Below are 106523 nucleotides of genomic sequence, written 5' to 3' on the forward strand. Positions count from 1 at the left end.
CAGCAAAGCTTGCCAAAACTGAGCCGTGCTGAAGGGCAAAACAGAAAAGAAGGTCTTACAAAGACTCTGAAAGGGAGATACCATCTAATGAATGCAATTGGAGGAGAAAAAGAAAAATCTGAGACATTTAGAGACTACAAGGAAATGGACCGGGATTAGATCAGGTGCAGTGCAATGGACCAAATCAGGCCATAACTGAGCTCAGAGATGTTGCAAAAGCAGGGGAACAAGTCCCGGAGGAGAATCAGCTTGGAGGGGAAGATATGAGGGACATGGCATGGATACTTCAAAAAAGAAAAAAATCTTCCCCAGAGTCAAAGCCATCAAAAGGCATGGCATGCCATCAAGTGCAGGGACATGCAGCAAAGATTCCCCTCTTGGTCCCCATTGAAATCGCAAGATTCCGTTTCCCTTCCCGAAAGGAAATGAAATTTCCTTTCGGGAAGGGAAACGGAATCTTGCGAACCCGAAAAGAAAGGCTTAGAAAGGCATTGGAAAGGAGATAGGATCAAATAAAATGCAATGGAAAAAACCCAGAAAATCGGGAGAGTTAGTGTCTTCAAAAGTGGTCGGTGAGGAACTTAGCCACAGTGCAAAGGACCAAAAGAGGCCAAAACTAAGCTGACAGATGTTGCAAAAGCAGGGGAAAAGGTCCCAGAGGAAGACACACCTTGGAGGGGAAGATATGAGGGACATGGCATGGATACTTCAAAAAAAATAAACAGAAATCTTGCCCAAAGTCAAAGGCATCAAAAAGCAGGCCACGTGCCAGCAAATACAGGCACGTGCAGCAAAGCTTGCCAAAATTGATCCCTGCTGAAGGCCAAAAGAGTCAAAAGGAGGTCTTACAAAGACTCTGAAAGGGAGATAGCATCAAATGAAATGCAATTGGAGGAGAAAGAAAAACTTGGGGAAATTTAGTGACTACAAGGAAATGGAGCGGGTTTAGATCAGGTGCAGTGCAAAGGATCAAAAGAGGCCAAAACTAAGCTCAGAGATGTTGCAAAAGCAGGGGGAAAAGTCACGAAGGAAGGCAAAACTTGGAGGGGAAGATAAGAGGGACATGGCATGGATACTGCAAAAAAAAAAACCCAACTATCTTCCCCAAAGTCAAAGGCATCAAAAGGCAGGCCTTATGCCATCAAGTGCAGGCACATGCAGCAAAGCTTGCCAAAACTGAGCCGTGCTGAAGGGCAAAACAGAAAAGAAGGTCTTACAAAGACTCTGAAAGGGAGATACCATCTAATGAATGCAATTGGAGGAGAAAAAGAAAAATCTGAGACATTTAGAGAGTACAAGGAAATGGACCGGGATTAGATCAGGTGCAGTGCAATGGACCAAATCAGGCCATAACTGAGCTCAGAGATGTTGCAAAAGCAGGGGAACAAGTCCCGGAGGAGAATCAGCTTGGAGGGGAAGATATGAGGGACATGGCATGGATACTTCAAAAAAAGAAAAAAAATCTTCCCCATGCTCCGGCAGTTTATATACAAGCACGAACGGGACGGGACTACTGTGGATGTGTCGGAACCGTTTATTTTCCAGAATCTTTATAATACATAGTTTTGTCTATGCAAAGATCCTGACAGTTCGCATCCAGGCAGCAAGCCAAAGAAACTCACTTGTTACAAGTCACCAAATACTCATCCTAGCCAATTACACAGAGAGAAAGCATATTGACAGTGATTCTATCCAATCAACATAAACACATGTAGCTGGGGTTAAAACAATACTTGCTTGTTCATTTATAAGAAGACAAAGCATAAAACCCTATTCATAATTTCAACCTTGCTATAGAAACTTTTTGCAACTTAGAAAGTTATTCCGAATCGCTAATACATAGCTCTATTGTTCTATTCCTCACGTCTTCGCTACAGCTTAACAAGATGCATCAGCAATATCCATAGCTCTGCTGCACTGAGGCCTGTCTGTTTTCCCACAAACCTGAAACCCTCTAACTTTATGGATTCCTACATTTCCCCCTCTCTCTTGACCCAAAAAGAAACCTTTAAAACCTTGTCGCTTACTACTTGCGTTTCATAGCCATACTATTTTTGCTTACTATCTGCTTAAGACCTGTTCTTGTTGCTTCTAAGCATTGCTATATTACAACACAGCAAATTAATGCTGTGAAGGCCCAGTCAGTGTAAAAGATAAAAATCACATCTGGCAATAGTTATAAGTCATTGTTCAAAAAACTCTTGTCGATTCCAGGGTCTTAATTCAAATCCCTCTTCCATTTCTATACCTTCATTTACATTTTCAGTGAGATTTCGAACACTTTCTGTGATTCTACTTCCTAATTCTCTTTCCTGTATAACAAAAATTTCTCTGACCGTTTTGTTCATCATTTGACGCACACAATGAAGTATGCAGGGGATCACTATTAAAATCACAACCAGAACACCCAATACATAGAGACCTATCTTGCAGAGTTGCCTTAGCCAAGGTGCAACACTCCATCCTTGAAACAAGTCATCTATCCAGGACCCGCCATCTTCTTTAATTTGGGCTGTTAAATCTTTCAATTTTTGTATACTTTTGTGAATGGATTCAGAATGATCTGACAAATTCATGCAACACAATCCTTCAAATTCCTCACAACCGTGTCCTTGTGCCAGTAAAAGAAAATCGATTGCTGCTCTATTTTGAAGAGTAGCATGTCTAACACTATCAACATCGGTTAACATATCACTAATTGCAGAGGACGTGGCATTTGTTTGTTTACTCAGCCAACATCCAACCCGATCTAATTGTTTCAGTGCCACTGCTGAAGTCCATTGGGGTAGAAATATACTTGCAGAAACCCTTCTTGTTGCTTTCCAAGGCATGAAATCACTTCTACAGTTCTCATCATAATGACGAACAGATCTTGTTCTCCTTTGTTTCTTTTTCATGACCTCTTTGGCTGTGGGCGCAATTACAGTGAGCATTCCAATGCTACATGGGCCACCTTCAAGGTGAGCTGGAATGCCTTGCCACGCCCTATCTCCACAAATGAACCAATATCCCTTGGGCAATTGCCTTGGATATTGGTCAGCCTCGGAACGCACATTCCAACTGTTTGAAGAATTACACCAAAAACTTAAATTTCTATATGCAAAATAATAAGGAGTAACATTGTATTTTGGAGGGTCACCTTTTCGCCAACTACTAGAGGTAAAGGTAAAGCAAAAATCCATGGTTAAAGAACCAAGGATTTCCAATTCTTGGGGTTCAGATGCAGCTCTGGAAAGTTTTTTGGCCCAAACGTTCCAATTCAGTGTGGGATCATTCCCATTGTCAATTTGACCTAGCTTACCATTGGATTGCTTTTTGACCAAAGGCAATTCTTTTACTGGCACACCAACCAGACAGGTTGAGAAAGGTTTTTCTGGTTCCGAATTAGACAAACATATAGTATCCGAGCCGGCTGCCTTGGCTAAGGTCACCCATACATTCGTTTTTGGTTGTTCCACAGGAAAATCTGCACGACAAAAAACAATTAAAATCCAGCAAAACCAACATACAACTTGCATTTGCTCCATTCTGCTCATGAGCTAAATTTTGGCAAAATCCTCACATATATACCAATTTTTGAAAACCTTGATCTTAGCCTTAAAAAAGATTTTCCCTTGAGGATCCAATAAAGAATCTATATCTTAACAAAAGCAAAAAACCCACAATTTTACCAAAAGTCAGCTCTACTAAACAATAATTTGACATACAACTAACACAATTATAAATAACATTCGTTGACACAAAAATCAAAGTTTGCAGATTCCACCGATGCACAAGGAACGTCAGGCGTGACCCGGGATCCTTCCACTCGGCTCACGTCTGCGTACTTGCTTCCTCAGTTCTGGACTCGTCGACACGTTCTGAGGTGCGATATGGTTTGACGTTTTTGGCAGGAACCCACTTAATTCCAGCACCTGTAGAGACAGAAGCATACCCTTTGCCCCAGGTGATTAATCGGAAAGGACCTTCAATTTGACCAGATTCAGGGTTTCTAATTAAGACAGGAGGATTTTCTTTCAGTTTTGCCTGAGAGCTATTTGAAAAATGCCTAAAAATTGGTGGGTCTGGTTCTGCAACCGAACTGTTTAAAAAATTAAAAACATACAAAGCTTTGTTCAGTCTCATCTGTGGTGTGACCTCTACTCCCCCTCTCTGTTGATCTAGAATGCGTTTTAATGTTTGATGTGTCCTCTCGATGATTGCTTGGCTTGTGGGAGAGTGAGGAATACCAAAGATGTGACGAACACCCCATTCTTTTAAAAATGTGGCCAATTTTTGAGATATATATGCGGGACCATTGTCAGTTTTTACTTCTTGGGGCACACCCAATGAAGCAAAAGCTTGCAAAAAATGATGGCAGGCATGATTGCCTGTTTCACCTGTGTGAAGAGAAGCAAAAATTGCACCAGAGAACGTGTCCACTGAAACATGAATATTTTTGAATTTGCCAAAAGAAGGGTATTTTGTGACATCTGTTTGCCATAACTGCAGACTTTGCAAACCTCGTGGGTTGACCGCTCCTGTAGAAACAGGAGGCTGCACAAGCTGACAGTCAGGGCAAGCACTGATGATTGCCTTAGCTTGATTTTTGGAAATTTGAAACATTCGCACAAGTGCCTGTGCGTTTTGGTGAAAAAAGGCATGACTCAATTTTGCTTGTTCAAAAATGTTTGGCAAAGTGTTTGAAATAACCATTGTCAGTTTGTCCGCTCTCGCGTTTCCTTCCACTAAAAATCCAGGAAGCGAAGAATGAGCCCTGATGTGAGAAACAAAATATAGGTTAGTTCTATATTGCAAAGTTGTATAAAGACATGAAAGCCAACGGTATAAAGTATCATTACTAACATCCTTCAAAACTGAGCCCTCTATTCTCTTAACTACATTAGCAACATAAGCAGAATCAGTGATTAAATTGAAAGGTTGTGGAAAGAGCTGAAAAGCACGAACCACAGCAGCAAGTTCAACAATTTGAGGAGATCCCTCTATCAATTGAATGTCTGATTCCCAAGCATTAGTTTCTTGATTTAACCAAGTTACAACTGATTTATGACTTTTGCCAGAACCATCAGTGAAGAGGGTTATGGCATTTAAAGGTTCTTCACTCAATTTAGGTTTCTCTCTAAAACTCAATTTAGATTGTAGTAATTTGTGAGCTGGGTAATGAATAGAACACACACCTGGGAAGTTCAACAATGCATACTGCAAATCATCAGAATTTTGCATTGCCCAATCAAGGTAATCTTTTTTCAATGGCAAATAGATAACTGCAAATTCCTGGCCGACTAAAGTTAAAAGTCTGGTTCTGGCCTTAATTACAATTTGTGCAATCATTTCTAAAACTGTGAAAATTGTCTTTGGAAACCTGTAGGGAAGAAAAATCCATTCTATTATCAACAAAGGATCTGTTTCAGAAGGGTCCCACTGGAAAATGAGGCCACAAAGTTGCATCTTTTCTCCTAAAATTGCAAAAAAGAAAGGCTTGTCCGGAACACAGCGATGAGCTTTTCTTCTTTGAAGAGCTTCCATGATCTTGTCAAGGGCGCGGGGGCGCCGGGGGGGTGGGGGGGGTGGAGAGGGGGGGGCGCTCCCCCCCCCCCCCCAAAAAAAAAAAAAAAAAAAATCACTCCTTCATTCCCCAAAACACCCCAAACCACCAATTGATTTCTCCCAAGAGTTGTGTAAGTCTTGCAAATTGTTGACACTGGTGTCGAATCTTCTGTGGTGTTATGGTCTCAGTATTTCATCCCAGATACTGTACAGGGTTTTGGAACTCAATCAGCATTTTGGATTTCAGCGACAACACTAGCACGAGTTTGTTCCATCTCTGCTTGTGTTGGAGCTGCGATGAGCAAATCATCCATGTAATGTAGAATCATGGATCCTGGAAACTTCTGTCGAACTGAAGAAAAGACTTGTACAACAAGACATTAGCAAATCATATACATTGTGACACTCAGATAGAAAGTTGTCTTAGTTGGAATGTTTTCACATGACAATTCCTTTTTAAAAAGTGACTTGGTTTAACATAAGCAAAGTAACAAGTTTGTTCATCAGAATCTAACAGCACAGTGCAAACAGATTTTTTTTTTCCTTTGCAATTCCCATAAAAGATACTGTGAATTGGTTAAAATCAGGGAAGCCACATTTCGACAATCTGCAGGAACCAAATCAAATGAATTAAAAACACATTTCAACACATTATCAAAATAAGGAGAAGAAAACCCGCTTTCTTTTAAAGCTTGACGTAATTCTTTTGTATCATGATAAGTGAGACTTTCATATCTGGGGTTAGCGTTGTGACGACCATATCTTACTGGTAAAGCAAGAAGTGGCCTCTGAAAATCAAAATCTTTTTCTAAATTTTGATTAATATTGGACCAGTCACGTAAAATCAATGGTGGCTCTGAGATCCTTTTCTTCCCTGCCTTTTCTGGCTTGGAAGAACAGACAGTTTCAGTGAAAGTTTTCGTTCTGGGACTTTTGCCAACTTTAGAGCTCTTGGCAGAGGTGTTGTTATAACAACCAACTTTTCCAGGATCTCCGCCAGTTGGGGCGGGAGCAAATGACTCTGATATCTGGGCCGGGCTACCACCGGAGGGACAAGCCCCCTCAGGATCCCTGCCAAGAGAGACAGAGGAGTCGCTGGCCCTCTGCCCCAAGGGCTTTGGCAGCGAGCCCGGATCTGAGTCATTTTCTTCACTGTCACTGGAATAAGTATTATTAAATTTAGACAAATTAGACTGTTTTTGAGTTTTAGATCTCGATTTGGTTTTTGTGACACCTTCTAAAGCATTTTTACAAGTTACACATCGCATTTCTGACTGGGGAGACTCAGTTGGAAAATTGCCAGCATTAAGCTGTGAGCCCGAAAGGCCAATTTTTCCCTCAGTAAAAACAGAATTAGGTTTTAAGATTCCAGAATCATCAGTTTGTGTTGATACAGAAGTCTTTTTACATTCTCTTGCCTTAATCGCAACTCTCTTTCTGGACCAAGCAATTTTAGTTTCACCAGCCTCAGGACCAACGCCCAACACCTCAGTGTTTCTCCCTGCCCTGCCATCAGGAAAAGAATCTCTATTCACAACAAAAGACTCTGTATCTGAGCATTCAACAAACCCAGGGAGATTAGGACAATTTACCAAAAAAGGATTCTTAGAATTGCAAAGCAACCTGTCCTCTTGAACCACAGTCGAGGACGTATCTCTTGAAGGAAGGGAAACAGAGGCAAGTTCACCCCCAGCCCCCCGAACAGACAAATCAGATCCTAAACTCATTTCAACTGTTTCTGCTTGTGCACCTTCAGAATCCATAATTTTCTTATCACAAAACCTCTGCAAATTCCCATTTCCCCCGCTAGCACAGTTTACACACTCCCCTGAACACATTTCAGCATTAATCACATTCCCGGAACGCAACGAAAACTCCGAAGCACCTTTCCCGACATGGCAAAAGTTCATTTTTCCGCGGAGGAACTTGTGGGAGCCGGACAGAAGAAACAGGGATGCAGGGAAACCCGGAAGGAACAGAAGGCACAACCTGAGCTGAAAGCTGATCTGGTTCACAGCTTCCAGGAGACACGACACTTTCAGTTTTATCTGGAGAGATACCGAACTCACTGGAAGAAAACCGACCCGGAGAACCCGAAATTCCACAGAAGGTGACGCTGTTTCGGTATTGCTTGGATTTAAAGGCTCTGAGGAAGATGTTTTGTTTTGTTGTCCGGAAAATCCTGTGTTACAGTCATTTTGTTTAAAGCAGTCTAATATAGCTCGAGAAACAGGAATTAGCTTATATAATGTCTCTTCCTTTTTAAGAGAAAACAAATTATATATCTTCCAATTTATCTGATCCCAAAATTCAAAGGTAAAAGCAGTCTGCAAGTCAATATTTTGAGTGTTCGTTTTACCCAGACTAATAAGTCTTTCAGTTCAGTTTTTGAGATATCAGAACGTCCCTTTTCTTGTAAAATTGTGTCAAGCCGGTAAAAAACGTCCCATTCTGATTTAGACAAGTGATTTCCCATAGTCACCCAAGGGCCCCTACTAAAAAGTTACTTACAAAGACACGCTGCAGCAGTAGACGAAGGGGATGAACTAACTCCTTGTTTAACACCTTGGGTCTCCGACGCCGAACCGTTGCAGAATTTTCTTTTTTATTTCTAGTCTAACCCTTTGTCCACACACGAGGAGGACACGAGCAGGTCTCATAATCTGAAGGTCGTGAGTTCGATCCTCATCGCGCCACGGGGATCATTTGCGCCGGCAGTTTATATACAAGCACGAACGAGACGGGACTACTGTGGATGTGTCGGAACCGTTTATTTTCCAGAATCTTCATAACACATAGTTTTGTCTATGCAAAGATCCTGACAGTTCGCATCCAGGCAGCAAGCCAAAGAAACTCACTTGTTACAAGTCACCAAATACTCATCCTAGCCAATTACACAGAGAGAAAGCATATTGACAGTGATTCTATCCAATCAACATAAACACATGTAGCTGGGGTTAAAACAATACTTGCTTGTTCATTTATAAGAAGACAAAGCATAAAACCCTATTCATAATTTCAACCTTGCTATAGAAACTTTTTGCAACTTAGAAAGTTATTCCGAATCGCTAATACATAGGTCTATTGTTCTATTCCTCACGTCTTCGCTACAGCTTAACAAGATGCATCAGCAATATCCATAGCTCTGCTGCACTGAGGCCTGTCTGTTTTCCCACAAACCTAAAACCCCCCTATTTTTTTTTCCTCCCCCCCCCCAAACAAAAACCAACAAAAAAAAAAACCCCCCCCCCACAACAAACTGCAGGCACATGCAGCAAAGATCCCCCTTGCCAAAACTGAACCCGTGCTGAAGGCCAAAACAGAAAAGAAGGTCTTACAAAGACTCTGAAAGGGAGATAGCATCAAATAAATGCAATTGAGGAGAAAAAAGAAAAATCTGAGAATTTAGTGACTACAAGGAAGTGGACGGGTTTAGATCAGTTGCAGTGCAAAGGACCAAAACAGGCCATAACTAAGCTCAGAGATGTTGCAAAAGCAGGGGAAAAGGTCCCAGAGGAAGACGCAACTTGGAGGGGAAGATATGAGGGACATGGCATGGATACTTCAAAAGAAAATAAACAGAAATCTTGCCCAAAGTCAAAGGCATCAAAAAGCAGGCCACGTGCCAGCAAATACAGGCACGTGCAGCAAAGCTTGCCAAAATTGATCCCTGCTGAAGGCCAAAAGAGTCAAAAGGAGGTCTTACAAAGACTCTGAAAGGGAGATAGCATCAAATGAAATGCAATTGGAGGAGAAAAAAAAAACTTGGGGAAATTTAGTGACTACAAGGAAATGGAGCGGGTTTAGATCAGGTGCAGTGCAAAGGATCAAAAGAGGCCAAAACTAAGCTCAGAGATGTTGCAAAAGCAGGGGAAAAGTCACGAAGGAAGACAAAACTTGGAGGGGAAGATAAGAGGGACATGGCATGGATACTGCAAAAAAAACCAACCCAACTATCTTCCCCAAAGTCAAAGCCATCAAAAAGGCAGGCCTTATGCCATCAAGTGCAGGCACATGCAGCAAAGCTTGCCAAAACTGACCCGTGCTGAAGGGCAAAACAGAAAAGAAGGTCTTACAAAGACTCTGAAAGGGAGATACCATCTAATGAATGCAATTGGAGGAGAAAAAGAAAAATCTGAGACATTTAGAGACTACAAGGAAATGGACCGGGATTAGATCAGGTGCAGTGCAATGGACCAAATCAGGCCATAACTGAGCTCAGAGATGTTGCAAAAGCAGGGGAAAAGTCCCGGAGGAGAATCAGCTTGGAGGGGAAGATATGAGGGACATGGCATGGATACTTCAAAAAAAAAAAAAAAATCTTGCCCAAAGTCAAAGGCATCAAAAGGCAGGCCTTATGCCATCAAGTGCAGGCACATGCAGCAAAAGTTCTCTTGCCAAAATTGATTCCCGCAAAGGAAATGCTGAAGGCCAAAAGCGAAAAGAAGGTCTTACAAAGACTCTGAAAGGGAGATAGGATCAAATGAAATGCAATTGGAGAAAAGCAAGAAAATCTGGGAGATTTAGTGACTACAAGAAGTGGTTGGTGAGTTAACTTAGGTACAGTGCAAAGGACCAAAAGAGGCCAAAACTAAGCTCAGAGATGTTGCAAAAGCAGGGGAAAAAGTCCCGGAGGAGAAACAACTTGGAGGGGAAGATAAGAGGGACATGGCATGGATACTGCAAAAAAAATTAAACGAAATCTTGCCCAAAGTCAAAGGCATCAAAAAGGCAGGCCACGTGCCAGCAAATACAGGCACATGCAGCAAAAGCTTGCCAAAAATTGATCCCTGCTGAAGGCCAAAACAGAAAAGAATGTGTTGTAATGGACACATTTACAATCATTCTCATACATATACAGTAATACATTACAGAATAATACTTAAACACCTGCATTAATATATTATACAACTATACTTCTATATTACAAAAATACATTATGCCAGTTATATTGTTCCAGCATCAATCTCTACTTCTTTAGGCGGTCATAATGCAAAGGTAAATACCTCAAATGTCCCATAAACAGGGACTTCAAATGTCCCATTATTGCTTGTTGGTGGCTCACCTACTTCCAGGTGTTTTGATTGGAGATAATCTGGTCCAGACCTCCTTGTGGCTTCCACCTGCCACTCTCAGCTTCACCCATGCCACCTCCCCCCTCCCGTCCCAGTGGGTCACAGTAACACACACACTTGACACTAATTGGATACATTACAGTAAACATTACAACAACAGAGTCCATCCCTCAGGGGCTTTCCTGATGCATGTCCATCCCCTGCAGGGGCTTTGCCCGAAACCCAGGCAGAAATGCAGCTAATCCAGCAATGTCGATATGCTGCCAGACTGCACAGGGAAAAAGCCCCAAGGAAGACACAACTCCTGGGAGGGGAATTATTCACAGGGGACATTTCATGAACTGGTACTCAACCCTCCGGGTCCTGGAACCTCTCTTCTCTCCAAAGTTCATGGCTTTGCAGCAGGCTTCACCTGCAGCTTCATCGAGCACTGCAGCAGTTTCAGACACTTTGGCTGACTCCACCCTTTAACCTTGCTCTTAACTACTGAAGGTGCCAAACAGCTGCAACTCATTGGGGAATACTGGAGGTCTCCTACAAAGGACTTACAAAACTCTGAAAGGGAGGTAGATAGCATCAATGAAATGCAATTGGAGGAGAAAAACTTTGGGAAATTTAGTGACTACAAGGAAATGGAGCGGGTTTAGATCAGGTGCAGTGCAAAGGACCAAAAGAGGCCAAAACTAAGCTCAGAGATGTTGCAAAAGCAGGGGGAAAAGTCACGAAGGAAGGCAAAACTTGGAGGGGAAGATAAGAGGGACATGGCATGGATACTGCAAAAAAAAAACCCAACTATCTTCCCCAAAGTCAAAAGGCATCAAAAGGCAGGCCTTATGCCATCAAGTGCAGGCACATGCAGCAAAGCTTGCCAAAACTGAGCCGTGCTGAAGGGCAAAACAGAAAAGAAGGTCTTACAAAGACTCTGAAAGGGAGATACCATCTAATGAATGCAATTGGAGGAGAAAAAGAAAAATCTGAGACATTTAGAGACTACAAGGAAATGGACCGGGATTAGATCAGGTGCAGTGCAATGGACCAAATCAGGCCATAACTGAGCTCAGAGATGTTGCAAAAGCAGGGGAACAAGTCCCGGAGGAGAATCAGCTTGGAGGGGAAGATATGAGGGACATGGCATGGATACTTCAAAAAAGAAAAAAATCTTCCCCAGAGTCAAAGCCATCAAAAGGCATGGCATGCCATCAAGTGCAGGGACATGCAGCAAAGATTCCCCTCTTGGTCCCCATTGAAATCGCAAGATTCCGTTTCCCTTCCCGAAAGGAAATTTCATTTCCTTTCGGGAAGGGAAACGGAATCTTGCGAACCCGAAAAGAAAGGCTTAGAAAGGCATTGGAAAGGAGATAGGATCAAATAAAATGCAATTGAAAAAAACCCAGAAAATCGGGAGAGTTAGTGTCTTCAAAAGTGGTCGGTGAGGAACTTAGCCACAGTGCAAAGGACCAAAAGAGGCCAAAACTAAGCTGACAGATGTTGCAAAAGCAGGGGAAAAGGTCCCAAAGGAAGACACAACTTGGAGGGGAAGATAAGAGGGACATGGCATGGATACTTCAAAAAAAAAAATAAACAGAAATCTTGCCCAAAGTCAAAGGCATCAAAAAGCAGGGCCACGCGTGCCAGCAAATGCAGGCACGTGCAGCAGTGCGTGCCAGACAAATTGATCCCTGCTGAAGGCCAAAAGGAGTCAAAAAGGAGGTCTTAAAAAAACAAAGACTCTCGAAAGGGAGATAGCATCAAATGAAATGCAATTGGAGGAGAAGAAAAGAAAACAAAACTTGGGGAAATTTAGTGACTACATACAAGGAAATGGAGCGGGTTTAGATCAGGTGCAGTGCAAAGGACCAAAAGAGGCCAAAACTAAGCTCAGAGATGTTGCAAAAGCAGGGGAAAAGTCACGAAGGAAGGCAAAACTTGGAGGGGAAGATAAGAGGGACATGGCATGGATACTGCAAAAAAAAAAAAAACCCCAACTATCTTCCCCAGAGTCAAAGCCATCAAAAGGCATGGCATGCCATCAAGTGCAGGGACATGCAGCAAAGATTCCCCTCTTGGTCCCCATTGAAATCGCAAGATTCCGTTTCCCTTCCCGAAAGGAAATTTCATTTCCTTTTCGGGGAAAACGGAATTTGCGAACCCGAAAAGAAAGGCTTAGAAAGGCATTGGAAAGGAGATAGGATCAAATAAAATGCAATTGAAAAAAACCCAGAAAATCGGGAGAGTTAGTGTCTTCAAAAGCGGTTGGTGAGGAACTTAGCTACAGGGCAAAGGACCAAAAGAGCCCAAAACTATGCTCAGAGATGTTGCAAAACAGGGGAAAAAGTCCCGGAGGAGAATCAGCTTGGAGGGGAAGATATGAGGGACATGGCATGGATACTTCAAAAAAAATTAAACAGAAATCTTGCCCAAAGTCAAAGGCATCAAAAAGCAGGCCACGTGCCAGCAAATACAGGCACGTGCAGCAAAGCTTGCCAAAATTGTTCCCTGCTGAAGGCCAAAACAGAAAAGAATGTGTTGTAATGGACACATTTACAATCATTCTCATACATATACAGTAATACATTACAGAATAATACTTAAACACCTGCATTAATATATTATACAACTATACTTCTATATTACAATAATACATTATGCCAGTTATATTGTTCCAGCATCAATCTCTACTTCTTTAGGCGGTCATAATGCAAAGTAAATACCTCAAATGTCCCATAAACAGGGACTTCAAATGTCCCATTATTGCTTGTTGGTGGCTCACCTACTTCCAGGTGTTTTGATTGGAGATAATCTGGTCCAGACCTCCTTGTGGCTTCCACCTGCCACTCTCAGCTTCACCGATGCCACCTCCCCCACTCCGTCCCAGTGGGTCACAGTAACCCTACACACTTGACACTAATACTTCTACATTACAGTAAACATTACAACAACAGAGTCCATCCCCTCCAGGGGCTTTTCCTGATGCATGTCCATCCCCTGCAGGGGCTTTTCCCGAAGCACCCAGGCAGAAGCATCTGCAGCTAATCCAGCAATGATCCTATGAAGGATATCGCTGCCAGACTGCCACAGAGCCCTGGCATGTCCAAAGCTCCTCCAACCCTCTCCTGGGGTCAATATTCTTCTGATATTATTCACCCCTTCCAGGGGAACTCAACATCTTCTGCAGGGACTCTTCTGGTCCTCACCCCCTCCTGGGGTCCTGGGACTCTTCTCTTCTCTCCTGGGGTTCCTGGTCTTTGCAGCAGCCTTCACCTGCAGTCTTCATCGAGCTCTTCCAGCAGTCTTCAGACACTTTGGCTGACTCCACCCTTTTATGTCCCTTGCTCTTAATTACTTACAGGTGCTAACACAGCTGCAACTCATTGGGGAATACTGTGCCCCCTTACAATTCTCCCTACAAAGGACTTACAAACACTCTGAAAGGGAGATACCATCTAATGAATGCAATTGGAGGAGAAAAATTTGAGACATTTAGTGACTACAAGGAAATGGATCGGGATTAGATCAGGTGCAGTGCAAAGGACCAAAAGAGGCCAAAACTAAGCTCAGAGATGTTTCAAATGCAGGGGGAATAGTCAAGAAAGAAGACAAAACTTGGAGGGGAAGATAAGAGGGACATGGCATGGATACTGCAAAAAAAAACCCCAACTATCTTCCCCAAAGTCAAAACCATCAAAAGGCAGGCCTTATGCCATCAAGTGCAGGCACATGCAGCAAAGCTTGCCAAAACTGAGCCGTGCTGAAGGCCAAAACAGAAAAGAAGGTCTTACAAAGACTCTGAAAGGGAGATACCATCAAATGAAATGCAATTGGGGCGGAAAAATATAAAAATTGGGAAACTTAGTGACTACGAGGAAATGGACCGGGTTTATATCAGTGCAAAGGACCAAAAGAGGCCAAAACTAAGCCCAGAGATGTTGCAAAAGCAGGGGAAAAAGTCCCGGAGGAGAATCAGCTTGGAGGGGAAGATATGAGGGACATGGCATGGATACTTCAAAAAAAAAATCTTCCCCTCAATCAAAGCCATCAAAAGGCATGGCATGCCATCAAGTGCAGGGACATGCAGCAAAGATTCCCCTCTTGGTCCCCATTGAAATCGCAAGATTCCGTTTCCCTTCCCGAAAGGAAATTTCATTTCCAAACCCTTTGGAATGGAGATATCATCAAAGGAATTTCGTTTAGGGGAGAAAAAAATAAATTGGGAAATTTGGTCACTAGAAGTAAATAGACCAGTATTATTTCAGGTGTAGTGCAAAAGACCAAAACAAGCGAAAACCAAGCTCAGAGATATTGCTTTTGATGACTTTGACTTTTGGGAAGATTTTTTTTTTTTTTAAGTATCCATGCCATGTCCCTCTTATCTTCCCCTCCAAGTTTTGTCTTCCTTCGTGACTTTTTCCCCTGCTTTTGCAACATCTCTGAGCTTAGTTTTTGCCTGTTTTGGTACTTTGCACTGTTCCTGATATAATCCTGGTCCTATTTCTTGTAGTCACCAAATTTCCCAATTTTTTTTTCCTCCGAACGCAATTCCTTTGATGGTATCTGCATTCCTGAGTGTTTGTAAGTCCTTCCTTTCTGTTTTGGCTTTCAGCGGGGATCACTTTTGGCAAACTTTGCTGCATGTCCCTGCACTCTATGGCGTATGGCCTGCCTTTTGATGGCTTTGACTTTGGGACAGATTTTTTTTTTTTTTTTTAAGTATCCATGCCATGTCCCTCATATCTTCCCCTCCAAGTTGTGTCTTCCTCCGGGACTTTTTCCCCTGCTTTTGCAACATCTCTGAGAGCAGTTATGGCCAGATTTGGTCCTTTGCACTGCAGTTTATTTCCTGACACACCATTTTTTGAATACACTCTATCTTCCAATTTTCATGGTTTTTTTGGTATTTTCATTTCATTTGATCCTATCTCCTTTCTAGAGTGTGTGTAAGCCTTTCTTTTTGGGTTCGCAAGATTCCCTTTCCCTTCCCGAAAGGGAATCTTGCGATTTCAATGGGGACCAAGAGGGGAATCTTTGCTGCATGTCCCTGCACTTGATGGCATGCCATGCCTTTTGATGGCTTTGACTTTGGGACAGACTTTTTCCTTTTTTTTTTGTTTTTAAGTATCCATACCATGTCCCTCATATCTTGCCCTCCAGGTTGTGTCTTCCTCCTTGACTTTTTCCCATGCTTTTGCAACATCTGTGAGTTTTGTTTTCGTCTGTTTTGGTCTTTTGCACTTCAGTTTATTTCCTGACACACCATTTTTTGAAGACACTAAATCTCCCAATGTTCATGATGTTGTGGGGTTTTTTGCAATTGCATTTCATTTGATCTTATCTCCTTTCCAGAGTGTTTGTAAGCCTTTCTTTTTGAGTTTGCAAGACTTCGTTTCCCTTCTCAAAAGGGAATGTTATTTCATAAGGAGATGTGAAGGCCAAATGAGAAAGGTCCAGTGCTAACCGAAAGTCCATGGGCAGTCCATGCCCCACAGAGCTTTAACACAACTTGCCTGGGAAAAACCTTACAGCTTTCAGGGTCTAAATTCATTTGGAAACTTTATGGCACTGCAGTGTGGAGGAAACTCAGCATGGTGCCATCTTTGAAAGCCTTCACTTTCCCAAGTAGAGGAGATGGGAACCCTGGCACAGGGACTTGTCTCGATTTTTACCCTTTTATGTCATATTTTCAAAATTAAACTTGTAAAAAGATCCAGCTTTGATTTCTTGCTCCCATCACCTGCTCCACTATGGGGCTTATCACTTTACACTTAAGGCAATGCCATTGGAAAAGCAAACATGGATTTCAATGCCTGTGAAGGATCAAAACAAACTCTACTTTTCCTGCATCTGGGCTGAACCTTGCAGCACACAGACTCTCAGACTGAAAAGGACACTGAATCCCCTACCTGCTGAGCACAGCCAGGGCTCTGCATGATCATCATAGGCAAAAAAGGGACAGAAGAACCCAGATCCTGAAGCCTGACACTGATAAAAGAGAGATCAGTCTAAAAATCAAAACAACTCTCCACCGCAGAAAAACATCTCCGCTCTTTGTGACACACAGCACAGCCCCCCCAAACCAACATTTAAATAGTCAAGAGTGACACTGGCCCTGGGTAAGGGGATACCCAGCACATTTACATCTCTGCACCTGCCCTGCTGCCCACAGCAGCAGCAACAAAATCTCTAGAGTGCCTGAGTGCCTTTAGCTTAGGCATGGACTCCTGCTGCTCCATTTCACATCTGAAATTTCAAGTCATGTCTGTGAGGATTTTCCCCTCTATGTTCAGCAATTAGTTAGAAAAGCGCTTGTGCCATGACACCCCTACCAACAGCACAAGGCAGAGAGCTTTAGTAAGTATGTTTTGAGCAGGAAACGGGCCTGTCCTAGAAAGAAGTCAGCCCTTCAAGCTAAGCAACATATTTTTTCTGTAAAGAAATCAAAGTAGGAACCTATTCATAAGAGATAACATTGCAGAGGAAAATGTACAGAGATCTTTGCTTGTTTAGAGAAGAAGGTCCCCAGAGCACTAATCCTTCACCTAACATAAATGAATGTTCTTTAACACTTTCTTTTAGGAAGGATTGTTGCTGACACCTAAGCTGAACAGGACATACTACTAGCAAAATAAGCATGTCTCAAGATACAGCATGTCAAGGCTGTTTTCACAGGTAAGCAAAGAGAGTCAAAACACAGCACCAAGGTCATATTTCCAGATGTTTGGCAGTGGATGTGAGAAAGGAAGCAAAAAAATGAAGCAAAAGCAGAGCTGTCTGAGAAACACTTGGTTTTTAGTATCCTTAACTTTAAAATAACTCAAGAACCTAAAGCAGGTGTCTAAAGATAAGTCATTCTGAGAGCATATATTTGCTTTCATAGATATATATAAGGGGTCTCTTGGATGCCTTTTAGGCACTGTGCTAGGCTCTAAGGTCTCCCTGGAGCTCTCTCTTCTCCAGGCTGAACAGCCCCAGCTCTCAGCCTGCCTCCACAGCAGACTCCAGCAGCAGTTGCATTTTGTCCTCCCTGGAGGGCAGTGCGTGCACATTATTCCATTGGCTGCAGTTCTGGGAAAAACTTGGTGATGGGAAAAGCTCTTCCACTCTGGGAAGTACAGCAGGTGCCTTTTGGTCTCTTATTCCACATTGTATGAAGTGCCCAAAATTGCTGTGCATCAGTATTTCCACACCCAAGGGCAGATTCACACTGGATTCCTAGACACAGGCACTACCTGGTGTCACTAAATGCAGATAATGCCTTTTGTTAATCTGCTTGCATTGGTTTTAACTCCACTGTAACACAGAAAAACTCAGACACAGAAATGTGCTGAAACTTATGTCCTACAAAAACAAATGTCTCCTGAGCTGGAAAAACTGTCATATCAAACTGGCACCAACAAAATTTTTAATAAAAAAATTACCCATCAAGCTTCCCAATTTTTAGGTAAGTCTGTTTACCTTTGCAGGGCTTGCTATCAACACAAGACTGAACTTGTCAAATGCCTACAGGTTCACAACTCCAGCATTCAGATTTGAAATACACAGCAGAGGATAACGACAGCAGTTGCTCTGCTTTTAAAGTATAAATACCTATAATTCTAGATAGAAAAAATGAATAAGTGTACATTAAAAATAGGAGCACAAATATAAATATCTGCCTGGATGAAAGAGCAGAAGGTGGTTGCAAAATTCCCTGACAGGAGTGATTTTGGCAAAGGTCACAGAAAGATAATATTTTATTAGATAAACTGATAATGCTGAGACAAAAAGCAGGCTTATAGACATTCAGGGCATTGTTCAGGTACCACTGGAAAATTTTATGGCATGTTATAATGTAATCTGAAATGTTGTCAACTTAGAGGTCAGGGCCAGTAAAACAGGACAGATACATTTGATCTAAAAAGCAATTTAATATTTATTTTTAGTCCTGTATAAATCAAAACTTAAAATAGTGTCTAAAATCAGATGGCAACAAAGATTCTGCCCTGAAATACTTCACGGAGAAAATATCTACAAATTGCCCTGGCCTGTACTGAGCTCAGACTATTAGGAAGAGAAAAGACACAAAGGGTAGAGCAGATCAATATGAATGTTTTTCCGAATAGGATTCCCTGACTTAATTACTCATCTCACTGCCCTGGATGTGCTTTGCTCAGTGCAAACCCCACTCTAAGTGATCACCATTGGTGAAAAAGGGACAGAAGAACCCAGATCCACAAGCCTGACACTGATCAAACAGGGATCAGCCTAAACATCATAACACTCCCCAGCACAGAAATACATCTCTGCTCTTTGTGACACACAGCACAGCCCCCCTAAACCAACATTCAAATAGTCAAGAGTGACACTGGCCCTGGGTAAGGGGATACCCAGCACATTTACATCCCTGCACCTGCCCTGCTGCCCACAGCAGTGACACCAAAATCCCCCCAGCAGCAGCAGCAGCAGCAGCAGCAGCTCTATAAAGCTCCTCTTGCCACCCCTGACACTCTACCAACAGCAGCCACTGACCTGCCTCAGGCTCTGCTGCCACAGCCCCCTTGGCCAGCACAGCTCTGCTCCCCAGCTCGCACCATGGAAGCTTGTCACCCTGCACTGCAATTCAATGTCACTTCCTATGGAGCCACAATTCTGGCCATCATCACCCTGGAGGTGTTTGTGGGCATGTGGATAAATGCTTTCATCGTTTGTGTGCTTTGCATTGCCTGGGTCAAAAAGAAAATCCTGAACTCTAATGAGAAGATCTTGCTGCTGCTGGGATGCTCCAGGATTTCTTATTTGTGCATCTTATGGGTATACCACTTCCTTTCAAAAATTTATCCCAACTATCTTCATGTTCACAATATATTTCAACTACTTGCAACTTTTGCAACCTTTTTTAATTATTCCAACTTGTGGGTCTCAGCCTGTCTTTGTGGTTTCTACTGCATAAAAATTGCCAATTTCAGGAACAGCTTCTTCATCTACCTGAAAGTAAAAATTGACAGGATGGTGCCCTGGCTCTTGTTGGGGTCAGAGGTTTTAGCCCTGGCTATGGGCATTGTTATCTGTGCCCTCGTGGAAACTGCGCAGAGTAGCAACATCACTTTAACTAGCCAAGAAAACTTTTGGGAAGCAAGAATCACAATGGATAAACATTTTTCTCATCTTTTTTTCTCACTGGCTTTGGATATGCTGCCTCATTCACGGCAGTCTTCTTTGCTGCTGTTTTCCTTCTCTTTTCTCTCTGGAGACACAAGCACACCATGCAGACCAGCTCCATGAAGGACCTCAGCATGGATGCCCACATCAGAGCCATGAAATCTGTCCTCTCCTTCTTAGTGATGTACAGCATCAACTTTCTATGTTTGGTCTTGACAATAATTTATGCCATGAAGAAAGAAAATACCATGACACTCCTTATATCCATATATTTGTATGCTTTTCCAGGTATTCATTCCCTTATTCTGATTTTCAGTAATCCCAAGCTGAAAAAGGCACTACTGAAGATTCTCTCCTGTGTGAAGTGTGAGTTTTTCATCAAGTAGGAACTGTGATAGAAGCAGTAGACCATGCAAAATGTTGATCTTTTACTGTAGAAAAAAGTAATTTAATTTCTGATGTAGCCCTCCAGGCAGTGTAGATGATACTGATGTTCACTCTCAAACATCCAAGTTAAGAAAACATCATTTGTATTTTTTGAGCTAAATTTTATTATCATATTGCATTATTATCATATTTAGATTTAGCTAAATATTTATTTTAGATTTAACTAAATTTATATTTAGATTTACTAAATATTATCATATATAGATTTAGCTAAACTTTGAGATATATTTTTGACTTATACAAAGTCATTTAGTCCTGATGGAAGGAATGATGCCTAAGCACTTGTGAGGTGAAGGGATTAATGTGGGCATGAGAGTCTGCTGGTGGGGTGATGGATCATCAGGCAGAACCCCTTTACCTCTGCCTGAGCCCAGTGGAAGAGGGAATGATGCTAATTAAGTCTTCAGCCCCTGCCCAAGACTCACAGCCTTTGCAATCACAACCCTGGGTATCCCTCATCTCCACAGCAGCTGGCTGCCCACCACCATTCACCATGGCAGCAAGGAGGTATTTTGACTGCAGCTGTATTTTATAAAACTGCATTTCTCCCAAATCTATCAATTTGGCATTTCAAACCCTCCCTGGCAGAGGATGAGACCATGATCCCACTGTGCAGACAGGACAGCAGGATTGCTTTGCTCTCCTCCCCAAAGCAGGGAACATCTCTTGCTTAAGATTTGCTCTTCCAACTGTGTCAGATTGTACCCTGGTGAAATTCTGTTCATAGGCCTACCTGGTGGTGAAGTTGAGCTTAATGAATTACCCATTGCTCTTCTGTTTTTCTTCTTTTTTCCTAAATATATTTACAGCTAGTCCAGTGAGTGTATTTATTAGTGGCAATTCCAAATTTGTATTTCTACAATAAAGTGCATGAGTTGTGATTCTGTGACTCTGAAAGTTCTTATTGAACATGACAAGACTTATATGTTGAATTTGCCAGAATCAGAAATTCAACTGAGCTGCACCCAGGCCCTTCATCTCTGAGGACCACCAAGGGCTTTCTTTTCTGACAAATTTCTATACTCCCAATTGAACAAAAAAATGTGCAAGACTGGAACACAAACTGGCTGCAAAAAACGGAATAACAATACTGCCAACGTGCCAGAAATGTTTTGGTATTCACAGAATGAAATGGCTGCAATTAAGAGGTTTCTTTTTTGATTTACCTTTCCTTCTGCTGTGCCCCTGTGCTGTGGCATATATTATGGGCTGTATCAGTGCCTGGCAGTGGCTGATAGCTCTGTGTGAACACGCTGAGCCCTGTCACTCACCAGAGGTGGTCACTGAGCCACAAAGAGTGAGGCAGGAACGGCCCCGGGGAGCTCAGGGGGTGCAGAGCCCCCTTCCCACTCCAGCCCTGCGTGTCCTCTGTGCCCCACTGCCTGCAAGGGCAGGATTGCCTGCTCTGTGGGACTGCTCTCCTGGCCTGCTCTGACCTGGAGATCAGATTGCCTTTTCCCAGTGCACTCTGGCTCAGTTAGAGCCCCAGGAAGGTGGGTTTTGTGCAAGGTGCAGCATGGAATGAAGCCACAGCTTCACCTCACAGTGACCCACAGGCAGATGTATGGGGTGCCTGGGCCAGGAGCTGCAGCTGAGGGCCTGTGGGCTCTCAACCAGGTGAGGTCAAGGCTGTCCCATGCTGGGAAAAGCCAACTCCAGGCATTCCAATGATCCCAACACCGGACACTGCTCATCTCATCAGCGACCATTGCAGTTCCTCTGGGAAAAGAGAAGTCCTGAAGACTACAGGCCATGGGAGGGAGCTATGCTGGAGCAGGAAAAATATGAAGGAGACAAGGTTTTATGAACTGCCAACAACATGCCCTGTCCTCCTGTGCTCCTGAGGAGAGGAGGTGCTAGAGAATCTCTGAACGAGTTAAATTAAGCCTGAGAATATTGGGGGGTGAAGATCAAACATTCTAGTTGTGTGCATGTTCTACATCATCCTACTCTGTTTTCAATAGGCAACAAATTAAACTGATTTTCCCTGTCTCAAGTCTGTTTTGTCTGTGAGAGTAACTGGGGAGTGATTCCCCTGTCTTTGTCTTGACTCATGAGCAGTTCCACCTTATTTGCCACTCCTGTCCTATTCCAGAGTGAGAGTCAGGGAGTGACTGAGTGGGGCTCTGAGAGCTGCCCAAGGACAACTCACCATGAGAGTGAAATGTGAAATAGTTCCAGTGGGGAGGAACACATTCAGTGCAGACAGCTCAGGGAGCAGCTGCAATGGGAGGGAGCTGCAGGTTGTGGGGAAGCGCTGGGAGTCCCAGGCATGGCGCCAAGCCTTGCACAGCAAAGGGCACAGGGACCTGTGGTGCCAGCCAGCTGACTGGACACTTAAGACACCTCAGGCATCATGTGCACAGACGGGAAGGACACAAATCCCAGGGGTCCAATTGTTTGGGCTACCTCCTCAGAGGCACCCAGCTTGAGCTGCTTCTGTGCTACTGTGCCATGACTAAAGTGCTTGAAAGATCCCGAGGCCTGAGACTCCACTATGGGAAAGCCAGTGCCAAGCTGGTGAGGAAACCTGGTCTGGTTCTGAGCATGGTGTGTGTAGGGAGTGGAGTGGGGCAGCTGCCCGTGGTGGAGGGACTTTGGTCCCTGCAGTGACAGTCTCTGGTGCTGAGGTGTGATTGTCAGAGGCCTTCTGGGTGGTGAGACAGGAAAGTTTCCTTCACACCAGCAGGAACAGAGCAGAACCTGAACTGGTCATTTATTTTACCAGCTCACGCTCAGAGGGTCGTTTTACCTCACACCCAGTGCCAGGTGTGCATTTCTCATCTCACCTTCAAAAAGCTTCCTCCCTGCTTCTGAACTGAGAGATGCAAACATTTAGGCCAGAGCAACCTCTCAACCACTGCAGTATCACTTTTTCCAAAGACCACACATTCTAGCAGGCTGCCTCACCAAACTACCCAACTCTCCTTAAATAGCAACTGCCCAGAAACGAGCAAACAAATAATTAAAGCCTTTTGAAAACATGCCAATCCACCTTCTGGAGCTAGGAAGCATTTGGAGTTGAATTTATATTTCCATAACAAGTTCATGACACCTGCCCTGAGGAGATTTCATTTTGTTTTCCAGGGTTCTGAAACAGCTGGGGCCTTCTGCACATTGAAGGCCAGTTATGGTTGGAATAGATTTTGTCAGAAGAAACGGAGCAACTAATACCTAACCAGTTAGCTAACCAAGGCTAATCCTCTTGGATTTCCTGTAATAAAGAAGTATTCTGGAGAGGGAACATGTTCAGCCTAAACCAAGCTGGATGCAATGCAGTCTGTGTGTGATGTCTCTCAGATCTTAATACAGCTGTGTGTCCCCCCATATGCATAAAATCAGCAGTCTGATGCATTTTCAGATGCACAAGGACATCCCAAAAAATGCACATAAGCTGGTAGATACAATGTCTTCGAGAATCCTTCCCGTTCTTCAGTGGTGCCAGAGGGCATGGATTTGAACAAAAAGCAGACACCTGTCTTTTGAGCACCTGATCCATACTTTCTTGATCTGAAAACTCAGCACTGGAGATTCTGATTTATATACACCTTTACTTTTTTTAAGGTACCATATTCCTCACACTGAGCTGATTCCAAGCCACAGTCACAGTGTGATACTGCTATTGTAATATTTTATCCTGGTTCTGACTAAGACATGGTTAATTTTTGCCAGGGTAAATTTTTTGTTATTTTTTGTATCATCTCCAGGTAGATGATACAGATGTTCAGGAGAGGGTTCAGTTCAGATGATACAGCAGTCAGGAAAGGGCAGAGCCAGCACTCAGGGGTTATTCTATGCCACCTCAGTGACAGGGGGCAAGGGAAAGGCTCTGTCTTTCAGATCAAACAGGGATCAGTCTCAAAATCAAAGCACTCTCCACAACAGAAAAAACATCACCACTCTTTGTGACACACAGCACAGCCCCCCCAAACCAACATTCAAATACTCAAGAGTGACACTGGCCCCGGGTAATGGGATACCCAGCATATTTACATCCCTGCACCTGCCCTGCTGCCCACAGCAGCGGCACCAAAATCCCCCCCAGCAGCAGCAGCAGCAGAAGCAGCAGCAGCAGCTCTATAAAGCTCCTCTTTCCATCCCTGACACTCCACCAACAGCAGCCACTGACCTGCCTCAGGCTCTGCTGCCACAGCCCCCTTGGCCAGCACAGCTCTGCTCCCCAGCTCACACCATGGAAGCTTGTCACCCGCGACAGCAATCCAATGTCACTTCATATGGGGCCATGGCTTTGGCCATCATCACCCTGGAGGCATTTCCTGGCTTGTGGATAAATGCCTTCCTTGTTTGTGTGCTTTGCATTGCCTGGGTCAAAAAGAAAACCTTGAACTCTAATGAGAAGATCTTGCTGCTGCTGGGATGCTCCAGGTTTTGGTGTTTGTGCTTCTCATGGGTATATTGCTCCCTTTCAATAACTTGTCCCAATTACCTTTTTGTTCAACCCACATTTCAACTAATTGTACTTTTTCAAAGCTTTTTTAATGGTTCCAACTTGTGGGTTTCTGCCTGTCTTTGTGTTTTTTATTGTATAAAAATCGCCAATTTCAGGAACAGCTTCTTCATCTACCTGAAAGTAAAAACAGACAGGATTGTGCCTTGGCTTTTGTTGGCATCATTGCTTTCAGCCTTGGCTATCAGCATCATTGCCTATGACATCGCTGTTACAAAGCTCAGTATCAACCGCAATTCCACTGGGCAAGGAAATTTTTCAAAAGTTAGTGGCAAAATGGATGAAAATTTTTTCCAGATATTCTTTATCTATGGCTTTGGATTTGTCACATCTTTCACAATAGTCATCTCTTCTGCCCTTCTCCTTCTCTTTTCTCTCTGGAGACACAAATGCAAGATGCAGAAAAACTCCATGAACAGCCTCAGCATGGATGCCCACATCAAAGCCATGAAATCTATTCTCTCCTTTTTTATAATGTATAGTATTAACTTTATGTTTTTGATTCTGTCACTAATTCCTTCAACAAAGGAAGAAAATTATGTGGCACTTCTTAGTTTAGTATTTCTGTATGCTTTTCCAGGTGTTCATTCCCTTATTCTGATTTTCAGCAATCCCAAACTGGAAAAGACACTGATAAGGTTTCTATCCTGTGTCAAGTGCAAGGATTGCATGAGGTAGGAAGCGTAATAAAAGCTTGAGCCCACAAAAAATCTTGATATTTCATTATAAGACACAAGTCAATTTATCTCTAGGGCAACTCTCTGGGCAGTGTAGATGATACAGATGTTCTTTCTTTAGCACTGAAGTTAAGAATAAATCTTTCAAATTCTTTGAGCCAATTGAGTATGAATTAGATTATTGCTAGTACTTCATTTTGGTAATTCTTTGAGTTCAATTCTTGTCAATAACCAATTCATTTAGATCTGGTACATGGCCTGGATGCAAAGGGGCAATAAGAGTACTGCAAACCTTCCTCAAGCGCTTTGGCAATTGCTGATTGAAAAATTACTTAACTCAGCATCAGGTTATTTGTGTTTGGGTTTATACTTGTTTCTGCTGTGTCTCTGTTTTTTGCAATATTATCACTTGTAACACTGGGTGGGGTAGCTGTACCTTGAAGAACTTCCAGTCTGAGGAGCGCCCATACTGGAGACATCTGATCCTGAAGGACTGCAGACCACAGATGGTGTCCACACTCTAGCAGGGAACAGAGCGTGAAGAGGAAGGAGTGGAAGAGAAAACTTTTTATGGACTGACTGCAACCACTATTCAATGTCACCCTGCACCATGTCAGGGAGGAGGTGGAGAAGCTGGGAATGAAAGAGTGAATTTTGACCTGTGATGAAGAAGGGTGGAAGGACAGTTCTCTAGTTTTGTGCTTGTTCCTCACCATCCTACTCTATATTCAAACAGCAATAAATTAAATTAATTTTTTGAAATTTGAGTCTGTTTTCTCCATGACAGTAACTGGTGGGTGATCTCGCTGTCCTTATCTCAACCCATGAGCTTTTCCATCTTCTATTTTCCCTCTTGACCTGTTGCAGAGCAAGAGGGAAGAGGCCGGGTGGAGGGTCTGGCAGGTGTCCAAGTTTAACAATCCACAACAGGTCATGTAAATATTAAATAATTCCAACATCAACAGAACAGAATCTAACCGGTCATTTCTTTCACCAGCTCTAGCTCAGAGGGACAATTTAGTGCACACTCAGTGCCAAGTGTGTATTTTTCATATTATCAGCTTCAAAAAGATTTGCTCCCATTCATGAAATGAGAGAAGCAACCTTTTAAACCAGAGTAACATTTTAATCACTACAATATTTCCTTTTCCCAAGACCACACAGTCTCCATAGGGTGTGGTAGGTACAAAGTCTTGGTGAATCTCCCCCCTTCTCCAATGACACTGGAGGGGATGGCTTTGAACTAAAAGCAGACCCTGTGTTTTAAAGACCAAATCCACACATTCCATGCATTGAAAACCTGGTATTTGAGGCTCTGATTTTATATTATTTTGTTTTCAAGGGGCCAGATTCCCCATGCAGAGCTGAGCCCAAAATTCAGCCATGGTGTGGTCCTGCACAGTCCCAGCCCAGATAGTTCAACTACACACCAGTTGTAATAGAAATAACTTCCATTCACAAAGATATGGAGAGAAGAAGAAAGAAGCAAGCAAACAAACAAACAAACAAACAAGGGGAAAAAACCCAACAACCCCACAGCGGTTTTCTATTCATTCAGGAAAAGAGGAGGAAACTCACATCAAAGCCTGAAGCGCAGAACAGGCACTATCAGGAAATCAAAAATTCCCTCAAGGCATATAGTCTGCCCATCATAAATGTAAAAAAATAACAAAAGAAATAACATTTAAAAATTAATGAAATAAAAAATAAAATTGGACATAGTAGGTGACAAAGGAATAGAAGAACCCAGATCCTGAAGCCTGACACTGATCAAACAGGGATCAGTATCAAAATCAAAACACTCTCCACCGCAGAAAAACATCTCCGCTCTTTGTGACACACAGCACAGCCCCCCCAAACCAACATTCAAATACTCAAGAGTGGCCTCGGGTAAGGGGATATCCAGCACATTTACATCCCTGCACCTGCCCTGCTGCCCACAACAGTGACACCAAAATCCCCCCCAGCAGCAGCAGCAGCAGCAGCAGCAGCTCTATAAAGCTCCTCTTGCCACCCCTGACACTCCACCAACAGCAGCCACTGACCTGCCTCAGGCTCTGCTGCCACAGCCCCCTTGGCCAGCACAGCTCTGCTCCCCAGCTCACACCATGGAAGCTTGTCACCCGCGACAGCAATCCAATGTCACTTCATATGGGGTCTTAACTGTGGCCATCCTCACCCTGGAGGCATTTCCTGGCATGTGGATAAATGCTTTCATCGTTTGTGTGCTTTGCATTGCCTGGGTCAAAAAGAAAATCCTGAATTCTAATGAGAAGATCTTGCTGCTGCTGGGATGCTCCAGGTTTTGGTATTTGTGCACCACCTGGATATATAAATTCCTTTCCTTTATTTATCCCAATTACCTTTATGTTCCCACCATACTTCAACTAGCTATATTTTTTCAAGCCTTTTTTAATCATTGCAACTTGTGGTTTTCAGCCTGTCTTTGTGGTTTTTATTGTATAAAAATTGCCAATTTCAGGAACAGCTTCTTCATCTACCTGAAAGTAAAAATTGACAGGATGGTGCCATGGCTCTTGTTGGGATCAGGGATTTTAGCTTTGGTTGTCGGCATCGTTGCCTATGACATCGCTGATAAACCGCACTGCAACAGCAATTCCACAGGACGAGGAAATTTTGGGGCAGCAAATATCAAAATGGATAAACATTTTTTCCCTTCTTTTTTTCTCGCTGGCTTTGAATATGCTGCTTCATTCATGGCAGTCATCTTTTCTGCTGTTTTCCTTCTCTTTTCTCTCTGGAGACACAAGCACATGATGCAGACCAACTCCATGAAGGACCTCAGCATGGATGCCCACATCAGAGCCATGAAATCTATTTTCTCCTTCTTAGTGGTGTACAGCATCAACTTTGTATGTTTGGTCTTAGATATGGTTTATGTCACAAAGAAGTTAAATCGTATGACATTTCTCATTTTAGTATTTCAGTACATTTTTCCGGGTCTTCACTCCCTTATACTGGTTTTCAGCAATCCCAAATTAGAAAAGGCACTGCTAAAGATTCTTCCCTTAGAAAGAAGTGTAAAACGCAAGGTTTGCATGAGTTAGGAACTGTAATAAAATCTGGAGCCCATGCAAAATGGTAATATTACATTATAGAAAACATGTAGCATAATCTCTAGTGCAACTTTCCAAGCATTGTACATGATAGAAATGTTCTCATAACTGATATTAAGAATATATAATTCAAATACTATGAACTAAATTAATGTGACTTACACAATATATTTTCAATTATAATTTCATGTAGATAATTATTTGAGTTTAATTATTGTCAGTAACAAAGTTATTTAGACCTGGTACAGGGGCTGGCTGTAAAAGGGCAATAAAAATACTGCAAACCTGCCACCAAATGCTCTGGCATTTTCTGATTGAAACAACTGAAATAAACTGCAGGGTTTCTCTCTGTTTTGGTTTACATTTCCTTCTGCTGTGGCCCTTCTGTGTGACATATTATGGGCTGTATCAGTGCCTGGCAGTGGCTGATAGCTCTGTGTGAACACGCTGAGCCCTGTCACTCACCAGAGGTGGTCACTGAGCCACAAAGAGCGAGGCAGAAACGGCCCCGGGGAGCTCAGGGGGTGCAGAGCCCCCTTCCCACTCCAGCCCTGCGTGTCCTCTGTGCCCCACTGCCTGCAAGGACAGGATTGCTTGCTCTGTGGGACTGCTCTCCTGGCCTGCTCTGACCTGGAGATCAGATTGCCTTTTCCCAGTGCACTCTGGCTCAGTGAAACATCCAAATTTTGTTCTGGATCAGGGAAACAGCATGAAAAGGGAGTGGAGGAGACAACTCACTGTGAACTGACTGCACTTTCATTTTCCTTCCCCCTGTGCTGCTGTGGAGGAGGAGGTGGAGGAGCTGGGGATGAAGGAGTGAAGTTGAGCTTCAGATGAAAGGGTGGTGGAGGCAGCGGGTTCTAGTTTGTGTTTATTTCTCATCATCCTACTGTACTTTTAGTAGGTAAATAAATTCATTTTCTGCACATTAAATCTGTTTCATCTGTGACAGTGACTGGTTAGTGATTTCACTGTATTTTTCTCATCCATCAGCTTTCCATCCTATTTGCCACCCCATTTATGGGTGACAGTGAAGGAACAGCTGGGTGGGCATCTGGCTGCTCCCTGAGGTCAACCCACCACAGCAGGTGAAACATGCAGAATGGAGCAGAACCTGAATTGGTCACTTCTACCACCAGCTCAGGTCCAGAGGCAGATTGTAAGCATCTCTTCTGGACACATCTCCCCTGTGAAAGACCTTGAAAGGACAAAAAAAGCCACACATCCCTTCTTCCCCTGCTGCTGCTCATGAACTTAATCCTTTAACATGACAATCCCAACCACTCTCACAGGAAAGCCCTGGAAGATCCATCTCATACCCTACATCCAGTGCAACATCCATCCCTCACAACCTCACATGCCACAAGACTCAGCAGGCAAAATCCAGCACCTTGCAGATGTTACCACACAAAACACCACAGCCCCAGTGAACCACACTGCAGATCCATTCTTCCATCCCCATGAAACCCCTGAGAATGTGACAGCCAGCACAGAATCCCTGTCCTGTGCACCAGCCCCACTCAGCTGGCACTGCAGGGGACAGGGTGTCCATCAGCACAGCCACCCTGCACAGCCCATGGGGACAGATGCACGATGTGCCCAGCCTGGAGAAGCTGACACATGAGAGGTGCCAGAAGTCAATGGGAATGGCTGCCCAGTGCTGGCACAGTATGGAAAACTGCTCTGGGTCACATTCCAAGTCTTTATGACGAGAAGTGAAAGTGTTAAAAATGGTTTTGCCATGGAAAGTGTTGATGAGCAGAAGCAGAACTCAATACCACTTCCACACCATTCCTATTTGCAGAAACATGAAAATGGCTGGGGACAATGTTAAAAAAAGGCCGTGCTCCAGTACCCTTGGTAGTCACAGCTGTCTGAAAGCAGCAAGGAAGGAGCACATTTTCCCTTTTGCTGGGTCAGGAATGGACGATTCAGGCTGTTGGACCCATGTATCAAGTGAAAGCTCAGCATTAATATCTCAGCTTCATCCAGAAGCACCACGTACATCCCACTTCCAAGAAATGAGACAGGCATCACCAGAGGCTGCAAGTCCATGTAGAGCCTCCCGGTTGACTCAGTGAGAGAAGCAAAGATGCAAAGGCCACAGACATCAGCAAGCAAGCAGAACCTCAGTCCAAGATGCTTTTGTGAATCAGGTAGGGTCAAGACTATTTTTTCCTCTGGCAATATGTGTAAATGCCATTGCAGTAACTCTAAAGCATTGCAGTGATTTACAGTATTGGAACATTTAAACATATCCTTCAATTGTTTTTATTTTTGAGATCAGATACATAGAAACACACAGAGAGGCTGAAGCACTTCTAGCTCTTAAGGAGATTGTTTACAGTGTATCTCTAAGGATGCACTCTTGTAGCCTTCTGCTTCTTCCATTCACCCAAATATCACACTGCAGATCCACCTGAGGTCTGCCAGTGCCTTTGCTCTGCATTGCAAGTGCTCAGAGGCACCAAACAGGCAGGGCACACTACTGCTTCCCCTTTTTTCCCTCATTTTTCTTTAGAATAGAGGCCGTACACTTCTCCCAAAAACATGGTGGATTTTTCTTAAGCTCTTCTTTCTTGAGTTCCCAGTCTTCATCTCTCTGGTCTAAGGGGATTTTTCTCAGTGCAGCTTTCTTGCGGTAGTTCCTGCTCTCCACCTCTGCTCTGGGAGAGAAACCAAGAGTGAGTGCAGCACACACATCTCTGTTCAAAGGCACCCATCTGCAGTGTCAGGGGCTGTGTCTCAGTCTGGTCAAAACCCTGATGCCATCAACACTTAAGAAACACCACAGTGTGTCCAGCATGGTGCAGCCCCAACCTCCCCTCACAGGGAGCCCCTGGGCCCCAGCGCTGCCTGCATCCAGACATGGACATTCCAAGTGTAAATCTTGCCCAAGAGAAGACAATCCCTTTCCTCCTCCTGCAGGGCTCTGATGTTGTAGGCACTCAGGATTCAGGAATCTCTGTCAGAACACCATCCAATATCAGGAAAAATCCTTTTTTTCTGTAATAGAGCATTTCTGTCAAATGAGTGCAATGCTGTTCTAGCTGTCAGCACAGATCAAAGTCAGCAGCTCCATATTGATGGATCTCATCACGTGGGCTTTCCATGTCATAGAATCACAGAATGGTTTCAGTTGGAAGGGACACTATCTCATTCTATACCTTCTGCCATGGACAGGGACACCTTCCCCTAGACCAGGCTGCACAAAGCCCCATCCAGCTTGGTCTTGAACACTTCCAGGGATGGGGCAGCTACGGCTTCTCTGGGGAACCTGTGCCAGGGCTTCACCACCCTCACAGTCAAGAATTTATTCCTAATGTATCTAATCTTACCTACCCAGGCCATTCCTCTTTGTCCATGCCCTTGTCCAAAGTCCCTCTCTAGCTCTCTTGTAGGCTCTCTTCAGGTACTGAAAGGTGCTCTAAGGTCTCCACAGAGCCTATGTTTGACAGTGGTGGTTGATGCTCCATGGTTGCTGGTGTTTAAGGGGCATTTGGGCCTTCATAAGAGGCTTTAAATTCTGATCAGTCCTGAAGTGGTCAGGATATAGGACTAGCAGTAGGTCCCTTCCTGCTGAACTACCCTGTTGTCTTCTATTAAGTATCTGCTCCCAATGGCAAGAAATATTTTTCTATAAACTTTTAAATATAAACATTTATTTATTTATCTATTTATTTATTTATTTATTTATTTATTTATTTACACATGAGTATATATATGCCCTGCTCTTAGATAGCAGGACCCTTTGGTACAATTTCAACAGCTGGCACTTTGCAGAGAGGCTGGCAGCAGAAATTGGCTGAGGGTCTCTGTGCCCTTCTTGGCAGGCCTCATAGCATCAAGAGTAAAGCCCTTTTCATGCAAACCAAATCTAATGCAAAATATGCATTTGCTATTCAGAAGCAGCTGTTTTGAAAGCAGCTGTTTCCTAACTTTTGCATGTTCATGCAAACCTCAGTGAGTGGTACTGATACTCAGCAGCGGAATATTTGCATGTTAATAATATTTCCATGTTGACACATGTCATATTTCCATGTGGGTACAGTCCTCAGCATAATTCAGTGGCCCAGCCCAGGCAGGCAGCTGGTAACACCTGGGGACCAACAAACAGCTTGCAAGGGTCACGTGGTGCTAGAGGGGGCTGAATTTGGATTAATGAAGGATTTGGATGCTTATAGGCCTGTACAGATATGCACATCAGCCCTGCAGCTGGTGCAGACCCTCAGATGGCTTTAAAAATTGCCTTTTCTCTCTTTTTGCATGACAGGCAAATATCCAAAACTGACAGGGATGGTGTATAACAAAAAGTTCCTCATATTTATATCCCACACACACAACGGAGTGGAGAGCAGAGCTGCTCTGTGCTGCATGGCATTTTGTGCAAGCACCCTCTTAATTCTCTGTCTCAGGCATACACAGTGCTGCCCTGTACCCTTTGGCACTGCCTGACCCTAGACATCACCTCTGGGACCTTCTGCACATCTGAAGGAGCAGACGGTAATCGAAATTACACTACAAGTGACAACCGTTCCTCCTAGTTTACTCCAACTGGCTGATGTGACGCCAGTGTGTGAGGGTGAAAGCATCCACTGTGGTCATAAATGATAGTGGCTGGTTTTAAAAAGTATTCCTGAGCCTCAGTGATAAACTCTTGGCTGACCACAGGCTGGGTTATGGCCATGAGGTGATTGTACAGGCTCTGTGTGTGTTCTAGACTGGGCATTTGAAGCATCTTCCTAGTCATTAGATCTCCCAGCCATGCTGAGCCATGCAGCTGTGGGGTGAGTCAGGCCAGCGTGTGGTTCTGAAAAACAAATTTTCCACCTTAAATCAGTCATTCACCTCAGAAAGCCCTTCATCAGCTGACCTGAGTCACCATGGGCTCTTGCTAAGGTGTCTCAGACCAGGATGTCAATCATTCTGACAATCAACCTGTCAATCATTCTCCCAGGCACCTCTGCCTGCCACAGGCATTGCCCTTTGGCATCATCCAGGCAATTCCCCTGCCCCTTGCTCCCATGGCTCTGGAGCACATCCCAGGGCACAGCAAATGCTACAGACTTGGCAGGAATTACTGGTGAGATTAGTGCAAAACAGACAGCATTGAATAGGCAAGTAATTGCTATAAATTTTTCATCCAAGGGACAGAAGTCTGTAAACTTTCACCCTCTGGGTTAGATAATATTTACCTGTTCTGGTATAGAAACTAAGTATGCCAAGAGCTGAGAAGAGTATAAAGAGAATCTCCACTGGAAGACAATGTCCCATACTCAAAGGTCTGGCAGACTTGAGCTTTATTACCTAGACACTGGCTACATAGTAAAAAGTCTGATTTGCAAAGCTTCATTATCAGCTGCTGGCTGCCTAAATGCCTTTAAACGGAGGGTCTGAGAGTAAGAAGAGCTGATACATCTGTGTGGAAGGAAAGTGGTGAATAGTGGGAGATTACAGCATGTCAGCTCCAAAACCAAACAGACTTTAGCTCTAAGATGGTCTGGATGCCCCATTCTGGCAGTGTTCAGCTCCATCACACTGGAAAGGGCTTTGAGCAATCTGGTCTAGTGGAAGGAGTCCCTGTCCATGGTAAGGGGTTGGAATGAGATGAGCTTTAAGGTCCCTTCCCACCATTCTATGATTCTGTGTTGGGTGGGCAGGTAAAATGCAAAGCTATTAGCAGCTTCCAACAGCCAGAGCTTGGAAACCAGAGCTTGGAAACCAGAGCTTGTGCCTCCACTACAAAGTTTTCTGGGCTCTGTACAGAGGAATTTTGCACAGTTTGGTTGTCTTTTCTTATGGAAGGACTCTGATGTGTCAAGATAAAAGGTGGGCATGGGGCATTTCAGCAGGAACCAAGCTGTAGAAGTACAGTAGAAGGACAGCAGTACCTACAAAAGTAATGAGAAGTGGCATTTGTAAGGCACTGGCCTCCTCAGATATTTGCCTGTCACCGTGCCTGATTTCAAATTTGGCAGCTCGTGTGCTGCACTGGCAAGCTGGAGACTTTGAGTTGCATAAATGCCTATTAAAAAAAACCAAACAGGATATATATGGTACCAAAGCAGTCTTGAGAATGTGGAAGTGGTGCCAGTGAAGGATGATGATGGGACTGTAATGTCACAGAAAAACCCATGGAGGAAACACTTTTGGGAGCTCTCAGCACTCCAGGGGTATCTTTAGTGGGCAGTTTGTTGAAGTAAAGTAGTGTTGGGACTGTGGCTTGCACTGAACAAGTTGGTTGGCCTCTGGTGATTTGTCCCACTCCTTTAGAGAGATGAAGGATGGGACACAGCTCAAACCTCTGCAGTAAAGCATCCTGATCCAGGGAAACACCTTTGCAAGGATGAAAATACCTGTGAGCCGAGCCAACAGCTGAAAAACAGGAATGGTAATTGGGAACCATTAAAAAACATATTTATTATGGCATATGCTGCCACAGTGCTAACTGTAAGCAATTAAGACAACAAAGATTTTCCCAAAATTTGGAAATACTATATGACCATCCTATTAGGTGGTCTAATTTACAGTGATTATGTAAAAAATACGGTGGCTTTTTTTCTTTACTATAAGAAAGACAAATTATATACATATAAATATATACACACACAGACACACAGCTGCCGAGGACTGTTCCTAAACAGTGTATTTGCTATTTACCACCGTAGGGGTTAACACTTGTCAGTTGTTGCTTTCATTTCTGTTGCTTAATAACGGCTCTGCAACATCCTTACAAAAACAATGATGTCATGAAGTGGTAACGATTTTGAAAACATACCAAGGGAAACCGCAGGAGGCAGGGGAATAAAATAATGTCTTCTCACGGCTTCCCCGTGACAGGCCCGTGTTTGCTCATCCACTACAGCCTGTGTGTCAGGGCTTTAGCAGGCTTTGAGTGGGAAAATAAGTAACACATTTTGTGTGTTTTTGTCCTCTGTGGAGCAGTGAGGTTAATTTTCACTGCAGCCGCAGGGAGACCTGCCACCACTACTCACTTTTCCAAGAATTTGGAGCACTCCCGGTGTCCGTAGATCTCCGCGAGCCTCCGGGGAGTGTCTCCGAAGAGGTCGGCGGCATCCATAGCAGCATGCAGGGAGTGAAGGGCGCGGAGCACACGCAGCTTCCCCGCCTCGGCAGCGAAGTGAGCCGCGGTCCAGCCCACATCGCTCCGCAGGCTGTGCCGGGCACCGTGATCCACCAGGAGCCTGACCAGGTCCGACCGCCCTGGCAAGGCACAGCAAAACCAGGAGAGAAGAAGCTTTAGAATTTATACCTTCAGGATGCACACGGCGGTCACACACAACTGGTCATAATTCCCTCAGACACAGATTTCACCCACCTAACTATTTGGTATATCAGTGATATTGAATTGAAAATGCTGGTTATTTTCTCCCAGACTAGACTGTTTCCAGAAGAAATTTACAACAAAAACAACAACCAAATCAAAAAGCTTTTTAATTTCTGAACAGCACATCTCAATTAGTCATTGACCAATTGGCTATTTCATTGCTTCATTTTGGTTTTTAGTTCAATTGTAAAAGAAAATTTAAACATTGAGAACTGGAAAACCTGTGAACAGCTTTACTAAAACAAAGGGTTTTTGGATAGCAGGTAGAGAAACTACGGCTTTTTCATTCACCTTCACATTTTTCTAACCAGTGGAATTGCTTAAAGAAGCAAAAATAGTTATTTCTACACCACTTCATACTGCCTTGACTGAGCTAGACTATTCCAAATCACATTCTAGGCTATGTCAGCTTCTCACCATCATTTTTGTTAAGTAGCTCAGCCCCCTTTGCTAATGTTTAAATGCTTAATAATCCATCAGGACAAAACAAATACATGGTCTTAAGTGTAAAATGGGAAATCACACACTTGATTTCTGAGCAAAGGCAGATGTGATGATATAAGATCCCAACAAATACTATAGCACAGAGAAGTAGAGGTCCAGTTTCCCATTTTACACTGTGTGCAATTATACATTATTTATTGTTGCATCATCTATTTTTTGGGCTGCAAAGGGATTTTTGAGTTTACCAGACACTTTTGAAGGTGAAGGACCAAATGGGAGCTGCAAGCAGCTCTGGTCCTGCATTGTTCATTCAAAAGGTGGGGATATAAAGAGCAATGTAAAACCACAGTTATTATTTTGTTCTAATTGGTTTGATAAATACCTGGTGTAAATACAGTGGGTTTGACTTCCTGCTCTTTCCCACAGGTGTACATGAGAAATAAACTCAGGCAGTCATCTCTTAGAAAAGTAAGGGGGGGAAAGCAGCCATTCCCTATGTGTACATCATGTAAATTGCAAATTGTTATGTGATGGAAGAAAAAAAGCTAAAAATCACTTCAACAGCAGTCCCATAAACTATTTTGTAGGCAAAGTTCCCATTTAAATGGATATTTAACCTTTTTTTTGCTCATTAGGGACAAAATTACCAAACACAAGCTGAGATTTTGCCAGCCTAGACACAATCACAGGCGATCAGCATCACCTTTTATGATGTCCATCCACAGAGGTAGCAGAGCTGGGGGTGCCCTTACCTTTGGCAGCAGCCCAGTGCAGGGGGGTCCTGCCATGCCAATCGACATCCTTCTGGTTTGGGTCACAGCGCCCTGCCTTCAAAATCTTTTTCACCAGGTCATAGTCACCCACAGCCACGGCTTCATGGAGCTCTGTCATGCTGCACTCTTCAGGAAGGCGCCTGGTAACAGAGGGATGGTCATTCAGTAGTGTTCACTGATGATCAGCTCCTTTCAGCAGCTTCAATAGGTTAAGCAGCACCTGGATTAAAAATGAGACAGGCACCATGAGAAACCAAGATTTGTCCAAAAAAAGGTAAAAGGAATGACAGGGGAAAAAGAATCTTCAAACCAGTGATCACAGACTGATGGTGACTTTTGGTCTGTAGACACAGAAATCTACAGCAAAGTGCAGTCCTTTATATAAAGGACTTGGAGCTAAAACCACATTGAACATTTGCCACGGGTTTGTTGTGCTCACTAACCATGGGAACTGGCTCCTCCCTTGCCAGTGCTGCAGGTCTCTTACTGGTAGCATTTTATTGCAGAGAAAATCAGGAACAGAAACACCTATGCAAGCATCCTCTGATGTTCTTTGATGAAAATGATAAAAAGGGATAATAATAATTAAGCATATAAAAAGAGATGATAGGGCAAGGATGAATGGTCTTAAACTAAGATTCATAGCCTGTTTCACACCTGGGTGGTTGGACTGTGTAGATAAGATCCAAAAGAAAGACCCAAATTTGTCTTCTACTGAGTTTGACTCCGGCACATCTGGGAAATCTGAATATATTAAGAAGAAAATTAAATTTTGGAGCCCCTAGTGGGCCAAAGAAGTATCATGGGATCTCTGTTACTCTATCCACATGTGTAGTGCTTCCTCCTTCTCCTTGTCTCTCACTAACCTTGAAGAATCCATTCCTTTACATTAAACAAAGATCTTCTGACTTGGTCTCCAACAGCTTTCAACATCATCAAATCTATCCTGACAACATCAAACTTTAATGCATCCAGCCCATCACTGAAATGAAGGCTGGACAAAAGTACAGGGAAAAAAAATCTTGGACCTTTTCATACAGCTTATTCTTTTCCAGCTTCAGCTCACCCATGCCCATAGGGAAGGGAAGCTGCTGATCCCAAGGCAGGAGCTCAGCAGCTCTCCAAGGGGACAGTCCACAGGGGCAACTTCATAAGCAATTTAAGCCAAGCCAAATTCTACCTCCCCTCCTCCCCTGCTGCCTCCCTTTGCTAGCCTTGCAGCTCATAGGTGCATTTCACAGCTGTTGATCTCTCACAAAATTAATCTTTTATTACTTGTGCTAAATTGTGAAAAATGCATGTATTTTACGATTGGCTTTTCGCAAATATTCTAATGAATATTATATGTGTTGTGTTAGAAAGTAATGCTGTATTAATTCTCTTAAGTACTGTGTTAAATATAGTTTTAGGTTATAAAAATTGTTAAAATAAAAACGATGCTATGTAGGATACTTTTTTAAGGAAAGGACTTGCAGCGAGATAGCAGCCACAGGACACCTAAATCTTTCAAAGAAAAAGAATTTATTGCTTTCTTATCAGAAGAAACGAACTTCTTCCCGCCTAGAAGGCACTGTTAGGATTCAGAGGAAGAAGCTGACGATGACCCGACAGAATCCTGTATTTGAATGGAATTTATTCATCATGTATGAAGTGTATGAATATGCAACAGGCTATTGCTTTTAAGGGTTAATCCTTTGTTAACGGGGGTCCTTTTTCGGGCTCGTGCTGCCCAGAAAAAGGTACCCAGACGTCCGTAACTCTTTGTATTTGTTGTCTCATATTGTCCTAATTCAAATTGTCCAAATTATTATTACTCTAATTGTATTACTATTTTTATAACCATTTTATTACTATTAAACTTTTAAAATTTTAAAAACAAATGATTGGCGTTTTTCACATAAATTAATCTTTTATTACTTCAGGTGAACTCCCTGAATTCAGCATTACTGAGGGGACAAACGCCGGGACTATGCAAAGCAGGGTGAGTACAGATCTGCCCCACAAGTAGGAACCTGTGCTAAATTCCCCTGCAGCCACCCCAGATGTCACACCCAACGTGGGATCTGCCTCCCTAGACTGTGGTTATCCCCTTTATAAGGACAGAGGAAAAGATTTGTATTTTTACAGCACAACCTTGAGCCAAAGCGCCGTTCCCCACTGCTCACCCGGCCACAGGCATTGCAGCTCCTCCACGGGGTGTTGCAACCCATCCGGGGGAATTTTCTCTTGGGGTTCCGGCTGCTTGAGCCAGCCCCAGCCGGGAGATCCAGAGCTGACACACAAAGAGCTCACACATGACCCTGTCCCTGCCGTACCGGGGCACGGCCCAGCACCTCGGCGGCCGCGGGCTCCGCCGGGACGCGCAGGCTGTGCTGGGCATGGCTCCATGCCAGAACTTTGTTTTCCAGGCCCAGGGAGGATTTCTCTCAGAAAGATTGTCTCAGCTGGAAACTAAGGCAAAGTTTGGTCCCTCCCCTTCGAGGAGAGCCCGGCAGTCGCTGTGCCTGCGACAGAGGGGGCGTCCTGACGGAGCAGCCGGTGCTCGCCCGGCTCCGGAGGGCCGTAGGTGGCCGGAGGGGACATCTCGCTCCTCGGGACGGCGGGACGGGAGTAGGGGGCGGCCGGGACACCGCACAACAGGTACGTGAAGCCCTGCAAAGAGCAAGAAAAGGATCTGGGGGGAGCACGGGAGGAGGAATAGTGACGTGAGGGGAATTTTAAGGAGTTAATTTCTGCGCAGCACCTCACGCAGCTTCACTGCTCGCACTCCCTGTGCCCATTCCTCAAGGCATCGCGCTCCTCCGCTTCCTTCCTTCGAGCCCCCTATCCGGCCCCAAATCCCTGTGCGTCCCTGCGGAAGGCTGGGAGTCACTCCGGGTAACGAGGTGACAGGCGTGACAGGGGACATGTCGCTTCGCCTATCCGTGTGTGGACAGCATTCAGGGAAATATAACCCACCTCAAACACGGCTGTGTCAGCGTGGGGATGGGACGCAGCAGTCCCAGGCTGCAGTAGGGGAAACTCCGAGTAGATGGAAGAGGAAAATATAATTTACAGCGAGAGTGATTAAAGTGTTCTTCAGGTGTCCAGCACTGAGACATGCAGACCTGAGGCAGCCCCATGTGTGCCCTGCTTTGAGCAGGGGTTTGGATTAAGTGACTTCCAGCGTTCCTTTCCCCACCTACATTCTTCGGGGAAGCTGAGAGGGCCAAGGTGTAGGAGGTTTGAGGGTTCTTCCAGCACGACATTCACCATCTCCAAACCCAGCATCCCCATATGTGCACGGGACCGTGCGCCCCAGCTGCTCTTGGAGCTGGTGTGGAGAGAAGTTGGTTTTAGGACGTGGCTCCCTGGTGTGTTTCAAGTCCAAGCTCAGGTACAAGGGACAAGTCAAGGATTGCCATGTCAGCCACACGGACCCGCCGGGACAGCCTGCCTGCACTTTACCCTGTGACACAGCCATCCCAGCCTCTCAGGAGCTGGTGGCTCCTCTGGGTAGGGACTGGGGGTGGTGGTGCTGCCTGGGCTTGCACTCACCAACCCTGCTGACGTGTTCACGGCAGCCCAGAAATTGTGGTGATTTACTGCTGGGGACATGTGGGATCAAACTGCGGTGACACCCTGCTGGGGACACATGGGATCCCCTAACAGCAGCTCCAGGAGGAATGGGACGTGCTCAGATCTCCATCTCTCATTAATGGGTAGCCTCCCCTTTCTCTGCCTGCTGGGAGCAAAATACTTTCTGTCTTCAAAATCAGCTGATACGAGGGAGGAAGAGTGCTGTGCTTGCAGAGAAGTGAGAGGGGGTAGTTCCCAGCCTGCACATTTCCCATTACAAAGTCCTGCTGCAGGCCCAAACCAGCAAGCAGTGGTCAGAAAAGATGCTTCACTGCCTAAAATTGTGTATTTAAAAGCAGGGACAAGAGCTGAGGTTCTCATGTAAATGTTGACATAATTCTTAAGATAATAATCCCCCAGACTCAGTGAATATTGAACTGTTTTGGCTTCTGGGATAGGGACTAAGGTGATCCCATGCCCTGGTGATGAGAAATGGCAATCTCCAGGGTCAGATCTGTCAGGGGATGTATTTAAAACCTTATTAGGAGCTCAGAAAGGGGACAGTGATGCTTCCATCTGCTATGGGGTTTCTTACTGGTGAGTGCTGCAGACATGAGCATGGGAAGTGCCCTTCAGCAAGGCTGGGAGGCCCTGGCCTAGCCCAGGATATAGGATCATCACCCAAAAACTTGGGAATTGCCCAGTTCCACCTTTGTTTCTCAGTCTCCATTTCCCATCTTGAGAAGGGGGATGTACCATCCTTCCTCAGCCCCAAGGCTCATGGTGATGTACTGTCAGTGATTGACTGAGGTCAGCACTAAGCCACACCAAAATGTCAGATGGAAGCAGCCTTTAAAACATGCAGCATTCTTGTTTACTGGGGAAAAAAAATCGAGCTTAGATCAGTGAAAAGCCACACATTTGCATTTCAGTGACAGCCTCAGCTTTTTACACACTGCAGCACAAAAGGCCTCAGTGTGAAGGACTCCCTCCTTCAGCTCCCCCACATTCCTCAGCCTCAGCTTCTCTGCTTTGGCAGCCTTCAAATAAAGGGAAAGCCAAGGTCAGAAAAAAAAAAAGAGAAAATATAAAAGGAAAAAAATAGAAAAAACCAGATAAAAAAATAACCCCCTCAAACCTAAAACCAAAGGCTCTGGTAAAACCTTTCCTGCTGCCCACTACCCAAGTGAAAGCTCCTGCCTGGAAACTGTTCACTGTTTGCCAATGGCTTTTGCACTTCCCAGACCCCCCTGCAGCCCCGTTCTCCCTTTCTGGAGAAACTGGTACCCCTGCACCCCCAGCTCCTGGGACAGGCACGTATGGATGGAGGTGGCAGTTGCCAAGTTTTGTCAGGCATGGAGTGAGTTTGCCCCATCACCAGCACCACCATCCTCTGTCCTGCAGCAACAACTTCCCACAAGAGACATGGAGATGTTGGGGCACCTGAGGAACATCAAGCCCACTTCAGAAGGTACAGGGAAGAAGCACAGTGACACCCAGGACCCCATCCTGTTACTCTCACATGCAAAGTTCTCCTGCTGCAAGTCCCTGGAGCACTGGAGGGGAGAGTTTGAAAGACCTGGCCCAAAAAAGGGCAATGCTGGATCTTATCCTCATGCCAGTTTACACAAGACCATGGAAGCTGTGCCAATTTTACTGACATTGGATCAGCCTTGGAATTTAACAAAGCCTCCATGTTTATCCAAGTGTTGGGAAAGGCTGTAGGAGCTGCTTCCTGTGCCCTTTCAATCCCCAGCTCCAGAACTGCTGCAGGAGCCACCCAGCAGCAGCCACAGCATGTCAGCTCTGGAAAACAAACCCAAACCCAGGAACTAAAGGCAAAATCACCATGGAACACAAGGAAGGAAGCCATTATTTCCCTGGTTGTCATCATCAGCAGGCTGTGCTGCTGGAACTTCCATTTTATCTGTTTATTGTACTTGAAGCGGACCCAGCTCTGGTCAGGGATGTGTGAGGTGCTAAAAACTGAGGAGCAGGACACTCATCTCAGGTCTCAGCTACTGCACAACCAGCACAGCTAAGAAATTCCAGACTTAAAGCACACAGACATATAAACACACAGCCTGATTTCTTAGAGAACATAAGAATTTGATTTCCAGTACCATAGGAGGGAGAGCAGGGGTGATGGATGCTATTATCCCACATATTTCTAGGGAAATCAATTCCCACTGCTTAATAGTCTACAGGGCATTTCTCTTCTGCTACAGATGCTGAAGGTGCACAGATGAATGATAAAAAGTAGGTTTCATAAAAAAGGAATGGGCTGATGATATAAACTGCAGAGGCTGACAGGCTGGAGGTTTGCTATTTCCTTATTTCCTTTTCTGCAGTTCCTCCAAGGGCTGGACACATGGGGCAAAGCAGGAGTTCAGCATCTCAGTAGTAAAATGCCCTGCACAGTCACTGTGCTGTAACTTAAATTCCCCCAAAAGAGTTAAGCACAGCAGAAACACTGCTTTAACCTGCACCTGAATAAGGCACCTTCTAAATTTCCCAAGAAATGGTGTCACTGTTCTAGAGGAAAGGGAAGCTGGGAAGGTGTTTAAAAGTCAGGTGTCAGGTGCGAAACTTTTTTCAGTCTGCATTTCTTACCATAAGCAAGATGCATGCTCTAAGAAAAAGGTTAAGATGTTGCTGAGGTTATGGTTACTGAAATAAATTCAAGTACAAACAGCAGTAGTAGGCAAATGGTTTATCCACCCATTTAGTGTCTTTTTCTTAATACCTATTATTGCTTTAATAATTGCTCTGCTTAATACAGCTGGCTTATGAGACTGGGAAGAAATGTAAACATTCTGTTTGCCTTATAAAAACCTGATATAATATTTGGTGACAGATTGTGATCGTGCAATACGTTCAAAACATATCTCACCTGAACACTTTTTCTGTTCAAAAAAGCCACACTAAGGGATCCACATCCAGAGCTTTGACAGTAGCTGCACTCCTCCAGCTCTTTGAATTTGGGATGGACAGTCACAGCTCTGTTCCTAAACCTACTGCCAAATCCTTTCATAGCCTCGGGTAAGGGAAAGAGAGCATTCCTAGGATAAACATGTTACAACTCAGCAATAGCCTTCTAGCTATAAAAAAACCCCAGACTTACGTAAGTTACATAAAAACTTAAATTAAAAAAAAGTTCAGAAAGGTGGCAAATGGGTTACTGGACCACTTAAAAATCAGAATAAGCTCAGAGAAACTATATCATAAAGCAGTCCATACATTTCTTCACCAACTAAAAAAAAACCAACAGTTTTATTTTTGTTTTTCTGCTTTTTTTATCAAAAGGGAACAAAGTTCCTAACAGCTCCTAGCTAATGTGCTTCATGCAAAAGTTCACCTAAATCTGCAGTTATGGTTAGATCAGCTTTTGCTCCAACACCTCCCCAGTTAGATCCTGATGGATCACAAATTATGCCTAATGGTCATCTGGAACCCCACACAGCAAAGACACAACTCAAAGCATCAAACATCCCTTCACACTTCACATGACAATGGTTTTTTGTTTTGTTTTTAATTGTTTTTGGCTAAAACTTCAAACAGTTTCAGAAACATGGTATTTGGCCTTCTTGTTTACTGCTGACCCCCAGAAATCCCCTCCTTGTTCCTTGATATCAAAGGAAAATCCTTCCAGAAGTAACTCTGATTCCTGCGCGTTCAACAGCCGAAGGAGGAACCACGACAACCTCTTGGAAAAAGAGCAGTGAAGCAGCTAAATTCAGTCTTAAAACAGCCACTCGTCTTGGCTTAAAACCCATTCCAGCAGCTGCTGTTAAGCTGCCAAGCACTTAAGCCTGAATCCTCTCCTGCGACTGGGCAGAGACTTTTCCAAGCACTTTTGCTTTATGGGATGTAAGGATGATGGAGACGCACTTTTAAGGATGAGGGAGCTGGGCATGATGATGGAGCTGTGTCCTGGGGTGATTCTGGTATCCCCATCTGTCACTTTAGCCCAGAAATAAGTTCTGCACCTTTAAAACTAGATCTGAGAGCAAAGGGGGAGAGAAGAAAAAATTGACCTAAACCAGGACAGCATGCCAGGGATGATGATGGAGCTGGGCCACTGGATATATTCTTGAAGCAGTGGATGTGTAAAGGTTGTTCCTCTGAATGGATGAATGGAACCATCACCTGTGAAAGGGAGCCAGGAGCAGATCAATACGACACTGGAAGCGCACAGTTTCCTTCTGGCTCCCTTTGCAGGTGTGTGAATATCCCGTGGTGGTGTTATCGGTGAGCATGTCCTGTGAGGCAGGGCAGCCCTAGGCGGCCAGGTCGAAGTCGTCACGCTCCTGGTTGTAGTCGAGCACCTTCTGCCGCAGGCGCGACGCGTCCACCCAGGTGATGAAGTCCTCGACGGCGCGGGGCACGAGGAGCGCGGGGTCTGTCACCACCTCGGGCCCCACGCGGACGTGCCCCTGCTCCACGAACGTGACGGCGTGGCGCAGGTTCTGCGCCATGCGCAGCTTCACCAGCAGGCAGGGCAGGCGCCGGCGGCAGAAGGCGGCGGCCGAGAGGCTCTCGCAGACGGCCAGCGACTGCCGGCTGTTCACCAGCCCCAGCCCGTAGAGCTTCTCCAACAGCGCGGCGGCGCACCGGGCGCGGAAGGCGGCGCTGGCCGGGCCCAGGTCGCGGAGCCGCCGCGCCAGGGCGCGCACGGCGCGGGCCAGCGCCTTGTACTGCACGTAGTCCTCCCGCCGGCCCACCCGGTACCGCCGCAGCGCCCGCACCTCCGCCAAGTTCCCGCCCGACGCCTCCCAGTTCACCAGGTCCAGCCGCCGCAGCAGCTTCTGCTCGTGGTACTTCAGTTTCCGCACCATCTTCGCGGGACCGGGATGCGCCGCGCCGCGCCTCAGAGGGATTTTTCCGGGGCGGAGCGGCCGCGGGCCCCGCGGCTTTTCCGGGGAGGAGCAGCAGTGACATCGCACTGGGAGCCCCGCCCCGGGCGGCGGGGTACCGGGAGAAGGATGGCTCCGTGTCTCCTTCCCCAAGGAGAAAGCGGCAGATAGAGCCCAGCCCGGGATGCGGCTGCTTTCCCCCGCGCTCTGCGCATCGCCGGGGCCAGCCCGGCGCGGAGGGGTCACCCCAGGTACGACCGCACCGCCCCGACACCCGCTCCGGCACGGACAGCCCGACCTTGTCTCGCCAGGGGCCGAGCTTGGGATTCGTCATTCCTTCTGGAAAAATGGCAGCGGCGTTGTGTTTCTCTGTGACATCCCGCTCCCCCTGATGCACAGGCCGGTTTTCCTCGAGGAGCAGCAGAATCCTCCCTCTGTGCGGTTCGTAGCACCGCAGATCTCCCGAGTGCCGCCGCGGCCTCGCCAGCCAAAGATTTCATCGCACTTTTCTGTAAGTGCACCGTGCTGTCTCCTTCTTGGGATTCAGGATACAACAAGGAAAATCCCCAGTAAAACAGGTCAGGTTGACAATTCGGGATTTCTTTGTTTCTTACGAGCAGATTTCTGTATTGGCTCAATCTTCATTTTCCTAATTCTGGATTTTCAGCGTGCTGGATTTGTTTCAGTGTGGGTGATCTGCTCACAGAGGCCATGGTGGTCTCTTGATTTGCTTTTGTTTTTTCCCCCAGATTCATCGGTGAAGGCACCAATAGAAATGTGGAGCACCAACAGCACTGAGAAGTTTTACAGGATCCCTGAAGGAAAGGGACCACACTCAGTTGGATGTACAGACCTGATGACAGAAAATGCAGTTGAGGTAAAGCTCTCAACTGTTTGGATTTAAGCCACAATGTTAGTGAAACAACTGGCTGCAGTTTTAAAGCAGAAGGTCTTACCTGTGTGCTCCATGCTGACACTCACAGCTGAGCTTTCTATCCTCTCCATCCTAGTGTAGGATGTGTGCTGAGCATTTACCAGATGGATGTAACCAGCAAGCCTTTCCCATGGCCAATTTCTCCCTCTTCTAATGTCCTTGCCTTTTTGACTCTCCTACAAAAGATACTGCAAAGAAACTGTGTCCTCCTGAGACCCAGGGGGATCTTCCCAAGCACCCCACTGCTGCTTCCTGTGCTGGGCTCCTGAGGAGACTCCACATGCAGTCTCTGTGACTGTGCCTGTTCTCATCACAAAGATCTCAACAGGATTTGGCAGGGCTGGGAGATGAGCCTATGTAGTGTTTCAGCTGCAGGGTAAGAGACGAGATGTCTATTGAGATTTTATCTCACTGAAGATGAACAGGATGTCAATTTTGCAAGAGGTAAGCACAGTGAGAAGCCACAATAATGAGACAGGGGCGTTGACCAGACAAGTAATGAGCTTCCTTGTGAGTTTCCATTTCAAATCCTCTTGCCTTTGAGAGAATACACCTGCATTTACACTGTGATTTTACTCCGCAGAGTAGCCAGATGGAGTGGAACTTGAGATCAGTTTGTAATAGTTCGCATGCTTTCCTTTACTGAGCTTACTCTGTATCAGTACAGAGAAGTTATGAGTTTCTCTTTGCAGTCAGGCCATGTGAATTTTTTTACATAAGCATTATGAACAACTGCAGTTCTCTCAGGGATAAATAATGAACTTCTTCCCCTTTCTGGTAATCAGTTAGTCATTGGGGAGGTTCACTGAGACTGTTCTGAGATCAAGTTGATATCAGTAGCAATGTGGAGGAAAGTTCTTCCACAATGGTCTCTGTGTCAAAGGTTGATTTAAGTTTGATAAGTGAATAGAAACAAGCTTCATTAAACAAACTTCTGGTGAACTGATAAATTAGTGTTCAAGAAATTGGGCTTTATTTCAAAGCTCATGTTTATTTATATTTGATTGTAACTTGCTAAACCAAAAGTAGGGCTGAAGCAAGACAGTGAATTTGAACGGGGTGTTGCAAATTGCTTTGCAAACCAGGAAATAAGAATGCAAACTGCACACAGTTCATCTTCTGGGGGGTCTGCTTTGTGGTGTGCATTGGTACATTGCTGCTGTCTGTGAAGGAAAAAGACTGACAAGGAGGTATGGAAGGTCCCTGAGAGTGTGGAAAGCTTGGGTCCTTTCCTGGGGTACCTGGAATGTAGACAGTAAGAGATTTGAACTGGTGTTAAGAAACAGAGGCAGATGAAACACAGGCTAACAAAGTTGTGTTTAGAAAGATGGATCACAAGAGACTTGTGAACATCTTGATGAGGCGGAAGAGCAATGTATTGTTCTCCCTTGCTGTGCATCTGCCCAAGGGCTTTGCTGACAACCTCTGCTCAGTTTAGGCAGGAACACTACAGCCACGTTAGAGAGCCTTATTTTCTCCAGGCGGAATGGCCCCAGCTCTCTCAGCCTGTCATGCTTGGAGAGGTGCTCCAGCTCTCAGGTCATCTTCATTCACCCCTTTGACAGTCAGCCCTATAAAACTTAACAAAACACATCATCAAACCATTCCCAGTGAAGAAGACGGAAGAAAAGATCCAGCAAGATGCTGGATTGAGCAAATAAGTAGTGAGTGTTTGTAATAATTAATTTAATTAAATGAAGCATTTCTAATAAGCCTTAAGCTAGCCTAGAGAAGGTGATGTGTATCTCCACACATGCTCTGATGATGAGTATCATGTTACTTTAAATTCATTGTAGGCACAGGAAGATTCTGACATAGGATTGGCATCAAAGCCTGTATATGATAACAATTTTCTTCTGATATTCTCATCATTCTCTTGAACTGCATTCTATAAATGTTTTAATCTTCCATTTTCTCAGCCATATAGAAATAAATACCAATATTCCTTTTTTTAAATTTTTTTTCCTAATCCCAGGGAAGCTTTTTGCGCCTCTATTATCCAGCATATGATGCCACAGATATCGAAGAGGCACGATGGATTCCAGACAAAGAATACTATCAGGGACTCTCTGACTTCCTTAATATGTACCGAGTTGTAGGAGAAAGGCTTTTCCATTACTATGTTGGTAAGACTCCTTCTGGTTTTATTCCTTTATTCTTGTCACTGCCTCCATGCTCCATGAGTAGGGTGTTACTGCTGCAGGGCTGAAAAAGAGTTTTTAGTTAAAAAGTGTGGTTTTGTGGGATGGGTTTGTGTAGTGAGAGTGCTGAATGTGACCCCAGCTCTCAGGCAGTCCCTGACTGCTGTGGATGGAAGTGTGAAGTGTCTGGGCAGTTTGCTCTAGATCAGCTGCACCTGTGTGTTGCGATTCAAATCCCACAAGAAAATGTGCAAATATACAAAGGTCAGAGAGATCCTAAGGTCTGAATATCAGCAAGACCTGGATGCCTGACTATGAAGATTTAAGAAATATGTAGACCTTGTGCCAGGCTGTGGATGGGAGAAGACAAGTATCTTCTGCCAAGTAGAACGTATTTTCAGAATCAGATCCATATTTGCTTTCTATTTTAAAGATGAGTCTTGGCACCTTATCTTTAGGTGATTACTCTGATATTAGTGATCACTACATTCTTGGGATCTTTTCCACAGGAACAAATGCCTTCTCTCATTCCAGTAATAATGACGTACACTCCCATTTTTATTTAGGTTCAGTGACCTGTCCTGCAAAGTCAAATGCTGCTTTTAAGCCAGGAGAAAAATACCCACTTCTTGTTTTTTCCCATGGACTTGGAGCATTTCGGTAATTTTGCAGTTTGTTGATAAACTGGTTTTGTTGTCTATGGAGAGAGCAGTCTCCAAGGATGGTTCTGAACAGATTTCAGATAGGGGGGTGAGATCCTTGTGGAGCTGAAACAGATTTGAAGAACAGGCTGCCATGTGTCATTATGGTCCCACTGAAACAACAGCAGGGCTGGTGTGTGGTTGGTCACAGAATAATGGAACAGCCTGGGTTGGAAGGGGCCTTTAAAGATCATCACTGCTGTGGGCAGGGACAGCTTCCCCTACACCAGGTTGCTCAGAACTCCATTTGTGTTTTACCTTTGTTATGAGGGAGGGGAAGATATTTACCAGCCCATAAGGATGTTGTGAAGATTAGCTGGTTGATTTTTGGACAGCTCTTTGAAGATGCAAAGTGCTGTGTGTGCTACTTATTAAAAATCAGTGGCATCTTCCTTTCTGAACAGACAGTAAAACAGTACCAAAGTTTGTGAACAAGCTTTGGTGCCTGGCAAGAAATCTTGCTCTGCTGGGTAGCAAATTCAAAGAGAAGAAATACTGAGTGGAGACTAGTGCATACCTAGTGTGGTCAGCATTTAAAGAGCAATGAAATTTAAAGAATGACATCTCACCAGAGTGTGGTTTTTATTGCAGGACAATCTATTCTGCTATTTGCATAGAGATGGCTTCTCAGGGCTTTATAGTGGCTGCTGTGGAGCACAGGTGAGTGTGCTGTGCATTTTGGAGTTCTGATGGAAAGCAACTTTCTCACATTGACAGAATGTTATTTATTCTAAAGAAGAACTTCTGGATTTTTTTAAAAAAGAAAAACTAATGTCTCTTTTTCAGCCCTGCCCACACTGCCCATAGCTCAAGTCTTCTCCAAACAAAGGGACTTTTGTTTAGATAAGCCCAAGAATGAAAAGTCTTGGGGTAGATATAATTTGTCATTCTTCAGATATGCTATTTGTTTCACTCTTTTTGTTAGAATATAAAGTAGGTGAAGAATATAGAGGAGATGGGAGTTTTGGTGGGGTTATTGTATTATTTAGAAAGTCTGTGTAGCAGACTTGCAGCAGCACTGGTTGATAGCTGAATCTCTTCAGATGAGTGAAATCTAAAACTTTTGCTGACTTCATCTCAAACCAAATGTACTATTGTCTGTATAACCAGAAATAACCTTCTCTTGGTATTACAGAGATGAATCTGCTTCAGCCACATATTATTGTAAAAGAAGGTCCGTTTCTGAGTCACAGGAAGAGTGTCCACCTAACATGGAGAAGGAGTGGATCTACTACAGGAAACTGAAAACTGGAGAAGAGGAGCGTTGCTTGCGCCATAAGCAGGTGCCTGGGCTGGCTCTGTGCTCTGGGAAGTGTGGCAGGAGGGCTGTGTTTAGGGCTAGCAGAGTCTACCCTTGGCAGGGGAGCAGTCTTCTGCCATGGCTTGGGGAGATACAAAAATTGATCGAGTCCTGTGCCCCTTAAGGTAGAACAGCCAACAGTAGCTTTCTTCAGAGCATAAGCTGCTCCCTCAACAAAGCTTTTTCTTGAAGTTGCACTCTTGAGCTGAGTCATCTGTTTCTCTTCTGGTTCCACTCAACTTTCTGTTTCTTTTCTGTCTCTTACACTTTTGCTGTCCAGCCCAGCCTAAAAGTGACTCAGAGTTGAGCTCAAGTGTTTGTGTGGCCTTAGGCTTGCATTAGCTTTTGTTTACTGTTCTATGGAATGATGAATCATGGCTGCTCTGAGTGGGATGTTTGCTTTATAGTCCTTACCGCACTTGAAGATGTTTTTTAGCAATGTAAACAGTGCAGACTTCCAATTTATTATAAGCAGTATCCAAGCTGGATGTAATGTGGTCATACTGACAAGCTCTTCCAGGCATACACTTGACCTTTAAAATATGTGAGTGGTTTTTCCAGCTAATGAAAACTTAGCCAGGGAGATGCTTCTCTTTATCTCCCTGGGCCATACAGACAATAGTACAAGAGTCATTTCCTGGATGAGTACAATGTCCTACCTGTGAGTGTCAATGTGTAATGTCTGAGCTTGGAAATAACCTTCAGAAGCTGTTGTCTGCAAATTTCACAAGTAGAGAAGTCAGGAGATTGGGATTTATTTGAAATTTAGTGATGCACAGACATCTTGTTGGCTGCCTACACACTGTGGTTCCCAAGATCACTACTATTCCTTCGTTCTTTGTGAAGCTTTTCTTTTACTGACATACCAGTTAAAAACTGTTCTTATGGAACAATGAAAATCCTTTTTTGCAACAGCTTCACTACAGTTTTCAAGGATGAGTATATATAAAAAAATTGGATGGGCTTCACTTTTTCTTAGTATGGTTTATCCAATGCAAAGACAGTTTCAAGGCTATTGTGTGATGGGGCAGTGATAGAATGACATTTGCTCATCCAGGTGAGCCTGAGAAGCATCAGTGAGTCAGCCTTCCTTGGAGTTTTGCAACTTAAGCCTTTGTACATCCCAACAACCCCTTTTCTTAAGCAGTGACGGGATGGAGTTGAAGGCCTTTGATGCATATTACAGGGATAAATTTTGTTGTTTGTCAGATGGCTCCATTCTGCAGTTCAGAATAGTGGGGGAAAACTATCAGAGTAACTCTTGTGTCCAAGGGACTCTTAAGCCTGGCAGTTGTCTGATGATTCCTTCCACTGCTCTCCCCCAACCTCTCTGTCTCCCCAGGTGCAGCAAAGAGCACAGGAGTGTATCAAAGCTCTCAATCTCATTCTTAAAATCAATTCAGGAGAGGAAGTAACGAATGTATTACATTCAGACTTTGACTGGAACAGCCTAAAGGTGAGTAGAAGGTGCCACCTGCATTTTGTTAAACACCTAATAATGCTTCTGATTTCCCCCTTCCATTTCTAAACTAGTTCATGTAAAGTATTCTGAAGATTACTGTGTAGATCTCTGAAAATATTCTCAGGTCATCCAAAGCTGGATAGAGAGTAATAGAGCTGAAATTATGCTCTTCCTACTTCAGTAGGATCTAATGCCTAAAAAAATTATTCCCTTTAAAAATGTAAGTTTGGGAAGAAAATCTCTTACAGCACCTGGATTTTTTTGACAGGATTCTGTTGATACTAGCAGAATAGCTGTGATGGGACACTCTTTTGGTGGTGCTACAGTTATTGAAAGTCTCAGCAAAGAAATAAGATTTAGGTAAGTATGCAAAACAAGGCCAGAGACATTTGGCACTTGAGAGGTCTGGAGCAGGGCACTTTACCTAGGATCCCCCAACTACTAATTGACTCCTGAAGAAGAGCATTGTTTGGCAGGTCTTGCTTTCTCCAGCCATGCTTTTTCCAAGTGTGGGGATATGGTGGAACAGAACAGCTGCATCTTATTATATCATGATATGTGGGACCCTGCAGTCAGTGGAGACCAACATATGGAAAGAATGGACTAACTCTCTTCCCCCAGAGTAGAGATAATTATGAAACAAAGTGATTCATTTACCTGTTCAGTATCAGAAAGATTTTCTCTTTCCCATGTCTCTTGCAACTTAAAGCATGCTCAGAACTTCCAAGCTTTCTGCTTCTGTGCCAATATGCAGATGTTTTTGGCAGGTGTGGCATTGCCCTCGATGTATGGATGCTTCCTGTAGGTGATGACATTTACCAAAACAGCGTCCAGCAGCCGCTGCTTTTTATCAACTCTGAAAAATTCCAGTGGGCTGAGAACATCTTAAAGATTAAGAAGCTCATCTCTAATGACACAAACAAGAAAATGATCACTATCAAGTAAGTGCTTAGGAGCCATAATTTCTGTCCATGGGTGAAGCTCTTGTTGGAGCTGTGCAGTTACAGGTAATTGCAGACAGACAGACAGTCCCTAGAGCACAAGTCTGAGGAGAAAGAGGAGCCGTGGGAGCTGGAGATGTTTAGCCTGGAGAAAAGGAGGCTCAGAGGGACCTCCTCACTCTACAGCTCCCTGACCGGAGGGTGGAACCAGGTGAGGGGTCATGCTCTTCTCCCAGGGAACAAGAAATGTCCTCAAGTCATACCAGGGGCAGTTCAGATTGGATATTAGGAAATATTTCTTCATTTAAAGTGTTGTTAGGAATTGGACCAGGCTGTTTAGGGAAAGTTGAGGAGTCACCATTTCTGAAGATGTTTAAAAGACATGTAGATGTGACATTGAGGGACATCGTTTAGAGCAGGAATGGCAGTGCTGGGTTAATGGTTGGATTTAATAATCTTAAAGGTCTTGTACGTTTAAATTAGCCATACATCCCCTACAGCAGGGACAGAGACCTCTCAAAGCAGCCAGGAACCCCAAGTTTAAGACACTCCAAGGTGTGCATTCCTGCCCTGGGGCACTAGCTTTGTGCTGAGCCCTGTGCATCACCTGCATTTGAGCACTGAAAGCCTTCTGGGGGCAGTTCTGCAGCCAGGGGAGGGATGGCTCTATCCTGCATCACTGAGCAGGGAGACAACTTGATTTTGATGCTTTGCCAAACCAACTCTTTATTGCTGTTGCAGTGACTTAGAGCAAGCATGTACAAACCTTCCTCCCTTCTGTGGTTAGGGCAGAATTTCCTGTTGATCTTGCTTGTGAGATTAACCTGTTTTATCTTCTCTTAAAGACAGTACAAGATGTTTGACTGAAGTCTTGCATCTTTTAATCAGGCAATTTAATGTAGTCTTACAAGCCTGTTGATCATTTTTTCTCTTTGCAGGGGGTCAGTACATCAGAGTTTTCCTGATTTCACCTTTGTGAGCGGAGGAATCATTGCAAGATTTTTCAAATTAAAAGGAGAAATAGATCCAAATGAAGCTATTGATATCAGCAATCATGCTTCATTAGCCTTCCTACAGAAACATCTGAGTAAGTATCTGTTTAAAGCAAAGTATGAAGTTGACTAACATTTCATTCCTGTGAAGCTTTTTATATAACTATTCAGTTTAAAACAAGATCAAAATAAGTGTGTCAGTGGAAAAAATAAGTCAGACTTCTAGAGGTTTGTCGGTTACTTTTGTGATCTTGGCAACTCAGAGGAAAATCACTGACATTTTGTTCTGGTACAAAAAATCTGAAGTATCATTTTTTCCTCCTTAAAACATTTTTCCTTCCCTGCTTTGCTGAATTGATTTCATTATTCAGTGTATTTTACAAAAAGCTGGTTACTTAACTCATGGCCGCCTGTTTTCTTTCCCCCGCCCTATAGGTCTTAAGAAGGATTTTGATCAGTGGGATTCTCTTGTGGATGGCATAGGACCCAATGTTATTCCTGGAACCAATATTGACACATCTCCAGCTGAACCTGAGTAAGGAATACAAAGGAGTATTGTATGCCATGGACATCAGGACACTAATATTGGTCAGACATTGCTGAGACATGTGGTGGCATTAAACACCAACAAAGCTTTTGGGGTGTGGAACAAAAAGAAAAAAAAAAGGCACTAAGTTACATAATCATAAAAACAGAGGTTTCTGTTCAAATGAGTTAGTGGGATGCTCTGAAATACTGTAATAGGGTAACTTCTGCTTTGTAAGCAGCTTGGGGAAATCACTTGGTATAATTTAAATGCTCTTTCTGGTTTTGACTAGAATCAAGTTTGCAGTAAGACAGATTGAGCTCCAAGGAATTCAGCTACAGGTTCGTTTACCAAGCTTTATGTCAGTTTGCATCTAGCAAGCCTTTCCTGCAGGGTAGGGGAAAAGAAACAAAACCAAAAAAACCCCAAACCACCACTTTCCTGTTTAGATTCTAAGTATTTCAGCTGTGCTCTGACAACAGTTGGGAGTTAAGAGATGCCTGTGGAGGGTGGTCTTCAAGACTGTGTCTTGTTAAAATAAGTCACAGTAAAAGCTACAGGAAGGATTTCAGCTGACAGCAGAGGAAGTCCAGACACAGGACTCCTCACAGGAGCTTAATCCACTTAAACCTAAGATGTGTTTAGTGCCATACGTAGAGGATGATGTTTATATCTCAAAAGCTCTTTCCTGGGTCACACTAGTAGCAACTGTAAGTGCCCGTGGGCAAAGCTCCAGCAGCTCCTCCCTTGTCTGTGTTTCCACTATCACACAGTTGGACTGCAGGGGAAATACAAATGTGGCACCTCTCCAGCTCTCTTTACATGGTCCTTGTTAGCACTGCTTCAGCTCCTGAGGTCTGGCCAGGTAGTAAACACTCCCCAGACACTCAGCTTTCTCCAGGTACTCACAGTGGTCTCTAGGGGACTCAGTTGGCTCCCACTGACAGATACAGACAGCAGTGGTAGTACCTGGACAAAGACTGTCAGCTGCCACCTGGATGGCCTTCTTTTAGGCTCTCCTTTTTGGATCAGAACTGCCTGAAGCTGCCCTATGGAAGGGTGTCTTCTAAATTCTGTTCATTTCAAAATCAGGTTACAAACAAAACCACTGAAGTAAACAAATTAAGAAATTAACAGTGTAATTAAGTATTTTACATAATCTGTGATCTTAAAATGAGATTGCAATAACACCTAAGATGTGTCTTTCAGAACTTAATTAAATTCTCCCCAGCCTAGCGCCGTGCATTGTCTCTATTAAGCAAATAAATGTGTTTGTCTTACTGAGTCAGCCCTAACACTTGAGATCTACTGTGAGATTCACTATCAGCCACCTTGGGTTTCTAAGTCCTTGTTTCAGCATGAAAAATCCACAGCTTCTGAAGAGGAGGGAGCAGCTACGCTATACATGGAACACCACTATAAAATAGCACCCCCCTTTTCAACACCTGAGGAGGAGAGTAAAAGGTGAGACCTCCTTAAAACAGCAGCAGGTCCTTAAAACAGCTCAGCATGTTGCACACACATGGCAGCAAAACCATTCCATTGGGTCTTCTTCATATTTATAGGAAAAGCTTCATCTTTCATTAGTACAACTGCACCAAGTTCAATTAATTAAGTACAATTAACGTTTCAAAACATTCACCATAGCTCACAGTGCTCCAGAGAGCTGGTTTGGGTCAAAACACAACCAGTGACTACAGAACAGCCCTCACACAGCATTTGGGCTTCTGCACAGGAACAGACACAAGTCATTAAAACAAACAAACCAGTATATGCCAGGCAAAGCTTTATTCCAGCTTCTTCCATTGCTTTAGAACAGCAGCAAATGCAAGACTTCAACCCAAAACAACTATGTTCCCCTATGGAGAAAAAAAAACCTCCCCTACCCCCCAAAAATACCCTCAATTTTTTTTTTTTTTTTGAGAAAAAAACACTTAACAATGCAACTTTTCCAAAAGCAAACATCAGAAACAGTGCTGTACAACACAATAGCATATAAAGAAACTCACAAGAGACTTCTGTTGAAGAACCACCCACCAAAAATTCCCTACAAGTCAGTGCACCCCCCAGTCAAAAAAAAAAAAAAAGCCAGTCAAGAGGCAAATTCTTATTTAGGAAATTACAGCTATAAGAAACAAGCTAACAATAACAGTCTAGCAACAACAGCTGTAAGAAAACAAGCTGAAAGTAACAGTCTGCCAACACTATTCTTTATAGGGAAGTTCAGCAGTGACAGGTATTTGGTCAGGTAGAAAAAATAAGCCACTCAATGCTCTGCTGGTATTTTTGTTCCCACAAACACATTTGCATGGGAACATTTCATATACAGGCACTTATTCAGTTTCATGTGGTCAACGTGCCACTTGGTTTCAGCACTGCTGGAGGACATGAGGATCTTCAGCTAAATTGCTACTGCAGCCAGTTTGCTTTTCTATAGGGAATAAACACAGATTAGACCAATCAAGATGTTTCTATATATGTGTATAAGGGCATAAAGATCAAAAGGGCTTCAGACTAAATACTACTGACATACTGGACCATGTTAAAAGACTACACTTATTATACAAAGATAAAACAGCTGAAACAGCAGAAGATGAAGCAGCAGTGCTCTCAGATTTCAGTTATGAGTTCAAGTTATTCCATCCCTCAGTGGGCTTGGCATAAACCACTGCAGGAGTTTTTGCACCCTGAGTACCTCCTACTCAAACTGCCTTTCTGGGCAGTGGCAGTGTGTGCAGCAGGTTGCAGCCCTGTGACCTGTGGGTGCATGATGCTGACTCACCTTTCCTGTGCTGGTGCTGAGAGTGCCCACACTAACTCCATGCAAAGGGTTCAAGAACAGAAAAAATCCACAAAATCAAGAATAATCCTGCATTTGAGGGATGCAATTTTGGGAGAGAGTTTGTAGATTGACCGTTTTAACATTTTATCAAATTCTTTAACTACCCTTTTTCTTGCTCAACAGGCCACCCAATCTCCATTGCAAGCTTCCTAATTTGTTACCCATAAACCAGTAGTTATACTGAAATACAATCACCAATTAATACCTGAAAGCACAAATGCTATGCCCACTTCAACTCAGTTTAGTCTTCATCAGGCAACCACAGAAACAAATTGCCCAGACAGGTTTTGGAGTCTCTATTCTTGGACAGATTCCAGAACTGGCAGTAAGGTCTTTATTTAACAACCTGGTCTAAGCTGGCCCCGCTTTCACCACCAGGAAAGGCCCCTTTCAACCAGAACTGCTCTACAATTCCATAATAGCATACAAACAAAAAGAACCTGTACTATTTATTTGGTACACTTAAGAGGTGTTTACCAGTAACACTTCAAATTGTTTAAGTAACAATAAAGATGTACATGTACTATTTACAAGCTATCCTTACAACAACTAAAATGGTATTATTATGAATTTAGATTTATAGATTATGGGACTGGGGCACTCAAATGCTAAACTAAATGCTTAACAGAGTCTGCCTAGTTGCTCACCTTGCTTCAGAAACATTACAAGAACAGCATGCTGATGGCAATGCTCAAAACCCTGCCAAAATCTATAACTTGGATCAACCACCCCAGCTGTTCCAAGAGGCTCAACTCATTAGATGAATAAATGAATACTAAATTGGTTTGTAATCCAGACACAGTGCACCTTTCATTCCATGTAGTCACCCTTAAACTGACAGTATATTAGCTTATGATATCAAGAAAACCCCAGCAGTATCAACTGCCTAAGTTCAAATTAGTGTTTCAACTGTATTTTCTAAAATAAAGCATTTCCAAGAAAATTAGAAACCATTCAAACACAGAGTACACAACCCATGTGGGGGCTTAAGGCAGACTTACCTTGAAGTAAGGACTCCTCTGGTAAGGACTGCAAGTTTTCTGTTGCAGGGGTTAATGCCTACACAAAAAGGGATCCTGTTAGGAAGCTGGCACTATTGCCAAGACTTCCATTGAGGTGCTTCCTTTAATACTAGACTAACTTCTTACTGGACTCCTATTTACCATTGTTTTCCTCCCTTATAGCTCACTTCATTAGTCTTCTGCACACTTTTCACTTGGATACAAAGGCTGCATGTGAAGAATAAACTGGAAACTCATGCTGTTATCATCACCAGCAACATGGCTCATGACCTGAACTTTGGATGAGTGGATGAGTTTTTCATCCACTGGTAGGTCCTTCATTAAGAACACTGGTGAAAACCTTACTATTCCTTCCTAATTACTCCACAATAGAAGTATTTTTCATGACTTAGCAGTTAGTTAGCAGCCTCTCTAAAAACCTGTACTGTCGTGTCCAGTCCAGTACCACACTGCCATACCTCAGATGATCTGCGAGCCCCATCAGGAATCCCGTTCCAGACGTTCTCAGGATGCACAATCTCCTCATTGCCACTGCAGAGGTTCAAGACCTGTACAGACATAGCCAAAGGGGATCTAGCACAGCAGCAATACACTCAACGAACAAGACACAGCAGTAGGAAAACACAGTTGAGGACTCTGTGCCTTTGAGAATGTGTTGAGAAGTCTGGATCTTGCAAAGAAGAACAAACTGATCTCCAGTAAAACTGAATGTAGTGACTAAGGCTGCTCAAGGCTCTTCTGGGCTCCTAACCCAAGCATAGTGAGAAAAGGGCTGCAAAATAACTACCAGATCAGAACCAGAAGGAAGCTGATGAATGGGGATATCATTTCATGATAATCCCTGGCACTGCCTCTCATCTGAATGCACCTGAGCTTAGTTTTAGACACCCAAGGGATCTACCAGCACAAGAGCTGGCTTGCACAATCTCAGACAGTCCATCTTCCAAAAGGATGCTTTTATGTAACAACCTTTTGGATTTGCCATCTTAAGTTATAACCTAGAGGTCATTTTATGTAAGCATAATGTCTGTGCATGTGTGTACATCAATACACACTCCCCCTGGACTGAAGGAAGTTGTCTCATTCATTCCCCCAGCTCAAACAGCAGTAGAACAAGGCAGCTCACTGCATTATTCTCTACTGTTAAAGTTAACTCCCACCAACCACTAATGCAATACACATTTCACTGAACCAGGAATAGTTGTTGAACCAGGAATGGTTCATTATTACTTGCGGTATAGTTTGAGTTTCTTCACAAGTTTCTACTGCTTTAGCGCTAACTCCTCAAAACACCGGTAAAATAGTGGCAAGTTTCATGAGCATGTAATGGTAACACAGCTCCACTGCAGAACACTTTCAGGCCAGACAGAACCACACACATATGTGTGCCTCAAACTGGAGCCAGATCCTTCAGTATTCCCAGTCAATAAAAGAGAATAGGATGTGAAATGAACATCAAGTGTTGACATTTATCATCAACTCTATTTGAGACACCACTGTTTCCCTCTAGTCTATAAATTCCAAATCAGCCTTTGAAATACTCAAATTCTCTAATAAAATTAAAAAAAAAAATTACTTAGAATTTAGAGAAGGACTGAAGAAGGATTAGATCTTAAGAAGGCAGAAAGAGTATTCAAACCACACTTACCTTGGTACCCTTCTCAGATACCTCCAAAATACGAGCATCACACCATTTGAGAGAAGTCCACACCACACATTTGGAACCAACAGCAAAGCCCTTCAGATTACAAGGATAGTCATGGTGTGCTACAAGAAATGGTAATTTAGCAATGAAGGAGGAAGAAGAAAAAACTCACAAAACCCCACAAAAATCAACCCTCAAAAAACCCTCAAAAAACTCTCAAAAATCAACTCTCAGATACCTCAAACACTGCTGCCCCACCCCCTCCAAACTACTTTATATTTGAAAGTCAAAAATCTGTCATCCCGAACAGTCTGGCAAATGCACTTCATGTTCAGAAATGGATTTCCACTCAAAATCATTAATCTTCCCAAGTAAGACTAGTTTCTGAGACTGTCACATAACCCATGAGAAACTATACTCAGTCTGCTGCCCTTAACTCATCAAAGCATCAACACTAATACAGTATCTTATTAGGGAATAAAAGTTGGGGTTTTCTACAAGCAAGCTATTCTCATTTTTGAATGGCACAACATTTTGATTATTTAACTCTTTAAAATCACATACTTTACCTGCACTGCAGTCAGCCAAGTTCTCATTTTGCTTTTTGTCTTCCCCAGGCTTACAGCCTAAAGACTGAACACACATATTTTCACTCTCTTTAAATGAGTCAGTCAAGTCTTGTTCCATCCATTCTTCCACAGAGTCATCTTTCTTCTTCTGCCACCCCTTATGTTTCTCAACTTTACAGTCACATGATTTCACAGAGAAAACAGGCCTTTGACTCACTGAGTCATTTGAAAGAAATGAAAATTGACTTCCACTATTTGCAGAACTCTGTAGCACAGCATGTTCCAGCCCTAACAAATCTTCCTCCCTGTCTTCCTCAGGAGGCTGAACATTAGGCAGCATCAGCTCCAAAAAGGGCTCAAATTTGGCTCCTAGCATCGACTGCTTGTCATGTATCTTCTCGTGCAGCTCTTTCTCAGGTCTACCACCAGATGATGACAGCCTTAGGGAAGGAGGGTCTGCTTCCATCCAATCATCTAGTATAGCTTCTGCTTCATGAATTCCAGACAAATTCACTTGCAGTTTCTTGGTCTCCTCTCCCAAAGAAGGCTGAACATCAGACGGAATCAGCTCTACTGACTTCTCTCTGTCACTAACTGGAGGCATCAGATTTTCTTTCTCATTAAGTAATGGCAAAATTTCAAGACAGTTCAGAGCTGTCAATTGCCCTGTCTCCTCCCTCACATATGGCAGCACCAGCAATTCCTGCTTCAACGCTGTCTCTCTTGTTTCACTGCCTGACACTGCCTGCATTTCAAGAGACTTTGCTTCCAGTACTTCCTCTGTTCCTTCACCACAGGAGGACTTTTCCATAACTCCCTCTAGCCCCTGTAGGAGCTCATTTAGATCATCACATGGTAAGTGCATTTCTAATGGATCCAGTTGTCCTAATGTCTCTGTTCCATTGCTTGCAGATGGCTGTGCCTGGAGCACTGGCAATCTCTGCAGTTCCTGTTCTTCTCCTAGGAAAAGGCTGGCTGCTGGAGCACTGCCTGTCACTTCTGCTTTCAGCTCAGCCTCCTCTCCAAACAGTATTTCAGACAGTTGCTGTTCTTCAGCTTTCATTCCATTGCCCACAATATGAGGGCTGCAGTTTCTCATTGGTTCAAGTAGCACACTGTTATCACTGTCACCTTCAGACAGAGGCATCTCTTTATCAAAACTGTTCTCACGCTCTCCTATTTCACATCCACCATCAGCCTTCCCACTGGCAGCTACCACTGACACATTTGCTTCTTCAGTTTCTAAGCACTCAGAAGTTACACCCAGGAAAGGATCAGAACAAAATAAAGCACTTTCAGTTTCTTCCCGAGCTAATCCACAAGCAGCAGTAGTTTCTTTGTTGAGACAAAGACCCAAATTGCTGTCTGAACTTCTGTTTTCCTTTAGGGGGTTGCAAAGGTTTGAGAAATCACCGTCATCAGTTTCTTTATTAGCCTTCCAAAAAGGCTTCATCTCTTCATTGATACTATTGCCAGAAGCTTCCAGCTTGACAACACACAGAGGGACTTCAGAATCTTTATTTTCCCAAATTTCTACAACCTCAGCTTCTAATACAAGGTTTTCAGTCACATCATAAAACTTCTTATTTGCTTCACTAAGCCATGAGCCATCTGGGGGACGGAAACCTGACAGACAGCAAGCAAAAGCTTGCCCAGGTACTCTGAGCAGTTCACATGGCATCTGTCGGATCATCTCCAGCCTGACATTCTCCTCACTTCCGTAATCCACGTGTCTAACAATGACACTGTCATCATTCACACTGCTGATCTGAGCTCTGTAGAACCACCCATCCTGACTGTATTTTGCGAGACAAATATCTCCACTTTTAATACAAGACTTGCCGTCATTCGGAGAGCTTAGTCCAAGCTTTTCAGCTTCCTCTATTTTTTTCTCTATATAGCTCACGTCTTTGGTATCAGCACGGTGACACCAGAAGTATCCTGGACTATTTACTACTGTGATGTAAATTTTTAAAGTCTGACCTGCCTCTGGAAATTTCCAGATAAACGATTTACAATCGTTTACACAGGAAATCTCATTTTGTACCTGAGGAGGCAAAGGCTCACAGCCAGTGATCATGTCATGGTTCTCTCTTTTATCAATTTTTCTTCTTGAGAAAAGTCTTTCTCTACTTGCAAGATCTTTATCAGCTAAATCCACTGTTATTATACCTTGATGGTCACTGAGAATAACTTCCCATTTATCCTCAACCTTCTTTACAAATTCACATGACAGCAGGATTTCACTTGTTCTCTTGGCAAAGTAAAACACTGCTTTCTCTGTCCAGCCAGCATTTTTTTTGCATTTGAGTCCACCTAGAAAGCAGTGAATGCTCATTGCTGGAATAGATGACAAGTTCTTAGGGAGCCTGCGTGCTTGATCAACACTAATCACAGAAGTGTCACCATAATCAATATAATGTACCCTTAGTGAATTGTCAGAAGTCTTCTCTTTTACTACAGCTCGATACCACAGGCTGTCTTCTGAATAAACAGCACTGATTAAATCTCCTGCTTGGAAAAGCTGTCCACAAGGGTCCTTCACTGACTTCCCATTGTTCAAACTTTCCAAAATGTTGTTAAGCTGAACCTCATCACTCCCTAGTTGAACATAAAAATCCTGTGGGTCACGGACGTAAGACACATACACTAAGGTTTTAAGAGCTGGCACGATCTTCTGTGGTGGTAGATCAGATGCATTTTTAAGCATTACACACCTGCCTTCAGCATCAGGCTTAGAATCTGACAGTGTATCCATCTGGGAAAAGAGCAGAGACTCCTCCCCTACTTTATTCAACAAAACAGCATTGTTCTTACTGCTAAGCACCTCATTAGGTTCTAGCAATCCAGCTGCCACGTGTCCCTTCACAGAGTGCTGGAAAAGGTTTACAACTTCTTTGAAGTGTCTTTTGCTCCCTTGCTCTTGCTGGGCTTCAGGTCGACATTTTTTTCTTTCAAGAGGCCTGCCTGCACTGAAAGGGGACCCTGCAGTCTCATTCCTCTCATGCACATCTGTATTTCCAGTGCACAAAGTTTCATTGTGTACACGACTACGCAGTCCTGTACTGTTTAGGCTTAGCTCCTTCAGTTTTGTATTAATTTGAGTATTTCTATCAAACAACTCAACCAGCAGTGTATTATCAGAGTCCTTTGCTACCACTATTGCTTTTAATCTCTTTTCCAGAACAGCTTCCTTAAACCATGTTGCAGCTTCCTTGGAAACAGATGATACATCAGACACAGAACACTTTATGGCCTGCATTGGCACAAGCAAGATATCAGAAGCATCATTGGGTAAAATAAGCAGATCATCCATCTCTATTGTCTCTGTGTTCCCAAAATCCACAAAGAAGACTTTAGCCTTAGGTTGTCTTTCCATAATTACTCCCCTATACCACTGACTGTCAGAGTACCTTGCCAGACACAAGGTCCCAGACTTCCCCAAGGATCCTGAGCTGGTCACTCTCTCACTCAGGGAAGTAATGTTATCAGCCAGCTGTGCCAAGGTATCTCCACACCTTTCAAGTTGGCAGTAAAATGTCCATGGATTCTCAACATGTGTAATATAAACATCTTCCTCACTCCCAATTTTGATACCATGACTAGAATAATAGAAAGAGTGAAGCTGGACCAAAGATTCCAGATGCTTTTGAGGAAATAAAGGCCTGGCTACACCTCTGTCAGTGAGAAACTGGCAAGCACTCTGAAAAGGTGTGATTAAATCTACAATGTTAAACAGGTCCCTATTTATTGAAGCCAAGGCAAAGATTGTACACTTTAGGTCAAGGTCAGATGATGAGTCAACAACAAACTGACGAAAAGCCCGAATTGCTTCTTCATCCCAAGTAAAAGGGTTCCGACCATTGGGTTGGATTAAGTTGTAAAGGCTGCACCTGAATGCCTGAGCCTCTAACCTAAGGAAGCGTTCATTAATTGCACGGAGCTTCGTTAGACACACCTGCTCTCTGTTGCCATAGTCAACATATATGACTTCTACTTTTTCTGCACAAACTCCTTCACTAACTATTAAAGCCCTGTACCATTTTTTGTCCTCTGAGTACTGGGCTAAACAGACAAGATTTGGCCAAACATGTGGCTTGGATGAATTCTTGCAGTGCTCCTGAATTTCATCCATTAGTATCTCAAGGTCCTGGCAATTTCTACTTAACTGACACCAAAAACAACTGGGACTCTCAACATATGACAAAATAACATTAACTGTACTTCCCACTTCTAAGTGCCCTCCACAAGAGGAGCCTGGCTTAATTTCCACATAGTTCTGCCTCAAAGAGGTGTGCAGATTTTCCTTACCCTCATAGTCTTGAGAAAGAAGAGATTCACTATTTTTAGAATTATGAATGGCTGCAATAGGGCTCTCTCTGACCACCACACTCATGTGAGAATCAAATATTCTATCACTGCTCTTTAGATCACATTCTTCTCTGAGCCTCTTCTCTGCATTTATTTGGCTTTCCTCTGCAGCACACACTAGGGAAGAGGCCTGTGTCACAGACTCATCTGATTTTTTGCAAGTCTTGGGTATTTCATACCTCTGGTACTTAGCATAACCCCCCTGGGCCATGAGTTTACTTATTCTTCCCTCTCCTAACTGGGACTGGTCAAAAATTTCAACCATGTATTTGTCACCCTGCACATTCAAAAACCAAACCTTTAGTTCCTTGTTCAGTACCATCTCCCTGAATGCAGACACAGCAGCTTCACTCCAACTCCCTCTTGGAGGGGAGACACCTGCCAAACAACACTTCAGAGCTAAAGCAGGCAGTTCCCTGAACCGAGGGAGCAGCTCCTTCACAGCACACAGATCCACAGTTTCTGTACTGCCTCTGTCCACCAGGTGTATTTCCACCCCAGTGTCCAGTACCCTGGTAACCACGGCTCGATAAAAGACACCCTCATTCCCACTGGCACAACAAAGGGATCCAGGCTGTGGGTCCCACCCAGCACCATCCATCTTTGTGGAATGGGAATAAAAATTCCACATGCTCTGCCTCAGCTGCCTGAAGAGCTGGTAATACTCATGGAGCTGCAGCCAGAACTCAGATGGGTCTTGGAGGTGGGAGACCTGTGCACTGTACAGTGTCCAGGTCTTCAGATACACACCAGCTACAGCAGCAGCAGCCAAATCTCCATGTGCTAAAGGAGGTGCTTCTAGTGGCAATCCCAACTCTTCAACTAAGGATTCCTCTACTTCCAGCTGCTCATGATCCTCAGTTTGGCTCACATGACTGCTGGCCAGGCAGCAAGCCTGAGACCCAAAAAGATGGTTCAAATCAACACCATTTTCCCCATAGAGAGTCACATAATAGAGATGCTCAAAGGAGTTAAAGGCTTTGATGTGAGCACTCACTCCTCTGCCAAGCACCAACGCTTTCAGCAAATCAACCTGCAACGAGGACCAGCCACAGCCCCCATCCGAAACACCCTGAAGAGCACACGCGTAAGTGACCACAGGCATGCGGAAACACTCGGCGGGCAAATGGCGCAGGTTCGCTCTGGTCACAGTCTCCTTCTTGCCATAGTCCACGAAGATCACGAGAGCTGCATGCTGGTCCTGCTCCCCAGCAATGAGCTCCAGCAGAATGGCACGGTACCACTGGCCATCCATCCCACGGGCAGCACAGGGTGAGCCAACTTTGGGCAGTAAGTCCTGCTCCCACCGGTCATCAGCATGGCACATGGTCTCAGAAAGGCAACAGATCTCCTGTGACAGGCACTGCAACTGGCAGTAAATGTGGTGTGGGTCCGAGACATGGGTCACTAGGACAGGCTCTGTCACACCCAACTGAAGCTGAGGGTAGTAGTAATCCAAGGCAGGTGATAGAGGCTGGTATGAGAACAACACATGGACAAGCTGTGGAACTGCAAAAGCTCCAAGGGAACACGCTGGAGGCTGCTGACAGAGCTGCTTCTTTAACTGGCCAGAAGGCAGGCAGCGCCTGAGCACCTGGCAGAACCAGCTGGGAGAGACATGCTTGGCCAGGCCCAGCTGCTGCATCTGAGCCACGAGCTGGGGCAGCTCGAGCACAATGACCTGCGGCATTATCACCTCCTGCACCACACCAGACACCTCCTTGCCTTGCAGGAAGCTGAGGAACTCCATCGCCTCCACGGTCCACTTGGACACGGGTGAATCCCCACTTGCTGTCCCCTCGTTACTGTGGGAGGGCATGACTTCGGCCACGACACAGCCCAGCACCTCCGGAGGCAGCTGGAACAGCTCTGAGCAGCCCCGTGCCAGGTAATAGGCGGATGTGGTCACCAGGTACCCCTCGTCCAGCAGGAAAACACGGTACCCCTGGGCACTACAACTCACCACACTGCAGCGGTACCACACACCCAACACTTCCACCAGGGCCATCTCTCCCGGGCACAGCCTGGTCCCGCTGGCCCCCGGCCCGCCGGGTTCTGGGCGGGCCGCCAGGCGCGGCCCTGCCGCCGACTGGATCTCGCGGTACAGGAGGGCATAGTCAGCCTTACTTTCCCCCAGAAGCCCCCACAGCCGCAGGATGGGCACCTCGGGATACAGCCCTACGGCGCGGACCCGCAGGGTGACGGTATCACCGCGGCCGAGGGACCCCGGCCCGGAGCTCATCGCGAAGCCACCTCGCCCCACCTCCGCCCCCCGCACGAGGCGAAACAACGCTTCGCCCTCCGCCCCTCGGCCTCATATAGAGCACGCGCCGCCCACGTGACCCACGGGGAGTCGTTAGCGGCTGCCCGAGCGGCCGAGTCCATTTCGATCCTCTCGGTGGGGTGGAGAGCGGCGCGAAGCGAAAGGGGAAAAGGAGGGGTGAAGCCAGCTGATACGTGGGGCCGCTCCTGCGACGCTAAGAGTGCGCGGAGGCGCCACGAAGAGGAGGGTTACGGAATTATGTCCGGGGCGCCGCGGGGCTCAGGGCAGAGCTGGGCAGAGCTGCCCTCGCCCACGGTGGAGCGCTCCACGAGGGACGGGTGGCGGCGGGACGGCGGGGGCAGGGTGAGGGGGGAGAGAGCGCCAAGCCCGCTTAGCTCCCATTGGTCAGAGCGGCGCAGGAGGCGGGACACGCGTGCGGAGCTTGGCGGCTATTGGCCAGCGGCGGCCTGGAGGCGGGGCGCGGCGTGGGGGCGGCAGCCGTGGTGTGAGGACGGGGAGCTCGTAGCAGACCCCCGTCAGGAATCGCTAACAATTCACAGTCGAAGAAAGAGATTTATTAATAGTTAAAGAACTCTTTCACTACAAGATTTTTACGAGGCATTTTTGTCATTTTTATTTTGAGCTGTGCTTCAAGGGTCCGTATTGAGACCAGGGTTATTTAGTAGCTTCATTAATTGCATAGGTGAAGGGTTGGAGCGCACCCTCGGCAAGTTAACAAGTGACACCAAGTTGAGTGACACCAAGTCCTCTGAAATCGTTGGGATAAATAAGACCCTCTAACGCTGTCTTTTTAGTGTTAGCGAGTCAGGCATTACTTTTTTCTTGGCCAAGTTGGAGGTATGTGGGTGTGGCTGGCAAAATCCTGGCCTCTACACAGATGCAGATACAGAACTTTTATGTTTATTTACATATGTATTTTTAGTTAGTAAATTAATATTCACTAGTTCTAAATGACAGAATTCTTGTTCATTAATTAGTATTCTGTTTTCTGTTGGATATTGATTTCTCACTTCTCTTGCAAACTAGTCTATATTCTTCAGTCCTTTTATTATCTTTTTTCCCAGGTAGGGACTTTCCAGCACACATACTGAGTCTTTGTTAGTCTCTTTTTTGTCTGCTGTTTTCTGCAGAATGTCTTTGTGGTCCATAAATTGTGCACTCCTTGTATCCAGTTTCATCAATAGACCTCTCTTCTTTCAGGCTTTGTTAATTGAAGCGTATCAAGGTTATTCTAACAAAACTTAGAGTTTCAGTGATTTTCCCAAGCTGTGTGCCCATAAAAGTAGCTTATGGCAACTTTGAGAAATGCAGGCTAAAAGTGGTTTTACACATTGCTTATAATTAATATACTGGCTATGATGATCAGAGAGGCTGAGCAACTGTCCTTCGTGGAAAGGCTGAGAGGGTTGGGATTATTCAGCCTGGAGAAGAGAAGCTTCAAGGTGACCTAATTGTGGCCTTCCAGTACCTGAAGAGAGCCAGCAAGAAACATGGAGAGGGACTTTTTACAAGGGCCTGGAGTGACAGAACAAGGGGGAATGACTTCACACTGAAAGAGAGCAGGTTTAGATTGGCTATTAGGAAGAAATTCTTCCCCATGAGGGTGGTGAGACACAGGAACAGGCTGCCCAGAGAAGCTGTGGATTCCCAATCCCCGCAAGTGTCCAAGGCCAGGCTGGACAGAGCTTGGAGCAACCTGGGATAGTGAAAGGTGTGCCTGCCCATGGCAGGGGTTGGAACTGATCTTAGAGGTCCCTTCCAACCCCAACTGTTCTCTGACTGTATGATAAAAGTACTTATTCTGTCTCATGAGAAAGGTAAAGCTGTGTATCCATCTCTGGGTTATCAGGGTAACAGGAGGGCAGGCAGGAGTGCTTGGGATGGAACTGAAGCAGCAACTTGGCTGCTTTGTCATTGCTGGTGCTGGAGTACAAGACAGAAAGAACTTGGATTTGATTCTCAGGATGACAGCCAGAAAAATGCCAGAGTTTCTGAACAAAACCTTTGGATTGATGCACAGGAGATTCTGCCTGAATATGAGGAAGAACTTTACTGTGCAGTGACCGAGACCTGGAGTGGATTGTTCAGAGAGGCTGTGGAGTCTCCCTCACTGGGGATATTCCAGAACTGACTGGGTGCAATCCTGTGCCCTCTGCTCTGGGCTGACTCTGCTTGAGCAGGAAGGTGGGACCAGATGAGCCACTGTGGTCCCTTCCAACCTGCCCCATTCTGTGGTTCTGTGACTCCCTAATAATGGTGAGATCAATGTTTTCCAAGCTGGAAGCACACCCCCAAATGCATACAGCCACAACTGAACTACAGTACAATCAGAAAAAACAAGCCAAGAAGGCACCCAAACTGTGTTTAGTGAGAAAATGGCACATTGGAGACACTGGTTGCAAAGACTAGAAGAAATCCTGGGTATTTATTCAAAGAGCCACATTTTCTACATTATTTCAATTACTACATATTGTTAAATCAAAGCCAGCTTTGTTTTATCTACTCATGGCTGCTTTTAATACTTCATTTTTGACTTTGGAATGCCAAAGGTGAACCTAGTGACAAAAAGCACTAGTCTCCTTCTCTATGAAATCTGGGAGGCTTTAGGTTTAAAAATAAATAAATCACTCCTGTTCAAACATTTTGCATTATTGAAGAGAATGTTGTATTTCCATCGAGATTTAAGTGGGCAGAGTACACATTTCCATGGAAAATGACCCAGTCTGCCACATCAGCACTGAGATTGTCACAGGAGAAGTAGTTCAGCTTGGTCCTATGGAGTATCCTGAGACCTTCAAGTGTTGCAGAGCAAACTAGGCTTTTGATTTTCTGGGAACAGGACTGCATTTCAATCATGATCTTATTTAAAGAGTTGAGTGGAGTGGTCAGGCAGTCTCTGGGAAGTAAGAGAAACACAAACCCTCCCACTTTTTGTGCGAAGCAGATTTGGAATCAGGTTTTATCTTTTTTAATACCTAGCACTACAGGCTTGCTTTGCTGACACATCAAACTAACAAGAGGTAGTTCTTTATCTGTGTGCAAATTAACAACAAAAATTCCCAAATATTTTTATAGATGCTTAGCCATGGAACTTGTTCAGTGCATTGATCAACCTGCTCTTATTTTTTAGCAATTGAAACCATCTCCATTATCAAACAGACAGTATTATGTTCTATTTGCTTGGTAGAATGTTTTTTATTCCCGTTTGCTGGTTCAGAAAGCTGGTGCTGGCTGGTAGCTGAAGTATTGTTGTGACAGTTTTGCCCTGTGAATAATATAAATTTCATGTAGCAGTCTGACAGTCAAATAGTATCCTTAAGTCATGGCTGTTCCCAACCAGTAAGGATTGGATTTGGAGCAACAAGCTGTACATGTGATCCTACTACCCTGTGGAATAAGAATTCAGCTTTTTGACTGCTCTCTTCTGTGAATACTGAAGGTTTTAAAAAGAAGTAACTCCACACAGCCTTCTGATTTGTTCATATGTAAGCCAGAATACCAGTGACCAGGGTGCCTGTGAAAGCAAACACTGAAGTTAGAGGCTTAAAACAAAAGTAACCCAATAAATAAGCCCATTAGATTGAACTGTCTCCTCTTAAAAATCATATTCTTAAGTTCAGTCTCATATTGCTCTGGGTCCCAGAGAGGTTCCCAAGCCTCTGTCTGCTCAGAGAGGCAGAACTCCCCATCCCTGAACTCCCCACCCCTGGAAGTGTTCAAGGCCAGGCTGGACGGGGCTCTGAGCAAGTGGAAGGTGTCCCTGCCCATGGCAGACGGTTCGGAATGAGATGATCTTTAGAGTCTCTTGAACCCAAACCATTCTACAATTCTATGACTATGTCTTTCATACAAAAATTGTAATATTACATAGGGTTAGGGCTGCATCCAGACTCCTCACATTTTAATGCTAATGTAAAGAGAGTTAAAAAGCATGTACCATTCGCATCCAGGTTGGTATAAAGCCTTTGTACAGAGACATAAACCCTTCACCCTGGACAGTTTGAATCAAGCAGTCCATGGAAGATTTATAGAGCAGACCTCTAGCAATGTGCAAGGAGAACAAACAGTGTTAGGATTACACATACACAATTAAAAAAATAAAACATCCCCCTCATAAAAATAATTTGTGCTGAGATTTTTCTACAAGCCAGAGTGCTTTTGTGAGCTCCTTGGAGCCTAATCCAGAACTGAAATGCACTGGTTATGCTTAGATGGCCATCAGAACACCCCCCAGACATTTACTAAATCAGTAAAATCATCTGATTAGAAAGATGAAGAGCAAATTATCAACTTAGCACTTCACTCCCAGTGAAATCAGTCAGACCCATGGTTTCAATGTGGTGCTGAAAAGTTGGTCTGTGAAGTGTCCATACCTTCCCTGCTTATCTCTTGGCTGGTTCATTATCCGGGTTTTGACCACGTCAGCAGGAGTTCCCAGAACAGCTGCTGCCAGCCCAGAGCAGGCACTGCCAACAGCAACAGATACTTAAGGAAGAAACCAAGATGTGTAATAAAAATTTCAGCATTGTGATTTCAGTTCTAAAAGATATATTAAAAGTTATCATCAAATCATGAGTAATAACTCATAACATAAACTCGATTTGGGAGGCTTACTCTTACTGCTCTTGCTCATATGTCCTCCCAGTGCCAGCTGCCCTCACCTCTGTGTGCAGTTCTGAGTCAGGGATGAAGGACCCATAATAGGCAATTCATAATGTTTATATAAAACAGATTTTTTCATCACTTAAGAGAGTAAAAGAGGATGTTCTGCAGAAGTTGTATCACTGTGCTCCCACAGATTAGAGCAAAGGTGTTTAAATGCACCAACAAGGCACTTCTCGTGAGGGCAGTTTTGTAGCAATGGTTGCATCCTTTCTATTGTGTCGTCTATAAAGTGATGTTCTCTAAGGAAAAAATAATTCTAAAGTTGCATTTCATCAGCAGTATCAAAATCAAAGAATGGGGTATTCTGCTGGCACAGAGAGGCAGATGAAGACAGCAAGGCTGGAAATGCTCCACAGTGGAAAAGGGGTAATTGGAGAATACGGCACCTGCTGACACTGTGAGTCACACTATTGTCCACAAGCGTCGTGTTCAGAAGCAAGAAGTGTTTCACTGTGTCATAAGTGGTCAGATCTGTAAAGAGGATAATGAGAAAAAACAGCACTGTCAGGAGTGAATGGTCTGTGCTGTTCACAACACAGGATGTTCATTTCCACTGAGGCTCCTGCCTTTGGCACAACTGGCACTCTGCCCCCGTTTTTAATGAGGGCTGTGGCACCTGAGTCCTGTCTTTAGACCTGTGAGTACCTTCTCCTTTCTTCTCCCATCTGCTCTGACTTACCTTACATGATGCTGAGCTGTATCTGGGTGACCCTCACCAGCCCTGTTGCTGGCTCAGCTTCCTGGCTTGGTCTCACACTTGCCTCATCACCACACACTTCCCCACAGATCTGGATCTTGGTGAACCCTGGCTGCCTTTGCTGGTTGTGCCCTGCTCACCTCACTTGGGCACTGGGTTGTGGCTGGTGAAATCCCTGCTTTGCTGGCCATGGGACCCCTTCAGCTTCTGGCTCACTTTTCCTTAAATTCAGGTAAAAACTGTTTTTTTAAGCCGTTTGATTTCCACAGGACCAAAACACAGGTGCACAAGGCAGAGGTCACCTGCAGTGTACTCCAGACAGAGCACAAAGACAAAGGGAGCAGCTGAGCTCTTTTTTCTTAAAGCTTTGGTGGGGCCTTAAGTGCTACAGGCCAAGTTACTCCATTTACCTCCCATATTCACCAGAGCAGCTCTCTGGACATTTGGTACCCATCCAGCCCAAAGTCCCCTTACTCCTCCTTCAGACAGGATCTTCAGAAATGCGTGGTGCACGCCCCGAAACCTGAAATCAAGATGAAACCTGTGGGTAGACAGCCCAGTGAAATCTTTGCATGTTCCAATACTTTGCTGCACTGGGTCCTCACATAAGATTAGGAATTTATACCTGCAAGGATCCACTTTTGGATCTGTCTTTGACTTTTATGCCACAATATTTTACCAGAGATACCAGTTGCTTTGCAAAGCAGTGATCTGGTCCCTAACAGCAGACAAGCCTTAGATCCCACAGTGGGTTACAATACTAAATGTATGTGACACCAAACGATGGCAGCAGTTTGGCATACAAAGAGCAGCATGTCATGGTATTTGCAGAAGAGTCTCAAGCCCTGCTGTGTGCCAGCCTTCCTTGTGCCTGTGCATCCTCCACAAGCCATTTCACTCATGCTTTCTTCCATCTTCAGAAAGCGTCCTCCCCTCCCCATGCTGCAGTGCTGGCATGGACTGGCTGTAGCACACAGGATGGGTTTGTGGTCTCTGGGACCAATAAATCAGAATAAAGAAATGAGTATAAATGGAATAAGGAGGAGGTCTTGAATCCCTCCCCTCTTCACTGCCCAGAGCCATCGGGTGCTCTCCCTGTAAAAGGGCACAGCAGTTGGGAAGAAGGGGTGGCAGAAAACACAGAGAAACACACCCTGGGCCAAAGAGTGATCAGTAACAGGGCAAGAAACACCAGCTCTGAGAGGAACCAACCGTAGCGGCTTTCCTTCCAACTTCCTTTTCCCCTCCATCTGCATCTGCACCTTCACCAGATCAGTTGGGCTGGCAAAAAACTGTCCAATGGCACCCGCAGATACGCCTCCAACCACAGCTTTCCTGCCAAATGGAGAGAAATTGTGCTCCAGAATACACTGAAAATTTTCCCAGGTCGCAGTGCTCAAGCTGAAGAGTTCAGCAGCACAACCCAAGTGGAACAAGTGTAAGTGGTTATTCCACATATTAACAGCCAAAGCAAAGGTAATAACTGTGGTGGCTGCAGGTTGTTAAAGTAGTCAGTAATATTTCTGTCAATTTTCAAAAAGGGTTAAAACTTACCTGGGGGAAAAAAAAACAAAACAAGGTTACATTTTGCTCTTTGCTTAAGGTTTAAAGGCAGGATGGCAAAGTACACAAGTGAAGGATGATGCTCCGTGTATTATAACTGAATGCCCACCTGAAATTCCAAACTGCTTGCTGATATATGCAACTTTTCTTTCTCTCCCACTGCTACTAGATGAGTTGTGTTAATTTTATGGTCTATTTATTTTAGTAAAATCAGAAATTTCGGTATTATCCATAGGTCCCCCTTCCTGTAGCATTGGGCATGACAGGTATTTTGCAGTAGATTTTATCAATCCCATTCTAAAACCAGATACATTTTAGACCTAAGATATGGCTGTAGGTCTCCTACACTAAGGACAATCCCCAAGCAAGCAATAAATATGCATGAATATACAACATTACCAGAGAGGAAAGCTTTCACCCTCTGCCCTGCCAAGCATGGAGTCACGGAGATGTTCGTAAGTAACCATCCGAACACCAGTGTATACTGTGGAAAACAAAATCAAGAGACAGTTCTTGGGTCTGCATTTCTGGAGGTCACAGTGAGAGAGAGATCAAGACCTTGGTTTATGACACTCCAGAGCTCGCCTGGGTCAGCTGGTCACTGCTCTCATGTTTGTGATCTGAATGGGGAAAGTGAGGGGTTTGCCGGGTGTCAGGGGGAGAGCCAGGGTGGGGAAAGTGAGGGGTTTGCCTGGTGTCAGGGGGAGAGCCAGGGTGGGGAAAGTGAGGGGTTTGCTGGGTGTCAGGGGGAGAGCCAGGGTGTTTTAGCATCAAAAAAATATCTCTGGGTGAGCCACAGGTCTGCCAAGAGGCAGCACAGCTTTGCCTGCACCCTAAGGAGATGGGACTGCATTGCCTCCTTCTGGGCTGATGCCAAGCAAAAAACCTCCACAAGTGCTTTTGAGGTTTGTTGTTGTCACCGTATTTCCAACTAAAGCACAGAAAGCTGTTACTTGTGGCAAGCTGTTACTTGTGTTTCCAAAAAATGCAAATTGTGCTAATGCATTTCTTTTAAGCAATTGTATTTTTCCCTTATGCTTGCAACCTCATAATTTTTCCCATCCTTTTTCCTAATCTGTCCCCACTTCCCTCACATATGAGACATTTATTCTGAGAACTCTGAGTGTCTGGACTTCCTGAACAAGACCTTCATGCAAAGATGACAGAGAACTTCTATTTTTTTTCCCAGAAGCCAGAATAAGGCCATGAAGGACTGGAAAAGGGAAGGAAGAGATGCTATTGATCTGAAATCTCGTATATTTCAAAGTGGGATTGCAGGCTAGACTGAAAACTCCTCACAGATATATTTAAAGTACAAGAAGATATGGCAAGCTCACTCCGAAAGGCTTGGCCACAGGAGGCAAGACCCATCGTGTCCCATCACGAGCAGATATTCACCTATGTGGCGGTAGACGGCCGGTGTGGCTCCTTGCCAGAGCTTCCATACCCCCTCCTCTTGCGCGATTCCAGCCGCCGTGCGCAGCATCCCGCGGTACGGGACCGCCGGCCCGGCCACAGCTTCACCTTGGATCTGCAGCCGGGTTTTCGTGAGATCCAGGGGAAATGTCACTGAGGGCAAAGGGCCGGGAACACACGTGAATACCAGTGCGGCTGCAGGGAGACCTCCCGTGCCGGGAACAGCCTCACCACAGCGCCCTGCCAGAGCCCAAGGGGCTGGGCAGGCACCAGCAAGGAGCAGGGGCTGTACCCAACAGGGTCCAGGAGATCCCTGAAGAAAAGGAGAATTCTCATCCAGGTCTGTTAAAAGTGGCTCTAGGTACAAGTAACTAAATGACATTCCTGTCAAACACACAGTCTTTCTCCCGTATTTAGTTTTGCAGATTTGTTATGCAAATATGTGTACCTTCTGAGGGACTCAGGATTAAAAATCCCATTCCAGTTACTTCCCCTGAATATAGACCAGTCATATCTCTCAACTGATCATGTGATCTTTCCAATTCTGTCCAGCCACTGTCCAGCACAGTGGCAGCACATGTTATGGACAGGAACAACTCCACAGAGGTCATCATAATGCTGACATACATTCAGGCTCACCTACAAACTTACATACATATCTGTCCTACAAACCACCCTAAAGCATGCTTGCTTTCATTATACAGGCACAGGAATAATGCCCAGCCTGGTGCCCAGTGAAGGAGATCCAAGGTGATCTCAGCTTCCCAGGGCAGCTCCTGAAACAGTATGAATAAATATTTGTGCCCCTCATTTCAGTTCCAGGCCAGGAGTGCCTGGTGATGGACCTTCCCAGCCTGTGGCAGGGAAGGAGCAGGGCTTGTCTTTGTTTCCATACCTCTGAGACACACCAGGATCCTTCCAAAGCAGGACTCAGGTGCCAGGGGAAGGCACTCACTGCAGGTTTATAGTCTATTTGTGAGGGATATCCTCAGCAGGTTTATAGTCTATTTGTGCATTAAATTTGGCATTCATGTTTAAAGAGTAACAAAGACTGAGAAGTTACAAATCCTTAGAGAAATGTGAGTTGCCTGTAAGAGCCTGTAGAAATTATAAAGAACGTGCTGAAAAATATTAAAAATAAGTTACTTGGTCACAAAGCAGTGATACACAGATGCCAGTGGGCTTCTATTCCATATTTCACCAAGCAGTTTTCCAACTCCATTTTTATAAGTATCTCCACTGTGACCAGAAACTTAAGAGTTGATTTTTCTTTGATTAACCTTCATTGACTACGAAAAAGAAATTTCTGAAGGAATAAGGCCTTGCTAGTAACTTAGGCAACAGATCTGCCTGTCTCTTCAGGCTTTCTCTGGAAACCCAGCCAGTGCAAAGCTTAAATTAGTCACAACTGCACTGAGTTAATGACTGCAGCCCTTCAGTCTCCGAGGCAAAGATTTCATCCTGAAAAACCCTCCCTCCAGCCACGGTCAGGCGGCATAAAACACTTAGATTATGGAAAAGCCACGACTAGCACAGTGAAATGCAGATTTGCTGGAGCAGAACACTGAGAAATGAGGCATCCGGGGACTGATGTTCCCCCTACCCCCCCGTAAGTAAATCTGACCCCCCTTCCCTCTCGGAAAACCACGGTGAGTTGTACCTAGTTCTGCCACAGCCGCTGCACAGGCTGACAGAGCGAATTTGCTGGCTCGGGGCCATCTCTCTGGAAGAGGTAAGCTCCTCTCTTCTTCTGCAGGTGACATCTAGCATCTCACATGAACCGAGGGTAACCAGCCACCCTGCCCGGCTGTGTCCGCAGCAGGAGCAGGCCCTAGCGCAGGTCAGCTCGGGGTGGTTTAGGAGACAAGCTGCGGCAGGTCATGTTTCTCCAGCGCCAGCACCGGGAATTGCAGCAGCCCGAGTGGCTCTGCAGAGCTGCAAGGTCCTCCTGCAGTGACACAAGAGACTCCGGGGCGACAGGCTCCTGGGAAATGTAGTCTGTCACCAAGGCTGCTCTATGCCTGGAAACCGAGGCTGCAGGTACAGACACACGCACGGATTTGTCCATTATCGACATTAAAAAGAGTAATCATTAATGAGAGCGCAAGATTACACGAGGGTTCTGTTTGCTTTGAGGGGTGCTGTCGTTGGCAGCAGTGCCTGGGGAGCCCCAAACTCCGTTCCCGTGTCAAGCAGCTGCATCCGGGAGGGATTAATTGATCCAGATCTGCTTTAGTAAGAGCTTCATTAGCAACAGCTACGTGCCGAGCTGGGGCTGCAGATTAGGCACGCAGCACTGCAGTTTGAATCAGGATCCCAGCAAGCCTGGGATGGGAGAAATTGATCACTTCTCATAGCTCTTGAGTGAAAAGTTTAAAGCTTTTCCTGGCTGGGTGCTGAAGTCCTGTTATGTGCCAGTTCTAATTTCTCTTAAATTATTGTAGAGCTTTTCATTTATCATTAAGGCTCAGCTGAATCCCTAAGCTAATCATTAGCCATTAGTCAGTAATCCTCATGCTGATTTGAGAATTTTTTTGGTCACAGAAACTTATCCCAGAACACCTCCCCACACCTCTGACTGCCTAAAGCTTTGGTGTGTGGTCCCTGCCAAAAGAATTCAGACAAATTAAGGGAGCATTGCAGGTGAAATATTCAGTTGAAGTTGGATGAATCTACCTCATTGGTCACCAGTAATTGGTATTAAATTGGATCCTTCTTGGGGTTAAAATTCATTAGAATTCATGCAGGGATAAAACAAACTCCTGACAAAGCTGTAGTTAAAAATGGGGACAGGGGATATTGCAATCTAATGCAAATGTGCCTGGCTGCATGGAAGGTATGAGTGGTTCAGAGCCTGTTTCTGGACAGTTCATGCCATCTGCTGTGGTACTTCGTGCCTCCCTCCACAGCTGTTCTGTGGGCTTGGGTCAGTTTGTGCCACACTCTATCAGCCTGTGTACCACCGACTGTGATGTGGGGTAGAGAGGACCTCTAGAGTTCACCTGCAGTCATCCTGCAGTCCTCTGTCACAGCAGGGAGAGCTTTGGAGTTACAGCAGGTTGCCCAAGGTCTTGTTTGGTCCCCTGAAAACCTCCCAGGATGAGGGTTTCACAACCTTCCTTTAGCTCTACACCTCTGGGTCATTCTGTTTTCTCTATGACCATGCTGTAGGGAGTAGAAAACTACAAAAATCCCTCCTTAAAGTTAACCTCATAGCATTGCAGCATCCTGTGGAAGGAGCAGCTCTCCATGGTCATTTCTAGCCTGAAGAAATAGATTATTTTTAAAACCAGATGTTTGGGGGATGGCTGTGAAGAGGAATATTCTCTTCCCACAGGACCTTTGAAATGAGCCTGACTAGAGGTGGATGCTTGCATGGACAGCTCTGTGATGTGTGGGGGCCAGAAGAGAAGGGCCAGTACTCATGGAGATCATCTAACACCTGGAGTTCCTATATCCCCAAAATCCTGAGAAGTCAGCACCAGCAGAGAGGACCTTTCCTATTCATTTATTCAATTCTCAGTGAGATGGAGTTTTTTGGTTTCTGGCCCAAGCCAGTTTGACCAAAGGCTGCATATAGAGGGAGAGAGTGTGGACTTCAGATGGGGTGGAAGCCCAGCAGCAGGGTCTTGGCCAGGTGTGTGCTGCTGGAGTAAGGCAGCCAGACTGCCCAGGGCCCCCACCCGTGCCTCTGTGTTAGTTCACTTCAAAAACCATTAAGCATTAACCACTGCCCAGCCTGACGAAAGCTTGGCAGCAACTGTTACACATTCCTACTGGCTGTGTCCTCCTCACAACAGTGCCTTGCATCTCATGTCCTTCACCAAATGATGCCCTAAAAGTACAACCTAAACAAAACAAACAAAAAAGGCCAAAACAAACACAAAAGCCTTTAAAGAATGTCTTCACAGAAGCTTGAGGAATTGTCTGACCTGTATACATAGATCACTTTAAACTCACTACTCAGTCAGTTAATGAAAATATACATATACCATGCATATAATGAAAATATGCATTTTTCTCCAATATTACAAGGCCTTTAGCTCTCTTATCACTTTACACCTTTATAAGAAGAGAAATAATTTAATGGGTAAAATAAAACCAGGAAATAAACATATAAAGAACTGTGATAGCTAAACACAAAAGTGCAGAAATATCACAGTTAACAGTGATTTATCTGTTTGTTCCAGACAGTCTGCAAAATGGAGATCAAGACCTTGTTACAGCTGACGTGTGTGAGCTTGTTCTTCTGCACCTACAACCAACATGTAACATCCCAAGGTATTTCAAAATGACTGTTTAATGAAGGACATACACCTAATTTTCACAGCTCTTAACCTCCTACTATCAGGTATATTTCTGCTGTGTTACTTTTACTGTACTGCCTGTCTGCACAGGTACAAAGGTTCCTGTTTGTGCACCCCTTCCTGTATAGGAAGTGAGTTAAGCTGTATTTGTGTCTGTATTTGTTTATGCCCACTGCCTCTTGCCCTTTCACTGGGCACCCTGAGAAGAGCCTGGCTCCATCCTCTTTGCACCCTCCCTTCAGGTGTTCATACACACTGAGAAGATCCCCCTGAGCCTTCTCTTCTCCAGACTGAGCTGTCCCAGCTGCCTCAGCCTCTCCTCAAATGACAGATGCTCCAGCCCTTTTTGGCACTTCACTCTTGGCAGAGGATCACCTCCTTTAATCTGCTGGCAGCACTTTCCCTGATGCAGCCCAGAGCACTCAAGGTCCATTTCTGACTTGTGTTCAACCTGGTGTCCACCAGGACCCCAGATCTGCAGAGTTCCCTCCCATCCACCCAGGTGCCCCCCTCCGTCAGCCTGTACTGGTGCATGGTGTTGTTCGTTGCCAGTGGCAAAACTTGGCATTTCCCTTTGCTGAACTTCATTAAGTCCTTTTTTTTTTTTTTTCTCTCTCCCCAGGAAAAGCTGCACCAGGGGACCCTTGGGGTCCCTTCTGAGCCATCATTCTCTGATTTTGAGATAAGTCCCTCTCTGCCCATTTTCCAGCCTGCTGAGGTCCCCCTGAGTGATAGCGCATTCATCTGGTCTGTCAGCCCCTCCTCCTGGCTTTCTGTTCTCTTAAAACCTGCTGAGGGTGTGTGGGGGTAGATGCTGACAGCACTTCCTAGGGGTTTTTTATACTTAATGTATGCTGTAAGTAATTTTGCTCTGCCACTTTCACACATGCAAAGAAACTAATCTGACCTCTCTGAAACCTTGTGTTCTGACATGGCACAGATATAATAGAGGTGGCCAGCAGATTTTGATCTGTCAGTTCAACCTCAGAAGTGTTTCTCTGCTCCTCAGACACTGGACACACATCCAGCCTTTAATGAGGTATCTCAGACAGACGAGAGATCCCTTTCTTAAGGTTTCTGCTTAAGGTGATGCCTGCAGAAGTTTCTTGCCATCTCTGACTTGCTGAAAGCTAAATGTCTGCAAATCACAGGCTCTCTGCTTTCTAATCTCAATACTGCATATTTTTTTAAATTGAAGAAGGCTCTGCACTGCTTTGCCAGTGTCCCTGGTTGTGTCCCTGGCTGCACGGGTGGCCTTCCAGCAACCACCACAAAGTCCAAGGCTTTGCCACAGCAACATCTAGGTTTTGCAAGCAGCAGAGTTGGTCCTCATCCCAGAACGGATCAGAACTGGCTCTGCCTTTAACAGAACAAGGGCTTGTGCCCTGTGCTGCTCAGGGCTTTCACGCTGTCCCCGTGGCAGCGCTCGGCTGGCAGGGCCGGTCCGAGACGAGAACTCGGAGCGCGGCCAGCGCGGCCATGCCGGGGCAGGCGGAGCAGCGCCCGGGGCCGGGCCGGGCGGCCGAGAGGCAAAATGGATCTCGCTCTGCTCTTGGCAGCACTCCTGGGACTCCTCATTGTCAAGGCTCTTTTGTTTCAGCTGAGAAACCCGAGCTCCCCTCCTTGCATCAGGAGCTGGATCCCTTGGTTTGGAGCTGCGTTTCAGTTCGGGAAAGCTCCTCTGGAGTTTATAGAGCGAGCCAGGAACGAGGTAATGCGTGTGCTAGCCTGCCTGCTCGTGGGTGCGTGCTCAGGGTGGCTGCCTGCAAGGGGAAAGGCAAGCAGAAACTTCTGCGTTCAGTTTTGCCCTTTCCTGTCACGTTTTATAACGTCAGGAGCATTTAAATGGTGAAGAATCGGCATAGTGCCACCAGCATTGGTGAGTTGTGGATCTGATCCAGGCACGATCTCTGTGCTGTGATCATCCTGTTTGGACCTCTGCCGTTTTGCTTTTTGCAGTCTGGCTGTGTGTTAATCTTGGTTTCAGATAATGTGGAAAGCTCTATGCCAAGTGCCGGACCAGGAAACTACTTATTTGCATGCCTAAAGTTAGGCGAGATTTTTGAACACCAGCTGGTGTCTCTCAGCATTCAAGCAACACAGATGTGCTTGGCAGATAAAATTTTCTGTCCTAAAAATCTTAACTAAACATAGGGGTCAGGATTTACCCCTTGGACTTGAATTTTTCTGTGTCTGTCAGATAGAAAGAGATCAAATTCTTAATTTCTAGATATTTAATAATAACTGACATAAACCCCAGTTTCCCACTTTCATTCAGGGATTATATCACCTGCTACTACAGTGTCATCAGCCTTGAGTGTTCCATGCTGAAGGATCACACAGCCCCACTACTTGCAAAAACTAGCGAAAAATGAAACCACTGTTACATCCTGAAAAAAAAAAAACAAACCACATCAATAAATAGTGGATGTTTAAAATTTACTTTTTTTCATTTTGAACTGCTAGATTTCATATTTGTATTTCTTTTTGAATTGTTATAAACTCATGATGTTAAAGCAGAGGATTAAATCTGATCTTTGAGAACAACAAGAGCTGTCAATCTTGTATTAAAGCACATTGGGTGCATCATGGGGTAAGCTCAGAGGTATGATCTGGAGTTTCTTGGCTTCTCTGTGCTTGACAGGCCAGTTTAAATTTTATATTACTGTGTCTTTCCTGTAGCTTTCATCTGTGCAAATGCACACTCTTTGGTTCTGGATTAATTAATTTTGGTGTTCATTTGCCTGGAGACCCTCTAGGCTCCAGGCTGATGCTGTGGCAGCTGCTGACACATCTGCACACTCCAGGGACACCTGAAGGACTTTATAAACCTCTGGTTTTGTTGGACAGAAACTAGAACAAGAAACATTTTCAATGGCTGAAAACTCAAAACAAGAAGGAAGAGAAGGCTTTCTTACATCTTTCCCTTTACTGTGTGTTTGCTGGTAGGGCCTTTCCTTTGGATTTTAGTCCAGCAGCTCCTTCTGACCTCTCCCTGTGGCCCCCTTGGGCCAAGGGGGATGTCTCCATCCATCCCTCCCAGGTTGGCCACCTGCCTGCAGCACCATCACCTGACAGTCTCCCTGCCTCTGAGGAAGGCCACTTGTTTGTTGTCCCCTTCCTCTCCTTAAACCCTTCTCAGGCACTGAAGGTCTCCCTCCCTTCCCACCTCCCGCACTGGCACGCTGTCCTGAGGCCAGGAAAAATAAGTCTTTTCCTGCTTGCTCCCTTTTAAAAGAGTAGGCACTGTTGGAGAGCACAGCCAAACCAAACAGGTGCTGCTGCCAGAGGGGTCATTAACAGGCACTACAGGGCTTGCAAAATACATCTGCAACAATTCCAGGCTCCTTGATACTGCCAGAATAAGGTTGTGTCCTTAGTATGAGTGAGCTGGCCTCGTAAAAGATGTTACAGAAAAAGGCTTTAGGCAGTGTGAAACCTCCTCATCGCTGCAAGGTCATTATCTTCAGGGGAGACTCTTGCAATTCCTCCTCTGGATTTTAATCCTGCAGACTGTCAAAGTGACACTCATGTCTTTCTTAATTCCCTTCTTAACTCCTTTCTTCCTTAATTCCTTTTGTGTCTGTCCTTCACTGTTTTTTCTCTCAAGTCCTGGGTAACACAGTAAAGTTCCACTGCTTCCAGCCTGCCCTTTGCTTGGAGTTTGCTGCTTCTATTTTCCTCCCACGGAAGAACACGTGGGCTGGGAGAATTGTCTCCTTTCCCCCTTGTGTCATCACTGGGACTAAGAAAAGAAAGTTCCCCTGCTCTAATAAAATATTTAATCTCTTGTCTAATAAAAGATACCACCTCTTCCTCCTCAAGCTGCCTGGTGAGACAAATTTTGTAGCAGTCTGGAATGGACAGGAAATAACCAGAACCACCATACCCCATAAAATACAGGGCGATCTGCTTAATGAGGGGTTCAAAAGGTGGCTCCCCAGTTTGCCTGGCAAACATGGTACGAGTTAGTAAGGAATTTCAAATTCTTGTCATCAGTTTGCTAATTAAGCAAACGGGAAAAGTTCAGTTAAACCCAGGAGATTGTTCTGCACTGTTGTAGGGACCTGTGGGATCCATACATCCCTCTCAGAGACAGTGCTGAATTGGGACAAGGTGCTGTGTCCCAGGACTGTTGGCCGCTCTGTGTGGCTGGATGAGGGATGCCTCATTGGGTTACTCTGCAAGGGACGCATGGAGGGGAGCAGGCTGGAGAAGGCTTCTGGTGGAGCATTTCCATACTCAGTGTCCACAGCTGAGTCACTGAAGGTCTGTGACTGGTCCCAGGTGTAGAAGACCAAAATGCTGCAGTCCCTGAGCTAGAGAGAGGACATGGAACTGACCCTGTGTGTGTGCACACCCAAGGGAGAGAGAAGAAATCCACCCAGTGCTCCCAGCTCCCAGCAGAGCTCTTGGTGCAATGCAGCTGTCTCAGCTGAGAGTGGTTGCCCCCTGTCAGTGCCCCTGGGGAATATGACTATTTCCCTGATTTCCTTTGGGATTTTGGAGAACATAATCCTGAAGTTTTTATTTCTCTGGAGTGTTACTTTCTTTAGGCTTGAATCTGTCTCTTACTGTGGCACTGACGTGTTTCCCAATTTTGGAAAAAAAATTAGCTTTCATGAGTGAAAGCAATAAATCCTAAAAGGATTTTCTTTTCTTTCTATATCTCTCTATGTTGTGGAGTGTCCTTAAAAGCTGTTTCAGGGCAGTACCGTGGGTGCAGTGCTGGCAGCAGAGCCTGCACTCCATTGGTACCTTCCCATAACACAAGTGCAGAGCTGCCCCACAGCTCATTCCAGGAGCTGATTTTATTGCAGTGTAACATCAATGCAATTACACATTTTGACAGATGAGCAGTCTGGTTATTCAGGTGTCTGTCTGGGACAGCAGCCAGTAGGTGATGTTCTGTAAGAGGGTGTAAGGAGCACACCCAGGTGGGAGAGTATGTAGCCTCCTGCTTTTTCTTCCCAGCTCCTGGTTTAGGGTTTTGCTAGGCTGGAATTTGCGCCTATATGATTTGACCTAATCTCTTTGTTACCCTATGTATAAATTTGGCTTCACAGCAATGCACAGCAGTGAATCCTTAATTTAATCATGACTCATATAAATAAAGTATTCTGTCTGGTTTTGAACCGTCTAACTCCTAATCTCAAGCCCATTAGCTTTCTTATTATGAGGAACTGAGAATAATGATTATCTTTTCCTCTTTTCCTGGGATCTAAGTTCACTTAATCTCCTTTTATTGAAATATTCATGCATGTTGTGCATCCCTTTGACTTTGACTAGCACAGAATGTCCTGCTGAGATGGAATGGGCAGAAACACAAATTAAAGATGTAGGCACAGGATGGGTTTAGATGTTTCTTGTCCTTTTTCCTCTCCTTTCCTAGCAAGATAAGAGCTCCAGATTAATTATCATGGAATGGTTTGGGTTGGAAGGAGCCTTAAAGATCATCTCATTCCAACCCCTCTGCCACAACGGACACTTTCCACTATCCTAGGTTGCTCAGAGCCCCATCCAACCTGCTCTTGAACAATTCCAGAGATGAGGCATCCATAACTTCTCTGTGCAACCTGTGCCAGGGCCTCACCATCCTCACAATAGAGAATTTCTCCCAAATATCCAGTGCAAACCTACTTGCTTACAGTTTGAAGCCATTTATTAGCACTTGCATAATAGATTTTGGAGTAATTTCAGAGTATCATTATTCTAAGCCTTCTTCTGTGACATTTCTAGGTCTTCTCATTTTTTTAGACTCTCAAATGACTCCAGATCATGAGTAAACTTTTACTTCTTCCAAAGAATGAATTAGAAAATACTTCTAACACCACACAACCTTATGTCTCCCTAAAAACTGTACTGGGCTCTTTTGCAGTACATCCTATTTATCCACTACTAATTTCAGTCTTTAATAACACTTACTGTAATTTTTTGAGTACCAAAATGACTCTGAGGCTTCCCAGGTCCTTCTGGCACTATGTTTGCCTGTCCATCCTCCTGTTGCCGAGGATGATTTAACAGATCACAATAGGGAGTTCTGCAACATCTTATTTTAATTCCTTGAGAGTTCTGAATTGAAATATTTATCACTGTTTTACCTAGAACTTGTTTAAGTCCATTCTGCTCAATACTTCCTCCAAAACAAGGTCTCACTCCATCACTCTCAGTGAAAGGCTCCAAGGTGGGACTTGTCCTACCCTGATGTAATCCCTAACTCAGGTTCCTTCCCCACTTGGTTTCCTTACACCTTGAGTGTTTATAGGCTCAGCAGCACACTGGGAGGCTTCCTGCATCTGGCATGCTTGGAAAAGTCTCTGTTGATGGGGAGGCAGATTGCCTTTATTAGTTTGATTCTCAAACCTTTCTTAGTAGTTTAATTTTGCTTTGCATTTATCAAATGTCATATCTATTTGGACACAAAATTCTGCTTTCTGAAAGATTTGTTTGAATATCTGCCATAACAGTGTTCCTCTGTGAGACTGACTTATTCTGGAGAAGGTCATCTATGGAGCTTTCTTTCTTCAGTTTTGTTAAATACTGGTCTAGTTTTAATGATTCTAAATAGATTGCAGGAAGCTGGATGAGATTCAAACCCAGATTGTTGTGTGGGTGTTTGCAGGTTACCAGGATGGTCGCTGGATGGGTAGTTGGTGCTGTCAGTGGAGTCCAAGGGCAGCTCAGCTCCCTCCAAAACCAGGAGTGCAGGAGATGGTCTGTTGAGTTGGTGTTTGGGATCCCCTGACTGCACAGACTTGATTTCTGTTGTCTATTATGGGAACTCAGACATCTTGCTCACATGTAATCACCTAAAATAAAGTGTTCCAATCTTTAATTGAGTGTGACCTTAATTGAATAAATGTTATTGCAGGCTGCTATTAGTTCAAATTTAATTTTATTTTAAAATTAGTTTAAATACATTTTAATGTTAATTTAAAATTTTAAACATCAATTTTTAAGCATGGTACAAATTCACTGATTTTTATCCAGACTGATGATGAGGACATGGACATCAAAAAGCAATCTTAGAAATTTAGCTATTATAGAGTCATGGAATCACAGATTGGTCTGTGTTGGAAGGCACCTTAAAGCTCATCTTGTTCCACCTCCTGCCATGGGCAGGGACAAATTCCAGTGGACAGGTGCTCAAAGCCTCGTCCAGCCTGGCCTTGAACACTTGTTATTAAAACAATATTTTATTTATTATCACCCAGAGAGTTAGAACTGTCATTCTTTCTTTAATAATTTGTAGTTGAAGGACACAATCAAAATTCAACTGATGCCAGGAGGAATCTTCTTCTTGGCTTCAAAGAGCTTTTGATGAAGCAGGATTTCCACTACAGACACCAACAGCAAAAGAAATGGTTTAAGTCAATGGCATAAACAATGTGAGCAAGGTAGAATGATCTTTTTATGCCTACATCTGACAGACAGAAGATATTACACATTTGTTTTCTAGTTTGGAGTATTTACAAATATCAGTGATCATTTTGACAATGTAGGAACTCAGAATTGAATTCCTATTGCTGGAAGTTTCAAGAAGGGTCTAGGATGTTAGATTAAGGGAAGATGAAATAATGATTTATGGCATCAAAAACCTTTCCTGAATGTCAGTCAATCTGTTCTGCTCAAAGGTTGTTCACTGTTTTGATATTAATCTCTACAAGAAAGAAATCATTGGTATTAGGAGACAGGGAAAGGGGAAAGGAAAGGAAAGGAAAGGAAAGGAAAGGAAAGGAAAGGAAAGGGGAAAGGGAAGGAAAAAGGAAAGGAAAGGAACCTGAAATAATAAAAATATGCAGGAGGGTGGACTCTTTTCCTAAAACAGTGTAGACTGAAATTGTAGGATTATGGATTTTTACAGTATTGGTACTTTGCTGTAGCAGCCAAAGTATGCAGAAGATAACCCATACCTTGAGTTCTCTAAATCCACATAGGTTGTATTGCTTGAGCTGCAAAGTAATTCAAATATAAAGTGTTAATTTAAGAGAAGAAATGTCTTTACTCTGCAAGAGGTCAGGCACTTACCACATTCCCTTCTGGTCATAAGTCTGCAAATTTTGGTCTGATTCATGTTCATCCTGTGCAGTTCTGACCCAAGGTGAGCAGAGGGCAGGAATGACCAGGTCCTCCCTCCTGACCTCTCAGCAGCACTGAAGTTGTGCTGGGGCTCCTGCAAAATGTCTTAACAATGTACTGACAGGAAATCTTTGTTTGTTCCAGCATGGACCTGTGTTCACAATATTTGCTCTGGGAAAACGGTTCACTTTTGTTACTGAGGAAGAAGGAACTGAAGTATTTTTTAAATCTGAAGACTTAAATTTTGAACAGGCAGTACAGCAAGCTGTCAAGAATGCAGGTAACTGAGACCTGTCTCTTTTTAAAAGGAAACCAAATCTAGTTACCCAGGAACATTAAATCCCAACCAAAAGCCTGTTGGCTTTTTGATTATGCCTTAAATGCTTATTTTAATCCATGACTGTGATGTGAAATGGTGAAATTCAGTTTCTCCACAACAACCCAGTACTGTAAACCAGCTGAGGGATTTGGATTCAGTCTCAAGGAATCAGAAGTTTCTGATCCAGGGAATGTTATTATTTTCACCATCCAGCAACCCCAGTTTGAGATCAGGTCCTTTGCTGTGGCTGGACACCCCACATACATGTACCTTGTTAAGAGCAATCATAGGTAATCCTATCACTTCACTGGAAAATCAGCTTGCAGCAATACAACAGTAGTACAACAGCCATTAGAAGAGGATGAGGTGTTTATGAGGATGTGCTTCTATAGCATGGAGACACAAACTGGGGATTTTTCACTTCATTCAGTTTTGTGGCATGCCTGCACATCTCTGTACATCCCACTGGGGGGAAATCTCTGGATTGTTGGTTCTGGCACTGAAGCTTCATGAGGCAGGAAGATGTTACATAGGCTGGGAGAAGCAGAGTCATTACCAAAATCTTTACATCAGCCAGGAGGGCTGCGGGATGGATGGATGGATGGATGGATGGATGGATGGATGGATGGATGGATGGATGGATGGATGGATGGATGGATGGATGGATGCCACATTCCAGGGGGAAACTGAGGCACAAAACCCCCTTCATCCTGGGATCCCTCAAATTCCTGCTCTTTACTGCAGCATTCCAGGGGAAACTGAGGCACAGACCCCCAACATCTTGGCATCCCTGAAATTCCTGCTCCAAATTCCCATCCTGAATTCTCCCTCCTTCCTGGAGCTGCCACATTCCTAGGGAAACTGAAGCACAACTCCCCCTCCAACCCTGGACCCCCCAAAATCTCACTTCTTCCTGTGGCATTCCTGGGGAAACTGAGGCTCCCTTGTCACCTCTGGAGAAACAAAACCCCCCCCAAAGTTCCCCAGGCCCTTGCACAGAGACATTGTCCTGAGAGGGCTGTGGGGTATCCCCAGGGACTGAGGTGCCATCATTCCCATGGAATGCTGACCCTGGTGGCCTCAGTCTCCTGCCAGCTGAGGGCTTGGGGTCACTGCCAGGCCTAGGTGCCCAGGGATGGGTGGGAAATGTCCCCCAAAGGCTCAGGATGATCTCAGGCCAAAGGACCCAGCTGCTGTTGCCAGGCAGGAATGCTGGAGCTGGGAAATCTGCTCCTGGCACTGATCCCTGCACACGCTGCCAACAGAGCAAACGCCCCTGGGGTCATCAGCTCCCAGACGTCTGCTCTGTCACCCACGGGTGCCCAGAGGGACCCTGCTGCTCCTGGTCAAGGGAGCCAATCCTGGGATCCCCCAAATTCCTGCACCAAATTCCCGCTCCTTCCTGGGGCTGCCACGCTCCTCGGGGAAATTGAGGCACAGCCTGTGGTTTTTTTTAATAATTAAATTGCAATTTATTTTATTTGCCTCCAGCCAACAGCTTGGGGGCTGTGCACTGCAGTCCCTCCATGAATCCCAGCCCAGCAATGCCTTTTTCCTCCGGTGCACAGCCGTCCTCCATCACAACTCCCTTCACACCATGGCTGTCACCATGTCACCATGTCTTTACATGGTTACAAGGAAGCTTCCTGCGAATTTTACTTTAGGAAAATGAGGGTTAAGGCATTTAAATTAGAAGTTAACTGTAAAAATGTTCACTCTGTCTTTCAGTGAAAAATCTACTTTCCAAAACGTTTCTGTTTCATTTTGTATTTAGTCTCTGTTCCTGCAGAAGCATTTTATGGGAACCATGGTAACCTCTACAGCATGATGAAGGGGAAGATGAGTCCCAGTAACCTGCACATGTTCTCAGGTACTTTGTGTAAGGAGCTCCATGAGCACATGGCTCACCTGGGCACGGAGGGCACAGGCAACCTCAATGACCTGGTAAGGTAAGGGAGTTTTGCAGCACATCTCTAACTCAGGGCTGTCCTACATGGAAGGGAAATATTTCTGTAAAGAAGCTGGAGCTCAAAAGTCTTACAAAAGTTTTGTCAGGATGCTCATCACAGCCTCATGCTTTCAGGTGGTTCACAGAGTGGACAGAGTTTCATGTAAAGGTGGTTCTCCCAGTTAGAAAAAGCATCTGAACTGCCTGTGTGGAAGAAAAAAGAAAACACAGCATGTTCCAACAAACCCTGTTTCCCAAAAGATGGGATGAAAGCTTCGTTATTTATAAAGAACTTAGAAAAAATGCTTAATCTTCTGCAGGTTGAGAAATTTCCATGTTTGAGCCAAGCTTAACTAAGCCCTTCTGCAACTGACTTGGCTGCCAGAACTTCACGTTAAAAAAAAATTTGTTTCATGTGACAGCAACAAAGCTTTTAACTCTTTCTTCTTCCTGATTATCTGGGTCAACACCTGTATCTTGTCTGTCCATCTGTACTACAAGTTGAATATTCATGGAATCATAGAATGTTTTGGGTTGGAAGTAACCTTAAAGATCCTCTTATGCCATCCCCTGCCATGGGCACCTTCCACTAGAGCAGGTCACTCAGAGCCCCATCCAGCCTGCCTTGAAGACTCCCAGGGATGGGGACAGATGCTGCCTTTGGTTTGGACCTGTTTCTAACACCTCACATTCACATTGTCTTTTGCTGCCTTTTCCTGCATTATACAGTAAGATACAGCTGTTAGTGCAGTTAAATCACTTGGCACCTCTCACTCCAGTTACTGCAATTTGGATTAACTGAGGAAAAATGTGGAAGAGAGGGGCTTTGAAATCTTGTAGGAGGTGAATGGTTCTGTTTTGATAAACAAGGCAAAGTAAAAGTGTTGGAATGCAGCATTCTGAATAATTGTTACTTAGCTGTCTCAAAATGAAATCCATAGAGCCACCAGATGGCCCCCTCTTCCTAATTATCAGAAAATCAGAAAAGTGAGCACTGTTCCCTGAAATACCCATTTAGCAGCATCTGGGACACAGCAAAGGCTGCACAAAAGTTTCCTGGAGTACAGGAGAAGGGTCTGAGGAAGGAGCTCAGGGTTTGCAGGATAATAGAGGAGAAAGCAAGAAAGAGATGAAAAGAAAACAAAAAAGCATTATCTGCCCAGGAAAGCTGCAGCCAGAGGAAGGATGTTTCAGGATGTTTGGTCCAGAGGGGTTTGTGCAGTGCCCAGAAGGTTCATGTGGGTCAAACTGGAATGAGAGGGGTGGTTAATGGAGAGAAGGGGACCTCGGTGGCCAGAGCCTTTCTGCTCCTACTCGAGTGACCAAACCCTAGCTGGTGAAGTTCAGCCATGTGTAGAGAACCAGCCTGAGGTCTGTGTATCTCCTGCCTCTGTTTAAAATCTGAAATAAGTGTGGGGCTGAGGTGTAAGCCTTGTGCCAGCCTTTCCATAATGGTGTGACCCTTGAGTCCCACAGCTTCCAGGGCGGGCAATCCAACGTGCTGCATCCTGCTCTAAAACTGCTGCAGCAGCTTCCCTGTGGCCCCTAAGTCTTGGGCATCTTGTCCTTGCAGGCATGTCATGTATCCAGCAGTGGTGAACACCCTGTTTGGGAAGGGCATCTGCCCAACCAGTCCGAGTGAAATCAAGGAGTTTGAAGAGCATTTTCAGAAGTATGATGAGGACTTTGAATATGCTTCTCAGATGCCCGAGTGCTTCCTGAGGTAAAGGGGCAGAGATGATGATTGTGGTGTACCCACTACAGACATTTATCTTGTTGCAGCGTCGACCATGGGAGACATTTCCTCTGGAAGATGATGCCCAGTTTTTATTGATGGTGTGCCCTCAGGTGAATCAGGCTTTTAGCTGAATGCTTCAAAAAAGTTCTGACCTTATCTTTTGCATTTTCTTGGTATAAAGCAGAAATAACCTGGTTTAGGTGAGCAGAGCCCGGCTTGGACCTGACAGGGAGGAGCAGAATAGGATAAAGAGCAAAGGCCTGAGCCTAAATGTGAGTCCCAAGCTCAGGGGGCCTCCAATGAGGTGTCTCTCTGCTCTTTTCCACACCTCAGCTGTTTTCCCAATACCAATCCCAGGTTACATGTCTGCACTGTCACAGAACTGACCTTGGGTAGAAACACCTAAACCCTGAGGAGGGGCTTCCAGACACTGTCAGTGCTCTCAGGGCCATCATTGCACCTTTAGCACCTTAGAATACCTTCAGAAAGAATTGAGGATGCTCTAAAATATGGCCTTGATTTTCTTCAAGAGGATCATTCTTTAAAAGATTGGCTTATGCAGTCTGTCCAAATCAACAATGAAAACCTGTAATAAAAAGGTACGAAAGTGTAGGAGTATTGCAGTCCCAGGTCCTGGCTGCAAGAGGAGGTCTGGCCAAGGTGAAGTGCTGTTCCTCATGCCAGTCATCACTTCTGTCAGTCAGACTGACGCTTGGCTGTTCATCAGCTGACTGCTGCCCAGGGGCTTCTGGAAAACAACCCAAGGAGGGCTTCTCATGGAAAAGGAAATGTTGGTTTGTGCTGCCTCAGTTAAGTGCTCCTTGTTTGTTGCTTTTCTTTACAGGAACTGGTCTAAATCCAAAAAATGGCTTCTAAAATTATTTGAGAAAGTAGTGTTGGATGCTGAAAGGACCAACCCTTCAGAGACTGCATCCAAGGTAAACATCCGAGGCTAGGAAATAAGATGACTTTGTTGTATATTCTGACTGAAGCAATGGAAGGCAGGAATTACTTCAGTTCTGGAAGAAATAAGTCAAATATGTCAGCTTTTATAGCTATACCCAAATGTTCCAGTATTGCTGTCACCTGCAGTAGGACAGACCCATAACTTTGACTCTTTTTCCTCTATTTAGTTCATTTCAAGCAATTCTGAGAATTAACATCTTCCCCTGGGGAATTTTAAGGCAAGGGGTCAGAGCTATGACCCATCCCCAGCCTGCAGTACCACGCTGCAGTGAGCTGTTGAAAGAGGTGAGAGAAAGACCCTTCAGTTGTTCCATTGAGGGCACCGTGCTGTGAAACTTCAAAACCTTACATGTGCTATTTATAAATCCTGGTGTAGAGTGAGCAGATCCTTCAACAGCCAGACTGGTAGAAAATAGCAGATTACTGGCTTGGGAGCCAAGTACCCTAAATATTGATTGTGTCAAAGCTGAGATAAGTTGTTCCCCTGGTTATTCTCCTGAGCTCTGGCAGGAATTCTGCCGATAGGGCTGACAAATGTGATGGCAGACTGGCCTGGGAATTTTGATCTACCAAATGGTTGTAGGACAGATCATTAAACAAAACAGGTTTTATTTAGACTTCAAAAGCTTTGCATACTGCAATTTATTTAATAAAATAAACCAGATCAGCAGAAAGAAAGAGAAGGCTGGAGAGGAGCTGGTAGTAGGTAAAGAAGGTGCAAGAAGTGGACAGCACAAACTTGATGTCTTAGGTTGGATGGGAGTTTGGAAAAAATCAGCCATTTTTTATTCAAGGTCAGCCTTTTCTCCTCTGAAAAGTAGGCAAGGAAGCTTTGCCTCAAGTGCATGGTTGCCCTGTATTTAAGGAAATACTGTAAACAAAAGCTGATCCTAGAACATTACACAGTTGCTATAGTTCCAAATATCAGCCCATTGAAGTCACTGCTTAGGTCACCAACAAGCTGCCTGAAACTAGGGAGCTTGCTGATGTGTCAGACCATCTCTTTATAAGAAGCACCTTCTAGCATGATCAGAGAGAACATTTTCTTCATTTCCATTTGTTCCACTGGCTAATTCCCATTTTGAGGTTCTTTAAAGCAGAGGTGTAGAGAAGGGATTAGAATAGAGTTTGTTTTTTCCTTTCTTTCACATACAAGCAACAATGGGGAGTGAGGGAACTCAATTCTCTGAAACTTTAAGGAAATGGAAAGCAGTGAAAGTATTCAGGAGGAATTAATGTGGTGCACTGAGTTCTCCTTGCCCTCTGCCTATGTGAGTCTCACTTTCTTTTAATAGCTGTCATCTCTACATTGTGCTTTCCAAAAAAGCCATGACTAACATTACTTCTCTTTGAGAAGCTAGTCCTTGAGCTCTACTAAGCCATGCCCCAAACTACATTTTAATATGTTCTTGGAAATACAGATTATTTTATTTTATTTTTAACAGACACTTCTACAACATCTCCTGGATAACTTGCAGGGAAAACATCTAGCTCCCAACTATGGTCTCCTGATGCTCTGGGCTGCCCAAGCAAATGCTGTGCCTGTAAGTACATCAGCTGCAGAAACACCTTCTCTCTCTCCTGCTCCAAAGCCTGGATGTGGGGAGAAAAGGCTTTGAAGCAGAGGTCACACACACTCCATGGATTCCAAAGAAGGGATTATCACGCCCACATGCATCACTACAAATATACCCAGGCTGCAATGTCACAGAAGCAATGACAAGAAAAGCTCTTCTTGTATTTTTCCGAAATTATGTTGTCCCCTGTCATAACATTTCAGGAACATAAGCCTCACAGCTATTAAGATCACAGTCCTAAGCTGTGAAGAGCGTTTAACTCTGTTTTGAAGCACTGTGGCTGTATTATAGAAAAGACTATTTCAGATACCCTGGTGTTACCAATTGTAAAGAATATCAAAAGCATAATATAGAGTAACTTCATCTGTGTGTAAACCCTCAAGTGATGTTTTTCTCTTTCATTTTTGGGAGATCTGTACAAATGCCAGTGGAAGAAAAGCAATAGTTTGATTCTAGAGCTGTTAAGTTTTGTCTGTGTTAGAAAAGGATTTGCTGGATTAATGATACTGATATAAGTATGCTAACAAGCCCAATATATCTAAGACAGCTTAGGCTGACCAAAGACATTTACAGGAATTTCTCAGATGAAAAATCCATAGCAGCAAAAACATCCTTTATTTACCATGACTACTAAGCTCTTTCCAGCACAGTTATGTCCATTACAGATGTGATTTAGAAAAACATGATAGTGAGTTATTTTTATATGTTCCCCTAACGGATATATCTATGTTTTTTGGAGATTGGATATTACTGCAGTTTAGCCTAAGGGAATTTCTTCAATTTCAGTGAGGTTTCTGTGGATTCACGTGTTGGCATAAGTGGGAGGCATAGCCTGCTGTCTGTTATCAGGATAACTGACATTCCTTCCACAACACTTACTTCTGTAATATTCAGCTGTAAATAGACATACAGATATTTTTCTGTTTCTCAGAATAGTAACAACCACTGTTCTGGGGAATGGAATGACGAAAGAAAAGGCCTTTCACCTTCCAAGGGCATTTTTTACAAGCACTTTAAACCCTTTTATCTGAAACAATTCAGTTATCCCTTCTTAGCCCATGGAGAGAAGCCACAGTGTCCAAGTGCTGTACAGTAAGGCTAAGCTACAAGATTTGCTTTGCAGAAGGAGGGCTGCATCCATGTCAGTCTGTTTGGGAAATAACAGTCAGAGTTTCATCCCTCACCCGCACAGATGGCCCATGACCAGATCTGTGTGCAGGCTGCACCTCCCGCTAGCTCAGCAAGAGGAGAGAGACTCCTGGCATTGCTGCCAGTCCTTCTGGTTTCATCCTGCTTAAGAGGATTTTCTCCTTTCCTAAGTTTCTTGATTTTCAACTTCATTGCATAATCAGTTAGCAAATTATTTCTAAAGGGGATATACTACTCCTTGGTTTGCTGTTAATTAAAACTTTTCCTGCCCATTTTACTGTGACTCACTATGACAATGCCCTGCAAATTATTTAACCTCGTTTCTGCAAATGCTAGTATGAATTTATTTTTCTTTCATTCCTGCAGCTAAAACTAATCATGCATGATGATTTAGTAGTTCATTTAACACCTAGTTATTTGAAAATAAAGGATTCTGTGTTTCAAAGCTCCAGGCCAAAGCTATATAATGTTCCCTAAAGATAAGTACACAGCAGATGACTAGACATAATCTCCCAGGAGCTGAGCCCTTAGATATGGATTTACCCAGGAAGCACAGCTCCCCATGCATCTCAACCACAGCAGGCACACACAAAGAAAGTCCAAATGTTTTCACCTGCCTCTGTGATTTGCTAAAAAGATACTGTCATTCTGTTCCATGTCCCTCAATTCAAGGATTTCCATCTCTGTTTAGGTTGCATTTTGGACCCTTGCTTTCATACTCTCTAATCCTGCCATTTACAAGAAAGTCATGGAAGACCTGGCTTCTGTTTTCGGCAAAGCAGGTAATAAATGTGATTTTGTCCTTCTGGAAGCTGGAAGTGATTTATCCCGTGTTGGCCCAGCACAGGGCACACTTGGTCAGTGGCTGGGAACAATGAGTGTTCCAATTAAGGGTACTACTGATAGCATAGAGTCCAGCTCTCAGGTCTTTACTCAGTATATGTTCAAGATGTATTTCTAAGCAAAAACATCTCTGATGTTAGCAGAAGGAAGTAGGAAAAGAACAGTATGTGTTTGTCTCTTCGTTCCTATCAGAAAAGAACACTGTGTGTTTGTTTCTTCATTCCTATCACTTAAACTTAGATTTGTATTTCCCAGTCTTGTGCTTTTTCCAGGTACCTAATAGTTGAGGTCTTTCAGTTCAGGTGCTTTTCATGGTGTGCTGTTCACCAGAGTTACAGCCATTCATGGTTAAAAAATAGACCAGGAACTGTTCTTTTCTGTCATCAGAGGCAAATTTTTCCAGCATGGTTAACCCCCCATGAGTAACCTCTTTCCCTCAAAAAGCAGTCACCTATTGGTAGCAGTCATTCCCATATGCAGTCCCTTGGACCAGAGTTAAACTTTCACAGAAGCTCTTTGTTGACATGGGTCAAAACTGCATCAAGAAACATGTCAGTAATTAACCAATAAAGAAAATTCCTGAAGCCTTTCTCCTGGCCTGGTTTCATTTTCTAATGTTAACAGAGCCCAAGAGCTCAGCCATGGCTTCTTGTCTTGGTGCCTACAGTCCCTGAGATTTCCATGTAGTATCCTATGAAAGCACAGAAAAACTCTGAAGATTTTTAACTTCCAGCATGACTTTGTTTGGCCCCTTCCATCTAACACAATATCTACACCTACCTTAGAGTTATTGAATTATGGCTTTTCTTAAATGTTACTGATTTGGGTCTGTTTATTTACTTTGAAATATAAAGACAATTTTTGTGTGCAAACAATGCCTTGAAGTCTTGAAGTATTTCACCGACAGTCCTAAAGCAAGACATGCCAGCCTGTGTCAAAGCACGTATGAAATGTAATTTTTACATGGAACCTTCTTTCTCATGCCGCAACAGGTAAAGCTAAACTGGAAGTGTCTGAGGAAGACCTGAAGAAGATCCCTTTTATTAAATGGTGCACTTTGGAGGCCATACGGCTGAGGTCTCCAGGTGCAATCACCAAGAAAGTCATAAACCCAATTAGAATTAAGGTGAGGTTTGGTTGTGGGCTTTTTTTTCCCCAAAGAATGCTATGTGATTTGTCTGGAAAAAGTCCTCCCAATAGATATGGGTAAAATTACAGTGATAGAGATATTCCCCAGCCTCATATATATATTCTTTTTAATAGATTTGTTTATCATCATTAATTTATGAGTGGTTTGGATTGTCTGGCTCACAGTCTTGCCTTCAATTTTGAGTTGATTTAACATTGAATTGAACTACAGATACTGATGGCATATAAAAGAGGAATCAGACACAACAAGTTTACTAGAAGGATCTACATTTTAGTTACTGATAAGACTCCTTTTTGTCCTCTTCACTACCATTCAGAAGGGAGGTGTCAGCATTCAGGAATCTGGCAAAGAAATGCTTGGGAAAAAACCCACACTCTTAAGGAATCAGTGCTCATGACTATTTAAGATTACTGATCAAATTATCAGTATAATCAATCTACTGTCATAGAAGGCTTTCTTTGAGTTTCTTTGCATTGAAGTAAGTATTTAACAAAATATTTAGAAAAAGAAAACAGCTCACATGATAAATCAAGAAGCAGGAAAGACAGAAATAATGCTTCTGATCTTTTGATATCGAAAAAACCCCAAATTAGAACACAAATAATCTTTCCAACTTCCCCATTGTTTAGGTTTTATGGAAAAAAATAGCAGCAGCAAGAAGAAACTTCAGACATGTAATATGGCCACCATGGCTTTATCACCCTCACTTGTCTTTTCTTAAGATCTTCTGCTGATGGACGAGCACTACCAAGGAAGGACTGTTTTGTGAGATTTTTAGTTCTTTTCTTAGAGATTTTTCTCTTTTCAGAATTTCACCATCCCTGCAGGTGACATGCTGATGTTGTCACCATATTGGTTGCACCGGAATCCAAAATATTTTCCTGACCCAGAAATGTTCAAACCTGTAAGTTGTCACTCTTAGTGTGGATATTTTGCTGTCTTTTCTTCCCTTCACTTATTTTACAATAAAAGCATATGGACAAATGTGCTTAAATCTGGCTGGAGAATGGCCTTGAATACAGGGACATAAAGGAGGAGCCTGTAGGAATAAAAAAATCTTTTAAATTCAGTGACATGTTGCAGGTAATATGGTACTATTTTAGTATCACTTTGATCCTGATCTTATCGCTCTCTGTAACTCCCTGAAAGGAGATTGCAGCCAGGTGGGGGTCAGTCTTTTCTCTCAAGTAAGAGCTGATAGGGTGAGAGGAACCAGCCTCAAATTGTGCCAGGGGAGATTTAGGTTGGATATTAGGAAAAATTTCTTGACTGAAAGCACTGTGAGGCATTGGAACAGGCTGCCCAGGAAAATGGTCAGCATCCCTGGAGGGGATGTGTAGGTGTGGCAGCTGGGGATGTGGTTTAGTGGTGGATTGGCAGTGCTGGGTTAATGTTGGACTCAATGATCTTAGAGGTCTTTTCCAACCTAACCAATTCCGTGATTCCAAGTATTCTCCTCTCCCCACCGGATGATTTCTCAGAGGTATTATCTCTGATAATTCAGTAGTTAATCTAGTTTCTTGATTATTATTCCACTGCAGGTGGCTGTGTGGGCAGGCTTGTAACTGCTCTTTTTAGCACCATCCAATATAGAACAGTTTGTCTTTTTTATAGAAATACATCAAGAAGTAATTTAAACAAAACTTCCCTTCTAGCAAACTCTTCCTGATTTGAAATCCCTTTTAACAATTCCTGCTTCTTTGAAATCTGAAGCTGAAACTCTGATACAGCAGCTTATTTTTAAGTAACTTTTTTTCTAAAGAGCAAGTTAGCTTGTTTTTTAGAAACTCTCCCTTTTTTCAAGAGGAATAGATGAGTGCCCCTTGGACATTGTCATCCCTAATGTATGACCTTGCTTCATCACCACGGAGATTTTTTTTCTTCTTTATTGGATTTTGATGCTGACAGGTTTCTTCCTCAGAAATCTCTAATCAGCCCTAGCTGAAAAAATCCCCCTAAAATAGATAAATGCAAGATGATGTCTTCTCTGGGACAGCTTCATCAGAGGAGTTCACCACCAGAAGCTTGACAGGGTGTTACTTGGCAGAGTAGCACTGAGTTTGTGGAGGCTGGTACAGTTTGTCACCCAGCAGTCATGAGATGTGCTTCTCTCAGTGTCACCCACCAGAACTTCAGCCAATATTGCCTTGTTCCTTGTGTAGTTCCTTGTCCCTTTCCTCTCAAAGCAATTTAGGATGGAGCAGGGGTCCCTTGGGGTACAGACAAGCTGTTTTTTGTGAAGAGTCTCATCTTCTCACACACTGGCTTACACCAGTTAAAGCTCATAGACCTTGCATTTGTCTGTCTTAGAAATGTTTTTTCTGTGCAAGATGTGTGTGAGCTATTTGTGTGTCATGACACAATTTTGTGGCTGAGGCTTCCCTCAGTACTGGTTGAACATTTGCATTTGTAGATACCTTTAAAAAGAGAAGGTTGCATTTTAATAGCTCAAGATGTAGGATTTAGGAAATTGGGAGGTATAGGAAAACTGCTTGAGGGGTAATTTTGAAAACTTCTCCAGCATTTTAAGGCACCTAAATGTGTTTCAGATGGAACCCTAATTTCTTTCCCTGATTCAGTGTTGACTTTTGGATTCAGACTCTAATACTAACAGGTTGAATGCAAAAAAATGGTATTAATGCAACTTTGTATTGAGGATTAGCTGTCCAAGGTCATTTTTAGCCTGAAGAAATAAAGTTAAGCTTTATTTATATAAGGCTGATTTGGAAAAGTTTCTTCCCACAGGATCGTTGGAAAGAGGCAAATTTAGAGAAGAATGCTTTCTTGGACAGCTTTGTGGCATTCGGAGGAGGGAAGCATCAGTGTCCAGGAAGGTCAGTGAAACAGCTGGAGTTTATTTATTCCCAAACCCTGCAGAGAACAACTCTCTTGAACGGGGCTTCTCTTACTCTTGGAGATAGCGTGTTTGCTTTGCTCTTTGTCAGTCTCCTAATGTTCAGCACCATCTGCACCTTGTTTAAACTGATCTGAAAGTGGTTTCATTCCTGGAAAAGACAGGTGAAGTCACAATGAACAGGCAGAATCTGAGACCAAGGGATATTGTCCCCCACCCAGGGAGGAAATTCAGCCTGGCTCTGCCCCTGCTGAGGTTTCTTTTCATGAAAGGAGAGTTGCTCCACTTCCATACACACTATTTTACAGACACAGTTATTTAGGTTGCCTTAAACCGGTTCTAAACAAACCTACAGAACATTTCTCAGGTCTGAGACTCTTTCCATTCTCTGTGATGCCATTAACATTTCTGCTGATCTTCAGGTATCTTAACTGGCTCCTCTGTGTTTGAATCTGGTCTTTGCATGAGGGCACACAGAATTGTATGATGGCTTAAATTGCAGATCCTGTCTCACTTCACTCCTCCAGCAATGCCAGCCTTGGTACTTCCTGCATTCCTTCTGCTGTTTTCTCTGCTGTCCCTCTTCCTGGAAAAAGTCCCAGGCAGCCAGCTGCTCCTTGTTCCTGTGTTCAAACATCTCTGTGCTCAGTCCTCTGCCTTCAAAACCTGAGCTCCTCTGAGACAAAAGTCTCCTTAGAGCCCTTAAGATCAGTCATTTTACCTCAAGTTCCATGTGGAGCAAGGAATCTGGAGGGTGTTGTAGAGGATCTGCATTCTGGAATCTGTACCCTATGGCAGGCTAGACATGAGTGCCAGATAAACTTTGTGAAGGCACTAAAGACATGAGCAAAATGAATAAAACTGCTTTCACCATTTAGGCTTGTCAGAGGGAAGTGCTCACTCACTGCTGTACCTCAGTGGCTTGTACCACATTCCTGAGCTAAATCTGAGCACAGCCTCATTCCCAGCAAGGGCAACAACAAAATTCACAAGAGGCATCTGCAGGTACAGGGAAAGCTGCAAAACAATGTTTCTGAAAGCTGTATGTTTATATATCCTGACCTATATCTTTGTTCAGGCTGTTCTCTGGACTCTGATAACATCTTTCAAATAAGTTTTTGTTTAGAGAGGAAAGTATAACATTTCTACACAGACAACAGATGGAGAATCTTTTTCTTGCTGAGAAACAAGAAAGCTCTTTCAGACCCTTTGGCAGTCCACATGGTAACACACACCTTCAGGTTTTTCAGCAATAATTGTAAAAGAGTAATGTGATGGTCTTGAAAAAAAAGAAAATTAAATCAAGGGTTGTATCAAAGATTCAGGTTGCAGATTACCTTCATACAACTGAATGAAACAATGCTATTTCAAGTTTAAGGTGCATTTTTATTTATTTCCGTAATGAGGTTTATAAATGAAATGTATGTAACATTTAATTTCTCCATTGCAAAAGTTCAGCATAAAATTAAAAGCTACTTTTAATCAAACTGAAAGTTAGTAAATAACTTAGCTGTCCAATATTCTACCAAACTGATGTGGGAAGAGCTCCAAAAAAGCCATTTCTGTGCCATATTTTTTACCTAAGAGAAAAATTTGATGTCAGTTTGACTTCTTTGGTCAAACCAAAATGCAGATGATTACTGCTTGTGTGACTGTGCTTGTCTTACATGGGTGTGTTGTCCCCTCAAGCACTGGGGTCCTGCTGTGCAAACAGAGCTGGGACTGCAAGGACCCAGCCTTGTGTGGTGCTGCAGGCTTGGAGCTTGGGCTATATCCCACCTGAGCTGGGCTAATAACCATCAAAATATCTCTGCACTCCATTCCCCTGAACCAAGGCCCCCAAAAGCTCAAGGCAATTGCAGTATGAAATCACAGGGATAATTTGGGTCTGAAGCTGTGCTGAAACAAACAAGGATATCCCACTCCAGAGCCCAGGGTGGCTCCATGTGCAGAGTCTGGTGGCTCTGCAGGAGTTACCTTGGGTCTGTGAAGCTTTTTAGCTTCCCTTCACACCTGCCAGGCCAACTCCATGTGCAGTCATGTAGCCTCTTCCCCTGTGAATTTCCCCACAGCTATTTTATCCATGTTTCCCAGCATTTCTCTCTACAGGAGCAAGGTGGTATTAGTGTTTTAACTGGGTATTTAAGACTTGTGTCTAAACTCTGCAAGTGAGTAATCCCATGACCTGGCATAGGTGCACACTGGTGAATGCAGAAAGCTCTTGTATACATAAGCTTTAAAAACCAGTAGCCTGGAGGGTTTCACCTGCAGTTATCCAAAATCTTCTCTGGCCTAAGAAAGACCTTTGGGAGAGTGTTACAGAAAAAAGAAACCATGCCCTTGGGTCTCCTACTGCATCCTAATGCTGACGCATTAAATTATAACTCCCACTGTCACTGCTCTCTGATGTCACCAGGCTCCCAGCTGTATTATATAACTTTATATAGCACAATTAGTCATATGGCCTTTTCTGTTTGACTGCCTTCTCACTCCTAGGAAGTTATTTCAAGTCAGCAAGTGTTAGGAGAACATAAATGTTTATACAGTGGAAAAATCCATAATGATAAGGAGCTGGTTTAAAATAGGTGTCAGAAGGATACTGTCAGTCCAGTGTTTCACGAGAGAAAGAAGGGGCAGCTGCCACATCTGTGTTCTTTGCTGAGCAACAAACCCAAACTACAGCAGTTTTCCTATGGAAGATAAACTTTCAGGCAGAACTAAAGCACAGAGTGCAAAATGTCTCAAAGACACCCTGTTTCTTACCTGATAATAACACACATGTGATGGTCAGTCTGGAGGGCCAATGCTTTCCTTCCTTTTTGTGCAGGTGGTTTGCAGTCATGGAAATCCAGCTGTTGGTTGTGCTGTTCCTGTACAAGTATGAATTTGTGCTGTTGGATGCAGTGCCAAAGGAGGTAAGAGATCCATGCATTTGTGTAGCATTCTCAATCTTTATACCCTTCATTCATCAGGCTCAGCTGAACAACCATGCTCAACTGTGCTTACATAAATTTTGAGATGAGTATTATAAAACATATATCTTTGTTTTAACTCAGAAAATCCAGAGTAATTCCCACAATTCCAGTTAGTGGGGCTGCACTGCCTATATAACAAAGTGCTTACAAGAATGTCTCATCATTGCCTAAACATTACCAGATATTTGATACTTGTTGCTCACAAAAACAGTAAATATGTAATGAGATCACTAATACTTTAAAGATATGGAACCAGAAATAACACTTATAATGCTCTTCCACTCCATATTCAGGGGTGGAAGGTAAATTATTAGAGTAAGACTGAATGAGCAACTGAGACACATAAAGGTTTTACACTTAGAGTAGAACAGCACAGTTGCCACTTCATTATTTGAATATTTTGAAAGTATTCAGAACTGTGAGAGTTTCTTAAAAGCTCATGTGTCACCCTGACAGAGTGACTGGAATAATAATTAACCATGAAGGCCCTACTCTATGGTTTTGACAAAGCCAAGAAATAATTACTGTTATTTGGTCTTGGTTCTCTAAGACTGAAGATGCAAGGATGCTTGTATCTTAACATTAAAGCACAATTGTAATTCCATTAACTAAACTAACTGATGTGTTTTTTCTGAATTTCTTCTTTCTTCAGAGCCCTTTACACTTGGTGGGGACACAGCAACCCATGGCACCATTACAGGTCCGGTATAAATGCCGGGAATGAAAGTTGTGCAGCACTGACCTTTCTTTGCCAGCCCAGGCTGGATGGATGGACCACTGAGCTGCTTCCTAATCCCATATCTTCAGACAGCTCCTCTGCCTGCAGAGTTCTTGATTTCAGCTTTCAGTGCTGTACATTGTGCTGTGCCAAACCAGTGCAGTCATACCTGTGCTCTCCCCTGGCTGCCCACCTCCCAGTGCTTCAATCCAAGCTCTCCCACTGCATTCATAATCTGTGGGCCAATTACTCACTGAATATGCAAATCTGATATACTAAACTCATCATCCAAACATTCAGGACAAAAAGCTGCAGTGTCTGGAAATCCTGTGTGGAAGCTGTGCCAGAACCATCGGAGAAGCAGCTCCCTTGGGCCAGGTCACTACTTCCTGCAGAGTGCTTCAAACCAAGGCCAAATTGGTGCTTCATGCTAAGAAATCACATTGGTAACAACAAACAGCTCCCTGGTGCTGGTGTGCACAAAATCCAGGACAGTCTGAGCAGAGACCTCTGGATCAGCTCCACATCCTGATAAAATGGGGGGACTTGTGTGTCACTGCCTGTGTGGGCAGGTGAAGGTCTGGCCTGCTCTGCCTGTAACGGGGGCCAACATCTTGCTAATAAAATGCATTTGTAATGGAAAAACTGCAGTTGGGATCTTGTTCCACTGGAGCACCTGAAGTTTCTGCTGAGCTTTATTTTGCTCCACAGGATTCAGAATCAGTCCTTGCATGAATTTGCAATGAAAGTTTGACCATGTTTAGCTCCCAATAAAAAGTGATTGCAAGGAAAGCTGTTCCTGCTCATGAGACTGGTTGTCTGTTATCTATCTAAACTTTTACTTTCCCTTCCATGAGTTAGAGAACAAATTGCACAAATCTAAGAATTTTTAATCCTGTAAAGAATACCTAGTAAAAGTTGTTTGAAGATGATGTCAAATAAGTTCAGATACCAACACTTTAACTGCTGTCAGATTCAATATAAAATAGCTGGCATGTATTTTTAGTCTTATAAGTAATTATTCATCATTTTAAAAGTATTTGTAAAAAAATCTCATACAAATAGACTTTGAACAGCAGAACAAACTATGGGAACAAAATGCATAGGAAAATAACACATTGTATAATTCATTACATGGTTGGCTTACCTTCATGATGGATAGAACAACTTCAGTGATTTATATGGCTGGAAAATGATTCATCCAACTTTTATTTTAGCCCATAATGGTTAACTGTGTATGAGTTGCAATCTTAATTGCTGTTCCACTGTCTCTTCCATAACTGAAAGCCATTCCCTTGGATTTCATGCACGGTATTACCTGGAAGTGTATATTCTATTTTTAAAATTTGGAAATGACCATAATATTTGTAAGGCCAGGCTGGATGGGCCTCTGAGCAACCTCATCTAGAGGAAGGTATCCCTGCCCATGGCAAGGGATTGGAACTGGGTGATCTTTAAGGTCCCTTCCAACCCAAACCATTCTATGATTGTGTGATCATTTTTATAAATATTTTGCACTCACAGCCCCCCACCCTGGTCTGCAAGAGCAGTGGGCAGGCTGAGGCCACTGGTGCTGTTTGTCGGAGTGCTGAGTGTTTCTGTCTGAGCTGGCCACTGGAACCATCAGTGGATACACACATTTTACACATCTGTGGATGTGTCTGCTGGATCCAGGGGTGTGGAGCTGCAGCAGCCTCACCTCTGTGGGGCTACTGAATTCAGCAACTCCCCATCAGTCGCAAATCAGCCATGAAAATATTAGTCCTGAAAGGCAGGACATGTTTTTATTGGAAGTGCAGGCTTTTGGCAGGAAAGAAATACCTGTTTGTGGCAGAGGTGAAGAAAAGTGGGCCTGACTGTGGGGTCCCATCACTGCCCTGTTGTGGATGACAGCTCCAGGCACTCGCTGTACTTTCCAAGGTGGAAAAAAACAAGGGAGGTGGATTAGTAAAGCAATGTGATGATCAAGTGATAGAGCTAAAAGGGGTCTTCTGCCTGGAAATAATCCAGAAGCTTCTGGAGGAGGGAAAGACTTTCCCATGGGACAGGGTTAAACAGGCATTAAAAGGTCATTGAGATACCCTGCGCAGGAGTGGATTAAGAGTATCTAAATTATTCCTCTTCAAGTGCTTGTCCAATCAGCTTTTAAATACAGCAGTGCCAAATTTCCATGGGGGATCTGTCCTCTTACCTGACTCTCCCTGCTGTTAGAAAGCTGTCCTACATATCAGGGCATAGCAGGAATCAGAGTAAGGTTTTATCCATGCCATTACCACAAGACTGTAAGAAGCCAAAGATTTTTAAGCCCACAGAGAAATAAAATGTATTTCAAGCTACCTTTTTTATTTCTACCTTCTATATGAAGTCTGGGTGTTAAAGGGAAAGTAGTAGAGCATCCCTCAAAAAAAAAATCTTAGAAAATGTAAC

At 44.1% G+C, this 106523-nt stretch overlaps 9 protein-coding genes across 10 annotated transcripts; 5 read left to right on the forward strand and 4 right to left on the reverse strand.

Annotated features, from left to right (window-relative positions):
- Positions 1-19187: 19187 nt before the first annotated feature.
- On the forward strand, positions 19188-20140 carry LOC115902306 (taste receptor type 2 member 9-like). The gene is given in 2 exon segments (XM_030945730.1): positions 19188-19746; positions 19749-20140. Coding segments are annotated over 2 exon segments (951 nt in total).
- A 4253-nt stretch (positions 20141-24393) lies between these two features.
- Positions 24394-25347, forward strand: LOC115902305 (taste receptor type 2 member 9-like). Its single transcript, XM_030945729.1, has one exon. It carries the CDS (start codon positions 24394-24396, stop codon positions 25345-25347), a length of 954 nt encoding a protein of 317 aa, XP_030801589.1.
- Positions 25348-27454: 2107 nt separating this feature from the next.
- LOC115902448 (taste receptor type 2 member 7-like) lies at positions 27455-28414 on the forward strand. The gene has a single exon (XM_030945946.1). It carries the CDS (start codon positions 27455-27457, stop codon positions 28412-28414), a length of 960 nt encoding a protein of 319 aa, XP_030801806.1.
- A 2268-nt stretch (positions 28415-30682) lies between these two features.
- On the reverse strand, positions 30683-39260 carry ANKRD66 (ankyrin repeat domain 66). Of its 2 annotated transcripts, none has more exons than XM_030945953.1 (4): positions 39154-39260; positions 36968-37208; positions 35419-35647; positions 30683-31089 (listed from the first exon to the last, which is right to left on the reverse strand). In XM_030945953.1, exons 2-4 carry the CDS (start codon positions 37104-37106, stop codon positions 30909-30911), a joined length of 549 nt encoding a protein of 182 aa, XP_030801813.1. In that variant the 5' UTR covers positions 37107-37208; positions 39154-39260; the 3' UTR covers positions 30683-30908. The 2 variants fall into 2 exon arrangements, with proteins under 2 accessions (XP_030801813.1, XP_030801812.1); XM_030945952.1 differs by lacking the exon at positions 39154-39260 and adding an exon at positions 37299-37417.
- Positions 39261-42456: 3196 nt separating this feature from the next.
- On the reverse strand, positions 42457-45443 carry IMP3 (IMP U3 small nucleolar ribonucleoprotein 3). Its single transcript, XM_030945854.1, has one exon. It carries the CDS (start codon positions 45382-45384, stop codon positions 44827-44829), a length of 558 nt encoding a protein of 185 aa, XP_030801714.1. The 5' UTR covers positions 45385-45443; the 3' UTR covers positions 42457-44826.
- Positions 45444-45498: 55 nt separating this feature from the next.
- Positions 45499-54558, forward strand: PLA2G7 (phospholipase A2 group VII). Its single transcript, XM_030945853.1, has 11 exons — positions 45499-45980; positions 46152-46279; positions 48312-48462; positions 49044-49137; positions 49770-49838; positions 50314-50461; positions 51821-51934; positions 52209-52300; positions 52708-52881; positions 53820-53968; positions 54309-54558. The coding sequence occupies exons 1-11, from the start codon at positions 45587-45589 to the stop codon at positions 54410-54412; spliced, it is 1617 nt and encodes a 538-aa protein (XP_030801713.1). The 5' UTR covers positions 45499-45586; the 3' UTR covers positions 54413-54558.
- A 2210-nt stretch (positions 54559-56768) lies between these two features.
- TDRD6 (tudor domain containing 6) lies at positions 56769-67090 on the reverse strand. The gene is made up of 5 exons (XM_030945855.1): positions 60478-67090; positions 59912-60030; positions 58722-58811; positions 58243-58300; positions 56769-56830 (listed from the first exon to the last, which is right to left on the reverse strand). The coding sequence occupies exons 1-5, from the start codon at positions 67088-67090 to the stop codon at positions 56769-56771; spliced, it is 6942 nt and encodes a 2313-aa protein (XP_030801715.1).
- A 3484-nt stretch (positions 67091-70574) lies between these two features.
- SLC25A27 (solute carrier family 25 member 27) lies at positions 70575-77236 on the reverse strand. The gene is made up of 9 exons (XM_030945683.1): positions 77134-77236; positions 75456-75626; positions 74457-74541; positions 73707-73829; positions 72905-73017; positions 72184-72268; positions 71506-71598; positions 71070-71172; positions 70575-70646 (listed from the first exon to the last, which is right to left on the reverse strand). The coding sequence occupies exons 1-9, from the start codon at positions 77234-77236 to the stop codon at positions 70575-70577; spliced, it is 948 nt and encodes a 315-aa protein (XP_030801543.1).
- Positions 77237-81314: 4078 nt separating this feature from the next.
- On the forward strand, positions 81315-104102 carry LOC115902273 (24-hydroxycholesterol 7-alpha-hydroxylase). Its single transcript, XM_030945684.1, has 12 exons — positions 81315-81491; positions 88004-88139; positions 89953-90127; positions 91700-91849; positions 92709-92802; positions 94276-94374; positions 96248-96338; positions 97392-97525; positions 98358-98453; positions 100295-100383; positions 103231-103318; positions 104031-104102. The coding sequence occupies exons 1-12, from the start codon at positions 81315-81317 to the stop codon at positions 104100-104102; spliced, it is 1401 nt and encodes a 466-aa protein (XP_030801544.1).
- The last annotated feature ends 2421 nt before the right edge of the window (positions 104103-106523 follow it).

The sequence above is a fragment of the Camarhynchus parvulus genome, chromosome 3, assembly GCF_901933205.1.
Source record: "Camarhynchus parvulus chromosome 3, STF_HiC, whole genome shotgun sequence".
Classification (NCBI taxonomy): Eukaryota; Metazoa; Chordata; class Aves; order Passeriformes; family Thraupidae; genus Camarhynchus; species Camarhynchus parvulus.

Bases quoted from the DNA above. Each gene is read 5' to 3' on its own strand.
- LOC115902448 (XM_030945946.1), top strand. From the start codon at position 27,455: ATGGAAGCTTGTCACCCGCGACAGCAATCCAATGTCACTTCATATGGG.
- IMP3 (XM_030945854.1), bottom strand. From the start codon at position 45,384: ATGGTGCGGAAACTGAAGTACCACGAGCAGAAGCTGCTGCGGCGGCTG.
- PLA2G7 (XM_030945853.1), top strand. From the start codon at position 45,587: ATGCGGCTGCTTTCCCCCGCGCTCTGCGCATCGCCGGGGCCAGCCCGG. The intron at 49,839-50,313 runs GTGAGTGTGCTG...TTGGTATTACAG, and splicing joins GTGGCTGCTGTGGAGCACAG to AGATGAATCTGCTTCAGCCA. The intron at 52,882-53,819 runs GTAAGTGCTTAG...TTCTCTTTGCAG, and splicing joins AAGAAAATGATCACTATCAA to GGGGTCAGTACATCAGAGTT.
- LOC115902273 (XM_030945684.1), top strand. From the start codon at position 81,315: ATGGATCTCGCTCTGCTCTTGGCAGCACTCCTGGGACTCCTCATTGTC. The intron at 94,375-96,247 runs GTAAGTACATCA...ATCTCTGTTTAG, and splicing joins CCCAAGCAAATGCTGTGCCT to GTTGCATTTTGGACCCTTGC. The intron at 98,454-100,294 runs GTAAGTTGTCAC...TTCTTCCCACAG, and splicing joins ACCCAGAAATGTTCAAACCT to GATCGTTGGAAAGAGGCAAA.
- SLC25A27 (XM_030945683.1), bottom strand. From the start codon at position 77,236: ATGTCACCTGCAGAAGAAGAGAGGAGCTTACCTCTTCCAGAGAGATGG. The intron at 73,830-74,456 runs GTAATGTTGTAT...TCCATTTGGCAG, and splicing joins GGTGAAAGCTTTCCTCTCTG to GAAAGCTGTGGTTGGAGGCG. The intron at 71,173-71,505 runs GTATGGACACTT...GCACATTGCTAG, and splicing joins CCAAGAGATAAGCAGGGAAG to AGGTCTGCTCTATAAATCTT.
- TDRD6 (XM_030945855.1), bottom strand. From the start codon at position 67,090: ATGAGCTCCGGGCCGGGGTCCCTCGGCCGCGGTGATACCGTCACCCTG. The intron at 58,812-59,911 runs GTAAGTGTGGTT...ATGTCTGTACAG, and splicing joins TATCTGAGAAGGGTACCAAG to GTCTTGAACCTCTGCAGTGG. The intron at 58,301-58,721 runs GTATGGCAGTGT...CTTTTTGTGTAG, and splicing joins GGGCTCGCAGATCATCTGAG to GCATTAACCCCTGCAACAGA.
- LOC115902305 (XM_030945729.1), top strand. From the start codon at position 24,394: ATGGAAGCTTGTCACCCGCGACAGCAATCCAATGTCACTTCATATGGG.
- ANKRD66 (XM_030945953.1), bottom strand. From the start codon at position 37,106: ATGACAGAGCTCCATGAAGCCGTGGCTGTGGGTGACTATGACCTGGTG. The intron at 35,648-36,967 runs GTAAGGGCACCC...GTGCCTTGCCAG, and splicing joins GCACTGGGCTGCTGCCAAAG to GGCGGTCGGACCTGGTCAGG. The intron at 31,090-35,418 runs GTGAGTAGTGGT...TTTCTCTCCCAG, and splicing joins TGCTCCAAATTCTTGGAAAA to AGCAGAGGTGGAGAGCAGGA.